At 46.1% G+C, this 144,179-nt stretch overlaps 1 long non-coding RNA gene across 1 annotated transcript in view; it reads right to left on the bottom strand.

The window, feature by feature from the left end:
- Nucleotides 1–141,027: 141,027 nt before the first annotated feature.
- Nucleotides 141,028–144,179, bottom strand: part of LOC144721833 (uncharacterized) — a 12,716-nt gene continuing 9,564 nt past the window's right edge. The window contains exon 3 of the long non-coding RNA XR_013585985.1: nucleotides 141,028–141,066. This is a non-coding gene — a long non-coding RNA (uncharacterized LOC144721833). The remainder of the gene's footprint in view (nucleotides 141,067–144,179) is intronic.

Below are 144,179 nucleotides of genomic sequence, written 5' to 3'. Positions count from 1 at the left end.
CTTTGCGTGCTGGAGGGCTTTTTTGAGGCAAACATGCCGTGCGGTAGCGTGGTGGTTCTTTAAAGTGTCTTTGTCGGAAAGAAGATCAAACTATAAACTAAACTATTTCTATGTTTACCAGGTAAGGCACACTGAAGATATATAGCTCTTTCTTTTAGAAGCGACCCGACCACAAATGATAGTTCAACAAAGTAGTTTATAACGTGGTAATTTATAACATCCAAATACTGTAAATGTATGTTTCTGATGACGGTGATGATGTTTCTAAATGAAGGAAAACCCGGAGGACCCCGAGAAAAATCCACATGGCCACGGGGAGAACATGCAAACTCCAAATATTCTAGATTTGAAGCTTTCGTGACTGCAAAAATTCATATTCTTAGGTTTTTTCGGTAAAGTCACGTAGGTAAAACATTAAAATTAATAAAAGTAAAATAAAATACGGTTCCACCTGAAGACGGAAGCTTGTGTTGCCTCCGAAACGTTGTGATTTTTATTTTATTTAACTTTTATAATTTTAATGTTTTACCTACGTGACTTTACCGAAAAAAACCTAAAAATATAAAAAAAAAACTCCAAATATACATGCGTCAGGGTCGGAATCCAACTCACGACCTTCTGTATACTAGGCGAGGTAGTTAACGTCTGGCCACCGTGCCGAGCGTGCACCGTGCCGAGCGTGCAGCTCACGAGTGTCTACTTTTCCCAAAGGCTGCATCCAGTAAATCGTTGCAAAGATAAACTGGAAAATACGAGGTGGCATTCAGGCAGAGCGGAAAGCGGTGGCGCAGTGGTTTGCCCACTGCTCTAAGAACTCGGAGACCTTACTTTGAATCCTGGTCCCGGCTAGCATCAGTGGCGAGTGACATCTGAACCTATCCTGGGCCTTCCCCTTCACCAACCCATACTGACCAGCGTGATGAACTATTACCCAACAATCCCCACAGTGAGCATGGCACGGGGAGACCTTGATCCAGCAGCGGATCGATAAACTTCTGAAAATTATCACGAATTATATAGGTGACTAAATTGATGCGTTCAGCTCGTTATTTTCCTCCAAACGAGAAAAACAATGTTAGTTTCAACGTATGAAAGTCTCTTCCGTGGACGCTACCCGCTTCGAGTGTGGCCACGAAGCGTTTTGCGTACAGGTAACAGAAAAACAAGCCATCGCTTATTTTCATGTTTAGGTTGCACGATGTTCACCAAAACCTGAGATCGTCAAAGCGCCATACTGATCAGCATGCACTGTAATGCGATGATGCTTTGAAGATGTTCTGCATTACCGAGTGGCTGCATCCGGCCGTGTAAGAGTAGCCGTGCCGCGGAGTGAGCAAGTGAGACGATGCCTCGGCCACTCGAGGGTTTTATGGATCAGTCGGTGATTGATGCGCTATGTTTTAAGTCGCTTTTTTTGGTGGTGGAATAAGTGGAATATCCAGTTGGGTAAAATTGAAGTTTTCGGTGGAAATATGTATACCCTTACATTTTACACAAGCTAGGTGACAAAAAAACAATATCCAAATTAATAAACTTGAACACGTATTTTTGTTAGAAATCTGCGTTCGAAAATGAACGTTTTATTGCAGCAAAAAAATTTCACTTACAATAAAAGGGCAAAGGTGCAGCGCTGCAAATGCCTTGCTCACGCCACTGCTGACGGAAGGACCTCTGCTAGACAGAGTTCTCAAGAGCCCATCTAGAAGAACATTTGACAAATTCTTCCACAATGGGCAGGAGTTTTGGATGAAGCTGGAGTACCCACGCTTTTCTCCACCCCGTGCGGCATGCCGATCGATATCCTACCTTATTTTTGGCAGAATTAATATCTGATGTGGTATTGGATTGTGAAATGAAAAAAAAACTGTCAAAACAATCTCTTCCTTGGCATTGCTGTAAATTACAAGCACAGCATATCGATTGACTGATTTGCTTACAGGAATATACATTAGACATATACATTATATAAATGTGTAGTGCTGTGTTGTTTTGATAGCATTTCAGATAGAATAAAAGATGCTCAATATAACGCGTGAAAATCAACCACGCACAGAACTCAGCACTGCTCAAATAAAACAAAATGCAGCCATCCTAAATTCACCATTGGGGAGATTTAAAGAAATGTATTAACAGCCCATGGTAAGTCCACTTCTGGATTAAGGCCACCAATGCCATGTAATCATGGGGGTTCTTTGACCATACTTCACCACGTTGATCAGTATATATTGGTGCAGAACGAATCAAAATACGCACTGGGAAACTTAATCTGTTGAGAAATGTGTTTTTTGTTTCTCTCTCTCTCTCTCTCTTTAAAGGTGCTCATTATATTCAGTGACCCGTAAAATGATCTTAAAATTAGTGTGAACCAAATTTTTTTTTTTAAGTTAACGAGTCACCCAGTGCACCAAGTTAAAAGGTGACTTATTCCCGTTTAAGCATTTAGCTCATGACAGAATGGTGACATTACGTTTGCGCGGTTGTGCCTATATGCACGCGTAGTTATGAAGTGTACATCTGCTGCAATGATGTCGTTGAATGTGTCCGTGTGCGCTTACTTGTCCGCGCGCATGTGCACGCTCTTGAAAACTCTGCCGTGTGTGTAGATGCGGGTGTTTTCAGCCCAGGGAGCAGTAGCGCAGTGGTTAGCGCTACGCTGCGCTACGAACTTAGCAACCCGAGTTCGATTCCCACTCACGGCCAACACCGGTGACGATTATCTGAACCGGTCCTGGGCCTCCCCTTGGTCAACGAAGCATTCAGGGAGACAAAGGCGGCTGGACGTGGTGCTGGTCACTCACCCCCTCGTGTGCCGTGCTGGCATTCGTTGATGCTCGCGAACAGCACTTGCCCCAAAAAAATCTGGTAAGCCCATACGCGGGAGCTTTGCATTTGCTGTGAGCGTGCGGGATTTCCTGCATTTCGTGCACTTAACTTTGTGCGAGAGCGCGCGCGTTGTGTGTACGCGCACATCGGCACAAAGTGTTGTACGCATGTACATTGGGACATGCCCATGTGGAGAGAGCCGGGTGGGAGTCGAGGGGTGACCGGCAACGGATGGTAAAGCAATACAGGGCGGATATGGGTGAGCTGGTAGGCAGACATGTAGGCACACGCTTCACTCCATACCCACATGCGAACCACTCCACCCACCCGTCCCAGCTCCCCTTTCCCCGCCACCACCACCACACCACCACCACCACAACACCACCACCACCACCGCACGCCCCCTGCACCCAGCAATTACTCTCACTCCCACTGGGAGGAAGCAGGTTGTCCCGCTGTTCAAAAAAGTTTAGGAAATAAACTTGCTGCGATCACGGCGGCCCCTTCCCTGCGGGTACACAACACGTCACAGCCTTCATTACACAGCGACAACATAAAGCACGCGCGTGTCCAGTTGTGTTTAACGCCCTTGCCACTTACCGATGATTATTATTATTATTGAATCAGGAACGTTACGTATATATCTCTCACTTTAGTGTTTTGTTTGTTCATCTGTAATCGAGTGGAAATCCGGTGATCTTTCGTGTGCATTTGCAAAGGCTAAACCTTTCCAAATGATAAAAAATGACCGAAGGTAACACAAATAGAGTTAACTGTTCTCCACTGCTCCCAGTCCTCGACGTAAAACTAGATTCCAAAACTCGACACCAAGGCATGTTCACAAAGTTACGCGCGCTGATCAACCAACAGTGTCGGATCGGTATTCTCCAACGTCAGAGCGATGATGAGCTGGCACCGCTGAGATCCTGGAATTTTAATCCGGGTTGCCACCCACGATGAAAGTGCGTTCTCACATACAGTCTATAGGGAGTAATTAGTCCTAGATTTGAAGCTTTCGTGACTGCAAGGATTCATATTCTTAGGTTTTTTCGGTAAAGTCACGTAGGTAAAAAATTAAAATTAATTAAAGTAAAATAAAAATCACGACGTTTTGTGTTGCTTCCGAAACGTCGTGATTTTTATTTTAACTTTTATTTTACTTTTATTTATTAAAAATTTTTTACCTACGTGACTTTACCGAAAAAACCTAAGAATAGTAAATAGTCCGTTTCTGGTCACCAAAGAGTGCAGACAAGAATTCACACAGATAATGTAAAATATCATTTAGTTAAATATTCACTGCCCTGCGACTAAACTTGTCTATGTAAGTCCTTTGCGGTATATATCGGAGGTCGTTTGAGGGCATCTCAGAAGTAGTTACATGACCTCTCCATCCACGAGCCATTCCCTGACATTGTGTAGTGAACTGCTCAGCAAGAGTTATGAACGGACTCTCTGCGCCATGCCGTGACACCTGTAGTAGCACAGTTGGAATAAACTGTGGAAACATAAAAAAAAGATTTACAATTACAAGTAGCCTTGTTTTCAAGTAAAAAGGTCACATTTTAAGGCCCCTATTCCAAATACATTGGTAAAAGGTGCAGACCTGAAATGGCCTTTCTCACACCACTGCCGACAGAAGGCCCCTGACTAGGTGGAGCTCTTTAGAGACCCCCTCTCAAGTGTGGATGGCCTCCTCTTCCATGCTGACTGGCCTTCTAAGAGGAGTGCCCGTGCTATACACCACCAACCTTGACCTGTCGATCGACTAAACTTGTGGTGTGTCCCTTCGTGGGGCTTATATTGTTTGTAAATATGAACCAGCTCGTATGATCGCCGCAGTGACGGCTAGCAGTAGAGAGAAGCTCGCATCCAAGGAGGCGCGGTAAACCAACTTGTTGGTGAACTTTTTTAAACTATTAACGTATTATGAGGTCACTCTACAAACATCTGGAACATTATTTATACAGAGGTTAGGTACGTGGCACCGAGATTCTTGCTGTAACAAAATACCGTTTGCATATATTCCGCACATCTCATAATATTGTGCGAAATTGCTTCTTAAAGTATAATTAACTTGCAGATTCATAAGAGGTTTTTTGGGTTAGATCTCTACTTTTTGGTTCGATCGATACTAGTTGGCTGTGTCGGGTGGTGGCGGTGTTTTAACGACACATTTATATATTGACGCGATCTAACCCAAAAACATCGATTATGGATGATATTGGTCGCGAAAGCCTACGTGTTAAACTAACTGCAGATTATGATAATTGGTTTTTTACCCTTTAATCTGGCAACAATTGATTGGTCCACACCCGAGACAGCTTTCTGTGGACCAATCAACTTCAAGGACAGTGCATACATTATCAGAGTTATGTTTTTTGTTTGCATTCCGACTGCAGGTATTGTGGTCAATGCAAACATGACTCCTTGTAAAAAAAAGGTGCCAGTTTTATTGCCAGATAAAAGGATAAAAAAACAATTATCATATTTTGCTACTGGCAAATGAGTTTCAATAGTGTAACTGCAGATTGTTATTTGCCTGGTGCAGTCAACACACCGGTGGCCGTGAGGTTGTATCATGGTCAATCGTTTGCAAACCCATTCTGGCACGGCTGCCAGAGTGGTGCTAATGTGAGAGTTTAGCTTAAAGTGTGCGGTTTAGTGCAGCCTCCCGTTTAAGAGTTTGCACAATTGCAGTGCTTTTTTTTGGTACTTAAAATGTTTCTTGGACGAAGGATTCCCTCTCGCAGCTGCTCGCAGAGCCGTGTCAGCGTGTGCAGCGCTGTACGGCGGGGGAAAATGCGTAATTCACGATTACACAGTTGGTTGAATCCAGACCAGCTGGGTATGGGGGAGGAGTGTTGGCATGCGAGACCCATCCCCATGTGAATCCTGTGCACTCTCACACAGACCACGTGCATTCACGCATGTGGTCCCCTGTAGCTCGTCGTACTTCCAGCTGAGAAGCTCTGGAATAACCTCAGCAACAGCAAAAAAAGCAAAGTGGCCCCATACGCGGGCTGAGAGCTGGCAACCCTTATCCGTCACTGTGAGCCCTTCTCTTCCCAAAGACACGCCTTTCGTGTGCTCGTGAAAATGACGATAATTGCAGGTGACACGCATGATGAGGGGGGAGGGGGTAGAGGGGACAGCCTGGCATGTTCTGACTCCACTCACCAGACCGTGTCGCTTTGCACGCGGCGCTCAAGGGCCCGAGATGCGATCGGTGCCGAGTTGATGATTTTTGTTTTTCTTCCCAATTTATGATACGAGTCGGTGGGTGGTGGTGCATGGGCAGGGATATTCAACAACACCGGCAATGATGCCAATAAATGTTTTTTTTTTGTTCAAGTCACGGGGTAGAACTTGAGGCAACAGGGATTTGATATTGAGTTGAGGTTTCAGAGACACATTTAAAATAGCAGCAATGGGAGTCGTTAGCAGAAGTGGAATGGTTTCAGTCTTTTTCATAGAAAACGGGTAGATCTGGCATTTAATGACACCACGGCTCAGATTCAGCTGCTTGTCCCCATTTGCACCTCCGATCGGCACGGTTGGCTACGTACGGCGCGAAACAAGTTCAACATACAAACATACAATGGATCATAATAAGAATAAAATATAATAAAATACAATTCTCACGACGTTTCGGCCACAACGCAAGCAGCCGTCCTCAGGTGAAGAACAGGAACAACACACCACCAAGTGGCGTTCATTCAGACGCTGTCTTTCCGACATACCTGTTCTACACCTGAGGACGGCTGCTTGCGTTGTGGCCGAAACGTCGTGAGAATTGCATTTTATTATGTTTTATTTTCATTATTTTATTATTTCCCTTCTACGTGACTTTACCGAAAGAACCAAGAAGATGAATCCCTGCAGTCACGAAAGAAGCTTTAAATCGAAAAATACAATGGACCGTTTCTAATCTTCCTCCAGGTGGTGCTATCCCTCGCCCCTAGCCGGGCCTCGTGGATAGGCACGGTCCGCATCGAGCGTGACCATCCGTGAGCATCAGGTTGGGCGTGGGCGTCCTCTTGGGCGAGCCCACGACCAGAGGTCGCAAACGGGTTTTGATTCTTTACCCGTACCCGTACCCGGCCACACCAGGGTCGCAAACGGGTACCCGTACCCGGCCGTACCCGATTGCGACCTCTGGGATGAAGCCATGTTGCAGGCGCGGGTGGGTTGATTCTAGGAACTTGAATTGTGAGAAGAGACAAGACGTTGGGAAATGAGTGACAAACAGTTACTCACCAGTGACTCACGGTCTACCCGTACCCGTACCCGGCCGCACCAGGGTCGCAAACGGGTACCCGTACCCGGCCGGGTACGGGTAGCCGGGTATCGGGTAGGGTACGGGTATCGGGTACCCGATTGCGACCTCTGCCCACGACCCGTCGGGCTTTTGTTCCGGATCTGATTTCAACACTCGACCCAAAAGGTCCGAGCTAAGTCGGATCCCCCGCCTGCTCGAAGATGAGCTCCGTGCCCGGATAGGCCAAAACGGCGGTGTCGGATGAGACCCTCTGTGTTAGGGAGACCACGAGCGCGGGATGTCACGGTGGCGTTCGTGATGAAGTCAAACAACTCGGTATCATCGACATTTGATGGGAGCCGTAACATCGGGTCTGTGTATGTCACACTGTTGCGCAACAATGGCTGGCTGATTGTTTCCCGTGAGAAAATTGATGGGTCTTAAACGATTTGCCAAGGGAACGTTTTCCCGAGGCCTTTACTGCACCACCCCAGAACAAGCTCTGTGCGCAGCGGCACATAACTGGGGACGTTTATTAACGGGACATTTTTCGCTACATTTAAAAACGTAATAATTGGCCATATAGCAAAATCTACTCAGTAAACATATCCCCCGTCGTGTAGAATATAAGTGAAAATGTTCATTAAATAGATAGCTACATATATCAGTAAATAGAGAAGTGAACAAGTTAATTATTGTACAACATTTGCATTACATTATGATGTCAAGAATGCTTTTTCCTAATGCAAAGTCATTGTAACTAGGCCTGCGTGTAATAAAATCCGACCTCATCTGTAGAAGGTGGGTAATGGACTGCCAGGTGCAGATTGTTAATCAACATTCGCACCGCTGCCTGGGAGCTGAATTGAGCTGAATCAATTTGCTGGAAAATGCAGCAATTAGTTAATAGCCGGTGCTTTGTTGCCAGTTTTATGAATCGAAAATCACTTCCCATTCAACATCATCTATCGGCGAGTAACTGTAAAAGGGCTGAAATGATCAAATTCGTGAAAGTTTGAGTATTGTAATGAAACAATAAAAATGGTCCTCCCCAAAATAATTAAATGTGTTTTACCTTGACACGTAAACACACACAAAAGGGAATTTCCCAGTTTTGATTCTTTGGGCCAATAAAACCCATCGACTGTGTAAGGTGAAGAGAGAAAAACCAACAACATTGACGTTTGTTGTGCATAACAGTACTGCCTCGAGTGGAAGGAGGTGCTGGTGTTTAATTCTCATCTATATTTCATGTTTAAAGACCAACATCATCGCCATTTAAAATATCTGGAAAATGCTTGAGAGTATTTTACGATGTTTATTTCCACGACAATGAGAATTCACGAAGAGTCATCAAGTAAGATTTGTTCCTGGCTTTTGGATTTTTCTTCTATAAATGTCTTGAATGTTGCCAACTTATGCACAGTCACTCCTCCAGGTTGGTGCTCTATCAATCTCTTTAAGTGCCCCGAAAGCTAAAACATATGTGGGTAAGGACAAACAGCTCTCTCTCCCGAATGATGTCGCCCCTGACCCTGAACTTTGACCTCAACCCAGTTCCCAGCATTCCTCTCTGCCAACCACCACCCTCTGAAATGTAAGTTTTCTTTTCGTTTCTTTTTTCTTTTCCCCTCCTCCTCCTCATTCGTCTTCTTGCGTGCGTGTGTTTTTTTTTACGTTTTGTTTTGTGATGCCCCCCCCCCCCCGCTGTCAAGGATCACACGGATCTGGTGATGCTGTAAAATGACAAACGGCCACCCACGTGACGACAAAGAGGGCACCGCGCCGCGCGCTCCTGGGCCCTTCGCCCGGCCACGCAGAGGGGGATGCAACCAGTGGCATCAGCGGAGGCATTTGCATAAATAAATTAATTACTGGACGAATAAAGCAATCAGAAAACAAAGAATGTGCTCATGATCTCCGTACGACAGCGTACGTGGGAGGTCGCCCTTTCTCCTCTTGGTGCCACCACAGTCCCGGCTCTCCGTCCCCCACCACCACCACAGCAATCCACGATGTTGACTCCCTGCCCCCTGTTCAAGTCCAGGCTCAAGACCTTCATATGTTGCTCTGTATAAAACTGAAAGGCTCTGTTCAATAAAATACATTAATGGACACAAATAACTCCTTTCCCCACGACGCCCGTGTTCGCCACAGCGCCTTGAGTTACATGTCGCATTTAGAACGCTACACGTGTCAAAATCGCATTGCAATTGTATTGTGGCAGCTGTCAATGTTAGAGGGAAGCTAGGATGATGTGACCGAAGTGAGTTAAAGATTACTGAAAGTGCGGACACGTGGCAGAGGCAGTTCTAAAGCCACCGCTGGATGAAGCCCTTCCCGTGCCTCTTTGTCATTGGGGCTGTTTCACCACGTGCCGCCCTGCTGCCCTGCTGCCCAATGTGGGTTGGTAAAACAATGCCGGATTATCCTTGGTAGCAAAAGTAGCTACATTAGCTACGGGCCCCGCACTTTCAAGGGCCCCGCGCTAAATGCTTTCAAGCTATCAATTTCGGTTCAGCGATTCCGCACTTGCTCTATCACTATAGTACTATACCACCTGCAACTTTTATGAACGACTGGGTGTTTAAGGATAGCCACTTGTCGTATTATATAGCAGTATAGCAAATGAAACAATGCAATTACTGTGCTATGCAAGTACAAATTTTGTGTTTGAATATTAATATTTATTTATTTAGGGCCCCTTTATGGCATATGCTGCAGGCCCCGCACTAGCTTCATCCGGCACTGGGTAAAGGGCGGGCCGGTGCACCAGTTCCGACATCACTGGCCACTGATGTTCGCCACGACTGGGAATAGAACTCAGGTGGGCTGGGTTCAAAGTGTACCGCTGCACCGCAGTAGGAGGGCTAAAGAGAGGGATAGAGTGAACAAAACAACTAAAATGTAACAACAGTCTCCTGAAGTGTAACAACGGGGGAAATCTTCGCCTTTTTTCTCTTGAAAAAGATGCTGCTATTCTTGGATGACTTTATCGAGACATTTTATGAACGTAAGTTGGCAATGTGGCTATCAGTGCGTCTTATGCACACAGCAAGTGGATATACTCTAGGGGCACCCAGACAGCTGCCTTCCGTTTCAGTTGCATTGGACACAATGCACACCTGCCCTCCAAGCCACACGTTCGCCAGGTAACACACCTGGCGAATCTGTGTCCTGCTGCGTGATTCTGAAATACATCCATCGCATCGAAGCACGTAAGAAGCCGATGTATTTGTGCTGTTTATCACCACTGTAAATCGTGTGTACAGGGTGGCCCAAAATTCAGGACACGTAGGGTCCAATCATATTGGGTTATTTAATTTATTTTAACAATTCAAACTGGTTTCCGTTAACATGAATGTACAAATGAATTCTCTTTTGAAATTAATTTTGTATTTTTTTTAAAGATTACAGCTGCCTTCTTTCGCATTCATAAAGACGAATTGAAGTCGATAATTGTTTTTTTACCCTTCTATCTGGCAACAAAACTGACACCTTTTTACAAGGAGTCATGTTTGCATAGACCACAATACCTGCAGCCATAATGCAAACAAAAACATAACTCTGATAATATATGCACTGTCCTTGAAGTTGATTGGTCCACACCCGAGACAGCTTTCCTTAGAGCCTAGTCTCACATGGGTTGGACCAGATGACGCCAAAAGGCGCACAGTGCATATATTATCAGAGTTATGTTTTTTGTTTGCATTATGGCTGCAGGTATTGTGGTCTATGCAAACATGACTCCTTGTAAAAAGGTGTCAGTTTTGTTGCCAGATAGAAGGGTAAAAAACCAATTATCATATTTTTTTACTGGCAAATGAGGTTCCAATGGTGTAAACGAATTGAACTCGTTCGACTTGTCTTTCCATTTTGAAATGTCATTTGAAAAGGAAGAATAAAAATAGATTATAATGATAAGAGATTAAAAATCAAACAACAAATATTAACTTCAATAAGAAACATTACAAATCTTTAATGCCAGTGTTAAAATAAATGAAATAAACCTATGTGTCCTGACTTTTGGGCCACGCTGTAAACACACATGTTCCATGCTATGCATCACATAGCTCAAGATCCCTGTTGGGGCATTTTCTTTCCACGCAGCACTTCGTTTAAATCGGATACCCCGAAATATTTAACTTGTCTTGAGTGTTATTTGGATGTTCCAAGAAGAAGACTTAGGTCAAGTGGTATATTGAAGTTAAGGAATGTTTACTGTAATCTAGTTGAAAAACATAACCGATCATTTGTATAGCTTTAAGCTTACATTACAACAAGCAAATAAAACACTTCCATCAAATATTTCGTGTAAATCTTAGCAGCTTCAGCATAGCTGAATTACGCACAGACATTGCCAGTCAAAATAGTTATTATTGCCAACAATAGTTTACGTAACGTAGTTCATATAACATATCCGCTTTTTCATCACCGTTTTTTTCTCTGTCTGTCAGCGCAACATATTTAATTATTTGTAAAAAAAAAATGCTTGACAGAGGGTAGCTCCATTAGGCATCCGAGCAGCTTGTTTTTCAAGAAAGCCTTGTGCTTTATTTCTGGGAAATATCTCTTGTTTACTGCGCGTGATTGAATTTTCTCTACGGCACCGGCAAAACCCTGGGCCTTCTGCCCACGAGTGGCGCCCGGGGGCTTTCGGAGTCCACGAGGAAGCAGATGGTGCGCTCACTTGATACCGTGCCCGTGGCACATTACCGGGAGGTGCAGCGGCGGGGGGAAGCTGCGATGGAGCCTCCAATCTGTAACATTTGTGGCTCAGAGGTGAGCGTGGACAGATGACCTCTCGACCACCTGGCCTCTGCGAAAGTTGCGAGCCCCCCCCCCACACCAGCAGAGGAAGACCCGGGGGGAGGGAGGACGATGGGAGAGATTGTTGTCACGCTTCTCCCCCCCTCCACTCACCGTTTTGAGACCCAGAAAATGTGTATTTACTGATATTTACCAGAGGAAATTTAACTGTCTATTTTTTTCCACCATTATTATTACGTAGGGCCCTGTTTGAAAAGCTTCAAATGTAAGAATCCCCCCCCCCACCCCGGGACGTTTTTGGATTTACATTTGGGCTATAAATAAGGGCCATTGCCTGAAACGTTGCCAATTATATTTTTAACGAGTGTGGTGAGTTTTTTTTGTGTGTGTTAATTATGGAGGCTGTGCCACTTTTTGACACTCCAGAAACCCATGCTCGTGGGGATGAGCCTGGTTTTAGCGGCACGATTGTTTAGTTCTGTAAAAGAATAAGTCATATTTAAAAACACTTTTTTTTTAAACACGCTTTTATGAAATGTACTAGTAATGGCAGAACTCCACGACTCCAGGAAGTGGCCCCGAAGCTTGCCATAACGTAAGGGACCGTGGCTAATTACAGCCAACGTCAGTTGACCGTGGACAATTAGATCCAAGCCGAAACATAACATGTAAAAAATAATGTTTAAAAATATATTTTTTATTTTTATGATAGAATATAGTATTGTCATCAATATGACATAAGTATACCAAATTTGCAGTCGATACCACATTGTGAAGTGGGTTAAAATCGAGTTACAAGATTTGAGGATACAACAACGACAACAACAACAACAGACAGAGTGAGTTAAATGAAAGCGTGTAAAAATGAACAGAGCCAAGGTGTCTGGTATAGGAGCAGCTGACGAGATGAGACTGTCACTCTGGGACACAAGGTATTTGCAACCCACTGCCACCACGCTAACAATGCCTAGTGGTGTGAACTAAACACCTATAATAATAATAATAATGCCTTTTATAATTAATTAATTTAAAAAGTTCAGTAAGTATCCCGCATCGTGGTGTTTGGAAAATTCCATCGAGGAGGCAGTTGGCACGTGAGAGAAAACTGGAGCACCCAGAGAAAAATTCATTGGAGTACCGAGAGGAAAACCCAAGTACGTACTCACCAGGCTCAAAACTGCTTCGATTTCAAGGTCCTACAAAATCAGGGTGATTTGGTCGTTGGTCATGGAGGTGCTGTATGTAGTGGGTGACAATTAATAAACTGGTTGGTACACAGGGCATGAGGCTATATTCGGAAAAAAAAGTTTTGCCTTTTATTGATTACTGAAATGTTAATCATTGTAATGTGATACATTTAATTACCCACAATTGCACCATACCAAGCTTACACTTTAAGAGCTGCTGGCATTATTACATTGCCCTGTACCGTATCTCCTTGCCATCTCTCAAAGGAATATTAGAGAAAGGATTAATGAAATAAATATATAAAAATTCAAAATCAACTCTTCTTATATTGAAGATGTGTTTTGCAGTTTACTGCTTTTACTGTTCAGCTTCATATCATATTAATTAACACACTGAACAAGGTCGAGTATTCCTAACTAAATGTGTGAAGGACATCTTTCTTTGGCCCCCCAAAAAACACATGGCTTATGCAATGACTTTGCATAATGTGCAGAGAACAACAACAGCAGGACTCAGTCACGCATCAAGGGAGGGGGGGGGGCATTCGTACAAACACGGGGCACACCCAGAGCCAGCACAAGGGCAGCAGTGTGCAGCGAAATGATTGCAAGCACACGTGAGCCGAACGTTTCACAAATTCACTCATTTCATAACAGCGTCTCCACGTCTACTTCCAGTGACTGCAAATTGCAGGTTACTTTTATAAATTTATTTTACTCTTGACTGTGTGGGGGGGGGGGGCGGGGGAGCGGGGGGAAAACAGAGGACATTCAGTAGGCGATGGTGGTGGTGGGCCAGAGCGCCAACGTCAATTCAATGAAAAGTTAATTTAAGGACAAGGGCGACTCGGTTCTGCGATGCATTATCGATGGAATTGCCACGTGTGTGGTTAACACTGAACAGAACGGATGGGACGTATTTTGTTTTGAAAGTCAGAAAACGTTTTGAGCAGGTGTGTCCGCGCATGTGTGCGTCTGTTTAGTGGGGGAATGGTGGCGCAGCGGTTAGCGCGCTGCGCTACGAACCCAGCGACCCGAGTTCGATGCCCGCTCACGGCCAACACCAGTGACGATTACCTGCACCGTTCGTGGGCCTCCCCTCGGGACTCAGCCAAAGAGAAGACCTGGTGCAGTGTGTAAACATCGCCACTAGGGAGACAAAGGCGGCCAGGCGCAGTGTTGGCCACCCACCCCCTCGTGTGCCGTGCCAGCTTTCATAGGTGCTACTCGCTAATAGCACTTGCCCCGACAGTCTGGTAAGGCTATACGGGGGATCTTTGTCTGTGTGTGTTTGTTCATTGTCTAGAGTGTGCAGCATTTCGTCTACCTTACCTCCATGCATCGATGGGCATAAGTGGTTCTCCAAACTCCAGAGTGTTGAGGTGGATATATAGAGCGCTTTAGGCTTAATGAAGCGAGACAACGACTGGGGGTGGTGTTTCCAGGGATTACGAAGCACACACACACAGAGAGGGGCGCCGAGTCCATTCATCGTGAGGACAGAGCTGGGGAGGGAAAAAATAAACAGCTTCATAGGTGGCCACGTTTCAACATAGAACACTACAATTCGGCAAAACTCTCCACGCAAAGATTGATTGATTGACTTTATCTGACCCAGTCCAGAGCCCAATGAGACTTCAAATCTATTTCTCAAGGGTGACCTTGGTCGACAAGTGACAACCAATGCAGCGCAAGACCAGGATTAACATGCAAATGCTGAAACCAAAACAAGAGAGAAAAGTCATGATACCTACCGAGGGTGATTTATAGCCAGCGTATGCTATCACTCATGTTTGTTCCCACCCTTGCACCACTCTTTTCTGCCTGCAGAGTTGCTCGACTCTTCGAGGTGTCGGAATTGGTTTGGCGTAAAAGTAAAAAAAATGTCAATTGCACAATAAAGTGGAACCGAAGTGTCAAAGCGTATATAAAAAAAAACGAACGTAAATACTGACAAAAAAATACTCACGCACGAGTAGAAAAGAAAAGCAAAGCCGATCTCTCCTTCATATCTTACAAAATGCCGCAACACAGCCAACTCCGCGGCACTCAGTGGGTGTCTCGATTGTTTAAGGAAGGAAGCAGAGAGGCATAACTAACTGGTGAAGAAACTCGTAGATCATGACATGCATGCGTTGTCCACGCAAAGGGAATTGCTTGAAAAACATTTAAGTTAGATGTTCATTCCTGCACATGCCCGCTGAGATGACACTTGATTGATTTTCCGGATTTCCTTCTGATGTCTTTCACATCAGGGTCCTTGTAAGCAATTTGCCCGTTGACCCTACGCTATGAATTTCGGGGCATCTGTGCGGATAACAGAACGGAAGTGCCCAGTTTGGCGGGGCGCGCTTTTGGAGAAACACGAAGCACCTGCGCGTTCGACTGCGGCCTTTACCGAGTGCCACAGGTGCGAGATGTTAAACGCGGAGGCTGACATTGATGAGAAAGATGTTTTCTTTTCTCCCTCCGACTGTCTGACCTTCCCGTACATCTGCTACGGCATCGTCCTCCCGACCCCCCCCCCCCCCTTTCAGGACCGCAGGACACACAAAGTTTCGAGTAAACAATCCCAAGCCGCGATTTGCGCTTCAAAACTCAGCTCCGGCTCCTTGCCGGGGTTTGTCTGGCAGAGGGATGAGAGACCCTGGAGGCTCGCTTCCCGGCACCGGCGCGCAGGGTCAGGACTATTTTCTCAAGGCGAGCCGGAGAGACTTGGAGGACTGCAGCCCCGGCCACTTGCGTGACCTTGGGGGGGTGGAGCGACTTGGATGCGTCGCTCCCCAGGGGGTGTAGAGAATTCACATCCAGGGACACGTGGCCTGGAAGCCACGAGCAGGAAGCCAAGGCCAAGCGGAGGCCCCAGAGTTGTCAGGGAAGAGTGATTGTGATTAACGATACCGGGCCCAATACGCGAGGCACAACGAACTTTATTTCGGCTTATCGCGCGTCCTTTTTAAGGGCATACATACGAGCAGCTAATGCTTAACAGCTAAAACAAATACAGGGGGACGGGCCACATTTGTCTTGTGGTTGGCATACGTGTGTGCATATGCGGGAAGTAGGTTTTCATTAAATTCGGCAGGTGGTAAGCACCCAGACAAAGGTGTGTGTTTGGTGACTGTGTTTATGTGGTGTCTGGCTGGGAAGGCTGGAGTCAGTCCAAACAGCCACGCGCCCCGTATATGGAATACAAGCTTGAAAAAAATAATAATCACCAAATCAATGGAATAATTCTGTTTAAAAAATGTGTTTGGTCTGATGCAATAGACAATTGTGCTTACGTCTGGTGCTTAGACATCTTGCCCGCTGCGTCAAGTACTGAAGATGACTTTCTCAAAGCAATGGTGATCTTTGAAATGCGGTATGTCGTAGACATCACTTGTTTTGGTTCCTCCTCAGGGTGATAATTATTCATCATTGGCCTTGACAAGTGCGGCCTTGAGTTTACGGTACAACATCGACGGTCCAATTTCAAAGTTGTTTTGCGGAGAGGCAAAGGGCTGACCGTGCTTAGGGACATTTGAGTTTTTATGTCGTCACTGGCCGTGCAACCCACCACCCTCACTCGAGTCTTTATAAATTAGGATCAGAACTTTTTAAGGTATTACACAACTCGGGGTCGCTATATTTTGTTTACAATTATTGCAAAATTATGTTCCAGGCCGTGACTTTAACTCTCGCGATCGAGTTTTATTTTATGTAAACATTTCCATGAAGACATTATTAAGCAACACTGAACAGACGGTTGGTGTTTTGCGCACCGAAGTTACGGAGCCGCTCACCCAGAAATAGTATTAATGCACCACGATCCATCAAGATGAAGGCTAAATTAAAGACGCGAAATTTTGATAGCATATCAATAGCTTAGTTGAAGCGGAGTAATCTCAAGCACCGTTCAGCTGTTTCAATTGGTTAATCCTCATGTGTTGCATACCGTACGTTGTCTCTACCCCGGTGTTTTTGAACATCATATATTGAAATAAAAATTAATAAAAATAAAATCATCACTTGATACAGCAAATCTGGCTGTGACGGTCCCACCTGATGTTCCCTCCGAAACGTCGTGATTTATTATTATATTTTTTATTAATTTTAATTTCAATTTTCTACCTACGTGACTTTACCGAAAAAACTAAGAGTATGAATCCTTGCAGTCACGAAAGCTTCAAATCTAGAATCATATTTGGTCTGCTATCACATCCATACTGAGTGATCATCTCAAATGCCCCTTTGTTCTGGTGCCTTGAGATGTACTGCATGGGAGATGAGGAATGAATGATGATGATGCTGCTGCTGATGAGAAGGATTGATGACTCACGTCATATTGACTGCTGGTTAGACATCAGCCACCATTCACTACGCTGCAGGCTTGACAAAGGAGGAACGTTTGTAAACGTATAGACAATAAAAAAAAACCTTCCTTGTTAGAAGCTGTGCTGAGTTTCATTTGTCTAACGTTTCACGGTCTCCCTGGAGTCGGGGCAAAAGACAATATCTCAGAGCGTGTTTCATGCTAACAATGGAGATTGCATAGAGAGAGAGCGTGTTACACAATCTACGAATCACGAGCTAAACCAATGTTTTATATCAAAATAAATAATCCCCCATTAAACGGTGACATTTATTACCCTACGTTTGCGTAAAGATCGCGTAAATGTTAATATTGCAGTTCATTCACATGTCCTTGAAAACACACTGGTCTTATTTTCTAGATGATTTATAAAGCTGTAATGTGTATTCTATCCAGCAGTCACTTGACCTTCACTGTCTGGCGATGCTATGCTTATTTGCAACGTTTTTGGTACGCTATATAATACATTTTCACAACATGTTTACATTATAACTCGCAATAAATAAATCAATTGTTATCTTAATATTGGTCATTGAAAGCTTACGCATAAAAAAGTATAAGTATTGTTTAAGCACACAGGTATGTTTGAGTGCAATCCACAACAATTGAATTTTCAACAACAACAACAACAGCATCACGGGCAAACAGAGCCGGAAATGCACATTGACGAACGCCGTGATGCCGCTAACAAGAACAATGGCTCAAGAGAGAGAGAGAGAGAGGCAACGTAGCCTCTTCTCAACTGCCTTCCAACAGTGAGCCATTAGCGACACGATGAGGGGTCAGGTGGACCTGGAACCACGCGAGCAAAGGGGCCTAAACCCGCCGAAGGCAAACAGAGTTGAGCCACATGCACACTCGCTGTCTTGGGAAGACAAAATTTGCTTTTCCCAGTCGGATTTCGCCATGCGTGTGTGCTTTTTGTCTTCACCTTTGCTAAGGCTTGCGCGTAATTAAAAACACTCCCCGAAGCCCCGAAATCCGTTTAATTTGCATAGTTTGGCAATGATGCAGATGCAGAACAATGGACACGAAATTACATTCATCGGCTGTAACGTGGCCCAGATGGGAGGCTGCACAAATAAATAAGCACGCAACGAACAAACCGCGTGTCCGTGCTTCACTGTGATGCTTGATTGAAGTCATTCGCGTGATGCCATTGCTTTGCTATTATTCGCGTTTTTTGCGGTTTAACTCTGACGAAATGGGGGATATTGTTGACCGTCATCCTCGTTTTACACGCCAGGGTGTCACGAATGCTTCGTAACAGCTAATCCACTCCGATACCACGCGATGTTTATAATGTCAGTGCCTTATGGAATGTAAATGCGATCCGACGCGCGTTGTGTGTGTGTATATATATGTGTGCGTTTGTTGAACTTCTACCAGTGATCGCTCACAGCATTTGCTCCAACAGTCTGTCAAGGCTCTCGGTGGGGTCTTTGTTTTGGTTTTTGTAACTTCTTTTGCACCGTACACGGCCGACCGTGCCAATCAGAGAGGACGCGCAGTGCTGACACCACAACTCGCCAGCGCTTTCGACCCTCCTGCACGCCGCCATCAGCCGTGCTTAATCCCCTGTTGGATGAATCCACCCTTCCCTCGCGACGCTGCATGCGACGGTCCACGTGGCACCGGATTCCATTGCTCCATCTCCCCGGTGGATGTCCTCCCGGACGCGTTTGAAGAGGTGTGCAGCTTCCACCTAAAGCCACGAGGTTTGTCTAACTGCTGCCCTTTTGCCTCGTGCCCTGCAGAGCCCCCACATACTTATATCGGCAGACATAGACAAACTAAAAAAAAAAGAAGTGGGTTGTGTTGAGAGACTGGGTAACCCGGTGAAATCCACGCCGGCGATTTGCATTCCACATTTGATTTACACAGTGGCCACACACACTACCGTTTTGTGTCACAGATTTAGACCTCATGACGGGAGTGCCACCCAGCCGTCTCAAATTCTCCCTTTGCCCATTGCGAATGAGACACAACTTAACAGTGGTCCGCTCAAATAGAAATTCAGGCAGAGGTCAACAAACAAGGAGAGATCGAAATTAACCGAAAAAAACCTCGTGAAAATAACATAATTCATGTGTAGCGAACGATCAATAAACGTTGAGAACATGTTCATTGTGTCATCTGAGCGTGCAACGCAACAGACTCTCTGTGTTCCCTTGGAGCGCTGGAGGGGAAAACTGCAGGTGGATGCTGTGAACAGCATTTGACAATTCCACCGTCGACTCAACCCTGTAGAATGACCTCGTTTAAGGAGGGGGGGCGGGGGGGGGGTATAAAAACGCAGTGTGAGGAGAATTCCACTAAACATGGAGCGTTGCCTCAACGTTGAGCCAGAGGCTCCGAACAGATGCCAACTTTGTCCCAACTTTGACATGTTTACTGCGATGAGACGGTATTAAACAAATGTTAAACATGTGTCCAATGCTAAACAGAATGAGCACGATCTGATTTTGTCTATAATCGCATTCAGACAGTTTGTATATCAAACTATAAGACGTTAAAATGGAGGCTCAGGCTTGAAAAGCGATTGAACTGCGACTCTAGCTCTATGCTGTCATGTCGACGCTCCCTGCCTTCACCGGTCAGGTGACGTACGATCGATAGACAATAAAATGAATAATGATAATGAAAAAAATAAAAAAAATAAAAATAATTAATGGAAAATAATAAAAGCAAAAAACCCACGACGTTTCGATCGCGACACAAGCGATCTTCGTCAGGCGGAGATGATGAAGGCTGCTTGAAATGAAAATAAAATGAATACACATCCGTTAATTCTTCAACAAACTCCCATGCCCCTAGCACTGCCCCCTACCCCCACCCCCAAACCCATCTCCACAATTCAAACGGCTCACTCCCACACGACGAAGCTGCGGCTAATTACGCCGTGATTGCTTTCGCTCGCGGTAACACAAAAAAAAGACAGCGCGCCGGGGAAAATGTGTTGGCGACGTTGAAATCGGTAACAAACAAAAAACGGAGCCAACGAAAAAATAGGCAGCAGAAATTGGTTAGGCGACTTTTTGTCCAGAGCTCGCTCGATCGCTCAGTCGCTCAGTCGCTCGATCGCTCGATCGCTCGCTCAGTCGCTCAGTCGCTCAGTCGCTCGATCGCTCGCTCAGTCGCTCGATCAGTCGCTCGATCGCTCGCTCAGTCGCTCAGTCGCTCGATCGCTCGATCGCTCGCTCAGTCGCTCGGTCGCTCGATCGCTCGATCGCTCGCTCAGTCGCTCGATCGCTCAGTCGCTCGCTCAGTCGCTCGGTCGCTCGATCGCTCGATCGCTCGCTCAGTCGCTCGATCGCTCGATCGCTCGCTCAGTCGCTCGGTCGCTCGATCGCTCGATCGCTCGCTCAGTCGCTCGATCGCTCAGTCGCTCGATCACTCAGTCGCTCACTCAGTCACTCACTCAGTCGCTCACTCAGTCGCTCACTCAGTCACTCGCTCAGTCGCTCGCTCAGTCGTTCGATCAGTCGCTCGATCAGTCGCTCGCTCAGTCGCTCGATCGCACACCGTGCTGCAATCGCACCACGACATCGGTTTAATGCGTCAAGGCACACGTGGCTCAAAAGGTGGGTTACGGTTAGGGGGGACACGTTTGACCGAGTACAACAACAATTGTTATGCGTATATGAATATACTTAATTCAGACGCCGTTATGTGTAATTGTGAAATTGTTATATCGTTATTCTGCAGCCTGTTGTACAAGTGCTTATATGCGTAATTAATCATTCGTTTTTTGTGTTAGTTTGTGGAGGTATAATGTAAATTTTGTTTTAACTGTCACCCACCACCATCTGACAGGGGCTAACAAATCAAGTTGTCACGTGGGTGCCTGCGCCAACTGATCTAACCCAATATGTTGATGCTTCCACCTCTTCCAAGATGTCTCGCCATCGTGGAAGTGGAGGCCACAATTGCCTCTCGAGCTCTGTCTGGCAGAGGCCCTTCCGCCAGCAGCGGTGTGTGCAAGACAGTGCGGGTCACTTGAAGGAAGACACCACATTCACAGTGCCTCCATGATGACAAAGGGGACCTGTGCGTGTTTGATCTTTTTTACAAGCAGGAGTCCTCCCAGGAACTCCCATTTGCACTGTTTGCTGTTTTGATTAACAGGGGGCAAACAAGACGGGGTAAATGTGTCTTACAATCAGCGGCACCCCCACTACAGGGGGTGTTAAACAACTCGCCATGTAGCGCATCGCCACGACACACAGTGGTTCTTATAGCGAGTACGAAGGTGTGCACAGGTGTCAGGCCTTCATTGTGGGGGCGACATGTTTACGACCGGAGTGTTTCCTAGACCCAACAGCAACCCCCACTCAGTCTCCAAGCCCCCTCATACCCTTATCCCACTTTCTTTGAACAGACCTAGAAATACACGGCAAACTGGGATAGAATAGAACAGATTAGTCGGAAACTCTGAAACTAAGCCACAATATGGTACACCCATGAATCTCGTCTCGTGGAGCGGTGGCGCCGTGGTTATTAGTGCACTGCTCTACGAACCGGCCACCTGAGTTCGATTCCCGGCCACGGCTAGCGTCAGTGGTGAGCGATTCATCTCTGCTCCGATTCTTCCCACCCGCGTCACTTCACCAACTCGCATTGACCAGCGCGGTGAAGTATGGACAAACTTTCCCCACGACTGACAAGGAATCGGGAGGCTTTTTTTTAAATGATCGAACAGCAGGTTCATACAAGGCAGCGGATTGAACCTCGACACACTTAATGAGAGATAAATTAACAACAGCCAAACTTTTGAAATCCTAACGAACTATTTTTTAAAAAAGAATATATTGAATTTCGATTTTAAGCTTTCGTGACTGCAGGGATTCATCTTCTTGGTTCTTTCGGTAAAGTCACGTAGAAGGGAAGTAATAAAATAATAAAAATTAAACACAGGTGTCGGGCCTTCAAAATAATAAAAATAAAACATAATAAAATAATTATTATGTTTTATTTTTATTATTTTATTACTTCCCTTCTACGTGACTTTACCGAAAGAACCAAGAAGAAGAATATATTAACTTGTGCCGTTCGTATTATTATCTAGACACTAAAATAAAACAACATGAAGATGTTATGCAGCAGTAGAAGATTCAATAACAATAATTTAAAGCTTCCGTTAATCCGCTGCTGGAAGTCTTCGGGACGTAACATGCTTCTGGGGTTTTGGACCATACTTCACCAAAGTTGTCTGTGCAGGTTCGTGTGACCGAGGGCGGTTCAGGGACGTTAGCCATGGACAAGAATCGGCCTCGGTGTTGCAGTGTTCACGCCGTGCGTTATTGCCGTTAAACAACGCATAAACTATAGCCAGCCCACGGTTTTAAAAAAATATCATTTTTACGTAAGAGCGTTTACAATGGAAAGCCACAAAATTAGGGGAAACGGCGCCTCTCAGAGGTGTGACAGCCCATTGGCGCGTGATTCAGAGCTGGCTCGTCAGGGTTTCGTTGGCTTCACGGCAACGAGCCGATTATTTTGTCGAACAACAAATATGCCGAGTTTGTGTACAGTTTAAGCTGTTTTAAAAGTTTCCGATTACATTCGTGCATTACCTTGCGCTCTCATTTTCCTGGAAGTTAGCAAAGAGAAATGTCAAAAGTAGGTTTGCGGGTTGCATAAAGTGCCCCCTCCCCTCACCCTCCCCCCCCCCCCCTTTGTTATTTGAGTGAAGGAGCTGAGCAGAGTGCCAATGAGTGCCCAACACGAGAGACAATGACCCTCGACCAAAGCCAATCGACTGCCCCCCACTCCCCCCCCCCACTTCTAAGTTCTGTTGACCTAAGAGAAAGAGAGCGGGATAAAGAAGGGAAGAATTTTGTTTTCTTCTTCAAAAATACGCTGACCCCGTCGCAGCCGTGAAGCTGTCGGGAGGTCTCCATGCCCCCGCTTCTCCCCGCGGTTGTGGCCTAAAAGCCGCGCGTGGCGACGCCAGGGTGGGTGGGTGGTGGTGGTGGTGGGTGGTGATGGCTCCTGTCCTTGGCAGCTGTTTGCATCAGCGACCGGGTGATGCAGCCATAGGCTGGGCCAGGGACCATCTGTGACTTCCCACGATTTTCCCATGATAAGTGGCATCATCGAGGCATGCGAGTGACTGTTATGGTGCAGGGGAGAAGGGGTCTGAATTTTGATGTTTGTTTTACAGCTCGGCGGCTGACGGTTTATGGTTCGCGCTGTTTGGGAATGCCGGGTGAGCAGAGTTGTATAAATTCCCAGCCGTATTGCCATCTTTATACGATGGAATTAAATTGTTGAACGCACAGGACAATGTCATCTTGAGCTGAAGATAATGTGTTACGCATGCCCGGTTGTATCATGACCCAGAGAGAGAAACATACCTTTGGATTTTTACTTTTTTTTTAAGCAAAAAATGTTGACTCCAAAATAAACTTGTACAAAAAGGTGTCACGGTTCTAAATCGTGGAAAATGCCGTTCCAAATTATTTGTGTGCACGTGAAAATAATGAAGTGTACATATCTTTGCATGCTAAAAGAAAAGGCTGGTTGGATGCTTGGATGAATATGCATTCCTTGGAATTCAAGGAGCAGCGGGAAAAGTGTGCGTTAGCCTGCCACAAACAGTTGTTTCACATTACCGATACAACTTTATATAGTCAGCAGTTTGTGCCCCTGTGAGGTGTGTCTAATGAACGTGGATTTAAGGAGTCACTTGCCTCGTTATTTTGTGCAAAGTACTTTTTTTGCCGGGGCTCTCTCTGATCAAATTTTTACCGATCAGCGTACGGTGGACGCTCAAGATGAAGCTCATTAGCAGGGGGGCAGTGAAAACGTGTCCAGAATTGAATACAGCATCACGCCCGTCCCACGCGTTGTCAGTTCGGTTCCCGAAGAATCTCCCGCCACGTGGATTCGAACGGTGGAGTCTCACGCTCAAACGACGCAGACAAAACACGCCGGAGCGCCATGCAGCACAACAAAGCCCTACGCAGCCTTGTTGCACATTAGCGCCAATCTACCCGTGCCTTGTTTCATTTTTCGAGCGTGAGCAAATACGCTTTGTAGTCAAAAGTCACCGTGACCTTTCCGCATTATCTCCTTCCAAACTCTGTATACTTCGCCCCTCCGTATTCCTTTATGGGACGTAATAATTAACGGCTGTTGCAGCCCTTCGTCAGAGCACCGCTGGATGAAGGCGGCACCCTTGCACAATCTGACACGGGGGACTGCTGTGACTCACAACTGTTAAGCTGTAGGTCGGGATCATCAAACTCCTCGTCCCCCTGGGGTTGGTGGCGCAGCGCAGCACCACGACGCCGCTGCTCCATCGACACTGTGTGCCATGAGTACGTCACGCGTCCCAATTGCATTTCATATGCACGCGCAAATTATAATGTTCTGCGAAGCATATATGTTAGGGTATGTTACGGTTTTTTTTCTTCTCCGTGCTGTTTGAACGAAAGTGACTATTCTAACACATCAAAATATACTGACCCGCAGTTAACTTTTGTTTTACTACTTTACGGGAAAGGGTTGGTCGTTAAAGCGAAATTCAGTTTGGCTGGGATGTGTGCGTGGGCCGATGAACGGTCGTCCAATTGGCAAAGTCACCACGATGTGCAACCCTCCGAAGTGTATCCGTTAACGTGCTGTCGGGAATAAGCAGCAACCTCGAGGGCCCTGTGTGGGTGGCCACGTGGGTTTGTAGCGTCATTCACGTTGCTGCTCGTAACCTTTTTGATCACGTTTTGTAACAGGGCTTAAATTACATGGTGTTTTTTTTGTATAACCCCCATACGAGGATGTCTTCATAGTTTGGACACTGCCTAGGATGGAGGCAAGCGCTTGAATAAATGTGGTCTCACAGAGAGGGCCAGGCAATTCCACCACAGGACCACCCAGCCACCATCTCCGGCTTCTACCAACGGGTTCTTCGTGTTCCTGGTGTGTTCATTCTTGCACGATGAAACTAACGGCAAATACTAAACTATTGTTTTTTGCTGCAGGACGCACTGTTCTGTTTGCTCGTGACAACAGTAAACAATGTCTCGTCGGCGCGTGCTTTCCGGTCGCACCGCGAGCCATTCGGCATTGCGTCCGACGTTTCACTCCACGTGCTGCGAGATTATTCCAGTAATCAATTTGGGAAGCGATAACGTTCCCCAAGACGTTCCCATCACGTGGAGTAAGTGATATGTCAGAAATCATGTCAAATGGCACGCGGAGAGCGACGCGAACACAACTGCCGAGGAGTCAACGACGTCCAGAGCGACGTGTGTGGCTTCTCATCTGCAAAAGTCCAAGACAGCCGATTTAGTGCTCTCTCTAAATCAGAGATGCACTTTCTGGGGGTGCGAGACATGGGCAGATCTTTTTTTTTAAAAGGTAAATAATCGAAACACAAATTAAGCACGGGCATGTTTGCACAACTGCTTTGTTTCGTCTAACCCCGTGCATTTATTAACATTGTATATTCTTTTTTGCGATTGTGAACCAAAGGGGGTGCAAGGGCTGCAGTAAATGTTAAGAACCACTGCTCCCAGATGCCGAAGAACGCTGGTGTTCAGAGTGGATCAATGCGGATGTCCAGAATAAGCGCCTCACTCGAGATTCAAACATCGCGCCTCCTCGCGTCGACATTCCTCAAAGACACTCATCCGCATCGCAACATCAACAGACCGATGCACGCATCGGCTTCATTAATGGGAAATTAAAGACAAGCCACAGTGCGAAAATAGCCCTGCGTACCCAAACTATAGACCATATAAAAACCCGCTTACAGTAGCAGTCTGTGCTGCTTCAACAGAAACCTAATAAAACTACCCAGACCCTCTCCTGAAGCCCTCTCGTGACTAGCAGACCTTGACATTGACATTTAGCTCCGGAACACATTGCTGCCATACGCTAGAATATAATTATTATCATCATCATCGACAATCATCGCCGTTATTTCGTGCCGTGTAGCGTGCTCTGGATCCTGCGGTGGCAGTGGCTTCATAGCCCCTGCTGCTACAAGTTTTTGGGGGATTCTGGAGCAACTTAAACTAAAATTGAGCAATTTGTCTTGAGACGCTGCGTGGCAAAGCTTACAGTGGGGGGGGGGCAATTGGGGGAGCGGCGGGGAAGAAGAACAGATGCTAATTTAAAGTTGGTTTAAATTCCCACCAAAGGTGACGTTGATTGCTCACGTACGAATTGTTGGGGGGTGATTTTTTTGTTTTACGCTCACTTCATTTGTGCTTCGGGGCATGGGCGGAAACGGTAAATGTTTCACTCGTTACATTTATCGGAGGGGGGTGTTCGCTCTCCCTCACATGTGGGCACGCCACCCCATCAATTGCAACACGCCGCTTGACCTTGGCTGGGGCACAGAGCGTGCCACATGACCACTGCAATAACCCGCGCGGAGAGCTTTTACACGCGTGTCCATTTAGCGACGTGTGCTTTGTTGCATTCTTTTTGCCGGGTATTTTTGTTCTTTCGGTGTGTTTTGAAACGTTTTGCCACCGAGCTTTGATTTAAGAATGACTAACTTGCGCCCAGAAATAAGGTGAAACGGTTGACGATGTTCGTAGGGAACGGCAATGACACCGAAATTCTTTGCTTAAAAATTGCCGTCACCTTTGTTGTGCGACATCGTTCCCGGTGGTGCCTGGCCTGCGAGCAAACGGGGGAAACGCTGCAGCCTTTAAATTCGAACCCACGACCTCCTGTATACCAGGCGAGGTAGTTAACATCTCGCTACCCTGACGCCCATTGGGCTTGGGCTTCACTTCTGAGCGAGAGAGAGCAACATTTGTCTCAGCTGTCCCACACGGAGTTTACAATGATGGACTTTAAAGCGGCAACGGAATTCAAGCCACTGCTACACACAAGCCAGTTGAGCACCCAGTCCAATGTATTTTAAAACATCACGAGTGAATGCTATTTGGTGGACATCCACTTAAAAAAAACCAGGTGTTATCACGACACCCAGGTGTTATCACTGAAGGAATCCGAAGTGGAACACAGGAGGTGGAAACATTTAAACATGGCACGGCTGAGAGTAAACGTCCACGTTTACGAGTGCCATATTTTAAGAACGTCTACGGGCTGTTGTGTGGTAGTCGTGAGTTCGCCTCGGAATTAGCAGTGGAGACCGCAAATCCCTGAGCTGTATCTGCTTTCCTTAGAAATGCAGCAACATTAATATTTGTTTATTTATTTCCATCAGCCTCCAGCACGGGCCTCTTGGCTCCGAGACGCCGTAAATTGCACACAATGCGGCCGATTTCCACGGTTCAATTGAAGGCTTCTTTCTCTCTCTCTCTTTCAAAAAAAATATTTCCAACCCCACCTCTCTCCACTCCCCACCCACCCTCTTCCACCCCAAAAAAAACACACAAAGACATCATTGAAAGAGCCTCCAAATGTCTTTCCCGAGCTCTTAATAAGTCTCATAATCTCTCCGCAAAAGGCTCAAAGCACTTCCAAAACAACAACAATATCTGGCTTTGCCAAATCTTTGTGCAGAAAAAGAGCTACATAGCTCATCGGATTCCTCCAGTCTTTAATAAAGATTCAGATTCTGACTTTGCACGCCTTGGCGTGTGCAGGTACCGCCCGCTGCCTGTGTCCTACCATCTCGCGCTCCGTCCTCCTGCGGCAGTCACCCCCCCCCACGTCACCCCCCCCACGTCACCCCCCCCCCCACGTCACCCCCCCCCCCACGTCACCCCCCCCCCACGTCACCCCCCTCCCCCCTAACGTCACCCACCTAGTCCACCTCGTGGGGAGTGATAGTGCAGCAGTTAGCGCTGCGCTATGAACCCAGCGACACGAGTTCGATTCCCACTCATGGCCAACACCAGTGACGATTATCTGAACCGGTCCCGGGCCTCCCCTAGGTCGACTCAGCCTCAAATGAGTACCTGGTGCGGTGTGTAAAACATTGCCACTAGGGAGACAAAGGCGGTCGGGCGTGGTGCTGGCCACCCACCCCCTCGTGTACCATTCCGGCCTTCATAGGTGCTCGCTAACAGCACTTGCCCCAACAGTCTGTTAAATGCTATACGGGGGATCTTTGTACAGGGGCTACTCTACTTACGAACATTCGACTTACGAACTTTCAGAGATACGAACAAAGTTCATTCGCCGAGCAATAGATGGCGGTGGTGGTGTCTGCATCTGCAGAACATGAAGAACCAGTGGCATCGACATCTGTTTAGTGTACACGCCGTACAACATGTTTGGAATCGACTGTGCTAATCGGAGGTTGTTGTTGTTGTTGTTCACGATGCCATTGTTGGCATATATTACTAATAGTTTATTGTTGCAACCCACCCTGGATACGAGCATCGTGCGTATTTGTTTGGGTTCCCTGAGCGTCTTCTTAATGCTCTTGCTGTTTTTAATCTCTGGTTGGCTTCTTTGTTCGTTAAATTCATTTCGTTGACATATCCATGGTCCATACCCTGCGTTAGTTTTATCATTTTGAGCGTTTTTGTTTACAGTATTTGTGTTCATTTGTCTATTGCCCTCGATCTCTTATTTTTCCGTATTTATTCTTAATTTTGTCTCATAACGCCTCTTTACTTTTACCCCCCCCCCCCACCCCATTTGATTCTACACGGGGTGAAGCTTGTGCAAAGCTCAATTGGCAACAATATTGTTTAATCTCAGTGGAGAGACGCTGCGAATGCCGGCTATTTAAGAGCGTCACTCGCTAGCGGAACACCATACGCGATCCCATCCCTTAAGGGAGAATTAGGAAGATTGTGTGTGTTTGTTTGCTCGCGATCTAATGGGTTTTCTCCAATCTAAAAGCTGCGCGCGGCCTTTATTCGGCTGCGACAAAACGCAAACAGATGTGGCCATCGAGTGTGCGGTTACGAACTCGGCAATTGGCTGCTGCTGCTGATGCTGCTGCTGATGATGATGCTGCTGCTGCTGATGCTGCTGCTGCTGCTGATGCTGCTGCTGATGCTGCTGCTGCTGATGCTGATGCTGCTGCTGCTGATGCTGCTGCTGCTGCTGATGCTGCTGATGCTGCTGCTGATGCTGCTGCTGATGCTGCTGATGCTGCTGCTGATGCTGCTGCTGATGCTGCTGCTGCTGATGCTGCTGATGCTGCTGCTGATGCTGCTGCTGATGCTGCTGCTGATGATGCTGATGCTGCTGATGCTGCTGCTGCTGATGATGCTGCTGATGCTGCTGCTGCTGATGCTGCTGATGCTGCTGCTGATGCTGCTGCTGATGCTGCTGATGCTGCTGCTACTGATGCTGCTGATGCTGCTGCTGATGCTGCTGCTGCTGATACTGCTGCTGATGCTGCTGCTGCTGATGCTGCTGATGCTGCTGCTGCTGATGCTGCTGCTGATGCTGCTGCTGCTGATGCTGCTGCTGATGCTGCTGCTGCTGATGCTGCTGCTGATGCTGCTCAAGGCTCCACTCAAATGTTTGGTCAAGAAAATCGCCCTCCTGCTCCGAGATTAAGCGTCTCCTGGGCCCCGCGGTGAAGGCGACTTCCCACCGCGGGGCCGCTCGAACCACGTCAGCTCGCCGTGGTTGACCGCAGCCTCCACTAAACAAGCCTCGCTCGTCACCCATTAGACGCGTCTTTATGGGCGCGTCTGTTGGCGTATTGTCAGAAGGAAGAAAGTAAATAAACAAATAAAGCGTAGACAACACGCCTCAAAATCCAGACGTGACACAAATCCCTGTAACTCGCCACCAACAACTTTGAAAAGCATGAAGTGGCAATGACATGAGCTCGGGTCGCGGAATACGAATGCTGTGTTGCACACATTTCTTTCGATGTTAGAGTACAGCACTTTTGCTAGTTGTAAATGGAGATTCCGATTTGACTGGATTTTACTTCTGACCTCCTGCATCTTTTCCTTACGATGCTTGATGTAGTTTCAAGGGAAAAGTCACATTTCTAAGTGCTACATTTGGATTTGACAATTGTTCTTTCACTTAGCCGGTGCGAGCTAGAACTACAATTGGCTTGCGTTGGCAAATGCTTCTACACGTGTCAATTAAATTTGTTTGGCTGCGTCGGATGCCAGAGGGTCTTAAGGACAAAAAAATGTGTCAAGATAATTACGTGGCCTAATCCATGAATAAATTGTGAATTATAAATATGCGTCACGCTGCGACGGCACGGATAGAATTGCAGCTGTTTAAACCACACATTGATGTCGGGGAGTGGTGGGCACTAAACCACCGCAGATTTGTTGTGCGCTGTGAAATAAAAGAGGTCTACAATCACAAGTATGGGATGGCTGGGTTTGCTTAATGGGCCAAAACCCTCTTGTTGTGCCACAGATCCGGTATACCGCTCACTTCGTCGGTTTCAATCTGGCCTTGGAGGGCCTGGACGCATGAGCACTTTTCCACTCGGACGGCCGTGTAAGAGCTCACGCCCGTCGTAGGACTCCGCTCAACGGTCAACTTGACGGGACAGACTGCGACCGTGCAAATAAAGCCACGCGGGGAACAAGGGGGACCACTCGTGGTCCGTGTCGGCGCCACGGTGGTGAGATGTTAACAACCTCGCCTGGCATACAAGTTTTTCAAGTTTTCAAGTTTCATTTATTAGGTATAGCCCTGTGAGCCATTCGGCTCTTGAATCGGGTGCAACCGCAACAAACAAAAAAACAAAAACATGAACAAGAAAACATCTTAAAGTGACTATGTGCAAACAGAAAATCCAAGAAAAGACGGCAAAATATTGCAGAAAAAGCACCGTACACCAACACTGTGTGCAAAAATCCCAGTGGGATGCAAGTCAAACAACAACAACCACAAGACAACTTAGATTAAGGCCATCAGTCTAACTCTGTACTACAACAAACAAACATGGTCAAACCGAAAAACTTTTCAAAAATCACCAAAATAAAGCCATAAAAGCAATGAAACAGTGATCATAGGAACTGTGACCGAATTTTCACAATAAACGACGTAAACAACATGTATTATCAAACTCTGCAGCCATAGGAGGTCGTCGGTTCGACCCCGACCCTAACGCCTGTATATTTGGAGTTTGCATGTTCTCCACGTGGTCGCGTAGAATTTCTTCGGGTCCTCCGGGTTTTACTTCATTTAGAAACATCATCAGAAACATACATTCAGAGTATTTGGATGCTATAAATTTCCACGTGATAAGCCACTTCGTTGAACTATCATTTATGAAAGCCAGGTCGCTTTTGAAAAAGAAGAACGATGCAGCTCAGTGGACCTTACCTGGTAAAATAAAAAAAGTTTACACTTTTTTTTGTCACTCAACCGCAAGCCACCTGCGCTGCGGATTAATGGAGGGGGTGGGGCTTTTGGCCTGCGATGGGGGGGGGTGACGTCCGGGTAGTAGCCCTCACTCACTCACTCTCTCTTTGTTAGGAAGATTTGGCCGCCTGCTTCTCTGGGTGAACGCGTAGCCCGGGGCGATTGCAGATCTCCGCGGTTGTAAATTTCAACGTTTGTCTCCGACTTGGCCTTTGTGGCTCCAGGATGTTTCAAAGTCGGGATGGCTGGAACGAGACTGCGGAGGCAAACACTACAGGCGGCTCCGTTAATATTGGACCGCTGTCAGTTGATGTTGGTTTTAGAGAGAGAAGCATTTTTTTTATCAGTTTCGAGCGAAAACACAACTGGCTTTTCATACGCACGTGCAAATTGAGTGAGTCTCCTCAAAATGTACGTTCGCTTTGGTTAAATTCAAAATTATACTCTACGTGGGATACTTTCCCGGCGTAATGGTTAGAAAAACTGGCCTTGCAATGCAAGAGAACTTTGTTTTGATCCGATCTCCTGGCGAGGCGGTGGAAGCAGTGGGAAAGTTCGTGAAATCTCAGCCGCCTCTGTCCATCCAGCGGCATCAATAGGTGCACAACAGCAGTCCGTTTTGCAGGTTGCGTGCGGTGGAGTAAACTGTGGCTACTTTTAAGACATACTCTTTAGTTATTTCGGTAAAGTCACGTAGGTATAAAATAAAATTAAAATAATAATAAAACATGTATTTTTTATTTTATTTTATACCTACGTGACTTTACCGAAAGAACTAAAGAGTATGGGACATTGCAGTCACGAAATCTTAAGATCTAAACAAAACTTTTAAGACGTCTGGCGAGCGTGAAAGAATAGGCCAAAGTACCCAACAGTGGCATGAACAAGCAGTTGCAGGGCTGTACCTTTAACCCCTTTGTTACACCAAAACAGTCGTAAATATGTATAAAGTTTACCACATTGAAAATGTCTACTTTTCGGCTGAAATATTTTCGCTCAATGTTTGAGCAATTTTTTTAATTATATGCACGCACATACACACACGCAGTTCAGCCATTCCACATTTGTGGAATAACTACGATTATAAAAGCCCTGTGGATGGCTGAGTGGAGAATGTGGGCGGCACAATCCCTGGGACGATACCTCCTTAAGCACAGCTGTCTCCCTGACCTTGCCAAGGGGCGCCACAGTAGCGAGATGTTAACTACCTCGCCTGATATGCAGGGGGTCGTGGGTTCGATCCAGACCCTGACGCCTGCTGCTGTATATTTGGAGTTTGCGTGTCTCTCTCTCACCATCATCACGGTGGCTATGAGATGTTGACTACCTCGCCTGGTACGCAGGAGGGCGTGGGTTCGATTCCGACCCTGACGCCTGCTGTGTATTTGGAGTTTGCGTGTCTCTCTCTCATCACCATCATCACGGTGGCTAGGAGATGTTGACTACCTCGCCTGGTACGTAGGAGGTCGTGGGTTCGATCCAGACCCTGACGCCTGCTGCTGCTGTATATTTGGAGTTTGCGTGTTCTCCCCGTGATCGTGTGGATTTTTCTCCGTGTGCGCCAGTTTTTTCCCCCTCTACATTTAGAAACATGCGTTTAGAATATTTGGCTGCTTATACATTTTTACGTGATAATCCACTTCGTTGAGCTATCATTTGTGGCCAGGTCGCTTCCGTTTAAGTTAGCTTTACCTAGTAAAATAAAATACCTGGTAAAATAAAATAGTTTATAGTTTGGTTGAAGTGCCGCTTTACATTCACATCGTTTCCACTTGCTACTCCGTGGCATTTTAATCCCCCATTCATCCCGATACTATGTTTCCACTTGAACGGCACTTTTAAAATTTGATATAACCTTTAATAATGATAATTTAAGAGGCATGTATATGTGTAATTACTATTTTTTCCTGTGGATTGAAGCCCCCCCCCCCCTCGCGGCCCTACGAACACCCCACAATCCATCTCACGCCCGCAGCAAGACCTAATTCCGTCACTCCACCTCTACGGTGGACGTCCCCTTGGTCCTGATTCCTCTCCTTTGGCTGCCATTCCGTCATTAGTCTAGACAACTCTTATTTTACAAGCAGTACAGTATATCTCGGGAACTTGTTATTTATGGTAAAAGCCACTAAAATGGTGACGTACAAAGTATAAAACGTTGTTGTTTTTACTGTCGCTGTAATGCTGAAACTGGTTTCAACACGACCATCTGTCCCCTGGAGATAAAAAAAACCCCACCAACGTGCAAAAAACCCCGTGTTTGTCGCAGCCTCCAGAGCTTCCTATGCGACGGAGGCTCTCAAAAGGAAAACCCCAGACTCTCATTACTGTGACGCACGCCAATTTATGTTCACTCTTAAACTTTACAAAGCGTCATCTCTTCACCCGCCCGCCCCCCCCGCCCCCCCCCGCCCCCCCCGCCCCCCACTGCGTCCAGCCTCCCTCCACACTTGTGCAGGGTTGCCATCAGCAAGCGATCATTCTGGCAATCCGATGCGGTTAATCCGAGGCATCTTTCTCCTACGCGGGAGGGGGGAGGGGGGGTGCCACACGCATTGTCTGGTGGGAACAGTTGGTTGCGGTCGCGTAAGTGCAGAGGCTGTCTGTCGTCGTAGTTATATTCGCACACCACCATAGAGTAGAAGGTGATAAAGGCGCTGCCCTGCAGCTGCTTGTTAGCGCCACTGCTGGCGGAAGGCCCTCCGCTCGACGGGGATTTTGGGCTACTCGGTCAGATATCTTGGCGGCGGCGAGCCTACCCACACTTTACCCGACCACGTGCAAACCTGCCGGTCAACTAACTGTGAGATATATTCTTAGGGTTTTTCGTTAAAGTCAAGTAGGTAAAAAATAAAAATAAAAATTAATAAAAGTAAAATAAAATTAAAATCACGACGTTTCGGAGGCAACTACAAGCCTCCGTCTTCAGGTGGAACCGTCACAGCACGATAGCTGTGTTACTTGATACAGCTATGAATCCTTGCAGTCACGAAAGCTTCAAATCTAGAATTAACTGTGAGATAGCCAATCATACGTCTGGGTGGGCAGAGGCGGCAGGAGGCATTTAAAAAACTTGCGCCAATCACTGCGCCACCGCTCATCAACCATTTTTTAGATATAGGCCCACTAAATATGATCCGTTGCAAAATGACATTGATTTTTAGCTGAAGTTCAGATATGTTTCGCAGTTTTAAGTTCGTTTTTTATACATTTACTTGACAGTTTGCATCACGTGATGGCAGGTTGTCCAGAGACGATTGTGCACAACAGGTTGGTGTACTGTGCTCCGAGCCTGGTTCCCACAGTTCGAATCCTGAGCGTGGCTAACATCCTTGGCGCGTGATATCGAACGAAACCCTAGTCCCTACCCCTTCACCAACCCGCATTGACCAGTGTGGTGCCGTATGGTCAAGCAAACCCCACGTTATCAACGCGACGTTTGGGAGGGTTCATCCCGCAGTTAAATGCCAAAGGGCAGTAAATCAACTCAATATTATAATAATTGTAATTACTAACCAACATTTTGGGGGTTATATAACCGTCAATGTGATTTTATTTTTTAAGTAGAATGTACACAAGAACATTTGATCATCAATCCGCAAACAGTAACTTCGCAAGTTGCATTCACTGACAAGCCACCAGAGCCTCGGATTTCTGAGTTCCTGTCGACCACGCGCTCAGAGAAGAAAGAGAAACCACGAGAACGTCGTTTGGGAGGCGACTGTCGGCGTCATCACCGCACCACACGCGGTGCGCACCCGCCCAGGCCAACAGACTCGGCAATGCGTCATTCTTGACATCAGAGAATTAAAGCTGATGCGATGGCGAATAAACATGCCGTGTGATGTCCTGTTAGCGGCAGCAGCAGCAGTAGCCTTCATTGCGAAGTTGTTCTATATTTAACTCCCCCCGTCCTGCCACCGCTCTCGGATTTTGGCTTACGCCGGTGAGTGTGGGGGGCGCTGTTTGCGTTCTCGGCGGTGCTCCAAATCTCCCGTTCGCCCAGCAAGCAAGACGCTTTGTTGTGACTCACAGAGAGCCCCTGGCGTTTTAGTCCATAGTCCATCTTTTTGAGACGGTCACGATGATGATGATGCTGCTGCTGACGATAGCGATGATGATGATGGTGAGGCTGATTAGCGTTGACAAGCAATGCTCATGGTGGAAGGTAGCGAACGACGGAGTGATATGAAACAGTTCAAATCTCGCCTACTGCTCCCATCAACGCGTGGATGAATTGTCAGACTTCAGAATCAATTATTTCAGTTTAGTCTTCATTGTTTCATCTGCAGTTGGTGTCAGGCTCTTATTTATGTTTTTGTTCGTAGCATATTCGTATCCTTTGCATCGGATATACATCACGTATAAATAATGTTTTTTTTACACAAGCGCCATTCCATACGTGCACTGTGAGTGTGAAAAACTTGATTTCAGCAGATGAATTGATGCATCATGACATGCCTATTAATTGTATCACAACACCGATGATGATTCATGATGACAGTGACGGTGACGACGATGGCGAGGATGACAGAGGTGAATGACGCAACGATAATTAATAAACAACGATGGCAATGAGGATGATGATTGTACTAGTACTGACTGTGCAATGGTCACTTATGAATAACATTGATGATGATGGTTATGGCGATGGCTCTCAATGCCTCGGGGTAGATTCACTCCATCCCCGGGGGTCTCAAAACCCCCAAACTGCCTGGCGAGAGCCTCCCTCCCCCCGTGGCCGCTAAGAGCGGTGTTCCTCCTTGCTGGCTTCCACACACATTCATCTCAGCGCAGCCTCTAACGCTGGAAGAGATGATAACGGCCTTTTTTAATGTTATACAACCCCTCTGGATGCTGTTCGGCCAGTTTAATCTCCCTTGACATGTGTGTTAGGCAGAATTTTCCATTTTGTTTTCAGTTCATGTTCACTTCTTATTCTTGGTTAACCCACGTGCATCTGATGTTGCGGAACAATTTCAGAGGGAAAATTGCAATTTCGCTCCATTTTGCAATTTCGCTCCATTTTACAATGTCGCTCCATTTTGCAATTGTGCGTTTCTTTGGAGCAGTGTTTTTTTTTTGTGACGGCGAGAACGCGATCGTGTGGTTGCTTTTGAATGGGCCCGAATGTTTCAAATACGATTCGTATCAAATTGCTAATATTCATACGATTTTCCAAATATATGCTGGAGATTGGCCACGGGAGGGTCAGAAATTTGGGCAAAGAAAGAGGCGCGAGTCGGGGAGACGAAGTGCGCACCTCGGCGCACCCTGCACAATAGCGCGCGCTGGTTTGCGGTACTCAACGTTGAATTGGGCATTGAACGAGCGCACCGTCGATTCTGACGCTCATGACGCATGCGCTGCATCAGGTGCGGGGGGGAATTGCTGACGGTCGTGAGTCATCGCTTGACGTGGACGCCAGTTGCCACTGAAGTCCCTGACATGCACTGCGATGACATAAAGTAATGGGCATTGTTCCTCGGTTAAACTTAATTGGGATCGTGAATCACGATAATTCATCAAATAAAATTAAAAGTTGAACTACGAAAGTATTTTTGATATTCTACCAGGTAAGGCCCACTGAACTTTTTTTCAGAAGCTACCTGACCACAAATTATAGCTCAACGAAGTGGCTTATCACGTGGACATTTATAGCAGCTAAATACTCTAAACGCATGTTTCTAAATGTGGAGGGAAAAACTGAAAAAAATCAATGCGACCACGGGAAGAGAGGGAGAGAGATAGAAATTCCAAATATCACAATCGGGGGGAAAGGGGGGCGTGGTGGGTGGTGGGATCATCGCATTATTCTCTTTTAGGGTCAGTTTTGTGGAATTAGATGCACCTATATTTATTTCATTAAAAAAAATATCTAAATTGGTTCGGTGAATCAGTCCTTACTAGGGTTGAATTATAACGTGACCGGCGGATATACACATGCTTTGGATCGGCCTGGTTCAGGATCACATTATCAGTCCAGATCTGAACCACGGCATTCAGATCAATGAGATTGAACCGCAATGCCTACAACAAACCAGAACCTGATCGCCGATTCGACAAAGCTGCAGCCCTGATGACAGTGAATCACTCTCAATCGTTGTCTGAACAACACATGGAAGAAGGTGTGAATACTTCCTCCACAAATGAAAGATCGGTGATCCACCGAACCGAAGTGAGATGCAAATCGTCAGGCACATCGCTGGCGGCTGCCCACTGCAACCAACGCATCTACAGTCCTGTACGGGTGGAACGAGCAGACTCCGCTAGCTACGCTCTTTACCAAGAAGATGAATCCCTGCAGTCACGAAAGAAGCTTTAAATCGAAATGTAATTGTAACTTATCCGACCCAGTTCACTTATCAGACCCAGTCCACCTCTCCGACCCTGAATGAATCTCTTGTATATTCATTAAACGTCTGAAACATTTCGTGAGCCGAGAGCATGTTGGAAATCGTGGAATCAATGGCAGAAATAATGAACTCATTGGGTGAGATGTCACTCAAAATATTTAGAATTGTATCCCCTGGTGTTGTTTTTTTTTTAAAGCAGCATACAAACGAAGAAGACGACGATTATAATACAGAAAATTAACGAAAACAAAACCTTCTAAGCTCATACTGGGTGCATAGCTGCTGTTTTCACTCCTTTAAATAAAGAACGAACGAGATCCACTCTGCGTCTGAACAGACAATCGAGTGCTATGAATCCGTACGAAAGTGGACGAAGGCAGGGTGCATGAACAGCACGCACATGAGAAATTAGCGGTAAAATAATATATAGTCAGCGAATGAACACAAAGCGCTTGGAAGTCCTCTTCGTGTGTCTTCACTCATGGAGATGAAGCAACAGAAATGGAATAAGACACGCTGTTGTCTACCTTGAGAAATGCAGTGTGGCCATTGGCTACATTGCCATCCCATGGCTGTCCCCATCGCATCATCATTGTGCAGCCGTCTTGCCCGTGCCACGCAAGCGCCGATCTGATTCACGTTCGCAGGTGCTGGGACAAAAACCACCACCCACGTGCATTTGCACGTGAAACGTATTTCAGTACAAACGCACGGCATTCTTCGGACTGGAAATGGGCTAAAGAATTAATGTATTCGAAAACTATTTTTCTTCATGCAGGGAAAGGCTTTTATTGTTTTGCTTCACTGTTAGGAAGACGGTTTTATTTATTTAAAAAGAGGCCATTATATTTTTTAACACATATATACAAATAGTTTTTGCCTCTGTTGAATTCAACGAGTGACGTAGATATGTCAGATGCGTGCTTCAAAGCTCCGAGTGCTTTTGCACTGCACTCAAAATGTACGTTCGACGAGCTCTCCGTTGAAAACGTCGCATTTTTATCCGGCGGTTGTCATCTGACAACCCTTGGAGACGCGCAACTGCTGCTGCTGCATTCTTAGCACCCCCCAAACAAATAAACGTTCACCTGGGTCATTGTGCGCCCTGGGTCATCGCCGGATAAAATCGTTGCAGTTAAAAAAAAATGAAAATAAGAACGGCGACTGCAAACCAAACCGGTTGGCGGAGTTTGGATGGGTTACGATATGTGTTTATTATGAGATTGAGTCGTTTGGATTGACAGGAGCACACTGCCGCAAATACGATACGATTAAAATGCGATTTGATAAAAGCATGTTTATAAAAAAAAACACACACTTTTGAGATATGTTGGAAACGAAAAATAATCCCAACTCCAATTGTATTATTGCCATGAAAATGAATGCAAGGATACGCAATGGGGGTTTGTCTTCTATTTCAGCTGCCCGTGTACATCAAGAGTGGAATTCCACGTGAAACCGATTCCAAAGGTCTCATTGCGAACAATGCCCTTTTGCTTTATTGACCTTGGAAATGCACGGAATGCCAACAAAAGTACTCGCGTGACTGTAACAATAAACGCTACATTTTAGTGGATTCATGAAAACTTTGACCAAAATGTAAAACATTCAAAAACAAAGTGTAAAGTTCCAAAAGTTATCAAATATCGTGCCGTAGGGTTACACGCTTCCAGACTAAGTACCGAGTTTATACCTTGCACTGTTAAATCCCCCGCTCACCTCAGAACTTGCTTTGATTCTAACCCTGTGTAGTCAAGTGACTGTTTAGTTTCGGGGTATATGTGTCTTTCTCTCTACATATTAAAAAAAAAACAACAACACCAGCAGCCACGTAGAGTGTACGATAGGAGCTACGCCGAAGGAGATGGAACGATGAAATCAGTTCTTGTGCACGTGCTGAGTCGGGTCGTCAACGTCGCAGGATCGTGAGATATGGTGGCAACTTGGGGGAGACCTTCTCTGGCAAGAGTCTCAACGACACAATAGTCATCCTCTTGGTTCTTTCGGTAAAGTCACGTAGAAGGGAAATAATAAAATAAAATAAAACATAATAAAATATGCATTTTTATTATTTTATTATTTCCCTTCTACGTGACTTTACCGAAAGAACCAAGAAGATGAATCCCTGCAGTCACGAAAGCTTTAAATCTAAACAAATAGACATGTTTGTGTAGGTGGGGGGGGGAGGCGGGGAGGAGGCCTGTGACCGGCCAGCACCAATAACTGTGATGCATTGAGTGGACGCTACTCCTGTGAGGCAAATGCGTATTCTGACACGCTGTTCATACTTCCTAGCAATCCCATCGTCTACGCTTCACAGTTGCAACCACTTCACCCTTTCTCCTTCACCCACCCACCCACGCGCCCTCTCTCTTTTTCGACCTCAAAACATCGGTTCGACATTAATTTTATATGTTTATATAAAAAACAAATGTGGAGCACTGTACAGAATATTGAAGCTAAGCCAAGCATGCTTTCACGTCACTTAAAAACAACCCGACAACAAGCAAACCCCACTAGCTCACGAAACCAAACATAATTGATAAACTGCGCACATTAACATTGTTCTATGCGCACGCACACACACACTCAGAAATCGTGTTGAATTTAGATACGTTTACAAGTTGGCTTTCTGCGACAGGGCGGGAGGTGGTCACTGGGTGTACGCCTAAACATCGATCTGCATGGCTGTGGCATTCCTGTCACCCCAGACGGTTTACCCCGTATCCTTGTACAGGGGAATTGAGTTTTCAGGTCCATACGGCATAACAGCCGTTTCAATGCGGGTACAAACATGTTTTTTTGTCTCTGTGTTTGTGTTTCTTCCTTTTGATGGGACCTTTTAGGGCGAACGTTGAGATTGATAAGGGCACGGGGTGACCAATAAGGTCTGAATAGGTTCGCAATAAGGCAAGGCACTGATAAGGGGTTGACAGGCATGCGGTGAGTCTTCACCTGGCGGTGAGATGAAGCAGCGAGGACTTGAAACAAGTGACCCCATTGTCCCTACGCTGTCACCGTGCACGATGCTACAAATCTGCGCCAGGGCAGTTGCAGTGACACGCGAGTTCATGACATCATCGTTGGCAGCGAATGATTTGCCCGTGTACAGCGTGGTCCAGATGACTTGTGATCGCCCCCCCACCCCCCCCCCCATCATTAAATTATCTAAAACTTTTTTAAAAGTAAGATTTATTTAACCCAGAAATGAATATGCAAAGGGTGAAAAAAAAAGTTTCGGGGTCACTTAATTGGGGGTCATGAGAAATCTGGAGCACCGCGTAGAGTGACTTTTCCTCGTTGAGACCATCGCACGCCAAGGGCAGCATTTGTGCACTGCGTGTAAGTTTTCGGGGGGCCAGGTTTAAACGCGTATTCCATAACCGTTGAAGACAGCAGACGATGCCGACCGAACAACTAGCATTGAACTTCACAGCGAGTTGGGTTTTTTTTGTGATGAGCCATGTAAAGTAAAACATTGTGCCCTGTTGAAGCACCGTAGTTTGTCATCTTACTCGACTCGTCAACTCCTTCACGCGAGATAGAATCTTGATTTGAAGTTTTCGTGACTGCTGGAATCCATACCCTTTGGTTCTTTCGGTAAAGTCACGTAGGTCCCGTAGGTGACTTTACCGAAAGAACAGCCCTTTCTTGAAAGGGCAACAGCCCTTTCTTGTTAAGCAGTTCTACTGCTGTATCTTTCTACCTGATGACGATTGCTTGTGTTGCGATCGAAAGGTCGTGATTTATGATGTGTTTCTCTACCTACGTGACTTTACCGACAGGACCAAAGAGTGTGCGAGATAGAATATTCATTTAGAAACAAGTCACACACATGCGCACTCTCACCCTACCTAACACACTTGATCTATTTAAGCAAAAGGAGTTTGATATGAATGTTTTACAATGTTAAGACATGACACCCCTTCTCAAACGTATACATATTGTTTATAATCGCATTCTGTAAAACACAAAAGTACAGTATATAACAAGTGACGTTTTTGGCAGTAGCCCATCTTCCTAGCACGTTGATACGTTAAGTTCTTTTGCAAAAAAATAGAGATTTAAAAAAAAAACCTACAACGTGTGTTAAGGCCGAATGAGCGTATTTCATCCACCACCATCCTGATGATATGAACAAATCCGAACGATATCAAACGTTTAGGACTATTAAATACCTCGCTTGTTATGCAATGTTCGCTCTCTGCGATGTTTTTGCAATCTTTGTTTTTCGTTGGTGCTGTGTTCACGCACCACGGATCTCCCTCGGAAAATAGTCGGGAAACTGGCCAAACGGGATGATCCGTGCAAACAAATACACTTAATATGCAACGCAACTCAATGCCGAGGGACTTGCAAACACTGCTGGTCATTCTGCTTGAACAAAGGGAGCAGGAATATCACTTTGATTTTTTTTTAAACGATTAAATACAACCTCATAACAGATAAGTGCTTTCTTGATTTCACGTCCTTTGGGATATCTGTATCACTTGCTCATGTGGATAATCGCCGTCTCTTTTTTCATTTTGCCTTGTGGCTCTGAAGAAAACAAAAACATTATATCCGCGTGTTGTGAAGCAAAATGGATTTCGCGTTTTGACGTGTCATCGATTGCAAGCGTTGTGGGGGTGAAACGTAGAGGCCTCACAAGATTCACTTCATATGCCTCACAAGATTCACTTCATAGGCCTCACAAGATTCACTTCATGGGCCTCCTAAGATTCACTTCATAGGCCTCACAAGATTCACTTGATAGGCCTCACAAGATTCACTTCATAGCCCTCACAATATTCACTTCATAGCCCTCACAGAAATTCACTTCGTAGGCCTCACAAGATCCACTTCGTAGGCCTCACAATATTCACTTCATAACCCTCATAGAAATTCACTTTGTAGGCCTTACAAGATTCGCTTCATAGGCCTCACAAAATTCACTTCATAGGCCTCGTAAGATTCACTTCATATGCCTCACAGAAATTCATTTCGTAGGCCTCACAAGATTCACTTCATAGGCCTCACAAAATTCACTTCATATGCCTCGTAAGATTCACTTCATATGCCTCACAAAATTCACTTCATAGGCCTCACAAGATTCACTGAATTTGTTCGCGAGGGTTATTTGTGTCGTCGTCGTCATCGCAGTCTCGGGAGACCATAGACACACCTGTCAACCCCTTATCAGTGCCCTACCTTATTACAGACCAATTCAGACCTTATTGGTCACCCCGTGCCCTTATACATCTCAACAAGGCCGTAATCATAATATATATTGGGGGACACATATCCCCCCCCCCCCAATATTAGAATATGCTCAAAATGTCCCCCCCAATATATTGCTATAAAATAGATTTCTATTTATATGATTGTAGTTTAGGTTGCATTTTATAAATCCCTAATCTCTGCCATTACATACAATGAAACAAGATCATGTCAAAAAGAAAAAAAATCAGAGCAATGTAATACAATACACTATTAGACATCATTGTAAAAAATAAATAGAAAGTCCATCCTATATGTGAGTTCATTTTTTAATATTTTAGGCAGGAAATTCGTTTTAAAATTTAGATTTTTTTTTCTGGAAGATTTGGTCCCCCCCAATGTTGGCTCCATGGCTACGGCCTTGAATTTCAACGTTCATCCTACAAAGTCCCATCACAAGAGAGAAACACAAACAGACACCTTTTTTTTTGCTCGCATTTAAACGGCTCTCCGCCGCATGGACCTGAAAACTCAATGTCCCTGTCCAAGAATACGTGAGGTACACCGTCTGGGTTGACAGCTATGCATCGATTTATTTAATTTGGAGCTTTCGTGACTGCAGGGATTTATCTTCTTGGTTCTTTCGGTAAAGTCACGTAGAAGGGAAATAATAAAATAATAAAAATAAAACATAATAAAATAATTCTCACGACGTTTCGGCCACAACGCAAGCAGCCGTCCTCAGGTTCTTCACCTGGGTGTTGTCGATGCCGTGGCTGGTGTTATCTATGTTTTTTCCCCTTCGCTCTCTTTGCTTCCCGTCGACAAGCCAGAGTTGTTTCGTCTAAATGTTGAAATTCACGCGTGTCGTATGCCCCGTGTGTGTGCGCCGCGCGTTGCGTGTGCTGACGCTCGTTAGGCACTTTATTGCCCGTCAAAAAAGAGAGTGAGCTCCAGGTCACGTCTACCGCTTGTTTTCTTGGCACAAGTCCTGCTCGGGTTTACGCTTCGCTGCTAATGACCTCACGCTGTGTGCGGGGTTGGAAGGGTAGGGGGGGGTGGAGAGTTTCACGATGCGGGGATTGACGCAGTGGGCACAGGACGCCACCGGATGAGTCGGTGGGATTAAATACAGAGCAGACGGATAGTCACCCGCAACTTTAGTACTCGATTGTATCGTTGTGATTCATTCGCCGAAAAGGGCGCTGTGAATAAACGTGTGCTCCTGCGCTGCAATGTTGCCACTCGATGCGACCTACAGGGTTGTTATTTGTTTTTAAAGCGACTGCTGGCGACACTCGGCTTGGCATTTGTCAATGTCAATCGTTGACCCCCCCCCCCCCCATCATGTGTAATGGATTCCTCGTCTACTCTGATGATCCTGAACCAGAGGTAGTGAATCCTATGGCAGACACCAGTGGGGGGTTTTTCCCCCACAGGTAAAACCACCGCTTAACGTATCGTCAAGTCGATGCCCTTCTGGTGGTTAAAGTTTTACCAAACTTCAGTGGACGATAAGCTGAGTCAACCCAGTTTATGATTTGGATCCTTTTTGTTGTTGTTGTTGTTGTTACCAAAATAAGACAGCAGAGCGAGTCAAACGTGCTGCCCCAGGAGACTTGCGCGGGCTGTGGTTGTTCCCACGTTGTTGAGACATCTCCAGAGGACTGGCATGCCAGGGCCTTGGCCACACGTGGACCCGCGCAAGGGACTCTGGACCGTAACCTAAACGTTTTGGCGGTGGTCCAGAGTTGGTGGTTGGTGGAGGGTGGTTGGTAGTGGTGGTTGGGTGGGCTGTTGTATAAGTGGCCGGTGTCAGCTAACCATTTACTCGGCATGATCATGCTCGTGTTTTCATCGTCTTGGATACTGGCAAAAGGTCGCATAGATATAACTGCTCGACCCGAGGTAAACGTGTTCTGATGCTTGCGTTGTCTTTGTACTGTTTGCAATTTGGCATTGTCTGGTCCAACACTTGAGAGACGAGACCACGAAGCAGGCTGTCTCTGGTGTAGGCCAATCAGTTTCAAAGACAATGAAAGTCTATTATCAAAGCATGTTTGTTTGTACTCAGCAACTCGGTGGGGTAGACTGGTACCTGTCGAATAAGATGGTACAAATATGCGTAGCTTAATCAGTGAATTTGGCTGTGACGGTCCCACCTGAAGACGGAGACTTGTGTTGCCTCCGAAACGTCGTGATTTTATTATTTTATTTATATTATTATTTATATTATTTATTATTATTTTTTATTTTTTACCTAAGTGGCTTTAACGAAAAACCTAAAGAGTATGAATCCTTGCAGTCACGAAAGCTTCACATCTAGAATCATGTTTGTTTGCCTGGTTTGACACGAGTAGTTCGTGTGGTTAATGCAGACTTGATGCCTTGTAAAATGTATGTTTATATTCGGTGTTTCAACATCTTAACACCCGTTCTATTGCCAGAAAGGGTGAAACCTATTCTTATCTTCTTGGTTCTTTCGGTAAAGTCACGTAGAAGGGAAATAATACAATAATAAAAATAAAACATAATAAAATAATTCTCACGACGTTTCGGCCACAACGCAAGCAGCCGTCCTCAGGTGAAGACCAGGTCTGTCGGGGAGACAGCGTCTGAATCATTCGTGAGAATTATTTTATTATGTTTTTTTTTATTTCCCTTCTGCGTGACTTTACCGAAAGAACCAAGAAGATGAATCACTGCAGTCACGAAAGCTTTAAACCTATTCTTATGTTTTTATCATCTTGAATCCTGGCAAAAGGGCTCATAGATATGACGATGCTCGTGTTTTCTAGACTCCCCTGCTCCTGCTGGTGCTGGTGGAACTCTCTGTGACTCCTGTTGTCACTGCCGAGCACGTGCGGGTCACTGTTTCGTCCCCGAATCGATTGTGTGCGTCTGCAATTGATCGCCAGCGTCTCTTTGTGCTATTGTATTCCTCGATGTGTTTTGTATTTCTGATGTGTCTGTGAGTCGCGTTGAGAGGCTGCGACCTTCAAGGGATGAACTTTTAAAAATCCTTATCCTTAAATAATTGACAGCTCTGCCCAGCCACTGCAGCATGAACACCCCTTTTATCTTCTTGGTTCTTTCGGTAAAGTCACGTAGAATGGAAATAATAAAATAATAAAAATAAAACATAATCAAATTATTCTCACGACGTTTCGGCCACAACGCAAGCAGCCGTCCTCAGGTGGAGAGCAGGTCTGTCGTGAAGACAGAGTCTGAATGACTCTGTCTGAATGACTCTGTCTTCTCGACAGACCTGTTCTGAGGACGGTCATTCAGACAGTCATTCAGACTCTGTCTTCTCGACAGACCTGTTCTCCACCTGAGGACGGCTGCTTGCGTTGTGGCCGAAACGTCGTGAGAATTATTTTATTATCTTTTATTTTTATTATTTTATTATTTCCATTCTACGTGACTTTACCGAAAGAACCAAGAAGATGAATCCCTGCAGTCACGAAAGCTTTAAATCGAAACACGTTTTTTGTTGCTTGTTTGTTGTGGGGGTTGCTTGACCATACTTCACCGCGCAGGTCATTGTTGGTGGGTGAAGGAGGGGGGCGCAAGGATTGGTTCAGATACCACTTGTCGCTGATGTTAGCTACGGCTGAAGAATCAAACTCAGCGAGCTGGGTTTGCAGCGCAGTGCGGTAACCATTTCTCCAATCGCATGTGCTATGTGTGGTGCGTATTGGTAATTTGGCCAATGGGAGGGAGAAAAACCTGTACGTACTTTCCTAAAGAAAAAAAACATGACAATTTCCAGTTTTATACTTTTTGCAATGGGGCTGATAACTTTTTTTTGAGAGTGCACACGAACTGAGAGACAAATAAACGTTTTGTGTGTTCTAAGTATTACATGGAAAAAGTGGAATAATTATTCAATGCTGGCAACGTTAGTGCGATGTCATTCTCTATTTTCTCTCTCTCTCTCTCCCATTTCCATTTATAGTAACATACTCTGGCAATGCCAGAGACTGAAAAAAAAATGTTTGAAGCAAACTTAAACATTCTGTTGAAATGAAACAGAAACTGGCGCAAAGTCTGGCCAGAACGCAGCAAGTGAGGAGGCGCTTCAAGTCCATTATGTCACTTTCTACTGCGTCTCGTTAGTAATCACACTTGAGCTCCCTGGGCTGTCTGCGTTACATATATTTGTTTAAACTACTAAACATGAGGGCTCATCACACGGACGAAAAATACGACGAAAAAATTAGTTGTGGCAGAAAAACCTAAATATAACCCCAAAAACACCTGTATTATGGAACGGTTCTCCAAATGCTAATGCAGCATTTGCAAACTGGGAATACAGAGGGGGTTCAGACTATTTACTTTCGCGCGTTTAAAAGTCAACTGTGTATGTTTGGGGCATTTGCCCACTCACTTGCACCAAATCTGGCACAAGAATGTGCAGTGAGATGTTTCCAGCTGACTCACATCGCCAGAACGCTGCAGCCCAATCGCCGATGCCGTCTAACCTCTCGTACGTTTTTGGGATTTTTCCATTTGATGCATGCTTCATTTTCATTCTGGGTCTGTTAATGACACGCAGTTACTAATGATACATATGTATGTATGCATACCTGTCAACCTCTTATCAGTGCCTACCTTATTACAGACCAATTCAGACCTTATTGGTCACCCCGTGTCCTTATACATCTCAACGTTCATCCTACAAAGTCTCACCACAAGGGAGAAACACAAACAAATCGACACAAATCATGTTACAATTTTATTTTTTTGCCCCGTATTGAAACGGGTGTACGCCGTATGGACCCAAAAGCTTATTTTCCCTGTACAAGAATACGGGTAAAGCGTATGGGTTGACAGGTATGATCTATGTGGAACTTCTTTCGCACCGTATGTAACCAACCGTGCTAATCGGAGGTGCGGGGAAAGGATAACAAACTTAAACACAAAAAATAATTTCTAAAGAATTTCGTTTTCAAAGCCACAAGCCATCTGCGCGTTATGTGGATACCTTTTAATATTTGGCCAACGGCACTTCTCTTTTGCTATACGCGCACCTCATCACGTACGGGAACCTCTTACCGTCTGTGTCTGGCAGGAGCTTCCTTGCGTACGGCATGGAGTATCTCAACTGGGCTGTCTCGCTTTGCTTTTTAATAAAGCAATCGACTGACGGATGGAGTGGCGTGGCACGGCTCCCTCCCCAGCCCCCCCCCCCCTCCTCTCTTAAATGAACCCCTTTTCAGGTAGCAGCAGAAACAGTCAATAAATTGTGATGGCTAACTTAGCCGTGACACCAACGCACAATGGCCGAACTCTTTCAAAGGACCCTCAATGACCGAGAGCGAGGCGGGTCGACCGGCTTAACATTCCTGGAGAAGATGGACGCCACTCAGCGGCGCTACGCCCCTGACGAAAAACACGCGGGGGCCAGGGCTTCGGTTACGAACCACCGAACCTTAACCTCGTCACAAAGTCGGGGCCCCAAAGTGAAAGGGATGAATATTGCCTGGAGGTCACAAGGGCAGAAGGCAGCGCTCGTCTGAGACCGCTCTGCCTACTGATGAGTGTCGGAGGTTCATTTGCTGTTGGACGTTGAGATATTGTGGGCTGGCTGGTGAATGCAGGCTGTGGTAGATCTGTAATAGTCACCATTATCTGCATTGCACTGCCAGGTAAAGTGGACACCGTTTTGTGAATGTACGTATGTCGAACTTCTTTCGCACCGTACGTAGTCAGGACAACAAGGACAACAAAACTAAACACAAAAAGGTAGTTCTAGAGAAAGACGGCCGCTGAAGGGCATCTGAAAGCGCGCAAAGCGGTGACCGACTAGTCAGAAGCCACCGCTGCGAGGATGACCGCAGTTTGCGTGATGATCTATGCTACTTGACGAGATCAGCGAGATATTGTGGAACGAGCCCCTTTGTGTGTGTAACGAGTGCGACCTCGTCACATGTTCGTTCGTTAAACTGGAAGCCAACGTGGCTCGGCGAGCACTGGACGGACATGGTCGAATCTTGCTCCACGTAGAACATCTGAGTAAATGTCCTGAAACTTTAATTTGCTTTGTGCTTGCACACACTTCATAGCAGGGCGCTCCTCCTCTACAGCTGTAGTGACATAGCACGAGCTGTGTAGCAGCACAGCGCTGACTGCTGGTGGGGAAGGGGATCTGCAGCTTACAGCAGCCCTGACAGCAGCAGGCCACGTGATACACTAGAGGGGGGTGTCGGGGAAAGGGGCACACCAGGAACCCGCGGGTAGGTTCTAGAAAGGGGGCGTGGCCGGGGGCGGAGAGTTTGTGTGTCTGACGTGGGTTATCTGAACCGGTGCGATGTGTAAATGCCGCCACTGGGGAGACGAAGGCGGCCGGGCGTGGTGCTGGCCACCCACCCCCTCGTGTGCCGTGCCAGACTTCATAGGTGCTCGCTAACAGCACTTGCCTCAACAGTCTGTTCATTTTTTATTTCAAGCTTTCGTGACCGCAGGGATTCATATTCTTGGTTCTTTCGGTAAAGTCACGTAGAAGGGAAATAATATTGTTTTATATTTTTATTATTTTATTATTTCCCTTCTACGCGACTTTAACGAAAGAACCAAGAATATAGTCTGTTCATTGGCTATATCGGGGGGGGGGGGTTGCCTTTGTTGTTCGGGGAAGGCGAGAAGGGAGATCTCGGATCGGTTAATTGCGATAGTTTCGCTGGCACTGGAGCAATGTTTCTACTCTGCATCCATTTTCTCAGAAGCTTTGACCAGAATTCGATGCTCCACCATGGTGCTTAGTGCAGGTTGGTATGGACATGGGCTGTCTGATACATGAGCTTTTTTTATTAAAACAAGCCCCAAATATTTTCAGCACAATGTTTGCTTACAAACTTTATGGATCTGAAAAATCAGCAAACTCGGCTGATTAAGATTTTCCTTTTAAACGTTTGTTTGTACAGAATAGAGTTCATGTAACACTTTATCTTTCTTTCTCATGCAGAGAACCACGCACAGATTCTAAGTGGATTATTACATATCTGGATCGTGGGAGATTATGATAATGGCAATGGATCGATCGTATTCTAGGGCACAGAATGTAAATATCTCAAGCTGATAACGCATCTGAAACATGTTTAGAAAGTTGTAAGTCCGCCAACTTCCAAATATTCCAACAGGTGAAAACTATAATTTATATATACTTTATATATATAAAAAGAAAACATAAATTACAGTAGTGCATGGTCCTTTGTCATATAACACTCTTTTACGACCAATATATTTTATTAATCCATGGAAAGTTCTGCCAAACGTTAAATAATCTTTACAGCTTTCCTTTCACCTGCCGGCTTTGTAGCCCAGATTCAGGCACGCCTCACAAGCGTTACCCAACGCTCCCACGTGCTTCACATCACCTGGCTCGTGGCTGTTGTTCACGTGCTCACACACGGCAACAAAACAAAGATCCCCCGTATAGCCTTAACAGACTGTAGGGGCAAGTGCTGTTAGCGAGCACCTATGAAGGCCGGAACGGTACACGAGGGGGTGGGTGGCCAGCACCACGCCCTACCGCCTTTGTCTCCCCAGTGGCGATGTTTACACAGCGCACCAAGTACTCATTTAAGGCTGAGTCGACCTAGGGAGAGGCCCAGGACCTGTTCAGATAATCGCCACTGGTGTTGGCCGTGAGCGGGGAATCGAACCCGGGTCGCCAGGTTCATAGCGCAGCGCGCTAACCGCTACACTACCGCTCCCCACACGGCACACACACACAGACACCCACCTGCTTTGGCGGCATCCGGCACGGCTCAATGTGCCTTCAATAAACTTTGCACGCATTGCTGACCCAAGGCCCTCCAAATCGGTGCCACTTAAACGGAGAGTTCACGTACCGTCGCGTGGGGACACAAACTCCGGGTTCGGCCCGTCACGTGGCAAGTGACTTGCCTGCAATCAGATGCGAACCAGACGGCATCAATTGCTGCATGCTGCAAGGTGGGGGGGAGGGGGGGGTGAAACTAATAGTACGCGTGGTTTTTTTTCTGTTGACGGTCCGGTCGTGTTGAGTTTTGTAACAACAAAAAAACCGTCGCACGATCGTTTGCGTTCGCGTGCGGTTCGACTGTGCAGCCGATGCCCATTTGTGGAATAACTGTAACAGCAATCGTGCTGTGACGGTTCCACCTGAAGACGGAAGCTTGTGTTGCCTCCGAAACGTCGTGATTTTTATTCTATTTTAATTTTACTTTTATTAATTTAAATTTTTTACCTACGTTACTTTACCGAAAAAAACATCTAAGAATATGAATCATTGCAGTCACGAAAGCTTTAAATCTCGAATAACAGCGAGTTCGGCTGCGTTGCGATGGCCGTAGCCGCCGAGATTGAGAAGATTAAAACCAAATGCATTGTGCAATCGAGCGCGGTTGACCCCATTGTGTTATCATGAATGCCCCCTGACAAGTGTCAGCAAATTAGTGATGATGAATCGGAATCTGCTACGGAACATTTGACGAAATTAGCTCGCTTATTACGCAGTGAAATACCACCCAGCCGACATCAATTCAGGGTGTTTGAAAGCCACAGCGCTGCAATGGGAAGTATTGGGTGGGGGGGGGGGTAAACATCTGTGTCCTCCCCTCTCCCCTATTTTATATTATTGAGAGAGTATCTGCCTAAATAAGCAAATTGGTTACACAACCACACGCACCACAATGGCTTCAATAAACAGTTACCCGTCCAATACGAGAGGTGCCATCTATGCAGAACATCTTCAAACAGTCGACACGGCACCAGTTCATCAGAAAAGGTTGCATGATCGTGGAGCATTATGGGTTAAAGCACACGTAGGAGTGTAGAGTTGTTATATTTCTTCGTCGAATTGGCACATAGAGTCGTGTAGTCGAAACCACTGCCACACGGAAAGCGTATTCGGCGTCGGCGTGGACTGGAAAGTCACACGGCAAGGCCCCACGTGGGCTTCAGTCGCACGGACACAAAGCTGCTGCTGCTCGTTCACATCACGAAATGTGTGACCCACATCACGACAGCATTTGCAACGAGTATATTATAGCAGTATTTTTTTTTTGCATTTTATTAGCAAGTCATTCCTGAACGAAGGCATCCCCATACCGTGTCAATCATGCAATCATGGAAGGTTTTTTTGGACCAATACTTCACCACACTGGTCAACGCGAGGTGGTGATGTATGTGGGGAGGGATGTTCAGGAAACAGTTCGGATGGCCAGGAGTCAAACTCAGGTCAGCGCCTCTGTCGTGCCACTACACCCCATCCCCCACTATTTATCTGTGAAGCTACCAGAATGATTCAAGCGTCAACCAGTGCAATGCAGCTAATTTGTGAATCGGTTGAGATCTTTAGCTAATGATCGTCGTCAAAGATAATTTCATCTCTACCCCATAATGCAGCCACTTTCCTTTACCAAATGAGAAAAAGTGGCATTACGTATTTCTCACGTGAGGTTAAGATCTAATATTTTTGGATTAGAGGGAGATTAGTGTTAACATTACTTAGTGAAAGCACCATTTAGTTAACTTCACACTTTGGCAGAAAAAAAGACATGTGCTTATATGCAAAACGTGTTATCTTTTCTAAGTCAAACACTACGCATAATACATTCTTCCAGTGCGATAGTTGCAAAGAATGGGCAAGGTTCTTAAATTAATCTGCTCTCTTGTCCAACCCACCAAGACGCCAGGTCAGCATGGAAGAGTAGGCCAACACACCCTATCGAGGTGCACACAAGAGCTCCCTCGAGTAGAGGCCCTTCTGCCAACATTGGCACGAGAAATTCCTTGACATATTTACTTTCTTTCAATCTCTGTGGCAATGCAGTACCGTATAACCATAACGTCGCCCAAGCTCCCTGCTTGCAATTGTGTAAATCGTAGGTAAACTCAGCTGAACAATTAGATGCATAGTGTCAGTGCCGTTTGGATAGAAAATAAATGGCTTTACAATCTCAGCACACAGAGATAAGGATTTAGAGCAGAGATAGCTGGTCGGTTTTACGACTTCGTGGGACGTCTTTGTGGGCTTATTTTGAGTCTGCAGTTTTACCACTTCCTTTATATTTTGTGTGCTAATGATACCATGAAGCACAAGCAGGCCCAAGGGCTGTTAATGAGGGGGTGGAGGACATCGAGAGGGCCTATACGAGGTGTGTGTGTGTGTGATTTATTAGAGGGGGGAGAGGGGGAATCTGTGTTGAGCCAAGGTCACACACGGAAGTGCAAACTAAGCTTCTGAAATACTGCAGACAATTGTGATGAAATGTTGTGAGGACGGATGTAAGTTCTGTGATTACTTAGCGAGGGCATTGAGGACACAGGCTGAAGTAAAACATAGCTACGACAAAAAAAACTCAACGCAATCGTCAAAAACACTGCCTTATAAGAAAAATATAAATGTTAAATTGGTGACGTTTCGGAAAATGGCCCTGGCTGTGAAGAAGGGCAATTGCCCGAAACGTTGTACATGATATATGTTTTTCTTTTAAGGCAGTGTTGTCGATTTAATGTGTTTATTTTTGTTGTTGTTTGGCAATTTAGCTTGTGCACCATTGCCAAAGTAGCAGCAGCATCACCAAATAATTCGTTTAAATTTGGAGTAAAATTAAAATGAGAAAAGGGTACGTGTTTACATATATATGCGTTACGGTTGCCACTTTTGAGGCACATAGATACGGGACAAATCAGGGCAAGATGAATCATCTCTCCCAATAGCGGAAGAGGGGAGAACGGCGCGTAAGTTAATTGTCTCGAATGATGTTTTATTTCGATTTAAAGCTTTCGTGACTGCAGGGATTCATCTTCTTGGTTCTTTCGGTAAAGTCACGTAGAAGTGAAATAATAAAATAATAAAAATGAAACATAATAAAATACAATTCTCACAATAGTGAGAATTGTATCTTGGTTCTTTCGGTAAAGTCACGTAGAATGGAAATAATAAAATAATAAAAATAAAACAAAATAAAATGATTCTCACGACGTTTCGGCCACAACGCAAGCAGCCGTCCTCAGGTGAAGACCAGGTCTGTCGGGGAGACAGCGTCTGTCTCCCTTCTACGTGACTTTACCGAAAGAACCAAGAAGATGTGTGTCGTGTGTGCACGCGTACACGTGGGTGGAGGTGAAACCACGTGCTCGTGTGTGTGCCTAAGATAAGACGAACAGGCAGCTTCTATGGGAGATTATAGATTGTTGTACCACGCTGTGTTATATATCTCCATGGCAGTAGAGGGATGAGTCACTGGCTAAAGAGGCAGGTGTGTGCGCTCTCACACAATGACAAAGATCCCCCGTGTAGCCTTAACAAGTGCTGTGAGCGAGCACTTGTGAAAGCTGGCGCAGCACACGAACTGGGGGTGTGTGGCCACAGCACCACACCCGGATGCCTTTGTCTCCGAAATGTTGATGTATACACAGGAGGCCTAGGACCGGTTCGGATAACCGTCAATGCCGTTCGGTCGTGAGCGGGAATCGAACTCGGGTCGCCGGGTTCGTAGTGCAGCGCGCTAACCACCACACTACGACCACTCCCAAACTTAAGAGCCTGGCTAATTCATAATAGACGTTTTTGGGTTAGATCGCGTTATTTCTAAATGTGTCGTAACCCTCCACCACCCGACACGGCCGATCAGCAAAAAAAAGTGTCACGTTGACAAAAGACAAATAATTCACTAACTTAGCCCACCGGTGTGTTGAAGAGTGAATCCACAACATGTACAGTTTTTGAGTAGCACGACGTTTCGCTGGTAATTACATCCAGCATCATCGGGATAATATTGGTCGCGACAGCCTGCGTGTTAAAGCTTGTCTCGTGCTGCCTTGACGGTGACACCTGCCCGCAAGTCCAGGTGAGTGTGCACGTGCGCGTGCGTGATGGGGAGCGGTGGTGTCGCTCACTGCGGTTACGAAGCCGGTCGCCTGAGTGACGATTATCTGAACCGGTCCTGGGCCTCCCCTAGGTCGACTCAGCCTCAAATGAGTACCTGGCGGCGGTTTGTGTAAAAAAACATCGCCACTCGTCGGGAGACAAAGGCGGCCTGGCGTGGTGCTGTCCGCCCACCCCCTCGTGTGCCGTGCCGACCTTCATAGGTGCTACTCGCCATCAACACTTGTCACCCCAACAGTCTGCTAAGGCTTTGTGGGCATGGGGGGGTGGGGGTGTCTCTGTCTTTGTGCGTGTGAGCGCACACACCTGTACGTATAGGCACCTGCACGTGCGGGCAGGTGTGTGGCGGGCACGGGAGCGCGTGAGACGCGCGCTTAGTTGACAGGCAGACGCATTGTGCGACGTCTGTTTTAAACAACAACAGCAGCAAACAACAACAACAACAAAAACACAGATTAAGCGTTAGGAAAGCCGGAGAGATAATATGAAAGCGATGTTCGACGCATGACATCTGACATTAGTAACAGCTGCGCCTGTTGATCACGCTGATGCGTCTTGCTTTGTGCAATGGGCCTCAGTGGCTCACAGCCACTCATCCCCCAAGTGTTTGGACTGAACGAAGTGAGATTCGAGGGAAAAAAGTGGGGATAATTGAGTTGCTCAGTGGAGCTCAGATGAATGTATTTTTGAGAGCTCACCACAAATCACCGTTTGATTGTGGAAATATTTTGTACGCATTACAAGCGCGATTCGACTCACTGGCCCTGCCTCTGTACGCATTGTTTACCAGCTGTCTAACCTAGGCTGCACATTGATACCACCGTACTGTCGGTGTGTTTTATTTTGGCATGGGAGGTGGGCATGATTTTAGCTTTGTGACATAAACACAAGGAGAGTATTCTAAAGGGCTCTGCGCAACGCTGTTATTTTGGTGCGAATCTGCAAGCTGGAAGCCTCCTCCCAAATGAACGGTGGATCGCGTCTACGGATGGAAGCTGGGCACCTTACTCTGGGTCGGGAAGTGTACGAGTAACGCAGGCGACACGATATTTAAGTGCAGTCTGTTCCTCCTATAACGCGGTGGTAGATGCATTCCTGAAGAACACCGCGTTATGGAACAATAATATTATAACATTGGGGGTAAAGCACAGTTCGCGGTGACACGTGAGATGCGTGCGCAGGCCGAACAAAGACTCAGGCGCGTGGGTAGCAGCATCTAGAAGCATCCAGCAGCATCCCGCCTCGCGCGATGCTATACCGAGGCAGCCGTAGAACCGCTTGTCTCTACTCGCGCGACCTAGTTCTGTTCGCCAAGCTGCGTTGTATCCAATTCGCGTCCGCGTTATAAAAAAATGTGTTCCCTAATACATTAATCATCGCGTTATATCCAATTCGCGTTATAAAAACACGCGCTGTAGGAGAACAGACTTCTAGATTTCCTAGCAATGACCCCTGGTTTAATGAGTGTCCTGGTCGCCCCTCTAAATGTAACAATGCGGAATGCACACGGTGAAATACTTCCGATGTACCGCCTTTTGCTTTGTTAGAGGATAATTTCTGTGGAGTTGAATATCGAATCACATTTGTCATTAATGGCATAGCAGCGAAAATGGATCGTTCCATACCCATCAAGTGTGGGTACTCCACTTATTACAGGATGTCTGGTCAGTGTAAAAGAGTAGAGCCCTGTTACTTAAACATAGTGGCTGTATACACGGTATGTATCTTGTAAGCAATGTAGCGACCGTGGGCAAAAACGGAAAGCGTAAATGGAACGCATTGCACGCTCACCTTGCTAATGCGTGGCTGAAGCACGTGATGTGTTCTGACTATGGATGGCAGCAATGCACGGGGCGAGTACATTGCAATCAACCTCCACGAGCGAGTCATTAGCAACACGAGAAGGTGCCGTGCAAGGCGGAGGCCAGGCAGGAACTGTGTTATTATTAATAACAGCTCGTGCGATGTGCCATTATGAAGTCGTGTCGTACCCACTGAATACCAGGGTGGTCATGCTCAATGCAGCGTGTACGTACAATCCATGAATTAACTATAATCTCGGAGATGATTTCTCCGGCTGGGTGGTCTGTGTTGCTTTACATCTCACTGGTGGGCGGGTGGGATCCTTCACAAGCAAACGGTACCCAATACCCCCTCCCGTCCCCGTGCCCCCTCCTCCACCCATCCCCGACCTCGCAGCTCTTCTTCCATGAGCTGGGTGTCTTAAGATGTCCTGCAGTTCCAACATAACGCAACGCGCATCATGACTGGGACACTGAGATTCACAACAATCCTCTGGCTCCCTGTTCTGGTGAAAACTCCACCACCAGATATCCGCAGAGACACGCAAACTGCACGGAAGTTTACACGGTTGTGTTTGTTGTTGATGTTGTTGTGTTTTGTTGTTGTTGTTGTTGTTGTTGTTCAACTCCAACGGCCTACCCATCATCCAAAGACTTCAACATTGTTCCTCGAGGCAGACTCAAGTCTCCGAATCCCCCTGCTGGGATTGCACTGCTACCCGACCTAGAATCTCACCCAGAGCCGGCAGGACGCTGGCGTGAGGAGCAGAAAAAAACGGGGACGTCCAGAATGAACGTTTAGTCAAAGACCCGAACATCGCACGATCCAGTCGATGGTGTCACCATCGACTGGCATCAGAACAGCAACAGGCCGGTGCGCAACATCTCCTTCATGAATGGGAAAGTAAAGACAAGGCCACAGTAGCGGTGCGACTGTGGCCATCAGTGCCGGATGAAGCTAGTGCAGGGTCTGTAGCATATGTTATAAAGGGGCCCTAAATTAAAAAAAACACATATTAAAACACAAATATTTAACTTGCATAGTAAAGTAATTGCATTTTATCATTTGCTATACAGCCAGATAATACGACAAATCGCTAACATTAAACATACAGTCATTCATGAAAATTGAAGGCAGTATAGTACTATAGTAAGAGAGCACGTGCAGAATCACTGAACCGGAATTGATAGCTTGAGAGCATTTAGCGCGGGGCCCTTGAAAGTGCGGGGCCCGTAGCTACTACACATGTAGCTACTTGTGCCACTAGGATAATCCGGCACTGGTGGCGATGCAACCCGAACTGTGGACCATGGAGTAACCCACTGCGCAGACTACTGCGCTTCTTCAATGGAGGGGGAACGGCAAAACTACACGAACGCTCTGCTGAAGCCCCCTCGTGGCTAGGAGGCCTCGACGTTGGCATTTAGCTCCTGGGCCAATTCCGGCCATACGCAAGAGCAAAATTCACGAGGGATTTGTTGATGCTTATTCAAGTGGGGAAGTGGGATGCCACATTGCGAAAGGACTTGTATTTATAATTGTTATTATATTGTTGATATCACAATGTTACCATGTTCTATTATGGTCACCATGAATACCAATTGGAGTGTTTATTCAGTGTATTTATTCCATGTGAGTGTGGGTCTCCGTGTGAGGCTATGGGTCTGTTTGTTTTTAAATGTCTAAATTGTCCCACCAGCTCTGTAAACCTATTAACGCGTACAGACTTTCGAACCAAGTGGTTCGCATATGTCTTTGCAACAATTTTTCACACTGCGGCATTAACGTCTCACGTGACAGAAATGTTGATGCCAAACATTTGCGCAAGTGATTAGGTTCGTGAACTCACAGGTAAGTAATTTTTTATCAGTGTTTCCGCAGAACCTCTCATCCAACGATTCGTTTCATATAACATATTTCATATGCATTGCATCTCACAATCGCTGAGGACCCACAGACCAAGCTGAAAGGCTGCCAGTCGGTGAGCCGGCACAAACAATTACCCTGCAGTCCTCTACACATAAATATGTCCAATTAGTGATTTGTTTGGTATACATGTGGGAGGAAATTGAAACACCTGGAGAAACCAACGAATGCGAGGGGGCAACACTCTATCCCATACAGAAGGGACAGATGATATCAGTTCACACTTTGCTGTACTGCATTTTGCTGGCGAGCCAGGGTATTGCACCAAGATGCCCACTATGTATGTTAAACTTATTTAACACGGTACATAGCCCAACGCGCTAATCGGAGGTGCAGGGGAAGGACAACAAACTAAACACAAAGCGCAGTTTTAAATAAATGAGTTTTCAATATATATTTCAAAGTGCACAGTTCCAGTGACTTCCTAATATCTGAAGAAAGAGTATTCCAGACGGCCGCCTAAGCGCAGTGCAGTGACCGTCTTTGTTCGATGGCCAGCCAAAAGCCACTCTGAAGTTGACCGGAGTTGGCGTGATGGTTTATGTTCATTGGCGAGGTATTGTGGTTCATTTGTGGCAAGCACAGGAAGGGAGTTTTACAACATTTTGTCATTAGTCCGACCTACCAACCCCCACTACCTCCACAGTGCTGGATTACAGGGTCACGTGCAAGGCCAACCACAGTGTTTAGTGCTGAACCTGAAGGAGTACATTTCTGGCAGCAGGCAAGGCAGATCAGGGTCACGTGCTTTGCTTACCTGTTGCGCAGGATGAGGTCAGAGGCTGTTGCTTTTTTTTCGTGACCAAACGGCTCACAAAAGTGAGAGTAACGTCCATGCCGCCAATAATGCAAAGTGCGCACGTGCAAGCCAGATCGCTCGTGGCCAGGCCACAACAATGAAGGGTAACTAAAGCTCCCGCCGCCTTAAATTGAACAATGTCGGGTTTGTCATTGGCTATAAACTACGGAGCTGAAAAAAAATTACGTAGAAAAAGAAAGAAAAACTATAGCCAGTTTCTGTGAAGTCAAAGTCTCCCAAGAAACTGTTGCTAACTACAAAACAAAGAAAAGGGCACGGTTTTTTTTTTTGGTGGGAAATTATATCTCGCTAGGGTTTCTTTCAACACCTGCTTTAAAACATTTGGTGGCCGGACACTAAAGCGCTTGGCGAGCAGGGGCCGCTTAATGCCTTCACGCCTCGATTTCCCCGCTCGCAATGAAACGCTGAGATATTCTAAATAAAGCAAAACAACACTCTCTTTTTTTTATATAAAGAAACATCTACACACAGATTCCAGTTGCATGGCAGCTGTTTAAACAGATTTATCCCAGACAGCCCTCAAAACAAACTCGAAGCCATTCCCAGCTTCTCCGGATTTAGCTGCCCGCAGTTTGTGTGACCCTATCCCGATTTCTTCACGTGGAGTCAGATGCCGACCGCCTATCAAAATACACAGAGGGGGCTCTGCTCCGAAAGGCACTTGTCCAAACATCGAATGGATCTACACACGGCAGCATTGTGGGCATTAAAAAAAATCTCGGTGGCTTTTTTGCTTGTTTAAAAGGACAACACAACTATAAATAAAGAAATGAGATGAACCCTACGAGTAAAACAAATATAAAGAAAATTCTCCGGCTGTTAGATGTGAAACTGTTTTTGTTTGTTATTTAAAGATTGAGCGCGCCCACATGAATGGTGGTGTTCGCGATGTTTATAAGCGTCCTCCTCGGAAGACGACAACTGTTTACGGATAATTTGTATTCATTGATCTCGGCCACCTCGTCCCTCGCTGTTTAAACAAGGTCACCTCGTGCCTGCCCCCTAAATAAAATAACACTCGAAGCAAGTTAAGTAATAATTTGAGCTACTTTATTTTACCAGGTAAGGCCCACTGGGCTAAATATCTATGTTGCAGAAGCTATCTGGCCACAAATGATAGCCCAACGAAGTGGCTTATCACGTGGAGATGTATAGCAAACTCCAAATATACTGGAGTCAGGATCGGAATCGAACCCACGACCACCTGTATACCAGGCGAGATAGTTAACATTTCGTCACCGTGGCGCCCTTAAGGCAATTAAAAAAAGACGGATGGAAAAATAGCTACGTGACAGGATGTTCACAATGTCCAACTTATAAGTAATATAAAGTGATAAATAATAATAATAATTACAGCCCGTTGTCATCCCTCCTGCTGAATCAAGACATCAGCACACACGTGTTGGTCATGGGGGTTGTGTAATGCATTCATGTGCAGACCGGCAGTGCAGCTGTTAGCGCGCTGTGCTATGAACCCGGCGAACCGAGTTCGGCGGTCGGTCGTGGTTCTGGCCACCAAACCCCCTCTTGTGTCGTTCCGGTCTTCACATGTGCTCGCTAACAGCCCCAAGACTGTGCGCGCACTGCGTTTCACGCGCATTAAGGCTGTAGAGGGGATCTTTGATCTTTGAATAAATTCATCATCGTGGATGATATTCAATAACTTGACCACGGTAAATGCGCATCTTGAGCAAACGCACCTGCAGAGCTGAAGCAGATGCACGTGAAACGCAGTGCGCGCACTCGATTGTGAGCAAGCTTTTAACTTGTCTTCAGATCTGACAGTGTTGAGAAGAACCCATGGCGAAGGGTGGTGAGGATGAACGGAGAGCAGCCAGCTGACCAGGTGCAGCAGCAAACCGTGGAACAACTCTGATCCCCTTCTGTCACTCGTCTTTATTTGAGAAATAAATACGGAGACATTCCAACCGCAGTAATAGTGATGCGCATTACAATTGTACAGGTCTAATCTTGCGAGGTGGAAGCGATGGCGCGCGGTGGATATAGCACACTGGGGCGTGAGCCCCTTTGAGCTGAGTTCGATTCCTGGCCACGGCTAACATGAGTGGCGAGTGACATCTGAACCGGTCATTGGCAACCCCGCTTTGCCAATGCACACTGACCGGCGTGGTGAAGTATGGTCACGCCCGACCCTACCGACTGACTCGGCATATCCAAACACAGCATGACAATAACGTCATCATTATTATTATTTTTGAGACGTTCTCACTCGAAGAAAGATCATTGATTACAATGATGTATGGTTAAACACACTTCCCCAATAGCAGAATCAATGCCAGTTTAACAGAATATAATGAAAACATCATCGCACGGAAGCTGCCTCATTGCTCTTGCAACATTTATGGGGGGGGGGAATAAATAAACGTGGAATGTTTCATTCATCGTTCCCCTTGGTACCATTTGGTTCATTGTGAGCTCACCGCAATGGGATTCCACTGACAAAAAAACAACTGAACACAGTTGAAAAAGTGAATGCAGGCGATTAAATACGAAGATTATGTTGTTATCCCATAGTAGGTGGAACCCGAGGAAGTATGTTGTTATTGCAATTAACAATCAGATTTCAAGTTACTTTCGTGACAGTATGCCAAAAGTTCACCCTTACTTCTGAAAATCAAACAGCCCCCAGGCAAACAACTGGCTAAAGCACTGCGCTCTCCAAAAGCCCCGTGCGGAGTTGCTTAACGTTTCCAACTCTGACATCGTCAGCACCATGTGCGTGTACGTACGCTGAACTTCTTTCGCACCGTACGCAGCCAAGCGAACCGTGCTAATAGGTGGCGCGTTCTGAGCACGTTCTTCGCGCTGTCAACTTGTTGCCGCGGTGATGGATCCCAGAGTTCGGTTGAACTCCAAACAGAGCGAGGCTTCACTCCCACCCAACAGAATGCGCTCACCGTGTTAAGCCGGCCACGTGCTTGTAATTAGCTGTGGAATGAACCACATTGCGTAGGAGTGCTAAAGTGTGACCCAACCGCCCCCACTACTCCCCCACCCACCCACCCATCCGTCCCTCCCGCCTCCCCTTCCCTCCAGGTTCCTCGGTGTGATCCAAAGCAGCTTTGTATTTGACTGCAAACCGTCAAGATTCACAGCGTCGTGGCATGCAATCTTTTCAATGCCGTTTTGATTTACCCTCCCGCAGGGGCACAGACACCCTGTGAAATTGGGGGAGTGTCCTCCTAGCGAGTGGTCCCCGGTGGTTGTTAGGTAAAGACGAGCCACACGCAACCCAAACCATGGACCACGTCGTAAACCCATAGATACCACATACAGATAGATAGAGACCCATCGAGATAGATTAAAGACAAGCCACAGAAGTGCGACTGTGGACATGCAAGCCAAACTATGGACCGCGTAGCAAAGCCATAGATACCGCACAGAGATAGAGACCCATAGAGGCGCATTAAAGATAAGCCACAATCATGCGACTATGGCTACGAGAGCCAAATCATGGACCACGCCGTAAACCACGGCAGTCGCTGCGTTCCTTCAGTGGAGGAGGAGGAGGAACAGCCACACGACACGAAATGTCCCCCTGAGGCCCTCTCGTGGCTATCAGAACTCGGCGTTGGCATTCACGAGGATAGATTAGAAATCGGCGGCGGCTTACAGAGAAAATCCGCGGAGTTCACGCCCCTCTTCGGTGGGATACGTGGAGTTATCCTCTACTATGGTTATATAACACCGGTCAACAAAAAAAACCTTTTTTTTCTGGCCTGGACTTTTGCAGCTGTTTTAGACTAATTTCAGGGTGCTGATTCCAAATCTGATCTCAGATTTGCTCTATCACATCTCATTTTTATGCTATCGGCATACCCCATTTTCATTGATTTAACCCGAAATTAACTCTGTCACTTATGATTGCAAGTTGTTGCGAGTCAGTGACTGCTTTAGTGTTAAAATATGGTGCTGTATTTTTAGGATAGTGTGTTTATAATATAATTTTATGTAGATATACACCTTTATTTAATATTTTTCTTCTGCAGTTTTTATTGAAAATGCAATATTTGATATCTCAAAAACTTGATGTAATAGACAAAAAACTGATGCCAAACTTGGAATCAGCACCCCAAAATTACCTTAAACCCGTTGGAATATCTTGTGCCAGAAAAAGTGTGTTGACCACTGTTATTTTTAATCTATGCAAGCGCTGGCCACTGGCTCGATGCTTGAGCCTATTGCTGTTCGTGCGCTACGTCGTATTTAAAGCATCATGCCACATTGTTAAAGGGGGTGAGGGAAAACACAGACTCAAAAGTACTATAATTTTCGTCCGAAAATGTGTGGGTGTCTCTCTATCCAGATCTAAACATCCACAGTGGCTGCGCACGTGGTCTGCAGGATGGGGAGTGGGTGGGAATCAACTGGGATGGAGATGTATCGAGTGGAAAGTGAAAAGTTTCCATCATCTTTAGCATGACTTAACGTCAGCTGTTTGTTTGGTTCGATGCTGCTGCTGAATTAAGGCCTCTCGGTGCCATCACACATCCCTCAACGGTCCTGCGACGCCGCGAATAAACTCACTCCGTCCGCACGTGGGCTGATCTCATCGCTCCGTCTCCCCGCGGAGGTCCTATCGAGTGAATTTTCCCCTTGTAAGTCTCCATTCCGTCACTAGATCTGCTCGCGTGCCCATCGACCCTTCTCGCGACGCATCCTGCCCAAGCCCACGTTATTATTTTAAACTCAGTATTGATTTTTTATATATAAAGATAAAAATATACCGTGAAGGGAATATTATGTGACATAGGGGAATGCGTATCGCAAAGATACCCGAGTACGTTTCTGGACCGACGTGGATTTATGTAAGCGAATAGAGTCGTGGGTTGTTAATATCTGGTGAAAATGGTAACTTGAAATGGTGTCTCTGGATTAAGATTTGTCCGTGCTAATATGAAATACCATCATTCCTGGCTTTCATAGGCTATCAAAAGACATTGTATTTAGTGGATACGTATGCAGTTATTAAATCTGTCACAATAGGAGAATTAATCTTAATTTTGGAGCTTTCGTGACTGCAGGAATTATTCTTTGGTTCTTTCGGTAAAGTCACGTATAAAGATAAAATAATAAATTAAACAATAGCATACGACGTTTCGATCGCAACACAAGCAATCATCATCAGGTATAATGAAATAGCGGCATAAAATCTAACCAGAAAACTATAGACAGACATATAAGCAGACAGATATCACCAAGATACATAGCGAGAGCAACACAGGTACAGAGAGGGGTGATCGTCTCTGTGGGGTGGCCTTAAATAGACAGAGGGGGGCGGAGGCAGCGAGAGGGAGGGGTTAGAGACAAAATTTACATCTCAATGAGTACGAGGAGACGCGTAGAGAAGTACGCAGGCTTAGAGGGAGAAAGAAACACACTAAAATTAAATAACCTAGCAAAGTATCGAAATGTTATGTAAAACGACACAGAGAGTCGGTCAACACACAATTAACGCATAGCCTGGTCGATTACGTATTTCAAAGATTGCTAAGTTAGAATTTAAGTGAAAATTCCAAAGAAAGACAAAAGATAAAAACAAGAAGGACGGAGACACACAGACAGAGCAGAACCTAAGAACGACAAAAAACGAGTGTTGACAGAAAAATTTACACTAAATATACAGGCAGAGAGAGAGAGAACAAAAAACCCAGAGAGAGAGAAAAAAGGTAAACTTGGAACTTCCCCGTAGAAGTGGTTCAATCTTAATTTTTGAGCTTTCGTGACTGCAATCACGAAAGCTCAAAAATTAAGATTGAACCACTTCTACGGGGAAGTTCCAAGTTTCGATACTTTGCTAGGTTATTTAATTTTAGTGTGTTTCTTTCTCCCTCTAAGCCTGCGTACTTCTCTACGCGTCTCCTCGTACTCATTGACATGCAAATTTTGTCTCTAACCCCTCCCTCTCGCTGCCTCCGCCCCCCTCTGTCTATTTAAGGCCACCCCACAGAGACGATCACCCCTCTCTGTACCTGTGTTGCTCTCGCTATGTATCTTGGTGATATCTGTCTGCTTATATGTCTGTCTATAGTTTTCTGGTTCGATTTTATGTCGCTATTTCATTATACCTGATGATGATTGCTTGTGTTGCGATCGAAACGTCGTATGCTATTATTTAATTTATTATTTTATCTTTAGACGTGACTTTACCGAAAGAACCAAAGAATAGGAGAATTAACTTTGTTTTTAAGTCTTCATACGCAAAGTCAAATGGTCTCCTGCTCAAGTGAACGTCAAGGCTGAGCTCATCTCCGGCCACACAGACCTGAACCAGTTGGTGGATATTTCCACATTCCTACGGCGGGCGTGAGGCTCCCCATAGAAAAACAACGTTAACTTCTTCTTGGTTCTTTCGGTAAAGTCACGTAGAAGGGGAAAAAACATAATAAAATCATTCTCACGACGATTCGGCCACAACGCAAGCAGCCGTCCTCAGGTGAAGAACAGGTCTGTCTACCGAAAGAACCAAGAAGATGAATCCCTGCAGTCACGAAAGCTTTAAATCGAAATTTCACCGTTAACTTCCTCACAAAGTTGTACAATATTTTATCGACCTCCAAAAGTGTGATGGGCTGAGTCGACCCCCCAATCTACGTGTGAATTCGCTGCTGACTCTTAACGCTGAGCCACCACGCCCGATGGCTGTACCATGATAGCTTTAATTGTTTGTGAAGAAAGGTTTTTTTACAAGTTGAAAATGTCATTGGACGAAGCCATGACTTTTAACTTCCTGGGAAACCAAAAACAAATGCACATCTGCCCTGCATGTTCTAAACGTTGGTTATCTGTGGCTGAGCTGCCTTTGGAACCTTCACGCACCACTGGTACCCTGGCACGTCGATTCCGTACGCCTGTTTTGTAAACAAGTGGATAAGATCTCGTCTGCGGTAATTCATTGCATTGTCCAACCCGACGATAAGTCAGGAATGTTAATGAGACTTTCATTACGATTCGATATGCCGTGGCCAGTGACGAATTTAGCTTTGCGCGCACACAGATAGACACACGCACAGAGAGTCGTCTCAAAGCGAGCGGGTCTTCTTGCAGTTTTGCATTCCGCAAGCGACGATGCCCAGAGCCACACAGCGTTGCATCTGTGGGAAGTGGGTGGCTGCCTATTGGAAGCTTGCCATTGGTCGACAACCATAACGCACCTCGCCATACGCCTTCCCTTCCAGCCAATCGTATTCCTCAAGTGACCAAATGACCAGTGCTCACCTGCGATAGGTACCGTTGTCCGGCTCTGACGCGATGCGTGTAAGATTATTTTCTTTTCATTACATGTTCAACAGGGAAAGAAAAAAAGGGACCTTTTTTTGACAGTATCAAAGTACGACAGATAAGAAAAGGTTGTACCCTTTCTGGCAATGAAACAGCTGTTAAGATGTTCAAACACCAAAGAGATACCTCTTGCAAGGATTCAAGTCTGCGTTAACCACATGCGCTCACCCGTGTCAGACCAGGCCAGCGTCAGACCAGACACTGGTGGTGAGACTCGTCCGTAGAGAAGGTGGCTGTCTATGGTGGAGGACAATCCGTTTCAAAGACAATTCCCATATATCATCCGAGCATGTTTGTTTGCATGTTCACCACAAACACGCTTGGTTACTGTCGACTTGATTCCTTGTGAAAGGGATCTATGTGGTGTTTGAATATTAGAACACCTTCTTTATTGCCAGAAAGGGGAAAAATATTTTTCATAGGGTAATAAAAAATATATTTTATTTTATTTTTTGAGGGGTGGCTGATGAGTATTGTAAAAGAGACCAACAGAGTAATAGTTTTCAGACAATTGGTCATAGTTGAAGATTTTAATTACCCACCTTTCTGTTTCTTTCCCATTGACAGGAAATGTAACTTTTTCACAATCATCATCAGCAGCAGCATTGGCAGCATCGGGAGCAGAAATGTCACCAAACTTTTGTTTTTGAAGACGAATAAAGGTTGTTCATTTGGTGCGGACCGCTTTCAGAGGATAAACGAAAGTCAAATGAACAATAGTACCAATAAAATATGCAACACTTTGTGTGAATAGCTGCAAGGTCTGGTTCAGAGCCAAATAAACTATAGTTCACAATAGCAACGGTGTTTGTGAACAGCTTCTCCTCGTTTGCTACAAAGGTCGAATGAAGTAAAGCAACAGGAAGATGTTTAAATGTTCCTCCAACTCATATCCTTCGAGCTGGCGGAGCTCGTCATCAACAAATGTGCACTCACACAGCGGGGTGCTAATCCGACTGTCGCTCAGGCATACCACGTCTCAAGACTTGGTGCTTAACAATCGGCGTTTTCTTCCTCGCGGCATTGTCTGAGTTGATCTTATTTCAATAAGCATCATTTTCTTCTCTGACGGAAGCTGCAATGTCAAGAACGGCTTACAAAAGTGTAAGCCATTGTTAAAGGCCAACACGGCCGTTCTATAATGGGGTATATAGTGTACCTCTTAAAGGGGCTTAAACGGAGTATGCAGACATCCTTGAGAAGACTAAAGTTACACGAGAGTGAGAGAGAGAGAGAAAAAAACCTGTATAAATGTTGTTTTTGAATTCACAACAGTCGTTATTATTTAGTTATTTCCACTCCCTCCCACCCTCACCATTCATTGCTATCTCTTGGTGACATCTTGAGGCGTACGACAAACGTGGGTGCTACCGCTGTTCTCTGTTTCATTTCCCCCTCCCCTCCCTTCCGACGGCGGCGCGGCGCATTCCCTCGGGCACGTGACGACCGCTCCATAACAGCCAGGGTGGGATGGTTGGAGGGTTTGCTGCCGGCCCTGAGCTGGTGGTGACACCTTTCGTTTTCAGCAACCCGCCTCGATGTTTTCAATTCCCCGCCTCGCGCCCCTGCAGCCTGGGTCCGTGTGTCATAACGGCCTGCAGCCGAGCGTGCCAAAGTATTCCAGCTGCCACTGTGTGCGCCTTTGTGTTGCCGAGAGGCAGCCACTGGGAGAAGCTGCCATTCCCATGATCAGCCGATAACACACGAACGTCTGCTTAGCCGGCCTGTCTGTCTACCTGTCCGCCTACCTGCCTTACCTGGCTGCTCCACTACCTGCCCATTTGGCTGGCTACAACCCAGTGGCGTTTATGGTTCACCCACGCACACCCACACGCACACACCGACGCACGGACAAAGATCCCACCGTGTAGCCGGACCAACCGTGTTGTGGCAATTGCTGTTAGCGAGCACCTATGAAGACCGGAACGGCACACGAGGGGGTTGGTGGCCAATACCACGCGCGGTCGACTTTGTCTCCCCAGTGGCAATGTCTACACACCGCGCCGGGTACTCATTTGAGGCTGAGTCGACCCAGGCGAGGCCCTTGAACGATTCAGATAATCGTCACCGGTGTTGGTCGCCGTAGCGGCAATCGAACTCGGGTCGTCGGGTTTCGTTGCGCAGCGCTAAGCGCTACCACTACCGCTCCCCACACACGCGCACGCGCGCGCGCGCAAGGCACACCGAGGCACGGAAACGCACGCGCGCACAGGCACACGGATGGCGTGGGATGCCTCGAGCAAGCCACAGAGCATTGGTCGGGCGTGACGCACCTGCCACTGTGAGCTGCACACGGGGGCGGCGGCACTAAAGCACAGAGGCCGCAAGTGAAGCGCGGAGCTGAATCCCCACATTGTCTCCGAGAAATGCAAACAGGGAAAAGTGCGCCGTACAAAACAGCGCGCAGCTAAACTAAAGAAAACAAAGCGTGTTGTCTTTTTTCCTTTAACGAAACCTGCGCGCATTGAGCTCGGAGCGGACGTGAAGCGACGAGCGTGAAAGCGAAAAACGCGCGATCGTGTTTTAAATAATTTTAAAAGAGGGAATTATTGCCACCCTTTCCATTGGCGGCATTGGAGTTCCCGTAGAAGAATCTTGGCAGCGGCTGGGGCGCAACGCTGCCCGTCGTGCCGAGCAACACGCGGAACGACCCGAGAGACACAGTGGAGAGCAACAGGAATTCTTCAAATGCAATGTTCTGGAACTGTTATGGTGTCCTTCGTCAGCGGAAGATAATGGGGTTTGAGCTGTTTTGTTGCTGTGATGGATTTTAATTATTTGGACATTTCCCGGAGACGTGTGGGGTAGCAATACACGTTGATTGCAGACCTATTGCTAATACGATCTGAGAATGAGCGGCGATCCATTTTGCCATGCGTGCTGTGTATACTACACCACAGCCACGGATCAGTATTCTCGTGAATCCAGGGCCAATCTTAATTTGGAGCTTTCGTGACTGCAGGAATTACTCTTTGGTTCTTTCGGTAAAGTCACATATAAAGAGAAAATAATAAATTAAATACTAGCATACGACGTTTCGATTGCAACACAAGCAATCATCATCAGGTATGAATGAAATAGAAACACAAATCTAGTATACTTAGAAATGGAATGTAATACAACAGAGAGTCGGGTAACATAACAGTCAACACCCTACCTGGTTGATTACGTTCTTCCTGATAATGCTAAATTTGAGAGAGAGAGATAAAACACAGAACCAGAAACATATAGACAGACATATAAGCAGACAGATATCACAGAGATACATAGAGAGAGGGAACAGACATAGCCACACAGAGAAAGCAACGTCTCTGTATCGAGGCCCAGTAGTATTTAATTTATTATTTTATCTTTATACGTGACTTTACCGAAAGAACCAGAGCCCAAATGGCCAGCGTCTAGACCAGGCTCCTGTCTGCAGAAATCAAATCCCAGACTAGAAGGATGGCCCAGAGCACATGGTCCTAGCACAGGTGAAGTGAACATCTTAAACGAAGGATCAAGCACCAAAGTTCGTGAAAATATCATAGAATAGACAATTAGACAATGTCTCCTTCACATATATATGTGTGTCTCTCCGTGAAAAAAACCACCCATGTATTAAACAAACAATCAGTCTAACGGCCTTCTCACATTGCATGTTTTCATCAGCATTGATTCAGTATAAGCAAACTTTGGACCGGTTTCCCATACAGTTTATTTTTAAATCAGCAGTCAGGCTTACTTGGACCGATGATGGTGAACTGTCATATGCTTATAGGCGAAGACCCTCTCGTTAAAATATGGGTTCCGTTTCAATTCAACGTCATCACAAATGGTGAAAACAATGGTGGGAAAAAAAATTGGTGAAAGTCGTTGTAGAATCTCGCAATATTTGACTTAATAACAAGAGAGACATTCGCAAACGGCGCGTTGGATGGAACAAGTTTGCCAACTATTCCCTGGACGTGCCACCGAATGTATCCTTTATATTTAAAGATAATTCTGGGGGGGGGGAGGTTTTGAAGAGACGAGTTGGCAGGCAGCCAAGTGTGGATATAATCTGATGCGTGTCCACACACCTTCTCCTGCTGCGCCCTGCTCCACAGACATACTTCTTCCCGTATTGTGGCTTTAATAGTTCCCCCTCTGGGATGTGCGCTTCAGTGTGCTGGTCACTGGACTGCCCCCCTCCCCTCTCCCGCAGATTATCTGACCGATAGAGAGACCACGATGAGAATGACTCTCTCTCTCTCAGCTCACTCAGCTCTTTCAGGTGATGGGGTTTTGGTTACAGATGGAACATCTGGGAACCTGAAAACAACAGATCATTCTCAAATATATATATAAAAAGGCCGCCCTGGTTTAAAATCAATCCGAGCTGAGCACCATCATGGGGGCTCCTGTAAATGGGTCTTTAATGGCAACAAAGAGACAAGAAAACGTGGGGTTTTTTTACAAACAACCGCAGTTAAAATGTCCACTTGTAAGGTGACAATCAACTTTCCGTGAACGTAGACAGATTTCTCTCTGATTCTCTGCTCCGACGCTACGGGCATTAAGAGCCATTCACAAAATCAAAGCCATTCAAAACTTTAAATTAATTGGGCGTCTAGACTAAGCCTTTGTTTTTAAAACGTTAATGACTCAAAAATGGGATAATTGAAGGTTATAATGGGATTGTTTACTCAGCAGTTAATTAGGCCTTTTTTAAGTTTAATGACATAATTATGATAAGTGCCAGGGTACGTGTGGATAATTATACTAAATAGGTCTATCAGCGTGGACAGGACAAAGGCCAGGCCTCTCCACTGCCCTAGCCCAGGCCGCCACGGTGCCTGTAAGCACTGCTGCTCTGCTTTTCCTGTGTGAGACGTCGCCTTGAATGGATTCTCCAAAGTGATTGGCAGCGCATAGCAGCGCTTTAAGCAGCGACGCAGAAAATGAGGTCCCTGTCAAACTCCGTGCCAAGAAAATCATTGGTGTCGTACACTTTCGACGATGTACTCCTTTTTCCTTTTTTTCCAGACACGGTGTTAATCTTGTCTGAAAAGTACTTTGTGTAGATTTTTGTCTGCCCGTCAGGACAGCATAAAAGTGAAAGAAAGTAATACATCTGGGCAAGAAAATGTATTTGCTGAAATATAAACAAAACGTGTATTTTTTGTATTGTTAATGTCAATTAATATTCTGGTAAATTAATAACTAAAATGACACGTGATAAACTGAGTAACCAAAAACTATGAATGGCTACTTCTCGAGTAAAATGGAAAACCTCAGAATTATCATGCGTCCAATTTCATGAAGTGCATTCATCATCATCAGTATCATTGTTATTCACGTTATGTCCACTACTGATCAAAGTTGCAGACACCATCCCACACGGACCCGTGACACCACACTCCATCTCGTTTCACTTCGTCAGCCGACCTAATCCCTCCATCCCTGCGGTGGTCATCCTCTTGGTTACGTTGCAAACTTTGGCTGCCACTCCATCAGACGTCATCCATTCTCGTGATGTTTCCAGCTCAAGGTCACGCGCTTTATTGAAGAACCAATGTGATGCCTTTCGTGTGCCTTGTGCTCTCTGATCCACGTCTTCCTGTTTCTGTATCGCAGGGTATTTGCTAACATGCCTCTCTGCAGGTTTCTGCGCACGTGTCACCCTTTATTCCACTTTCTTTGCGAGTGTTCGTGTTTTATTTTATCAAAAAATGCATGGCAGGTAACATACATTGATCAAATATGTTCGACTAATATTCATTTCGCAGCTGTGTATTCGCTCACTCTCGATGACAGAGAAGGACTCGGAAACGCGAGGAGGAACCAAAGGGAAGCGAGAAGGCAGCGGTCACGCAATCAGCTGGCACCAACAATTGCTCGAGTTCTGCTGTCCTCTATATATTAAGATGTTTTACTTTAGGCGTATTGATATGCTGTGTTCATGTTCAAATTCAGGATCTTCCATAAGCCCTCCATCCTGATCTTGGTCACGTGTTTTATTTCATCATGAAACATAATTAAACCACTGAAGTCAACATTAACGGGTATGTTTATGTTAAGCAGAATGTTTAAGTAGCAACATTGGGGGTGGGGGTAGGGTGGGGAACCCCTCCAAAAGAAGCACGTGGCATGTACATGGTTTTGCTGGTCCCAATATTCCAGTCTCATTGTCGTATATCTCCTGTTATGTAATTGCGTGTCACGTCAAGTTTCTTATGAGTTGCGGCGCTCGCAGTATCGCGTTACACTCGGACCAATGAAACCAAAATATCCTGAGCCTGCATCCGCACAAAGGCGTCTCGCATGCAGGCAGCCCCCGGGTCAGGGTTAGCTTAGCGTTAAACAATGTCTCGGCTCATTTATAATGGAAGGGGGGTTGAACAACCTTCCATCGCCGTTCCTTAAACATCCAATTTCCGGTCAGGTATGGTCACATTTTCTTTTAATTCGGTATTTAAAATCACGGTAACTGAGCACAGGTTTCAACGTCCAACAACAACAACAAACAAACGCGATGCGGTCTGCAACAAACAGCGCTGTTAAAGTTGTTAATGGAGGCGAGTTCATAGGGTTCTCGAAATGAGCGTGGTTATAAGAACGTTTGGGGGGGGGGGGCAGGGGGGGGGGACAGACGATGGGAGAGAGTTCCAAAGCGGAGCAGTGGCGTGCGCACAAAGTCGTAGCGAAGGGTAGCGCTGTGACCTGCAGTGCGGTGGCTGAATGAGAGGAAGCACCGAGTGTCCTGTAGGCCGGGGAACTCAACATGGGTGGAGGATGATAATTGTTTTTTTTTACCCTTCTATCTGGCAACAAAACTGACACCGTTTTTTTACAAGGAGTCATGTTTGCATAGACCACAATACCTGCAGTCATAATGCAAACAAAAAACATAACTCTGATAATGTGCACTGTCCTTGAAGTTGATTGATCCACACCCGAGACAGCTTTCCTTAGAGCCTAGCCTTTTGGCGTCATCTGGTCCAACACCATGTGAGACTAGGCTCTGAGGAAAGCTATCTCGGGTGTGGACCAATCAACTTCAAGGACAGTGCATACATTATCAGAGTTGTGTTTTTTGTTTGCATTATGACTGCAGGTATTGTGGTCTATGCAAACATGACTCCTTGTAAAAAAAGGTGTCAGTTTTGTTGCCAGATAGAAGGGTAAAAAAACCAATTATCATGGGTGGAGGAATCAGCGAGTGAAGTTCACGGGAATGGTTTTTGCCCAGCACGTGCTGCAGGAGGAGGAGGCTGTCACGTGGCCATGTGGCTACGCGGTGCTGACGTTTACTCACATTGTAACATGCGACATGCCACACATGTATTCATTTAGTGATGTATTACCCGGCGTATCTTGCTGCTCTAACTGTGTGGATGTCACGTGTAAAAGCATTCGCTAAATAAAAAAAAAGAAACTGGAAGACTGAACATTTAAAAGCGGGCATTATGTTTACAATTCACGCCAGCCTCACTGGGTCACGTTAGATCAAAAATTGTTATTCTCTCTCTCTCTGGCCTACAAAAAAACACAATTGTCACAAGCGCACAAGAAGTTGGGCAGACGCGACCTGCCGCAGTTTACTCCCTCGTTTGCGAAGTGAGCGCAGAGAGCTGCAACGAAGAAAATTCTGTGGTCAACGTCACTTCTCACACGCTTTGCCATTTGGTCGAGGCCCGTTTCATGGCCACAAGAAGCTCCCGTAACAGGGGCCCAGCATTGCTGACGCCTCGCTGCGAGAAGCCACGAGAGACGAGCGTGAGGGATTAGTGCTGCATGATGTGTTGTGTTCACGTGGCCAGGAAACAAGCCAGAACGCCCCTTGCTACCTGTGACGGGGTGTCACGCTCTGGGTCAGCAGAAATATTTCGTGAGGATTAACTTTTTTTTGTTTGGCCAACGTCATGTCATATTTTCAAAGCAATGTTTTAGTTTGCAAATAAATGTAATAACTTGGAGGGAAGAAAAAAAGTGTTTTTTTACTTGGATAAAAGTGGTGCACAGATGACATAACGATGTGCAGCTTTTTGTAAATCCACTGCTGGATCAAGGCCTCCCCATACTGCTTCTGGTTATGAGGGTTATGTTGCCATACTTCACCGCATTGGTCAGTGTTCTACTTAAGACACACACGATTCAAATCTTCAGTGCACTGTGCCAAACATATGAAGTTACATTTAGCGTGCATGAAGCTGTTATGAAGTGTTGTTCGTTGTGTATCCGTATTACGAATAATTATTCACAATCATAACAAAAAAATAACCTTGGTTGTGTTTACCGAGTTGCTTACTGAATGCGCATGTTGCACAAGCACGGAGCGTTTCTCCTTTGCTGGGTCCCTTTGGGTCCAAATGTTGAATTCGGTGTTTAGGTGACGTACATTGTCGTGTGGCACACTGCCACGGTGTCACGGTGAGTCCCCCGCCGCCTGTGTCTGCCCAGCAGGAGGAATGGGTTCACCACAGTTAGTTGATTGGCAGGTCGCGCGCGGTGGGGTAAAGTGTGTGCACTCTCACCTCTTCCAAGACGACTGACCAGGCCACATGTCCTCCACATGAAGAACTTCTGGCAGCAGTGGAGTGAGCAAGCGATTGCAGCGATGCACCTTTACCTTGGCCCATAGGTCATGACACGTGATGTTATTTAATTTATTTCAACAATGGCATTAACACAATCACTTTGTTCATTATTTAAGTTAATATTTGATCGATTATCATTATTAATATCTGTTTTACTTCTTTTTCCTGTGGGGGGGGGGGGTCACCTCACGTCTTTCATTTACAAAACTCTACTCTGAACCCTGAGACAACAAAAATTTAACTGATAAATCTTCAAAGTTTACACCAATAATTTCAAAAGATAATTCCAGCATTCATATGAATGGCAGTCAGTTTGTGATTTGTTATAATACATTCAATAACCCTCAGTGTCCTGCCTTTTGGGCCACCCTGTATATGCACAAGTCATGACTGCTGTAGTCGTATCTGCCACAAAGCACGGTGCAATCATTGTCTGTGAGAACAGTGAAGATAAATTACATTTTAAATAATTATCAACGAACAATTGTATTTAAGTGGTTTCAAAGAAGTCTGCAAAGATGGATTACTTTGATGTTCAGAAAAAATTGAGTACTTTGAAGTTTTAATTGACTTGTTTCAGATTGCTCAAAACTCTGATAAACAGATCTTCTAAAAATGATAGCATTGTGAAATTACAAAATATAATGCGTACTGCGGAGAGAATAATAAATCATCGTAAACAAATGCATGAAACTAACACAATAAGCATCGCTTTGAAGAATGAAAATCACCCGAGAGCGGAAACATTCGAAATCCGAGTGGCTTGTTGATGGCCCCGGCACAAGTTGTGTTATTGTTATGGAAATAATTAAAGCCTTTATCATGCAGGAAGTCAGGCAGGACGCCATGGCTGGGCTCGGAGCCCGTGGCTGGCGAGCGAACTTCCTCTCTTTGGGATTCTGGCGTGGGGAGAGGAGCCGCTCTTTGCTGATCTCCACCGGGGGCTCTCCGCTTCTTCCCGTGAGCTGCCCTCTCCCATTGCACCACTCCTCCTCCTCCTCATAGCGCCCTGATGCCCTCTCCCATTGCACCACCCTCCTCCTCCTCCTCCTCATAGCGCTCTGATGCCCTCTCCCATTGCACCACCCTCCTCCTCCTCCTCATAGCGCCCTGATGCCCTCTCCCATTGCACCACTCCTCCTCCTCCTCATAGCGCTCTGATGCCCTCTCCCATTGCACCACCCTCCTTCTCCTCCTCATAGCGCCCTGATGCCCTCTCCCATTGCCCCTCCTCCTCCTCCTCCTCATAGCGCTGTGATGCCCACTCCAATTGCACCACGCTCCTCCTCCTCACAGCATTGATGCGATGCCACCCATCCTCGAAGGCTTCTGTGCAGTAAAAGGTGGAGGCTGATGCTGCCCTTGAAATGCGCGCTCTTTTGGGAGCTCGGTATATTTTATTTTTAATGTTGATGAATAAAACACGAATGAGAGCCGCAGCACGTACCTGGGGTAGATCTACTGCTCATCGCTGGCCACAGAACAGCACTCAGACCTTTGTTTGTAAGTAAGTTTGTAAACGGCTCTTATTGTGTCCAAGTTTTGAGTTTCTTGTATATATGAATGTTTAACTTCCTTTGCACCCTACGTAGGCAACCGTGCTAATAGGAGGCAGGTAGAAAGTAGGGATGTGTTCGCTATTTTTGGATTAATTCTGGATATCTGATGATCGAGATGTCAATTTTCAGATGATCCGAAAGATAAAAGTTTAAGATTCATTCGAAAAAAATAACATCACAAGAGGTAATGTCACATTCATGATTTTATTGCTGTACTCGTCAGAAGTGGTGTCACGTGGCATCAAGTGATGTCGCTAGTTAGCAAGAAGACATGTTACATAAGTACAAACTGTAATACATCCGACAATGTGAAAAAGTTGTGAAATTTTCCACAAAAATCCAAGGTTGTCGAATCTAAAATGCATCCCTTGGTGAAGATGCTTACGTAATTGCATACATTTAAATCAGTGGTTGAGAGAATACGTTGCTGGTCAGGGCGAGTGCTGTTCAGAGTCTCGTCATCGTATTCACTGTGTGCGCCAGGTGATTGCCTTCTGGTGAAAACCAAGCCGGGGAGGAAGTAACAGCGGCGACTTTCATCTGAACTCGATCGGCAGCGGAAAACCACGCAGCGGATAACGCCGTCCTACCCGACCTGGGTACGGCCAGTGAGGCTCATGGAGAAGCCTGCAGTGGTCGGAGTGTTGTTGGAGGATGGACTAAAGGCAAGTCAACACTCACGGCTGCTGCAAGGGTACCCAGATTCCCATAGGCGAAGTTTCACTTCTGTATTTGGTGGGGGGCGGGGGGGTTCGCTTCGTCCCTCACATTAGGAACTGTGGGTGCATATAATTAATTAATTTGTCCCTGAATTGTAACCTATTGAAAATAAATTAATAAATGTGCCTTGTTTGTGTGTGTGGGGGGGGGGCATTGTTGTCCTTCACCCCGCAAACTCGGCCCATTCATATTCCTCTGATGTTATTTAAACACACGCGGAGTGTGAGCCATTTAACGCGATTACACCGCTCCACGTGCCTTCTTTCCAAGGGCTCGCTCGAAGCGCAGCCTGCGGTGGTCATGCTCTCTGTGCAGCCGGTCTGTCCCAGGTACGTGTCGCACGTGCCCCCCGATCTCACGTCTTCTTCACTCACGATGAACGAGAGGAAATGCCAAGAGAGCGCGGTCGAACTATTCCGACCTCCGGGGGCCTTGTTTTTCAATCGTCTCCGTTCACCGCACATGGGAGATACATTTCGGAGACACGTGGCGTAGCCTACGGCCAACTTGGACTGGCCACGAGCCACACGACCTCACGTCCTGACATTGCCCTCCTTGCTGATGGAGTGCCGATAGGACGGGGATGTGACTCGCAGGACGATCACTCCGCTGTGGATTATGTAAACTTGACGACGGCGCCAAACCGTCAAGCTCAATGAAATGCCAGCGGCAATATGCTGAACCGTCTGGGTCATATTGCCTCGTGCGAAATGCCTGTCTCTGCGCACAAGGCAGACGGGGGACGCGGGTGAAGAGAAGTGGGGGAGACGCCTTCTCTCTTGCCCCAACAGTTTTGTTAAGGCGATACGGGGGATTTTTGTCTTTGTCTTGGTGTGCCTGGTGGTTCAATCAACTTTCCAATGTTACCGTCTGCGTTTACAAGGTAATAGATAATCATTATCACAGCCCCCTTTGTCCATCCGCATTAGAAGCGGGACCGAATATATTTTTGGTTTCTACAGTTGCTCAAACCTATAGAACACAACCTTGCCTCTACCCCACAAGGACTTTTGGCTGGCCATCGAACAGAGTTGTGCACTGCAACGCGCGCTTTCAGATGCACTTCTGCGGCCGTCTGGAACGCTCTTCCGTCGGATATGAGGAATCCACCGGAGCTATATGAGCTTTTAAATAATCTAGATTGCAAACTCATTTCTTTCGAACTGCTTTTTGTGTTTAGTTTGTTGTCCTTCCCGCGCACCTCCGATTAGCGCGGTTGGCTACGTACGGTGCGAAAGACGTTCAACATGCTTACGTACATAATGAATAGCCCGAGAAAAGAACGTACCGCAGGGGATGGTAGAGTGGAGAGATTGGTAGCCACGTTACAGGCGTGCGATGGTTTCGTGGCAGTGCAGGGACAATGGCTCGTCGACTATGGCTGACGATGATTGCATTTTGTTGGCACTGGAACGTTTCAGCAAAGCTGTTGCATCTCTCAGGCGCGAGCAATAAAAGTTGAGACATCACAGACACGCGCATTCTCCCAGACGCCGAGTCACGCTGCCTTCCAAAGAAGTCCATTCCAGAGCGCTCCCTTGCTAAGAGGAGTCAATAAATAATCGTAACGTACGTCTTACTGGCAGTCAGTGTCCTCCCTGTACAACTCTGAGATGATTTTGTGCACAGTTGAACCACACCGCCAGCCAGAGAATACAATCGATTTTAACTTTTTTGGCCAACTAGAACGAGGAACGACACTTTCGCACTGGTGAAAAATTGCCCTCCGTTGTTGAATGAGTCTTTGACCGCAACGGTCTGACACTCGTTCCCCCCAAATCTGGGATGAGAATTGGAAGCTCCTCGTGACAAATCGCGCCTCGGGGAATCGTGGGGAATGTCCTCAAGAGTTGCCGACACCATATATCACGTCTTGCGCAGGGCGTTGAATGCCCATCTGAAATGTCTCCAGTAGGAGCATGTGATGGGAGCTCCTTGACCCAAAGGAACGGAGTTCTCTCCCACACACGGCTGGGTAAGGATGTCATTCTCCATCCCACCCCTGATTGAAGACGACGTAGTCTCTGACCATGTTTCCTATGATTGCTTTTTTTCCTATGATTGCTTGTTCATTGCTTTCATAGCTTTATTATGGTGATTTCGAAAAGTGTATTGGTTTAGCCATGTTTGTTTGTTGTAGTACAGAGTTAGACTGATGGCCTTAATCTAAGTTGTCTTGTGGTTGTTGTTGTTGTTGTTTGACTTGCATCCCACTAGGATTTTTGCACACAGCGTTGGTGTACGGTTTTTTTCTGCAATATTTTCCTGTCTTTTCTTGGATTTTCTGTTTGCACTTAGTCACATATTCACTTTAAGATGTTTTTTGTTCATGTTTTAGTTTTTTGTTTGTTGCGGTTGCACCCGATTCAAGAGCCGAATGGCTCACAGGGCTACACCTAATAAATGAAACTTGAACTTGATGTTACTGTGATGCTGCCACGGTGTGACGGTGAGCACACTCGCTGGGCTTCTCATCCAGAGTTCGCCTGTTCAATCTCCTGGCACGGAAGAGGAAATAATGGACGATTTGCTTCTATCCACTGACGACAGGGAGTTTTCACGTGTTGAGTGTAAAGCGTGGGTCGTCGCTTTTCGTCCTTCTCTGGTCTGACACTGGTGAGACTAGGCCCTAACTAAGGCTATGGTGTAGGCCAATTAGTTTCGAAGACAATGCAATGTTATCAGAGCATGTTTGTTTGCATGTTCACCGCAAGTGCTGTGTGTGATTAACGCAGACTTGATTCCTTGTAAAAGGATTCTATTTGGTGTTTGAACATCTTAACACCTCCTGTTTTATTGCCAGAAAGGGTAAAACCTATTCTTATTTTTCACACCGTGGGCATTCCTACATCTTCCAAGACACTTGGCCAGCGGATATAGATCGGCAAAAATATCCTCAAGAGGGACCCTCTCGAGAGCTCTGCAAAGGCCCTCATACACCAGCCTGGACATGCATGAGCCCGACCAGGTGAGAGCCTGGATGGGTGTGAGCCTCAACAGGTAAGACCCTCTCGCTGCTGCTTAAAGATAGATGGTGATTGGATGATGTGTGGACGCAATGCACACCGTTATGTGACTTACAGTGGCAGTTTCAGAACATGCTTCCCATGAGAGAGGTGTAATTATACTTTGAATACTTTTTTATTGTTCAGAAAAAAAATCAGCCCGTTGTCAATCCACTCCTGGACCAAGGCCTCTCCACACCGAGCGGTGCCACGGTGGCCAGGAGATGTTAACTCCCTCGCCTGGTATACAGGAGGTCGTGGGTTCGATCCCGATTTAGACTAATTGGCTGCAATACATTTCCACACGACGAGCCACCTCGTTGAGCTACTATTTGCGGCCAGGTCGCTTCTGAAAAAGAGCCGTGTAGTTTAGTAGGCCTTGTCTAGTAAAATAAAAAAAAATGGTTTAGTTTAAGTCATGGGGGGCTGTTTGACCATACTTCACCATGCTGATCAGCGACTAGTTGGTGAAGTGGGAGCCCAGGAATGGTGAATTTATCTCTCAGTAGCTGTGGCTGGAAAAGAACCAGGTCATCCTTGCAAATGAGACAATCCTCGTCTCTTGAGTTCTCACCTGGGTTGAACAAAAGAAACTTGAACTGAGGTCACCGGGTTCATGGCGCAGTGAACGAACCACTGTGCCGCTGCTACCCCCTCTTGTCAAATAATTTTATCGATCGCCAAACCGATGGAAGAAATAGCAGCAGGTTGAGGCTGTAGTAGATCACTGTGGAATGACAGTGTAGCGTGTATCTCCACTACATCCGAGGACTGTGGATATCTTACTAATAATGCAATTGTCCTTCACCCGCATCTCCAATTAATATGGTTGGCTACATACGGTGCGAAAGGAGTTCAACATAAATCTTGACTTAAAGCTTTCGTAACTGCAGAAATTCAAACTCGTTGGGTATTTCGGTAAAGTCACGTTACCGAAAGACCCAAATAGTAAGTTCAACATACACACAATTAATTATGTTTATTCCAAAAGTGCAATTTTCCTGTTAAAAAGGAACATTATGAGGCTGCGTGCCTTACGAATCCAATGAACTCAGTTTCGTCCACCGTACCACCATGCATCCCAATCCCTGCTTCCAATCAAGGCAGGCAGGCAGGCATTGGCTCCACCTGACGCTGTAACCCAGCAAACCATTTCTACGCGAGATTGTTCCTCGTCAAATTGAGCCGCGAGGAAGACGCTCCCCTAGGGGGTGAGGGGGGGTGGGGCACGACACAGTGCACAGACCTCCCTCCACCCCCCTCCCTGCCGTTGTGTTCACCTTCTCACGGCGGGGCCCTCCTTGAGATTGCCCGCCGAAGGGAGGTTTCTCGACTCCCTTCTGCAGTCGTGCCAATAGCGCTCGAGAATCGACGGGCACGGCGGATTCGCCCGGCTACCCGGCTGCCCGGCTGCCCGGCTGCCCGACTGCCCGGCTGCCCGGCTGCCCGGCTGCCCGGCTGCCCGGCTGCCCGGCTGCCCGACTGCCCGGCTGCCCGGCTGCCCGGCTGCCCGACTGCCCGGCTACCCGGCTGCCCGGCTGCCCGACTGCCCGGCTGCCCGGCTGCCCGGCTGCCCGGCTGCCCGGCTGCCCGGCTGCCCGGCTGCCCGGCTGCCCGGCTGCCCGGCTGCCCGGCTGCCCGGCTGCCCGGCTGCCCGGCTGCCCGGCTGCACGGCTGCCTCATCTCGACGCGCGAGTCTTACGAGACGAAGTGCAGGCGAGCGTGGGCTCTCTTGCCGCGTGAGTTGCGAGGCTGGGTTTGGCAGTGTGCGGCTAGGAGTTCGACCTCTTAGTCTGCAAGTTTATTTCAATTCCTAGGCCGGCGGGGGGTTGGGCAACAGACGGAGGGGTCTGGGTACGATCTCAATCGGGGCTGCATCGCGACGTGAGAGCACCCCAATTGGGAAGTCCTCTGAAGTGCAGAGTTGATAGTTGTGTCATTATCTATACTCTTAGTTCTTTCGGTAAAGTCACGTAGGTAAAAAATTAAATTAAATTAATAAAAATAAAACAATAAAATCACGACGTTTCGGAGGCAACACAAGTCTCCGTCATCAGGTGGGACCGTCAGCCAGATTTGCTGCATCAAGTGAGGGAGGGATTCAAGATGCAAGCTCTTAAGTACCAGTCATTTTTTTGCTGCTGATCTTTGCAACTGCAAACACATACAATGACCTGCGCGTGAAAAAATATATATTTTTTAATAACTCAGCACGCTTGTGAAAGAGCATGGTCCCAGTAGCACGAGTGGCTTCGTGGGTGTAGATCAATGTTATTGCACCGCGACGTCTTGTGTTGTTGCTGCTGCTGCTATCTCTGTGGCTCCCTCCCTTCCTTTTCAGATAACGAGGCCGCATATTGCGAGGCGCGGTTTTGGACAATGGGTACGGTCACCGGGAAACATTACGCGATAACAACATAATCGTACAAAAATTATAGAGAGTGTCCGTGTTATTGTGTCTGTAAGCGTGTAAATGTTTTATTGGTGTTGTTGAACTTTGCTTCTATTTTTACAGGAAAACAAAACGAAGCCCCTCGGCGTGAATTGACATCTGTCACCCCCCCCCCTACCAATCATTCGTGAAACTGCATCTCTTTAAACGCCCAGCGATCTCGACTGGCCACCTACCTAAACGGTCGCTGACAGAATTCAGGATAATTCGGAGGTAGAAGAACCATTACCTAATCCGTTCACTTGCTGTTTGCATAATAAAGGCCTATGAACACGTGACCCAGAATGGACCTAGTATCCATCAGATCTCAGACTTTAAGCGGGGTTCAGGCCCTGGGTAGTGCTTAGAAGGACGACCACCGTGCATAACAGGTGCTATAGGCTGTCGGACTACGTGGTCCCTCAGCCTCTACCGTACAACTATTTATATGTATTTATTGCCGTCACCAAAGCACACTGACAAGTTTGGTGAGATATCGTTCACCCTCACCCATCACGGCTCTCATCCAGCATTGGAACGACAAAGGTGTTTGTTACACGACAATGACATTACCTGGTTTCCCTAACTCAGAGCGCAAGATGATGTAGGTGGCCAATGAAAGATCAGCGCCGAGGACGGATGCTTGTCCTTCAACTGCGGCATATGCTGCAGTCGTCATAATTGGCGCTCATTAGAATCAGAATCTTGATTTGGACTGGAGGAATCCGATGAGCTGTGAAGCCATTTTTCACGGATGTCCAGTGGGAGATTTGACCTAAAAGAGCAAGGTGTCTTTGTCTCTTTGTTCTATGAATATATAAAACATCGATGCTGCAGTAGTCATGAGCAACAAGCCTTCGCCATCCATCACGATCAGTGCGTCTAGCTCCTGCTGCTGCACGTGGGTTGCTTCCCGTGGCCCCCACCTCCATAGGGGCCCTGCTCTCCAGGCCTGTGTTCTCATTCTTTGACTGCCACTCCATGTTTAGTCTCGACCACTGCCCCTCACCACATCTGGTGACGTGTGACCTGCCCAGGCCCACCTTCTTGTCCTAACAGTCACGATGGCGTTTCTAAAATATCATCTCAGAGCTGTACAGGGAGGACACCGACTGCCAGTAGACGTACGTGACGATTATTTATTGACTCCTCTTAGCAAGGGAGCGTTCTGGAATGGACTTCTTTTGGAAGGCAGCGTGACTCGGCGTCTGGGAGAATGCGCGTGTCTGTGATGTCTCAACGTTTATTGCTCGCGCCTGAGAGATGCCCCAGTTTTGCTGAAACGTTCCAGTGCCAACAAAATGCAATCATCGTCAGCCAATGTCGACGAGCCATTGTCCCTGCACTGCCACGAGACCATCGCACGCCTGTAACGTGGCTACCGATCTCTCCACTCTATCATCCCCTGAGACACGTTCTTTTCTCGGGCTATTCACTATGTACGTACACATGTTGAACGTCTTTCGCACCGTAAGTAGCCAACCACGCTAATCGGAGGTGCAGCGGGGGGGGGGGGGGGGTAAATCAAACTAAACACAAAAACACGTTTTAAATAAATGAATTTTCAATCTAGATGATTTAAAGGGGCGTGGCTCCAGTGGCATCCAAATATCGGAATGAAGAGCGTTCCAGACGGCCGCAGAAGCGCATCTGAAAGCGCGCGATGCAGTGGCCGCCATTGTCCGATGGCCGGCCAACAGCCTCTGCGAGGAGTTCGCGTGGTGGTTCGTGCATCTTGACGAGATCAGCAGGGCATTTTGGTTCATCTGTGGCAAGCACTTTGTGCGTAATGAGTGCGACCTTAGAAGGTATGCGTTCAGCGAACATGTTTCTAAATCATAGCAGACAATCCGCACTGATATATATAAATACATCGAAGGCATGGAAAACGAATCCCGTAAAATCAGTGACGCCAACGGATATGGATGGGTGCCACGCGTCGTGGTTTGGCAGCGTTTTGTTGAGCCGTCACTCGCCCGCGTCTCTCTCTCGACAGTGGCGATGTCTCGCCAAGCAGACACCGACTGGCACAACCAGAGACGCGTGCCCACCGATCCCTTCCCCGCACCAACAATCACCACCACCACCACCACCGCTATTTACCGCGCGGTGGGTATTATATTGCATTTAGGACAACGCTTCATCAGAGGCAGCAGCAGCAGCAGCAGCGATTACGAGCAGGTGCAGTTGTGTGACTGGAAAGCTTTGTAAAAAAAACAAAAGGAATAGCCTTTATTATTATTATTTTCCCTTCTTTTTTTCACAATTTAACTTCACTACAGAGCACTTTCTTTGAGTCTCAAAGAAGCGTGCCACTTTCGCAGGGTGAGTCATGGGCTGGGATATTTTTTTTCGAATGCCAAATGTGGATTTAGACTTCGGACGGTTTCACCTTTCACGCGATAACAATAAAACGACCGCTAAATGAAGCGAACGCAAACAAATCCTCTGAAAACGTACATCAAAGCTACTAATAATTCAATAGGTGGGGGGGGGGCATATCGTTTCGAGCGAAGCTTTCTTCTGTTTACCGTGGGTGATTTCTTTTGTGGGACGTAAGTGTTCACCGCAGTAGCGGTTGTAGCGTGAAATATGATGATCATGTATTGCAGCTGTGAGCGGCTAAGATAGCGCGCCAAAGCAGCACCGTTGCACGATTAACAACACGGGTTATTTTTGAGCAATTGTTTACGTACAATTCAATATTTTCCATTAATGACAATGACGACGCTGGTCATACATCATAATCTTGTGGCATATGTTACTCGTGTCTCGTGAAAGAGCAATATCTGCACACACACACAATCGGGTACTCGTTTAAGGCTGAGTCGACCTATGGGAGGTCAAATAGTTCAAAAAATCGCCACCATTATTGGTCGTGGGTGGGAATCAAACCTGGGTCGCTGGTTCGTAGCGCAGTGCGCCAAACACATACTTAAAACCTATTCTTATATTTTGAGACTTGCAAGGGAGGTCCAACGATCTAACTACACTACCTCTCCCCCGTACGCAGATGCAGACGCAAAGTGGTGCAGGCACGCAGGCACACAGACTGAGACAATGACACCAATTCTCCAGCGTGAGTTCACTTAAAGGGGCATACAACAACTCAGTGGGGATACGAGTTAAATTAGACAAACTTACAAATTAAATAATTCACCAAGGAGGCTTAGTCTTGAGCAGGGAGGGGGTGTGGGTGAGCTCCCTCTCTCTCTCCACCCCCTTCCTCCCGCCCGATGCTTTGGGGTTGACAGACACACCGATATATGACGGTTCCATCATGGGAGTTCATAAGGTAATCACGGATATTAAAAAAAAAGTGCGGCCACGTGGAGAAGAACGGGGCGCTCTGCCAGGCTCAATGTCGGTGCTTTGGCGAGGCATTCCGGTCACCTGGGAATTCTGACCCCTTGGCTCCAGCAACGCACGCGATGACAATGACCAGAGGATTTGGGCAATGCGGATCGCGGTGTCGGTGGAAGAGCCGTGGACGGCAGCGTTGTGATGAGGTTGAGTTCCGTGGGGCAGGGCTCGGGATGTGAGAGTCAAATGTGGGAATCGGATGTGGTCACTGAGCACTCGGCTGGACGTTCGACAGATTGGACACAAGTCCTCTCGGCACGCCGAATGTACTGTGACCATATTAGGGCATGTTTTTGCATCCAAAATGTGTACACATATATGTATACACAGCGTGCACACTTGAGTATTTGCAAATACATTTTACTTGCATCTGGGCGAGATCCCAATAATTAGGGGCTCCTCTGTAAAATCGGGGCAAAAGAAGAAATGTGCTGGGAACTGATAAAGATACGAAACGGCACTTTTAACGTGAGCCAATAATGAGGAACAAAATATAAAAAAACACTCCAAAATTCTCTGCGCACATTACAGACAAACAATATGTTGTGAAATAGGGGCCCTAAAAATGTCGTACATACTACAGTGGCGTTGGCTGTAACGGCTCCACCTGAATACGGAAGCTTGTGTTGCCTCCGAAACGTCGTGATTAAATTGAGTAATTTTCATTTATTTTATTTTTTACCTACGTGACTTTACCGAAAAAACCAAGAGTATCAGTGCAATATAGTACGTCTTTACTCGTGCCAATATCTGCTCTTAGCATTCACATGCATGCACCGATCGTTGTTTTCTCCTCTCCTTTGTCGACATTAGTCTTTCCTTGATGGTAACTTTCACTCCATTTTCAAAACCCACATTTTGATCCGGTGGCGGCGGTTGGCCTACGCGGCACCTCCTGTAAGGTGTGGACGCTCTGGAGAGCCGTCTCGGGCCAAAAAAAATAAAAAATAAAAACGTTCCGCAGCCGTAGTCAGGACTACCCCCAACCCAGGAGGCTTTGACCCCGCATGAAAGGAGGCCACGGAAGAGCCTCTACAAAGCCAAGGAGCCCCTTTTTTTTCCACAGTGTGCACTCGTGGCTCTGACAGGCGGCAGCGGCGGCGGCGGCGGCCCCTTTTTTGGCCGTGGCCGTGTTCGCCCTTGAGAGCGTGGGCGAGCCCTGATGGATGAGTTGCGAGCAAACAGTGGGGGTTTTATTGCGTTTCTGGGGGGGCGGCAGGCCTTCGGAGGGCCTTAACTGCAGGTTGAAGTATGCCAGGGAGTGCGTTGCAGAGTGATCGCTCTTCTGCTTCCAATCAAAACGAAAAAGTCACTCTGGGAGCACGCGCAGTTATTTCTGCCCTCGAAGATGCCAAAGAAAATCTCTTGAGAGCGGACAGCAAAAATCATTCTTAATTGTGCTCGTTTTCATTTCGGAGACCCCCGCGATGTGATGGATAGAAAGAAAAAAAAGGGAAGAAACGACAACAGCCGATACGGTCGCGTACATTTTATCTCCATTATTTGGCAACGATTTCACCAACCGACTCAATTTTCTTAACCCTTTTCTTGCGAACCCGCCAAACGTGTCGGTGTATTATTTTACACCCCACACACACAGTGTTTATGATCTTGTAATACAAATCAGATGTGCCTGAGATACTTGCTTGCCCCGCGGGTGCCACAGCGCAACCTGTGGCTTGAATTTCCACGCTTGGGTGGTAGTCGCGGTAGATTGGAACTGGTTGGTCCAATGCCCAGGGACACATTAACGATTGGCAACAGGGAGTGAAGACTGTTGCTGCGGACACTTAGTTAATTGCCGAAGCTCACTGCCATTGGGTCATTATCATCATCATCATCATCATCCTCAGCCATGGTCAATCCACTGCTGGATGATCAAGGCCTCCCCAACCCGGCACTTGCACACGAGCTGATCTCAGCGCTCCGTCTGCTCGGTGGATGTCCTATTGTATGGGAATGCATATCTATATAATAAGGGCAATAGACTAACTTTGAATGTTAACATTTAAATGCATCAAGAAATTATTCTGTATCCTCTTCACCATAATTAATAGAAGTATTATATTGACCAACCATCTTGAAGCTCTATGATGATTAATTAGTGGCCTTAAGTATTAGGCCTAAACATGGTCGTTTTTCACACGTACTTTAAGATGTTTTTTTCAAAGCCATCGGTTCATTTAAATTCATATAGGACGCGATGTAATGCTGAAATATTATACAATTTTTAAGCAAGAATATTTGAGTGTAGTACTGGAACACATCTTTGCCCCACATCGTTGCTTCCAATTTTTGGTGGTGTTTTAAAAGTCAGATTGAAAGGACATTATTGCTTCTAGACTGTAAAACAAACACGTCTAGGGACCTTCTCTAAACATAACTTAAAAGAATACTTTTTCTCGAAATCGTTCTTTAAATATTTTGCCTGCCTTGATAGTCAACGCCTGAGTCATAGATGTCACGCAGAAGTGAGGCTATGGGTGTGGCTCTGAACCCAGACGAGAGCTGAAGAGAAAAAATAGCTCCAAATCAGTGGTTTCTTAACTTGGGGTGCACGCACCCACTGGGGGTGTGAGATGCCCTTTCTGTGGGTTCGGGACATGCCGGATTACTTTAGAAGGTAAATCATCGAAGCACAAGTTAAACACGGGCACGTCAGTACAACTACTTTGTGTCATCACACCCGATGTATTTATTAACGTGACGCTTTTAAAATCCTTTATATTAAGTTCACTTGCTTGCTTGCGCGCTTACGACCGTGCAAATCTTTTGGTCGTTTTTTAACCCACTTCCTGTGATCCAATCGAGCTGACATTTTGCACACAGACTCGTTGTGCGTGACAATTTATTTTCGTGAAAACATTTTTCCATAACTTTACACTTTTTAGGGAAATTTTTTTTTCATATTTTATTTAAAATACCAATGTGATAAAAATGAAACTCTTACTCAAGAAAAACAAAAATGAATAATAAAATAAAACCGATGCCACTCATATAAAGGATTTATAGTGAAAAACTTTGTTTATACGGCTTAATTTTTTACGATTGAGAACCAACGGAATGCAAGGCTGCATAAAAGGTTAAGAACCACTGCTTCGAATCCACGGGTCCACAGACATCACGGGGCATCATACTCAGCCCTTAGACGAGTTAAAATGGGCCTTTGTGCCACCTCCGATTAGCACTGTTGGCCACGTACGGTGTGAAACAAGTTCAATATTCATACATACAAGTTGCGGCCTCTATCCGGGGACGCTACCATGGTGTAATGATTACTATCGTGGACTTCCAGAGGCTGCTGCTTCGAGCTCCCGGAGTTGCAGTTGAAACAAAAACGGGCACGTAAAAAAACCCCCCAACACTGTCCACCGATCAGTGAAATTTCGTTCACCGCAGTTAGTCGATCGGCAAAGTCGCGTGTGAGTAATCTCGCTTCTTCCAAGACATCTTGAAGAGTAGGCCAAGTACCCTTAAGAGGAGCCCTATATCTTCTTGGTTCTTTCGGTAAAGTCACGTAGAACGAAAATAATAAAATAATAAAACTAAAACATAATAAACAAAAGACGGCTGCTTGCGTTGTGGCCGAAACGTCGTGAGAATTATTTTATTATGTTTTATTTTTCATATTTTATTATTTTCCTTCTACGTAACTTTACTGAAAGAACCAAGAAGATGAATCCCTGCAGTCACGAAAGAAGCTTTAAATCGAAATTTAAGGAGCCCTATAGAGAACTCCCCTCTAATGGAGAGCAAGCAAATTGCACCCGCTGCACCTGTAGCCTCTGCCCAGCGTCAACTCGCCGTGGGCCACGTGCGCAGGCACAGACGTCGAAATAGCAGATTGTTGACAGAGTGCTTGGTCCCCGTTCGAGCGGTTTGCCACGGGGGGGGCGGGGGCCCATTGGGAGTGGTCACCTCTTAACGCTTCGGGTAGAGAGCGCCGCTCCACTGACCACGAGCCGTTCGATGGCTCGGCGGAGACCCTCGGCCGTGCTCTGCTCTCGGCTGTCCGCGAGAGCACCGCGACAGAGGGCATCACCCCCCACGAACATCACACTCGCGCATCGGAGTCCGCGCACGACCAAAGGGTCTCACTTTCGTTGGCAAGTCTATCAATAACGCGAATTGGATCTCACGCGATGATGAATGCATTACGGAACACATCTTTTTTTAATCACGCGGATGGCAATTGGATGTAACGCGATCGAGTGAACGGAACTACGTCGCGCGACAAGCGGTTCTACGGCTGCCTCGGGGTAGCATCGCGCATGGCGGGATGCTGCTGGATGCTTCTAGATGCTGCTACCCACGCGCCTCAGTCTTTGATCGGCCTGCGCACGCATCTCACGTGTTATCGCGGACTGAGCTTTTCCCCCTATGTTATACTTTTTATTATTATTATTATAACGCGATTTTTCCATAATACGGTGTTCCTTAGGGAGGCAACTCCCGCCGCGTTATAGGAGAACGGACTGCATTACGATACTTTCTTAAATCTGTTGTGTCGATGCTAGGTGTTGGCATTTGGGTCGAATTACTCACGTGGGATAAGGGGCGCAAACGTTGAAACCATTCCGGTTGCTCTCTTGTTATATCAGTCATCGTTCTATGCTAATGCGCTCTCCTAATATGAATTAGTCACGTGCGTGTTTACACGTACGGTGCACGTGTACGTATGTAACTTTCAGTGTCAATAACACTGAAAGTTACATGTAATGCATGGTTAGCTAAGGTTATGTTTGCTGAGCGATAAACTTAAGTTCAGTTGTTGTTTTTTTATTTGCTTTGTTGGTTAAATATTCGGTCAATGCAACTGCCCGTGACACACTTTATTTTTTGACTTCAGTAAAAGCGCCGCTTTTGCCAAAATTCCTATTTTGCAAACAGACGCGAGACAAAACGGACAACTCGAGCTAAATACAAATTCATAAACGAGCTTGACAAAACCTTTGCGCGGTAAATCTCTGGTAAATGTCGCGGAAGTGGAGTGACAACGTCGTTCATTCCGATGCCGTTTTGCGTTTTTTGTCTTTGACTCTTGAGGGTCGTACGAGTGAGAGGGAGACGAGAAACACGAGCGCTGAGCCTCAGTCCTTATTAAGACTCCAAGTGTCTGCGCCTCGGTTTGTTTATACGCGACTGTCGGCACAGAAAATGGGTGGTCGAGACCCAGAGGTGTTGTGCATGGACTGTGTTGTTGCTGTTGTTGAACTTCTTTCGCACCGCACGTAAAAAATCAGTCCTAAAGAAATACTAAAGCAGTCCTAAAGAAATACATTCTCAATCTAGAGTTAAAAGTGCACAGCTCCGGTGGCTTTTTAATATCGGAAGAGCGTTCCAGACGGCCGCAGAAGCGCATCTGAAAGCGCGCGATGCTGTGACCGTCTTTATTCGATGGCCAGCCAAAAGCCGCTGCGAGGATGACGAGAGCTCACGTGATGGTTTATGCGCTTTGACGAGATCAGCAAAGTATTGCGGTTCAAACAGCAAAGTATTGTGATTCTCTGCTAGATTGCGGTGCAGAGAGGATGTGTCGTTGTATCGCCGCACTCTTGAAAGTGGAAACTGCAGCCCATCAAAAGGGTGCCGTGAAAACATGGATTCTGCTTCAACTCGAAAACGATTGCCCCATGAACAATATTCAGTCGTTTAATCAAGAGCGTTGATACGAACGAGACGTTTTGTTCCAAAACCAAGCCTCGTAAATGTGTTTCAAAACGCCAAACAAAATAAAACCTCGTAGTAAAATTGATATATATAGAGTTTATACGTCCTTCTTCCACCCCCTGTATTTTATATTCATTTACAATTATGCGCGTGTGTGTTTTATGAGTAATTAAAGGACCTCCAGAGTGTGCCTTGCTCACCACACTGGGTTTGCTCTCCAGCCAAACCCCCCTGCTGACTCTGTTTGTGCCCCACTTAAGCCTGGGACCTAAAACGGTAGCCAGAGATGTCCTTGGCCCCGATCTGCCACATCAGGAGCAGCACGCACACACACACCAGAGAGGTGCTTTTTCCATCACGCTTTGTCGGGGGAAAAAGCGTGGAAAAATCCCGTCCATAACTCAAGTCTACGTTATAAAATAATAATAAAACTGCGCCACACGAGAGATGTTTTTTTTTTGTTAAACACAAAGAAAGTACTCAGCTGTACGCTGGCTTGGTAGTTATGGACTCGATGTCTTTGCACCCTAAAAGAGATGATTAATATATGTGCACATATATAAATCCATTTTACCCATAGACTATACGATAATGCGATACTACATTAAATTGCCGTCATATTATATTTCATTTGCACATCAGTATTGTAACAAAGACAAAGATCCCCCGTGTAGCCTTAACAGACTTTTGGGCCAAGTGCTGTTTGCGAGTAGAACTTATGAAGGCTGGCACGGCACGCGAGGGGGTGAGTGGCCAGCACCACGCCCGACCGCCTTTGTCTCCCCAGTGACGATGTTTAAACACCTCACCAGGTACTCATTTGAGGCCGAGTCGACCTAGGGGAGGGCCCAGAGCCGGCGTAGTCCGCGAGCGGGAATCGAACTCGGCACGCCGGGTTCGTAGCGCACCGCTATTGAAACACAAATACAAAGATCCCCCGTATAGTCTTAACAGGCTGTTTGGGGGCAAGTGCTGTTAGCGAGCACCTATGAAGGCCACTCTTTTGAAACACAACAACCGCCATTCACCACTAATTGGCGGTGATGTCACCACGGCGATTGTGCCAGGCTACGTGCACGTTATTGAAACACACACACAAGGACATACAACAGGGGGGGGGGAGGGGGGAGAGACCCACTTTGACCCCCCGCCCGGTGTATTTATTTGCAATCGAGAGTGCAAACACCGCGGTTCGGTGCCACACCGGGGACGATGGCGCTGCCTGCTTGGTTCGCCTTGAGCCGGAAGCAGCTTAATGGAAACCAGGCCGTGCCGTGCCGTGCCACAACGCGCCCGGGCGTCGTGATGAATGTCCCTCCCGCGGGTCCTCTGCCCTGACTCCCGCAGCTTTCTCTCTCGGCGAGGGGAAATAATAGCGCCGCTAAAGACCTCCCCTCCCTCTTCCTTTGCTTCGGCAGCCAGAAGCCGCTCCCCGCGCCTGGATGACAGCACAAATGTGGGGCAAAAGGGTGTGGGACGTCAGTGCTGGCGGTGGTGGTTGTGGCAATAGATTGTCGGGAGGAGTTGGGGGGGGCATTGGCAAGGGCGATTCGGGAGCAGAGAGGCCCTTGCGCACAGCCACAATCGTGCGACTGGTGAGCAAAGCGATTAGGATTAGTGACCCAGTCACGTGGCCAACTGCACCACTCCAAGCAAGAATCGGGATGAAATTTGATCACCGGATTATGGCCGCTTCCAATAAACTGCAGGCAGCTGGTTCAACACTGACCTCATACTCGCGTGTCCAGCCTTTGACTCCACCGTATTTGCTTGTTCATTGCCATTTCTAGGAGCACCTCTCGCCCAAGAATTTGAACCGTGCCCTTAATTAAGACAGTGCATGATGTAAAGTGAAGTGCAAGCCACGTCAAAACTCCACCACCTCCCCTCCCAAACTCTTCTCAGACTACCTACCATTCCTTTCTCTCTGCTTTGGTGTTAATAAACAGCTTAAAATCCCAGATTTTGTGGGTAAGGGGGATGAAGCTAATTAGAGCTGGTTTAGTCCCAATGTCAACATAAACAGGGAGATCGGGAGTTAGCAAGCATGGTCACTCGAGCATTTGTGGACCAGATGTCAGCTTGTTTAGACTTTTTCTCAAGTCAAGTGTTTGCGAAAACTGGACGTTGCTCAAGCCAATTCTGCGCACGTTTACACATTACCGCTCCAACACTCAAAATAAGTTGTCTGTGTGATGTTATCATGTTGATTTAATGTTGGTGAAAACAACAAAATTGCAGCGTCAGTACATTCATGGGTTTTACGAAATAGAACATTATTGTTGCTGCTCTATTTGTAAAGGGCGACTGTTGAACATGGGGAGCGCCACTTTCGCGCAGCGCAAAAAAATGTCCGTTTCATTTTGGGGAGGGTTGCGCAATCACGAAATCAGAAACATTTGATATTTTAATTAATTTATCTTTTTGCGGGGGGGGGGGGGGGCGGGGGGGCGGTTGCATTAGGTTGCATCTTGACTTATTATTTCAAGTTAACCGTAAGAAAATATGACATGCCGGGGCCTCATTTCTTACAGTTTTTATTTTCAAACGCACAAACCACTATTAAGATATTCAGAACGTAATTCTACACCGCCCCCTCCCCCCCGTCTACGATCCTTTTGTGGGACATAAAAGGCGAGAGGCACTCTTGCGTCCATCGCACCATTAGCAAGGGGCACTCGCAGTGCCAGTTGTGTGACAACTCTGTCGGCGTGTGGTGCACGGGCATGTGGGCCGCCACTCAGAGAGAACGATGGCGAGAAGTGGGGCTGCTTGAGGGCTCACCGTCTTTAACACGTAGGAGGCTGTCGCGACCAATATTTTCTATAATAGAGGTTGTTGGTTTTTTTTTGCGCAAGAGCGCAGAACTGTAATCACCACATCTACGCCTCGATATAAGGAACGGAACAGGTGGACTTCTCCACTAATCTGGCTGTCGTCTGATGAAGCTAGTTGTAATTCTAGATTTGAAGCTTTCGTGACTGCAAGGATTCATACTCCTAGGTTTTTTCGGTAAAGTCACGTAGGTAAAAATAAAAGTAATAATGGAGATAAAATAATAAATCACGACGTTTCGGAGGCAACACAAGTCTCCGTCATCAGGTGGGACCGTCACAGCTAGTTGTAATTACTGGCGAAACGTTGTACTCAGATTGTAAATGTTGTGGCTTGGTTTTCCAACACACCGGTGGTGCTGTACTAGTGACGAATTGGCACGTTCCGTTTACGGGACAACCCTTACTAGTTGGCTGTGTCGGGCGGTGGCGGGTTTTAACAACACATTTATATATTTATGCGATCTAACCAAAAAAACCTCTATTATGGAGGGCTCACTGAGTTTAACACGTAGGCTTTCGCGACCAATATCATCTTCACTGAGGTCCGCACACTCGGGTCCCCCGCTTCCCCCAATACCTCCCCTGGGTTCCCCATCAACAGCCGTAGGCAAGTGTGACAGTGGCGGGTACAATTATATTACGGTGGCTTCTCAAAGGTTAATAGGCGCCACCTGAACAACCAAGATAGCACTCCTAATTATACTAATACGTTAAGAAAAATATGTGTGTGCTTTAGATATACAGCACTTTCACGTGCATTACTTCCAAGGTGCTTTGAAAAGGAAACAAGATTCAAATGATGACCTCAGGATCAAAGACAATTATGCCCTACATGGCCTTACAGACTGTTGGAATTAGAGTGTGGTGTGGCCAGCACCACGTCCAATCCACCTTTGTGTCCACAGTGCTGATGTTTATACTTTACCCAGCAAAAGGCACGCAAAGTTTAAGGCAGAATGTATCTAGATGAGGCCCAGGACCAGCTCATCAATGATGTTTAATGTGAATATTAAAAAATTAAGGTCGCCAGGTTTATTGTACAGTGTGTAAACCACTGCGCCACAATTCTCGAACATCAGTACCTCTCGTACAAACACAGCCATAAAAACAACGCAATGAGACAGAAACAGCCCATTATCCTTCAGGAAAACTGCCAAAGTACAGCCACATCGTGTGTCATTGCAAAGGTTACACAACTAGACACGCACACCAAGCCTGACAGCTTCAGTGTCCCATCTCAATTGCCACGTGTGCTGATTTTCCGAGCATGTTCTCTCATTGCAGCAGCCATCCTGGGAATCTGAGAGCCTTCTCACGACATAACAAGCCCTGGTTTTTGTCAATTATACAATTATACACCACTTAAGATGATAAATGTGCATGTAGTCCGCCCTTCTTCTGGTATTGTAAGATATTATTCTACCCGTGATATGTCCTGACTTTTTTGTACCACAGGAGGTGGCAGGTTTGTATCTAACGGAAGCTGTGCAAAGTGCATTCCGAATCCCTTGGCTGGAGTGACCGGACATCAGTGGCGAGCAGCCAATGCGTGTGGATTTGGACCCCATCGCAGCGAGCTCGTCTGCCAGGGCCCCCGCACGGGAGTACCGAATTAAATAGGAACCCTCTTCTTGGTTCTTTCGGTAAAGTCACGTAGAAGGGAAGTAATAAAATAATAAAAAATAAAACGTAATAAAATAATTCTCACGACGTCTCGGCCACAACGCAAGCAGCCGTCCGCAGGTGAAGATCAGGTCTGTCGAAGCGACAGCGTCTAAAAGAAAACACCACCACGCTTGGAGCGTCTATTTGGTGGTGTTTTCTTTTAGACGCTGTCGCCTCGACAGACCTGCTCTTCACCTGAGAACGGCTGCTTGTGTTGTGGCCGAAACGTCGTGAGAATTATTTTATTATGTTTTATTTTTATTATTTTATTACTTCCCTTCTACGTGACTTTACCGAAAGAACCAAGAAGATGAATCCCTGCAGTCACGAAAGCTTTAAATCGAAATTTAAATGGGAACCCATTCCGGCCTCGGGTGCAACGAGTGGAAGAGAGGGGGGGGGGAAATATTCTAAAGCCAGCCGACTCCAAACAGAGCGTAAACGAGTCAAATGTCCCACTGTGCAATTAGTTCCATTGTTCACACCTGGAATGGTGGCTGGAAGCCTCACTTGAAAAATCACTTCCTAATTACAGGACATTTTCTTACAGGGCATTTCCGGAGCGCAGGACATCTGCTTGCCGACTCACGAAACTGGCCGATGTTCAACATTTGTGAAGGAACAATTTAAAAGGGAATAGAGAATGTATTATGAAAAATAAAATAATAAAAGTGTGCACCTTTGAATTATTTTATTTTAAATACCTATGTATTTCATTAAAAATGGCTTTCAGATATATATATATTTTCTCATGCTCTGTATCTGAAAATAATCTAAAACATCACCATGGCCAATGTGAAACTTAAAGAAGTTATTCGTGTAGCGTTGAGTGTTTTTACACTTTTTTTCAATGCGCAGATAATTTTAGTGAGATTAATGGTATTTATAATAACTGCAGTCCAAATACTTGAAAACACGGCGTATTTACATAACCAGAAAATGACATCTAATATTCATTTCTCTGTCTTCATTGTTTAGTCTAATGTCAAGGATCAGTATATCTTACTAAAGCCCCCTTGGGTGTAGGCAACGCTTTACTTCTGGGAAAAATGATTGCTAAGCAGGGAGGAGAGTAGGGCGATAATGTAGTAATGGGACAGGAACGGCGGTTTAAAATGAGATTGACCGCATGAAGAAAGCCTCTCATGAGCAAACGTCAAACTTCAAACGGAGCTGTCACTTGCATGAACACCGTCATTGTTTCAGCTGTACTCAGAATGAATGTACACGTAGACGCACAGAGGGCTAGGGATGAGTTTTCAGTTTATTTATTTTTCTCCAGATATTTCTACCCAATATCGGGTGTTATTTTGTATTTTTGCCTTACAATAACGACATTTTAAGAATTCACAACATTTAATTCTTTTAATAAATGTATTTTATTAATCCTCGAATTTACATGTTTTACGTACAGTTTGATCAGCAAAACAGCCACTTGAACCTAGCACTTGTTTCTTCAAATAATTTAAGCAAGTGACTTAATTAATCGTTATTCGGAAGCCACTGGAGCTCACTCATTTCTTTAGAACTGTTTTTAATATTTAGTGTCTTGTCCTTCCCCCGCACCTCCGATTAGCATAGTTGGCTATGTACGGTGCGAAAGAAGTTCAACATCCTTACATCGGCAAAGTAATGTCCCGTGACGAGAGTGTTGGCATTAAGAGCGCAAAGGAAGATGCCATATACATTATGTCCCCGCCTGTGGCGTCACAGTATGGCTCCGAAATTTGGAGTCTGGGCCCGATGTTGGTATTTTTAGGATTCATCTCCAACTTAAAACGTATCCTACCAGGGCCAGCGTCCAAACTATTACACCACGGTAGCATCATACAATGCTGCGTATTATTATTTTCTTTTGATACAAAGTTCTGCAATGGTAACTTTAACAGCCTGCTTTTAAGTCAATGAAATTGTACCAAAAGAGCTTCTGGAACGTGTGGCAGTAATGCAGGCAGCCCACATCACGGCAGAGATTATCCCCCTCCTCCAAGGCTTGAGGAGGCCATGCTAGTTAAGCTCTGCGAGGCCCATAGAATTCCGTATTAGTCGGCAACAAATGAAGTGTTTTAATTATCTGGGATTTGGAAGGACTCAGAGTCCTTCTGCAAGAGACACAGAGGAGATGAAGACATTAAGAGAGAGAGAGAGCAGTGGTTTTACTGAGAGCGAACAAATGGGGGCCTGTGTTATACTTTGTTGCGTGGAGCACACAAGTGGAATATTCATGGGTTTTGAAAAAAGTGTCACAATAGAGCTGAGCAACGTTTTGTGAGCAGCAAAGCACGAAGATTATACCCACAGTATGTAACATAGATGGGCACGCATGGAGCCATGTTTTAACTTAGGGAGTAGCTCAAGTGGCCTACGTGGCATCGCGTGCCACCGTGTGTCTGTGTGGCACCATCGACTTGTGCTGATATGACAGACAGTCCCAGGGACAGCATTGCTACACGTGGTTCGTGACGGTGTCCAACCGGAACACTCTACGAGTGGCCTATTTGTAGGCGAGAACGGTGTCCGTCAACTGTGTTGCCATGTCGATATCTAGTCCGCTTATGCAACATGTATAATGCACACAGCAGGCTGTCTTATTTTGTCTTGTGTATTTTCACTTGTGGGATTTGCATGGTATGCATGTGCCTGCGAAAGGTGTACTTCAGATTAGTGCTTTACTGCGCTCCTGGGAATTGATGTGTTTTGCCATTAAAATAATAAAATAATAAAAGCATCCGATGATGTATGTGTGGCTGGAATTACGAATAAATGAATAAACAGACATAACGAGCAATAGCCAGGTACACTCAGGACCGTTACAGAGATTTAAACATCACATTGAACGTGTCATATAGTGGGGCGCGGAGGGGGGGGGGCATGTAGTACAGGGTACAGGGGGAGAACGTGTCCCAAAGGAGGACCACCCGCGAAGATGGAACGACGGGGATCGGTTCGTGTGCAGGACCGAGATGGATTGGTCTCAGCACTGGCCTGTGGTCGACGGCCATGACGTCTGGAAAACCTTCATCCAACAGCAGATCGTCAATAGCTGATGATTATGGTGATGTAAGACATTCAATAGATTAAAAAAAACCAGAGAAGGTAAACTTCATTTCGTAAATAACTGCTTTTTGAGGCCATGTTGGGGGCGTGTGTGCACTTTGCAAGAAACCTCACGGTTGCTCTACGCTTCGTACCCATGATTGGGTCTGCTGTTCCAATCCCACATGAATATACAATCAATGGCTCAACTTACCGTGAACGTAAATACTCAATGCTGCTGTTGTAGGGCCTCTTAGAGAAGGCATGCCAAGAGTGTGTGCTGCACGCACAGGATGTGCGAGGGTGAACAGATGGAGACTCAAGTGCACGGTTTAGTAATTTTATGAAAGGAACTGAAAACAACCAAGAATCCCTCCCATAAAAACCCAAACCCTCTCTCCCCACTTTGCCCCCCACCCCCCCCCCCACATTCTGCATCGTTCAGCAATATCGCACCACAATAATAGAGCGGGTTTGTCTCTCACGAGTTTTCACACTGCGCCGTTTGCTAAGAGGAGGGCAGCGAGGTTGTGGGAACACGCCTCATCTGTCGTGAGCTATCAGCCCTCGCTCCACACTTGCTCCATAAAAGGGCCTTGTGCTTTCCCTGGGGCCATGAGCACGCACGCTTCCTGTCGATTGTGCCGAACCTGCCGCTCCCTTCGCGTTTAATTTGCTTTCTGTCACACCCCGTTCCCGTAATTGGGCTTCTCGGGAGCTGGAATCCTCTCCCCCACCTCCTCCTCCTCAATTCATTCATTTAATAGTGCAGTGGCCCTTGCCCTATGAATTAGCATCACAATTGGGCCGCCTCTCGTTGGAGTGGCGGCAATTTTGGAAACACGGTGAATGGAGCACGGAAGTGTAAAACGTAAATTCATTTGAGAGATGTAAACAAAGAGCACAATGCGCGTGCTGTCTGGAAAAGAAAGGGAAATGTGCAGTTGGGACATTTGTGCATACATTCCTAAATTATAAACCTGGTAGATGGAACGCCGAGTAGTATTTGCATGCAGAAATATACTTTTCCACGGTATTATTCGAGATATACTGCGTGCAAGCCACAGTATAAATGGTAATAACGGATGATAATGTTTGTATGTCGGCCTACACAACAAGTAAAGCTGCAGATGCATCAAGTTACTGCTTATATTACCACCCAGTGTAACGATGTATTGGCATTAAGGTGAACAGCATTTGCCTGGCATTGAGATCTCGTGAAATTTTCATGGAGGTGGCCAGCTACCGATGAACAATGCTTTGATTGTATTGTGAATGGGGGATGTTTTGAATGCATTAATAATGGCTCTAAAACTGAAAAAATGGTACATTAATAACGGTTAAAAAGATACTGCACTTGTGGCATGCACATGCTCAGATCGTAATGGCCCAATGAATTTATCAGAATGAATGTGATCATGCGAGCCTTAATCACACACACTCTACACGTCTCATTCTGATGCACAATAATAATCTTGCAAACCCATGACTTACCAAAGTATGCATCGGACTCGTTCATTTCCTCATTTAGCATCAACAATATTGAAAATAATTACGCGCAATGTTTCTTTGCTGTACGTCTGTATTTTGTTCGCTTTCCGAGAAAATGAGATCAGCGCCGCGGAATGCAATGCTTACACAAACACGTAAATCCAGGTTTAATAAATTTTGGTGCCGAGCTTTGTGTGAGCACAGCGTGGCCCTTAAGCTCTCGGCTCGACCATGAATGGCCATCTCTCTCGTTTACTCTGCTAAAAATAGTGGAGTTGTGCACTTGTTTTAAGGGGCCATTTTTTTGTCATTCTGCAAACGAGGTAGGAATGTGTCTCGCGAATTTTTTTTTTTAGCAAATCGCGTGGAAGGTATCACCGCCCAGTGTCTCGCGCGAGAGGTCCTGATTTATCTTGCGTCGGTGAGAATGCTGGAGGAGTGTGGGGGAGTTCTTTGTGAATGCTGCCGGTGGGGCTACCAAACCCCGACAGCCCGAGTTTGATTCCCAGCCGTGACTCATTCAGTGGTGGTTACTCAAAGCAGCCGTTTGCATCCTCCCCGAGGTCGGTTGACTCAGCCTTACCCAACTACTTGATACGGTGTGTAAACAAAATGAATTACCTCTGGGGTAGATGAATGCGGCTGGGTTCAGTGCAAGCTACACCACGCCTTAATAGATGCTCGCTAACATCACTTGCCTCAAATGTCTCCGTGTGCGTACGGAGGAATTGCGTTTGTGGACACTGCCCGGTGTCCTGCGTAATTCACGACCAGTGAGTGAGCAATAAACAGAGTCACGTGTGGAGCAGCAGCTGTGTAACCCCTCCAGGAGGAGATGAATCTACATAATAGAACAGAAATTACAGCAAGTGACGCATCTGAGTATTGTATATCTCAGGTGTAGAGCAGACTCGGTTCTGTCGAGCTGAACTTGGTTATATGCCAACAGTTGAACTTCAACAGTCATGAGCTAAGTCGCCTTATTCGTTTCTTTATGCCAATGTGAATTCTGTTATCTGTAATATGTAAATGAAGTATAGGGGTGGAGTGGTGGCGCAGTGGTTAGCGTAATGCGGGCGCGATGAACCAGTGGCGAGTTCCATTCCCGAGCATGGCTAACATCAGTGGTAACGCGAAAGCAGAACCCCTTCTGCACTAACCCCCCCACGACCCCCATTCTTGGTGACACATTCATCCAGCGGTTGATTGACAAAGCACAGGCAATTATAATTGAATGTAACGTACATCGCAAATGGCACACCTTTGCACGGCAGTGTATAGAGCACTCCAATGCTCGTGACCCACCAGGGTGTTTCTCTTCAAATGCACTAATTTACTTCCGTTTAAATACAAATTAAATAATTACACGCTGCCCGCACCCAATGATTGCGCCCGCTAATTGTCCCCCACGTCACGCGGGATGCACACGCACGCACGCACGCACGGACACGTGGTCTCCATCAATTTGAATCGCCGCTCTCTAAGTCACGTGATCATCAACCACCAGATAAATTCATGTCGCGTGAAATTACACGTTTTCTTTATTCAGGAGGTACATTTGGTAAACGAAACTATTTTTTGTTTTTTTACCAGCGAAGGCCCACTGAACTAAATAGATATTTTTCAAAAGCCACCAAATACTCTTAAACTGCGTGTTTCTAAATGTGGAGGGGGAACATCGGAAGACCCGGAGAAAAATCCACGCGTCCAAAGGGAGGGAGACGCGCAAATATACAGCAGCAGCAGGCGTCAAGGTCGGGATCAAACCCACGACCTCCTGTACACCTGGCGAGGCAGTTAACATCTCCTAGCCACCGTGGGAGCCCGAAATGCGTTTGGCCTAGGAAGCTAAGCAGATTTGAGCCTGGATATGATGGGTGACCACATGATTGGTGACGTTCATATGATGGGTGATCACATAATTGGTGACCATCATATGATGGATGATCACCACCACCACCACCTTGCACACAATAGGTGAGAATCCATTGTGGCCAGTATGAAGCGGTGCAGCAAAATCCATTGTTCTCCTGTAGCCCCCCCCCCCCCCCATCTTCACCAACTCCGCACTGACCAGCGTGGTGAAATATGATCAAATAATCCTCGCGTACCGGCACAACGTCAGGGAGCTGTGTGGATGTGCGTGTTTGTAAACTCGAAAAGTCTCTCACCGTGGTGGTTGGGTCGTGGTCAGAAACGGCGTTTGGGAAGCCGATGGATAAATTATCGATGAATCAGAATCAGAAACTGTATTCATACTGGAGGAATACGAGGAGCTATAAATCTCTTTTTCACAGATGTCCGTTGGGAGCGGGTTATAACGTTACAACAACGAACAGTACAAAGACGCAATAGTCTAGAGTATAGGAAATGTAAACAAATTACTTAAAATACATATACAAATTAAAATAAACAGTTTAGTTTGTTTATCTTAACAGCTAAAGCCCATTGAGGTATTAACTAATTTTTCAGAAGCTACCTGGCCACAAACGATATCTCAACAAAGTAGCTTATCACGTGGAAATGTATAGCGACGAAATAAATCTAAATCATTCTAAATGCGTGGTGGTGGCGATGTGTCTGCTGCCTGCGATGGTATTTGTGGTGATGGTCGTGGTCAGGTTTTGTTTTTGCCTTGGTGGTGAATGTTGACGGGTCACGATGCGACTCGACTGAGTTCCGCTCGGTTTCCCCCTCCCGACATTTATCTCAAGAGTGGCGTCACTCTAAACCACATGTGGACCGCGCGCGCGGTTACACGCCGAGCCATCTCGTCGGTCGGGAGATAATCGAGGCCGGCTGCGACTTCACACCTGCGCGCAACATCCGCGGAGAGCTCAGCACACATTTAGGAACGAGGGTGATGTTTTTTCCCTTCTTCTTCAATACAAGCCCAGATGCAAACCAGGGCGGCGTTATAAACTGAAATGTCACGTCTGTGCTGCCTATCCTGGACACGTGGCTGATTGTGTGGCCGGCAGAAAGTAATTCGATTATACAATGAGTGTAATTAATATTAGATAGGTGCACTGGCGACATGGTGATGAATAGATTCGTGACAAAAGATCATGGGTGACCATATGATGGGTGACCTTCATATGATGGGTGACCATGTGATGGTTGACCTTCATATGATGGGTGACCATGTGATGGTTGACCGTCATATGATAGGTGATCACCACATGATAGGTGATCACCACATGATAGGTGATCACCACATGATGGGTGACCATGTGATGGTTGACCGTCATATGATGGGTAACCACCACATGATAGGTGATCACCGCATGATGGGTGACCATGTGATGGTTGACCGTCATATGATAGGTGATCACCACATGATAGGTGATCACCGCATGATGGGTGACCATGTGATGGTTGACCTTCATATGATGGGTGACCACCACATGATCGGTGACCTTCATATCATGGGTGCCCTTCATGAGGACCGTGCCGTTAAACACCCAGCAATCAAGTCGGCCAAGAGATATGAAGGTCACCCGTCATATGAAGGTCACCCATCACACGGTCAACCATCATATGAAGGTCACCCATCACATGGTCGCCCATCAAATCAAGGTCACCCATCACACGGTCACCATTCATATGAAGGTCACCCTTCATGTGGTGGTCACCAATCACATGGTCACCCATCATGTGGTGGTCACCCATCATATGAAGGTCACCCATCATATGGTCACCCATGATCTTTTGTCACCGATCTATTCATCACCATATCGCCAGTGCATCTATCAAATATGATGGGTGACCTTCATGAGGACCGTGGGGTTAAACAGCCAGCAATCTAGTCGGCCGAGAGACAATCGAAGCCGGCTGTGACTTCACACCTGCGCACAACATCGCCAGTGAGCTCGGCACACATTTAGGAAACGAGGGTGATTTTTTTTTCTCTCAAAACAAGCCGAGATGCAAACCAGGGCGACGTTATAAACTGAAATGTCACGTCTGAGCTGCGTATCCTGAACACGTGGCTAATTGTGTGGCCAGCAGAAGGTGATGTAATCATACGATGCGTGTAATTCATATTTGATAGATGCACTGGCGATATGGTGATGAATAGATTGGAGACAAAAGATAATGGGTGACCATATGATGGGTGACCTTCATATGAATGGTGACCTTCATATCTCTGGGCCGACTTGATTGCTGGGTGTTTAAAAAAATACATGTTCTGCTGATTATTATAAATAAGTAAGTGTGCCAGGGTCTGGTCTTCAGGACAGTCGGCTAATTTAATGCATGTACATTGAAACAAATTAAACATGTCTTCATGATACGCGATTATTCTGCATATAAACACATTTTGCACATCTGTGTATATAAACATTTATTTATTCGTGTACACGACTGCATACGAACATACATGTGCAGAAACGTCAATACACTCCCATAGTGTATTGCATTTGTTAAATAAACGTCGAATGTATTAAAGTTACGATTCATTACCACCCATTGTCTATCTATCATCATCATCATCCTCATCATCCATTGCTGGATGATGATGTCCACTCCATAGATTACACCAGTGGTTCTTAACCTTTACTGCAGAATCTTGATATGAAGCTTTTTAAAAAGTCTGCCTCAGCAGCAGACCAAGCTATTCCACCTGATGACGGACGCTTGTGTTGCGCCCGAAACGTCGCGATTTATTTTATTTTATACCCACGTGACTTTACTGAAAGAACCAAAGAGTTATGGCTTTACTGCGGACTTGCACCCCTTTGGTTCTCCATCGTTAAAACATTTATTAACATTACTAAATACTTCGGTTTGACGAAAGAAAGTAGTTGTAACATGGGACCTTTCTTGCAAGTATCAAAGTATACGAATAGGTTTTACCCTGCCTGTCAATAAAACCGGAGGTGTTAAGGTGGTTTCTGTTTGGTGTTTGAACGTCGTAACACCATACTCTTTGGTTCTTTCGATAAAGTCACGTGGGTATAAAATAAATGAAATCACGACGTTTCGGGCACAACACAAGCGTCCGTCATCAGGTGGGACAACCACAACAAGAAACAATTGCTGAAGTGGGCAAACATTTTTTAGATCTTACCACCTGTTTTATTGGCAGAGAGGGTAAAACCTATTCCTATAAATTAGTTGTACTTACGCTCCCGTGCCTAATTTGTGTTTTCGATGATTTACTTTCGAAAAAAAAACTGGCACGTCTCGCACCCCCAAAAAGGGCATCTCCCAGCCCCAAGCGGTGTGTGCATCCCGGTTAAGAACCACCGCTCTACACCGTCACGATCCCCACAGTACTGCAATGCAGCACATCCATCTCACTCCCGCACACGAACGGATCGCTTCCCATCCTCGCCACAGGTTGTTTTTGTTTGGCCAGGTGAGAACTCAAGAGACCAGGAAAGTGGCACATGCAAGGGTGACCCTGGGTGACCTGGGTACCGCGGTGAGGATTGTCCTCTTCGGCATATTCCGTCCTTTGGCTGATATTCTATCTCTGGTTGTTGTCCGTTCTAGCTACAATATCCTGCCCAAGCCCACCTACTTATCTTAACTTTCAATGTGACGTCGCTGATTATGTTGTTGAATCCATCGGTTCCTATTTCTGTTTCTCAGCGTCATTTCCACGCCTCTTTATGCCCCTTTCATTCGGCGTTTCCTTTTTATTTACAAGTGGCCGTGTTTCTGACTACATGCGTCATGGTCGTGTGCAGTGGGTTTCTTTTTTAAAATCCTTTATATTAAGTTCACTTGCTTGCTTGCTTGCGCGCTTACGACCGTGCAAATATTTCGGTCGTTTTTTAACCCACTTCCCGTGATCCAATCGAGCTGACATTTTGCACACAGACTCGTTGTGCGTGACAATTTATTTTCGTTAAAAAAAATTTCGAAATTTTTATACTTTTTAGGAAAAAAACATGTCATATTTTATTTAAAATACCAATGTGATAAAAATGAAACTCTTACTCAAGAAAAACAGAAATGAATAATAAAATAATAGCGATGCCACGCATATAAAGGATTTATAGTGAAAAAATTTACTTTTACGGGTTAATTTTTTTTGCGTGATTCTTCCAGCACACGGGCATGCCTGGGTGAATAGTCAAGTCCAGTTTAAAAAAATTAGCAACACAATTAGTCACAAGAAATCGGATGCACATTCCTAAACAAAAAATCATACTCCAACTCAGAAGATTAACGTGGCCGCTTGTTATTTTTGAAGGGGGGGTGGGGGGTGGGGGGAAATATGTACACGGACGGGCAAAACTTGGTCTATTTTTTGTCTCTCTTCTTCGTTGTTGCGGACATATGCAATGTAATTACTTCCTAGTGAGATGGTGGAGGAGGGGGGGGGGCAGTCGTTGGAATTTATCTGCAGCCCACGTGGGGGGGGGGATAACTGAAGATGCAGGCAAGGAGCAAGACCCGGAAATGGGGCAACACGTGGGGCAGTCGCCCGGGCCAAATTCTCTCTGACGTCTTTCACCACATTTCCCCCCGAATATTATTCCACAGAGTGTGCCTCTTAAAAGTTCTGTAAATCAGAAAAGGGGAGAGAGAGAGAAAAAACCGTTTTATTCGGACCAAATCGCAGCGCTGAGAGTTTCCGCGACCGATTGGGTGTTTTTTTGTTTGCCCTCCCGTGCGTTTCCGACGTTGTTTGGCATGATGTCCGACGTTTCGCTCAACGTGCTGGGTGCCTATTCAGGAACTGAAACGTCGGACAAGACCGAACAACACGCATCGGAGGGCTAGCTATACAGCACAGGACAGCTTCGAAAAGATGACATTTTGTATTAATACACATGACGTGTCGTAGCTAAATATTGACCATGATGCCTACGTTGATAAGTTTTCTCATTGTTGTGATGACATCCCTCCGAGTTGTTTACCAAAGCAGCCACAGTCACGCACACTTTGCATGTTATTGGCTACATCTTGGCTAAGGCCACTGCGGTTTACCCTGGAGGGGACAGAGAAGAAGGCCTTTTTTCACCATGGAGCCCATCAGGAATGTGATGTTTAATCACAAATAAGCCGCTACATGTTACAGCCGTGACACCTGAAACGAAGACACCCGCGAGGCACGGGCCGCTGTCATGTGTGAGTTTGAGCACGTGCAGATTCACCTCCAAGCGACGAGCGTTGTTCATCAGACGCATCCGACAATGCACATTATTGGATTGTGCCGAATGCCACATCGACAACACAGTACCGTGAACCAGCCCCGTGGCGACGTGCAGGGGGGGGGGCTGAAGCCTTGCCGCCCCCCCTCTGTAGATGTCTACAGTCAAGACAAAACGACATATATATAATTGATGACAGCCTTTCCTTATATCTATAGGGCGTGCGAGCTAGAACAGAATGCGTGGCAGATACAAGCGGATTGCATCTTTTCTCGTTCCGTTTAGCCTTTAACATTTGTTTCAAGTTTGTTTCACATTGTCGTCTAATTCGTCTTCGTTCGTGTGGCCGATGTGGATGCAGAGCGACAACTAAAATTTGACATTTCAGGCGCTCGAGCCAGACAGCCCCGTCAGGAGCCAGCGGAGTGCATCGCTGTGACGATGTCTCCTCTCGAATGTGTGCGTCGTGGCATTGCGTCGTTCTGTTCCTGATGATGACGACCACATGCGCACACTACTCCTGGAGAGTTTTTTTTTTAAATAAATCTTCCATTTGTGCATCAGGCATCCGCATCTACTGCTGCCGTGGTCTGTATTTATTGTTTTTGTTTACGCAATGAGACCACGGCGAAACACTGCCTCTTGTGCAAGAGCGACCTGGGAGCTCGCTGACCATGTCAGGCCCTCCACTCCCCTGTGAGTTGTTTTTGTGGTTGCCCCCCCCCCCAGTCCGCCCCCCTTTAAAACTAAGTTCACGCGACAAGAAAGGTCGCAGTGAACGAGTGCGATCTGTAAATTGCAACTTCACAAAACACGGCATACCTGCAAAACCACTGCAAGTAGCAACCGGTCGATAACATATCTGTGTGTGTGTGTGGGGGGGGGGGTTCGTCGCGTACTTACAACTACCGCAAGGCGTTACACAAATGAGTGGCAGTCAGCCATAAACCAGGGGGCTATATAGGATGTCCACAAATACACCTCTGCAACAACAACAGAAAAAACACCGCCGGGCCGAGCCGGTCACAGTCCATAAACGAGGACTTCCTAAAGAAGAAGGCAGGCAAACTGCTGGTAGTGAGTTCAGGAAAGTGTGTGTGTGTGTTTTATTGGTGGTGGTGGTGGTGTGGGTAGTGGGGAGACATTGCCGGGGGAAGGAGAGAGAGAGCAAATGAGGTTAACCCAGTGAACCCCACTGCCTTGGCCAAGAGCGCCACCTACGCTTCCTGCCATCAATCCTCCCCGCGCGCACACGATGGGGATTTTCACGCAGAGCGAAGGAGAGGGAAGAACAAGAATAGGGAGCATGGCTTTTATAGATATTTTATTTTTTGTTGAGCTTGCACATGCGGTTATGTGCGAGTTTGGCATGCTCCGTCGTTAAAGCTTAAAATTATTGTCTGTCAGTGGCAATCTTTTCTGTTGTTCTTGCCTGCTGCCTGCCTGCTGCTGCCTGCTGCTGCTGCTGTTATTGGCATCCGTCGGAGATTGTTCCAGGAACAGAGCGTACAAGCAAATGTCTCCACGCCGGGCGGTTCATCATGTGAAATACAGTGCACACGTCCATCAATGAGCATAGCCCAAGAGAGGACTTCATAACAGACTCCAGAACGGTGCTTTAAATTAAACAGTTGATTTAATAATAATAATGATACTTTTAGCACTTTGTCAATAAACTTGCTGGTTGAAGTCCTCCCCACGCGGTCCTGGGGTTGGCTTCGAGGGAGCGGCTGTGCGCTGGTTAGCGCATTGCACCACAAACACGATCACCAGAGTTCGATTCCCACTCACGGTCACCAGCACCAGCGATTAATATCTTAACGGGTCCTGGACCCCCCCCCCCTCTAGGTCGACTCAGCCTCAAATGGACACCTGGTGCGTTGTGTAAACATCGCCACCGGGGAGACAAAGTCGGCCAGGCGTAGTGCTGGCCACCCATCCTCTCGTGTGATGTGCTCGCTAACAGCACTTTCCCCAACAGTCTGTGTATGGGTCAGTGCATTGGGGCCCCAGATACAGCCTAGGTACCATTTGCCACTGATGATGATGGTGGTGATAACTGTGGCGGAAATCAAACGTAGGTCACCGGGTTCATAACACGGTGCGCTAACCCCAGCGCCACTGCTCTCCTAAATAGTAATTCTATATGCTCACTGATTACCTTCACTGGTTTAGATAATTATGCACACAGGTCAGCTTTAATCAAACCGAAAGGGCTCCGCATAGCTGCACTCATTGAGCGCAATGTCAATCTCTTTTTTCCCTTTACTCTGAGGCAAGTTCTGGGACTATAACATTATTATATCTTTTTTTACATATGATGACTTGTGTTTTTCATACTTTTGTGAGTGTAACAAGTATGACTCAATAAGGCCATGGTGCCGAAGCGCCGATTACTATCAATACCAACGGCTGATGTGCTTACTCCTTTTGGCATTGTTAAAAGAATATAAATTCTTCAGGGATGTGGGAGTTTGAGGCGATTATTTCAGCTGCATCACTGAGTCATTTCACCAGATCCATGACAATTCCGTGACTAAAACCTCACTCGCACCTTCAGAATTTGCCCAATGCTTATTTCTGTTCTCTCGTTCCCTCTCCCACGCACATTTTTGTGTTTGTTATTATTTTGTCGGGATTCAAAAAACGACTCGTTGCTTCTCTCGTTGTGCGCGCGCCAACCAATGCCACGAATGAAACTTCACCTCGAGGGACGGCAGTGAACCCCCCGCGCGAGGGGCCCAGGCCTGCCTCCACGCAGCCAAACGCAATTCGCACGAAATCTGTCGGCCACGGATAGCGTCGTCAACGCTGAGGACACCGAGAGAGAGAGAGAGTAGCAATGCCTCCTCCTACAAGGGACACGGAAAACACGCGATTAGTATACAGATGAATTCAATCGCGGGCACAATTACGCGAATTATTGGGTCGACTTGCAGCCGGCGTTCATTTCAGTCTCCCGTTTTGAAGGAGAGAGGGGGGAACAAGTGAGAGGGCTCCCGTGAAGAAAGGGGAGAGAAAGCGAAAGGCGGACGGATTGTTCGCGGGCGTGTGGGAATCCCGTTGCCATTGCAATCACTGCGTGGCCCATCCTGCAACGAAATTCCCAAAATGTTCCTTGGAATTACGTCTGCGACGAAGGTGGGGGGACTTGTACCGCCCAGTTAGTTTTCAGTTTTCAGTTTATTAGGTGTAGCCCTGGGAGCCATGCGGCTCTTGAATCGGGTGCAACCGCAACAAACAAAAACATGAACAAGAAACACCTTAAAGTGACTACGCACAACAGAAAAATTCAGGAAAAAACATCATCGACATATACGCAGAATTAAAGGGGTCGGGGGGGGGCATGAATCGAGTGAGATGTAAGATGTAAGCAGATGCCAATGTGAAAACATCTACAATCGGTCGATGGGCCAGGTACGAGATGTAAAGAAAGAAAGAGAGAGGACCGAGCAAGTGAGAGACGCAGCCAGGGAGGGAAGGAGGCCCGAGTCGGTGGCCGGGCCTGCACAAGGCGGCAGATGTTGGGGGTACCAAGAGGGAGCAGTCGAGCATACCAGCCACCATTCATCCCCAGCCAGGCTTGCTAACCAGCTCTTTCAGCCGGGCCACTCAAGCACAAGCTAATTGATTTAATTACTTCTGGGTCACACGCACGTTGGGACGGGGTGGCGTGTGTGGTGGTGGTGGTGGTGGGGGGAGGTGAGCGGGGCATGCAGGAGGAGGGTACAGGGGCTTCCATGAAAGGTTCCTGTTTCCAAACACGAAGCATTGTGCCTTTTGTGTGCGGCCAACACACCCTAAGCCTCGAGTAATCTGCATTTTAAACAGCAGACACTCGCACATTTCCATAATAAAACGGCGATCCTCTTGATAACTTCATCACGCGTGGAAGCCACAAGAGACGCACCCGTCTCTGCCACCTTACAGAGGAAATATGTCATGTATTCGGCAACGTTTCCAGCAGCGACCCTTCTAAATTCGCAGAGATGAAGGCCCGTTGAAAAAAGGGCTGTAACCTGAAACGTCACCTGTTATGCAATAATTTCCTCTGTAGGGCCGTGTTTTTAACAGACGTGTTGAGTTGTTTTTTGTTATGTGTACTTGTGCACCACTGCCAATGCAGTGTCACGAATTTGTTGTTTAAAATTTGTCCGGCACACTGCACCGGTTGTTTATGTGATGCATCGTTTTCGGCAGTTTTAACGTGCCCAATTTCACTGTAAATTGTTTTAACTATTTCACTCTTACCAGTACTTATTTAAATGTGTGTGTTCATGGCGAATCTGGGTACATTGTAGTGCGTTGGGAAAGGCGCACAAAGGACGTGTCGCCTTGTCACGTTCCGTCTGGACGAGTAGCTCAATTATACACTTCTATAAAGCAGCCACGAAAAAAAATGTGTCCAAAAATATTTCGTTTGATAATAGAGGTAGAGAAAGTCTAACGTGCGTTACCTTCACGAAACGATTCGAGACATCTGTCGGAGGGACACCATCGGAAAACACGGGAGAATTCGCACGTCGAGGAGATGGATCAGAATCAAAGTGATGGAATCAAAGAGGACAAGAGCAGGTTGGAGTGCTTTTAGGAATCTGAATTTAATATGTGAGGAAGACGGGGAATTACGTGCGCAAGTAATTTGGGCCATTTCATGCACCTGAACGTATCCGATGCAACATTCTTGAATGTGTACGCATTGTTCAACTTCTTTCGCACCGTACGTAGCCAAGCGTGCTAATCGGAGTTGCGGGTCAAGGACAACCAAACTAAACATACAAAGCAGTTCTAAAGAAATTCGACTTCATGCATCTCTCCATCTCCATTAGTGTCGTTAACTCCACCACAATAGTCTTTCAAAAGGGCCAATACGGTAAATATTGGCTGATTGTTTGATAATGTCAAAAAAAATCCTAACAAAAATAGCCTCAACTAAGCTGAACAGGTTATTTACAATCAAGTCTGTTGTGCTTAGGGCTTTCTTGTGAAGAGGGGTGGCATTATGACGGGTTAGTGAGAGGGTTTTTTTGTTTTTAAGCGAACAAAGCTACATTGTGACGTGAAAAATATTGCCACAGCATAAATGAGCTTTGTATTGCCCCCAAATGAATAAGCTCAGGAGTAATGGCAGGGCCTTTCTGCACTGAAGAATATTATGTTAAAAAAAAATTGTCCGGGTAAGCGTAGTTGTTACATTTCCTGGAAGCTGGGGGGGGGGGGGTTCAAAAATGTGTCCTCAAATCATTTCCAGATGCCTCTCAGGTGCCGCGCGGCGAACCGAGAGCGTGAAAACAGTGCCACGCTGTTATTCCTGCGCCCACTCCGATGTAGGAGATTGTTCGGAGGTCCTGTGGACCCCCCCCTCCCCGCTCTGCCCCCAAGATGCAGTCTGAAGTACAAAGCACCGACGTAGCAGTTGGTGTGAGCCGTGAGGCTCTGACCACCCCCCCCCCTTCCCCCAACATATTTCTTTGAGATATGGCTAAGAAATGCAACGCAACGTTTTTGGATATAATAATAATCATAAAAATCGTGGCGTTTTAGTGTCTGCAATTTTTTCTCGCCAGTGAGATGATGAATGCTCATATGCTGTGATGATGTAAAACGTTCAAATATACTGTGCATTAGTGCACACAAAATGAGTTGGGCTCAGGACTGAGGCAAGTAGCCAGTAGTTGCAAATGTGTCATAATTATAGTCGCAGTAGAACTCCGCTCATTCATATCTAAGTGGGGGGTAGGGGGGCGAAATTCACAGATTTTATGAACGAAAACATATTTTTTTTTTGACCAAGTAAGGCCCGCTGAGCTGTGCAGTTTTTTTTGTTCAGAAGTATTGCAGCCAAATACTCCAAAGGCAATTTTTCTAAATGTGGAGGGGGGAAACCCCGGTGGGCCCGGAGAAAAATCCACGCGACCACAGGGAGAATGTACTAACTCAAACCAACGACCTCCTGCATACCAGGCAAAGTAGTGACCATCTCGCCACCGTTAAAGAGTTTGCAGATGCCCCGCAGTAGTGCGTGGTGAAAGCGTGAGAGGAAGGGGCGTTCAATGTGTGGCCCAAACGCGGAGAAAATCCACGCGACCACGGGGAGAACTTGCAAACTAAAAATATTCAGGTGTCAGGGTTGGGATCGAATCCACCACCTCCTGTATACCAGGCGAGGCAGTTGTTGACATCTCGCCACCAATAACCATCGCGCTAAAATCGGACACCCCCCCCGCCCCCATCCACACTCCAAAGTGTGGCTGCGCCCCTGGTACGAAGGCCCTGGGGCCCACCACCAAAATGGTCCCGCAGCGAAAAATCGAGGCAGCGCATAAAATAAAAAGAACAGGGGCCCCTGCCGACCTTGTCGGACGGAGGTCCTGCCACCAGCGCTGCTACTCGTGCGACACTTTTGTAAAAGCCAAGGATTTTTTGTTTACCCCAAAGACAAAGATCCCCCGTATAGCCTTAACAGGCTGTAGGGGCAAGTGCTGTTAGCGAGCACCTATGAAGGCCGGAACCGTACACGAAGGGGGTGGGTGGCCAGCACCACTCCTGACCGCCTTTGTTTCCCCAGTGGCGATGTTTACACACCGCACCAGATACTCCTTTGAGGCTGAGTCAACCTAGGGGAGGGCCCAGGACCGGTTCAAATAATCGTCACCGGTGTTGGCCGTGAGCGAGAATCGAACCCGAGTCGCCGGGTTCATAGCGCAGCGCGCTAACCGCTGCACTACCCCACACACACTCACGCATGCACACACACACCGCGCTGTTCACCGCAGAATGCGGTCACACGCTGACACGCGTTCTAATGCCGCATGTCCACTCGACAGTAAAAGCTATTGTGGACGGGGTGCAGCTGTTGGCAGTTACCTTTCCAACCTCGTGGATATTTTCTGAAACTGACGCGATTGAATGTGTACAATGGTAAACTCTACACCGGCAAAACACGATGCCATGACGCATTTGCCCGATGCATGGATGCCCCTGCACCGCAGCGAACCTCTGCTTAAGTCTTGTGACCTATTGCAAACCCCCTTCACAGGCCATCCCAGAAGGTTGCGGGGGCCTCGCAGATTGCCCCTTTGAGAGCAGGAGAGATCCTATCGGGAGTAGTATCCGCCACGTGTTGCACTCAACGTGGTCGCTGCCAAACAGATGCACGTGAAACATGTTTACTTATCGCTGCTTATGGCAGCTTGCATTGCCAAATGCTGCCTGCGTGGACTCATCTGCAGGACTCCCTAAAGTGAGGCCTACTTGGCAATCACACAAAGGATTGACTCAGAATGCCTGACAATGATTCACATGCGATCCATCGGAAGTTCTCATAAGCCTGTATATTTCCTGTATTAATTCAGTGTTTTTTTTTGCCAGCTGTTGATATTGTATCTGCGAACGGTTTTATTTTATTATGCACAAGGTCTCATTTGCAATGAGGAAGTGGAATCTAGGAGAGGTCTCATCTGCTTTGAATATATGATTCACGTAAAGACAAACTTAGGAGGGTCATTCTACTCGTAAGCATGCAGCTTTTTGTCGCTAATTGTAACTCCAAGTGTGGTCTTCGGGTTTTTGTTTTCTCTCTCACACTTTCAACATGCACTACTGCAGGCATCTTCAAACTCTTCAACGGTGGCCAGATGTTCACTGCCTCGCCTGGTATGCAGGAGGTCGTTGGTTCGAGTTTGCATGTCCTCCCCGTGGTCGCCTGGATTTTTTTCCTGGTCCGATTTTTCCCTGCACAATTTCAAACATGCGTTGGGAAAAAGTGGTTGCTATACATTTCCACATGATAAGCCACTTCATTGAGCTATAATGTGAGGCCAGGTCGCTTCAGAAAAAGAGCTACCTGGTGAAATTAAAAAAATGTGTTTCGTTTAGTTTTTTAACTCCTGCAGATGCGTGCAGTAGTACATTCCAAGAGCTTGAGAGAAAATGTGATCAACGCACACAGCCCAACCCAGCAGGCCACCTCTCTTGTACTCCAGGCCTCCACACAACGCCCCTCTCCATTATCCCTCTTCAAGTTGAACGTCAACGGCTCGTGCTGGAAGCTGATTGGCTGGTGCAGTGGGAGTGATGATGTAATCCCTAGCAACCACTTTCATGCTCACAGCGTTGTTGATCTCGCTACGACACTCGTTTTATGTCGACGCGTCATGCTACAATTGCAGCCTGCAGGACTTACGACACATTAAGATGATTTCTGTGCTCAGGCTAGAGTAGAGGCGTCGTACAGGGAGGAGTATGTTCTTTCATCTGAGCTGTTTGGCTTTGTTGTGATAGTTGGTAATGAGAGAGATTCAAGGAAAAAGAGATGTAATAATGTAGGCAAGGGACATTAAAAAAAACAAAATGTGAACGGTGCTCTTTTGATATCAGAATCAGACGATCTGCTGCAGAAATGGAGCACTGTCATCCAATAAGAAAGTGAAAAATATGACCAGATCATAAAATATTAACAAAATTAAAACCCGTGGGTGCAAGTAGGTCAAAGCTACGATGCTTCCAAAATGTATGCCAAAAATAGATGGTCAAGTAATCTTTGAGGCTGGAGGAAGCAATGCACCTGGTGATGGAAGACGCTAGGAAGACAGACACGGCTTGCTTTGGCAAAGGTCACATTCACTAATGAAGCAACCTCCTGACCTATCAAAGACAACAAACGAATCATGGATGAGGATGGTCAAATGTTACATTTGGTCAACTTTGCTGCACGACGACTGTGAAACGTGGGCAATCAGTGAAGGAATTAGAACGATTAGTTAGTTCAGGCTTTTACGTGGATTCGAAGAAGAATGATGATCATCAGCTGGGATGAAATATTGACAAATGAACGTGTATAACGAAGAGCAAAGGAAAGTTATGAAATTACCAAAGGTTTTCGTGATGAGGCATTTTTTTCATGGGATGAGTAATGCGACGAGAGGGCTTTGGGAAAATTGTGCATAATTGGTGAACATCTGGATGACGCATTGAAGTGGGTTTGGTTGACGAGTGCAAACGAAGTGTGGCGTGTTACAAGAAGCAAGGGACAGGAAGAGGTGGACATCTAAATCTGTCGACCGCCAGCATTGGGGGATGACGCACCATGACGACGATTACAGATTTCCAGTTGGCTTGCGGTGACCGTTTTAATTTGTAGACCCAAAAAGCTCTGCTGTGCTTTCGGCATTCGAGTTCTGTTCCAGCAACAACAAAAAGGGACGTCAATTGTGAAAAAATATTACTCGTTTGTTTCATACCCGTTTCAGTGAGGCCCCCCCCCACCCCGTGTGAGCAATACGTAACCCCCCGCCCCCTGGAGCCGATTGATTTGCAGAGCCCCAAAAACAACAAAAAAATCGGTGCACGCAACGAAGTAAAAAAAAATTAACGAGCAACTAAAACTGACTTTTGAGTCAACATCGCCAACGTGCGAACTCATGTGGCCCAAAGCTCCGGCTAATGCCACGTGACCCGTCGTACCCTCACCTCTCACCCGCCTGCGTGGAGACATCCGCGCTGCTAAACGCACGCTGGCCAAAGCCTGCCCGTGTGAATCGCAGCGTTGCCGGAGAGAGCAACGCTTATTTTGTTTGTTTGTTATAATTTTATTCAAAGAGCTTTGTGATGGCGTCAGCTTATTCTCTCTGCTGGCTCCCAGTGGAAATAGGAGTGAGGGGGTAATGCAGTTCGTTTTCTGAAAACTGTCGTAATAAAAAATAACAATACCCTTTTTAAACAATAAAAAACACATCGCAACGCATCTCTTTCCAAATTTTGAATGAACTGTCACGCCCCCTGACAGTTCACAAGGCCCACGCAACAGTAGTGATCCCCTATCCAGGCGAATTCGTCTTGTCGTAAAGGAAAGCATTTGGTAACCGCATCCGTGTCATTCGCGTGTATCCCAATCACCCCCGAGTGGATACCACGTGGACTACTTCATAACATTTATCTGATCGTATAATGAAACTCATATTTTGTGAAGAAAAAAAAATACAAACAAACGCTGCCAATTCAAACCGCGACGATCACCACGCTGAGAAACCGTGTCAGTCAATGCCAGATGAATGTGCTCTTCGCGGAAACTTTAATAAAACCGCCCGGCGACGCGTCAGCGCCTTTCTAGCCCCTAAAAAACTGCTGCCACGACGCTTTTAGGCGCAGAAGCAACCACACGCGTTCATCCGTCTTTTTTTTCTCTCTTTCTCTCCCGCGTGTCAGGGCCCTGAATCAAGAGGGTTGAGTCCAGGCCCGAGTGTGCCAGGGAGGTTTGCCTCCAGCAAAAGCGCAACTCGGGGAGAGGCTATTAGTCTGGGCAACAATGGACTGTTCGATGCCTTCACCTGCAAACGTGTATGTTGCTGTTGTTGTTGCAAGTGTAGTATTTTATACTCTCGATTTGCCAACAATTTAGGTTATACAAATGGAAGTGGACGGTGCTTTATCAATCAACTGCCGGATTAAGGCCTCCCCATGCCGTTACTGTCACAGCGGTTGTGTTTGACCGTGTCCCGACATCCTGTTCAAAGCTATATTGGGGAGATCTTCGTGTTTTTGGCCATACTCCACGAGGCTGGTCAGTGTGGGCTGGCGAAGGGAGGTTCCCCAGGACCGTTTCAGATATCACTCACCTCTGGCGCTAAGCCGTGATCGGGAATTAAACGCAATTCGCCGGGTATAGAGCTCAGTGTGCTAACCACTGTGCCACCGCTCCCCCCTCCCTCCTCCACTATGACAGGAGCTCGGGTTGAGGGCGCATTTCAGGCCCAGGGAGGCAAGGTGGAGCCTTTCACTGGGCCGTGGGTAAAGAAGTCACTTTAATCTGTTTAAATATTGTAATTTTATAGACTGCTGGAGATAGAATTGTAATGCATGAAGAAGTGTTTTTATTGTTTCTATATTTGAAGCTTTCGTGACTGCAAGGATTCATATTCTTAGGTTTTTTCGGTAAAGTCACGTAGGTAAAAAAAATTAAAATTAAATAAAGTAAAATAAAAAATAAAATAAAAATCACGACGTTTCGGAGGCAACACAAGCTTCCATCTTCAGGTGGAACAGTCACAGCACGATAGCTGTATCAAGTGTATCACTTGATACAGCTATCACTTGATACAGCAATCGTGCTGTGACTGTTCCACCTGAAGACGGAAGCTTGTGTTGCCTCCGAAACGTCGTGATTTTTATTTTATTTTACTTTTATAAAAAAAAATTTGTTGTAACTTGCTGAGCCACACCGACTGGACGTCTGTGAAAAAGAGCTTCACATCTCATCGGATTCCTCCAGGATAAATAAAGATTCTGATTCTGATTGTTTCACTTAGCCCCCTTTGCACCTTATCCTCTTTCATATTGCAATTAAACTTTTGCGCTCGCGTTTAATTTATGTTGTTGGGCACAATGGCTTATGTCAGTAAAACAAAAGGAATGACAAGGGAGAGCTGCATATTTTTGATGTGCCGAGTCCGTCAAGACAAAATTCCGCATCATATCTTTTTTTTAAAGACCATTTCTGGCAGCGCAAATTTATAAGCCGTCTCTCAGATGTGACTCCCACTTTGAGGGTGAAAATTTTCCACCGATGATGTCATGAAACGGAGATTTGACAGAGACGCGGTGGGTGGGTGGGGGGGGCAAAGACGTTTCTAACTTCAAACAGCTGCTGCGAGTACGCTTGGACGTGGTCCGTACGTCCCCGTTGCAAGGGTAATAGTGCACCTGTAAGAAGGTTGTCAGGCGTGAAAGCACACGGAAAATGCACTCCACCGTTAAAAGCACACACACACACACAGGAGTCTTGCTTGATCTCCGAACACTGAGACAATCTTCTTCATTTTACACCCCCCCCCCCCGCCGCCGCCTCTCTAAGCATCGCAGAAAGCAAACCAAATCCGATTCAGACGCTGTCTTTCCGACAGACCTGTTCTTCACCTGAGGACGGCTGCTTGCGTTGTGGCCGAAGCGTCGTGAGAATTGTATTTTATAATGTTTTATTTGTATTATTTTATTATTTCCCTTCTACGTGACTTTTACCGAAAGAACCAAGAAGATGAATCCCTGCAGTCACGAAAGCTTTAAATCGAAAAAAATCAAATCCGAAGGTTTAATATTTGTTCGCTTCACGATCCTTGCCACGCTATTTCTCCAGAACAAGGGCAGATCATTAGAGGGGAGGGGGGGGGGGGTTCAAAGGTTAAGATTTAAAGGCAAATAATTTTGGGTAGTGGTGTGAACGCGAATTAGGTGGTTAGGGATTAATTGCAGAGTTTATATTTAGCATCGGTATTATTCTAATATATTTATTTTAAGTTAATTAAATTTACAAAGTACGTTGGTGCAACAAGTTCCCTTTCCTGTCAATCTAAGTTCTATTATTTTACACTTGGGTATTTATTTTATAGATTAAAATCACTTTCTGATGTTGTAGAAGCTATATTCTTGGGTCTTTCGGTAAAAGTCACGTAGATAGGTTAAAAGAAAATAACAAAAAAAACTACGATGTTTCGATCTACGTGACTTTGCCGAAAGACCCAAGATTATGAATTCCTGCAGTCACGAAAGCTTTAAGTCAAGTTGTAAAAGCTGTTTTTACTGTTCAACTCTCCATATTTATTTTCTAGTTTTGATTAGGCTCGAAGTAGAATTTACTTTCTTGTGGCCTGCACTTTAGGCATTGTCACCACTCACTAAGCTTCTCACAATGAATCAGTTAAAATCTTAAAATCAATGTCATGATACATCCATCGAATTGTGTGCATAGCAATGTATTACTTACTAACAGTATGCAGATGACATGCTGATGTTACATTTATGTTAAAAGATGAAGAAAACTCTACATATGAGACGGGAACAAAAATGAGAAACAATACATTTGGGATGCAAAAAATGTGACGAAAATAGACAAATGTCGAAGTGAATAATGATCCTGAATCATCACACGCCATCAAATCCCTGGGGAGGTGAATCATAACATGCAGTGGTGGTTCTAGTCAAAATCCCAGGGGCCCAAACAGCTTAAGAAGCCATGGATTCATTAAAAAGTATTATGGTATGTCGAATGTCAGCTCCAATTAAAATTCTAAAAATGATAACTAGAAAACGAACATGACGCAAATTCATCTCGATCATCTGTACATCGTCTTCATATCTTTTTCCTTATCTCACGATTTTTTTTATTTGTTTTTATCTCATGACATCTCTAGGTCTCGTCCATGTCTCTTCTGTCATCTCACGAGGGTATTACGAATTGAAATGGGGTCCCCACAATTTTGTATTTTTGCTTTTAGGGCCCCCAATGGGCAAGAACCAACCACGAACACAATCTCACTTCCCACTACCCGTGGGTTGCATAGCTTACGAATTAGACAGAGCAATGTGTACTGCCCTGCACCTGGTGGAGGCATCTCAACATGTGGACAGGCAGCTGGAATATTAAATACCCTCTCCATTCCAGAGCCATTTTCTCCATCTGTCAAGTGAGCGGACGGACAGAGCCCGCGCATGCCGCAGCTCAACCTGCAGGATACGCTAATGACAACAGGCAATCGCGTGTGATTTTTGCGAGCGTCCATTACATCTTCTTCGAGGATGCAATTTCAGCGCAGAGGCAGCCCAAGTACCTCCGGATGCACGCCTTAGCAGAGCAATTGCCACATGCCGGGGCATATCGCGATCGCCGCGTTGTTCTGCAACAACAAAAAAATCCTAAGCCTTCACGATAACATCGGAAGGAGGCAGCTGCACATACAATCGCACAATACTGTTAAAGACGGCGGGGCTGGGAGTGGCAAGGAGGCATGAGAGAGCACACCGTGAGAGCAGCTGCGTATGTCCTAACCGCACGCGCGCGAGGCATCGATCGGGCGCAGTTGTCTCGAGCCGCAAGTGTGACCTTACATATCCCAGCAATTACTCCAGGTAATTGCTTCCAATTACTTCCAGCAATTTCTTCCAATTATTATGCCAATAATTGCTTCCGAGCGCTGTGTTTTGGCGCGGGCTGGATTTCTAACACGAGCTTGAGAATGTTTACTGAAGAGCGCTGCACCGACTCTATCTCCACGCGTCACAAAGAATTTCCAATAATAGAGAGTGTTTCTTTTAGCGATGTGAGGGTTTTATTTTTTATTTTTTTACAGGATGCATTACATTTCCTCTGCCAGTAATTATAATTGTTACGCTTGTACGAACGGTCTAGTTCCCTGATGCCAGCGTGCTTATTTATCTTCCCGAGAGGGTCAAAAACATAACCGAGACTTGGTTTTCCGTACGACTGTAATATGTGTCATAACGACTGTGATATGTCATAGCAGGTGGTGGTATCTGAATGACTCGAGGTCTACATGATGATTTTAGAAATAAATAGAGGAAGTAAGATCTCGAACAAAATGCGGTTGTTCTCTGTTGTGGGGTAATTCAAAATAATACTTTAATTTGTATCACGTCATTCATGCTAATAGCATCCCACAACGCTGTACATTAATTATATACGAGGACCAAATCCCATATACAGCCACTACCCAGCAATTAAACCCCTTACTACCGAGAAAAAAAATGGATAAACAAATCAACAAATGGCACCAAAATTGAAAGCACAACAACAATAACACCTCCATCACAGTCCGCCGCGCGAGCTGAGATTGTTCGTTGACAAGAGGACCCTGCGTGAACGATGGTGCGTGGCACAGTCTGGAAAATAACACGAGGCCCGCAATGCCCCCACCTCGCAAATTGCCGCTTGGAATTATGAGCAGGGTAGTTTGGCTGGCTCTTTCGTGTCAGAAAGTTCGCATTCAATGCTGACGTTAATTGGTGAAAATTGTTCAATTGATAGCTCATGGGGACTTTCCAAATACTTGGTCGTCAAGTCGCCATCAACTCGGTACCTGCTTCCATATGGGCAGTCAGATTTCGGTTGAAAAGCCCCAGTGGCACTCTGGCCTCGTGTGCTGGGCTGTGAACACTGAAGCCAAGACCTGGTTTTTGGTCCAGCAAGCGAGCGTGCAACATGAGGTTTTGGTAAAGCAGTCTTCACTTTGTGAGGGACACGTAAAAATAAATATACTTTCAACAAATATTCGTACCACAAATTCCCTTTTTAAAAAGTCCAATTCATGTTTACGAGCAAATAATGAAAATAATGGATAGCTTTTATTAGATTGAAGGAATCAAGGAGATTAATGTGGAGAAGTCCAGTCAGTGACTTTACGAACGAGGTGGACTTACTCTAACGGACAAACCCCAGATCGCCACACGTCGTTGTCTTCGTCAAACACAGGAGGCGGTAAGTTATTTCACAGGGCGGTAAGTACAACATGCACATCACTCCACGTATTTTCCTCGCAACATTTTGCACAACTTTCCACCAAAGGTGGTGGCATATTCCTTTGGATCAATGTGCAGACATGTTCAGTGAGTCGCTCCCTCATCACCCCCCCCCCGCCCGCCCGCCCACCACCCCCAAATAAATGAAAGCCATCTGATTCCCACTGACGGCGTGTGACTTACCGGATGGGAGTTGCGCTATTACGACAATGAACCGTTAAGTGAGTGGGAGAGGCGGTTGAGTGAAGAGGTGTGGTCGCCAGGGGGGGGGGGGGGTCAGGAGGAGGGGGGGGGTTTGGTCACGCATCACCGGCGCAGGTCACAGCAGGGGTGAAGGGGGGGGGGATGGGGGGGGATGTCTCGCCTCGCGCGCACAGACACACGCGCTATTGTTGGGCCAAGTCCACGTGTGCATGGTGACTCCGTTGGGGGGCGCGTGCCGGGTAGAAAAGGGGGCATTGACGCCCATCGAGGGGTAATGCGGTTCTGCTTTGGGTTTGCCCGTTGGGAATTTGCCGGTTTTGCGGGAGGAGATTTCGGCGGATGCTCTCGCTCTGCGTTTGCGACGTGGGGTCGACGCGCGTTTTTGGCATCGTTCGCCGGATAAAGTGTGGCAGTGTCGTGTGACCTGGTTTTTTATTTATTTTTAAAAAATATTCTTGTTTATTGGTCGCTTAGAAAATTAACAATTTTTCCGCAGATAATATAACAGGAATGCTGCCATGGTATAATTGTTAGCACACTGAATTTGCAATCCAGAGGTCGCAGGTTTCAATTCAAACTCCTGGCTCGGCAGTTGAGACGGTTAACAATGTTTCTTAAATCCCTCTGCCTCTGTTCACCCAGCAGGAGTACAGACGGGGTACACCAGAGTTAGTCAATCGGCAGGAGGTCGTGTGTGGTGGGGTAAAGTGTGGGTATTCTCACCGTTTCTGCGATGTCGGGAGAGTTGGACAAAACAACCTTCAGGAGGGGCTCCACGGAGCTCCTTCTGCCCGTAGCGGCGTGAGCTCGACATATGACAGGTGCAGCCATGAGCAAGTATTTATGTACCTTTACTTATTACCTACTTATCATGATCGTTAACAATTGCCATAACAATGAACGACTTCTGTTAACCCCCCAATATTTAAAGTGTAATAACTACAAATAATAATCCTGCTGAAATGGTACATTTCTCAGTAATGATGACGAGCCGCAGTCCAGAGTTGCCATTTGGCGGTCCGGCCGCTGTTACGCTTGCAGCTACTGATAAGGGAGTCAACTCGAAACTCATCGAGTTTTCCACTACCGATGGCCCCGTCAGACCCCATGGTGGGGACGACCTTGGAGGTGATGTGGCCGCTGTGCAGCAGCTGTGGGATCTGGTGGAGGGTGGCGAGGATTTGAGAGGGTGTGGTGGCATCAACCCCTTTGTTTGATTGAACTACGCTGTAAAATGTGTTATAACATAGTCTAGACTCTGCAAGGTCGTGCTATATAAATATCTAAAAGTGGATGGCTATGCATTTGAACGTAGTCAAGATGATAAAACACTTTAAGATGTCATCAATCTGTGGGGGCTACATGGTGGCGCGCAGTCGTAACACTCGTTCCTCGTGGGTTTTCTGTGGGTTCACTGGTTTCATCCCATAGTAAATAATAAATATAATCCATACAAAAGTTCCGAAAGCCTAAAAATGACATGTAATTTACTCAAGTGGGATTTGCACATCCGATGTTTTGTTGTCCTTCCTCCGTACCTCCGATTAGCACGGTTGGATACATACGGTGCAAAATAAGTTCAACGTACTTACATACTACTGCGACAATTCACAGTACCCTCTTGAAAATGTCTCAATACGCCATGAGCCAGCCATTCATGGGTAATCAGTCGTAAATAATAATAATTAAAATACTCCGCGCTCATTGCCGTTCATCACAAATATGAATGGAGCAAACATTGTTGACCGTGTCATATTTAGCTGATAACGTAGCGATTATTATGGGAATGACCGACAAGAAATGTTAGGGGAACATACCGAAGAAGGCTACAAAGTTGCGCTGGATAAACATTATCAAAATTAAGGTCGTGTACAACAAGTTCGCCACGCCATTGGAAACATCTGTTGAAGTGGGGGGGGGGGGTGTAACTGATAACAGCGAAATTGAATCAAAATCCGTTGGAAATGGCCAACGATTGAAATTAATAAATGAGGATGGGAGTGAGTTGGCCGTGCCTCTTGGCAAGATGAACTCGATCATGAATAGTAGCAACATACGAATGGGACTACAGACGAATGTTTTTTTTGTTCATAACAACAGTCGTGCATATTACCCCGCCGTGACCAATGGCTCAGAAACGCAACAAAAGTGTGCAAAGAAGCGTGAATAGGTGAATGCTTGGAATTACACTTGAAGGTGGAAAAATGAACGCGTGGATCTCGAGAGCACACGCCGGTCTAGAGACACAGCATTGACCGTTCGGACAAAGTGAGCGGGCCTGGGCAGAAGGGACGACGGCCGGTCGTCTAGAATAGTGCCGAGTGGCAGCTAAGAGGACCTCCAGTGCTGAGATGGAGCGATGAAATCAGTGTGTGTGCAGGTGCTGGGTGGATTGTTATACCCTAGGGTAGTGTCGCGGTTAAGGCACCAGCGCTACGAACCCCGCTCACGATCAACGCCAGTGACGATTATCTGAAGGGGTCCTGGGCCTCCCCAAGGTTGGTCCCAAATGAGTGCCTTGGTGCGGTGTGTAAACATCGCCACGAGGGAGACAAATGCGACCGGGCGTGGTGCTGGCCACCCACCCCTTCATGCGCCGTGCCAGCCTTCATAGGTGCTCGCTAACAGCAGTTGTCCCAAAAAGTCCGTTAAGGCTACACGGGGGGATCGTAGTTATATCCCGAGACTGTGAGAGATGGAAACAGCTTAAGGATGCCTTAATCCAACCGTGGATTGATCGTGGCAGATAATAATGCATTTTGAAGAAAAAAAACTTATGAAATATGGGTCGGTTCGTTCGTTTCCCAGTCCGCTTGTCCTGGTGAGGGTCGCGGCGGCAGCGTGTTGAGTCGGGGCGGTCCACGCCTCCCTTACCCTGACTCCAGCACGACATTACTATAGACTACTACACTACACTATACACTACTATACACTACTTTACTATGCACTACTATGCACTACTACACTATACACTGCTATATACTACTACACTATACACTATTATACACTACTACACTATACACTACGATACACATCTACACGACACTATACACTACTATACACTGCTACTACACTATACACTACTATACACTACTACACTATACACTACTACACTATTATACACTACACTACGATGCACAACTACACTACACTATACACTACTATACACTGCTACTACACTATACACTATTATACACTACACTATACACTACTATACACAGACTCTAGTTCTTCCTGGGGAATTCTCAGGCGTTCCCAGGCCATATACCGGCAGCAGCTGCTGCTGCTGCTGCCGGTATAGTTCCAGGGGGAGTCGACTGGGGGGGCATCCTGACCGGGGTGCCCGTACCACCTTAAATGGCTCCTCTCGATCGGGAGGAGCAGCAGCGGCTCGACTCTGAATCTCTCCCGGGTTACCGAGCTCCTGGGTAGGCTATCCATGTAGATTCATTGTATTTGTCATACACAAGTGATATTCAAATCAAAGTGATGATTCATTTAAACATTTATTATTTTAGCAATATATTTTAGTGCCGTTGCTTTGTATAATAAAAAAACACCCCAGGCCTTTCTATTCCACATACTATTCATCCAACAGATCCAGACCTGGACCTGACTTATTTAATAAACATGTAATAAAAGTCTCAGTAACTAATACAATCCAGGTTCATTGCAATGCTGAGTTTGGCATCACTCCCCACTGTGTTCCCTCAACTGTTCCAAGCGTTCCATATAATATCTTCTTACTGGTAAGAACCTCCTGGTTACACCAGCCCACAGGGGATTATTGTATCCGTCGTGCAGGGAGGGGCTGGGTGGGGTGGGGAGGGTGGGGCTGGGTGGGGAGGGGCTGGTCACCCCGTGGTGCCCTTATAAAACTCAACGTTTAACCTACTCACGCCGACTTGTGCTCGCCCTCACAGTCGGGCATATTTGCGGAATACACCCCGCCGCCGTTGACCCTGGCCATTGACCGAGCAACCCAACGTTCCTACCAGCTCCCTCCGCAGGAATGTGTTTAATTGACTGATGCCCCGTGTGATATTTTAGAGTATAATTCACACAATTTGCAATTGTAAATGTTGTGGATTTACTCTCCAACACACCGGTGGGCTGAAGCAGTAACTATTTGGCGTTTTGTTTACGTGACAAATCCCTTACTAATTGGCTGTGTCGGGTGGTGGAGGGTTTCGACGTATTTATACTTACGCGATCTAACCCAAAAAACGTTATTATGAATATTGGTCGCGAAAGCCTTCGTGTTAAACCAACTAATTTACACTGTCTACGTATTCATCGCAACTCCGATTAGCACGGTTGGCTACGTACGGTGCGAAAGAAGTACAACATAATACGTACAATAGGAGCAACTTCACCAATGATTAATTTGCTTAAGCTTTTCGCTGCCACGACATTAATCCCTTGCACCTATCCAAACACAATCTCACACAACCACTTCCTTCGCTGTCAAATACATTAATCCCCCCATTAATTCCTTAAACTATCCCCAACACTCCGAATGGATTCTTCACCTTATCCTGCCTGCACAGATGATTCCAACAATGTGACTCACACTCACACCTAAGCAGATGAATAACACAGCTATTTACACAGTGCCCCAACAACCCCAAGTGCCCGCAATGACATGCTCACGCTCTCTTTCCCCACTCACGTCCCATCCATCACAGCGCAACCTGCCGTGTCGCACTTATAAGTCATCCACAACCCCACCTACGCAATCCTGTATCACCGACTTAAGGCAAATTACCTTATTATGTCTTTGGGTGGAAGAATGCACAAATTCAAGATAATACCATCGGCGATTGACAGCGGAATGCAGATGGACATTAACCTTAAACTTAATATTTTACGCGTTTCATTCGAAACGGTTGTTCCTTTCATAAACAAGTTACAACAGGCAATGCAAAAGTATATTAAGATGGAAATAAATAACTGGGGTGGATTTTTCAGGAAATTCAAGCATACGCCAAAGCCTCAGTAGGAAGATCTTTCCATGTCAATCCACTGCTAGATGCGGGTCTCGTCGTGTCTTGTAGAGGGATATTTTGACCACACTTGGGTTGGTGTGGGCTGTACATATGCATGTTGAACTTCTTTCACACCATACGTAGCCAACGGTGCTAATCGGGGGGCAGGACAACAAACTCAACACAAAACGCAGCTCTGAATAAATTAGTTTGTCAAATCGAGATTATTTAAAAGTGCGTAGCTCCAGTGGCTTCCTAATGCCGGAAGGAAGAGCGTTCCAGACGGCCGCAGCAGCGCATCTGAAAGTGCTCGATGATGCGGGTGGCCGTCTTTGTTCGATGGCCAGCCAACAGCCACGGCGAGTATGGCCGGAGTTCGCGTGGTGGTGGTAGTTTATGTTCTTATGACGAGATCAGCGAGAAGTGCTGTGGTTCATTTGTGTCGAGCGCTTCGCGTGTGATGAGTGCGACCTCGTGACGTAACCCTTCGATAACCAGAAGCCCGGCAGCTGAGCGGTGCAGAACAACAACAGTGAATGTTGCTGGGTGGTCACTCACCCAAGCACTACCTGGGCTCAACCCTGCTCGAGGGCAGGCACGCAATGTAATTTCGACGTTGAATAGTCGTCGAAAATTACGTTGATACGCTGTGCGACGCGACAACAACCACGATTCAACACAATTTGCTTAGCTTCATAGATTTGATGAGATTGGGGGTGGCGCGTCGCTGGAGATTTGTTGGCCGTTGGAGAAAGAATATAAAAGTTAGAAAAAAAAACATCGGAAAAAATCGTTTAATTATAGAGATAACGCTGAAGTAAACATTTTACATAACACGATAATAATGATCGTGTAAAGTTGTTGTTCTCAATGTTAGCGAGTCCCTTGACACATGAAATTCTCTATAAGGAGCATCGTGTGAAAATTAAGCGCGTGGTTGAGTCGAGTTCCGAGCGATGGCGTGGGGTGATGGGTTGTGACCAAGCAGAGAGAGTCCTGTGGGGACCACGGCTGGAGGCAAAGGGGGGGGGGTGGAGGAAATAATCCTGACGAACCAAAAAAAAAGGGTTTGGAAGTCTTTAAAATGTCAACACAATTTTTTATTAAAAATACATTTGCCACGATGCTATTTATTAGATTTTGTCGGAGCGATGTGTTCCATTTCGCGAAAACCGAAGCATCTTAGCCGAGGGTTGTGCTTAGCCCATTGGCTCTGACCCCGTAGCAGACGAGTGGAGCTGTGGTGCCGTGAGCGCACTGGGAACAGACACTGGGGGGGGACGAGGGGGGGGGGGGGGGACGAGGGGGGGGGGGACGAGGGGGGGGACGTCCTAGGACCCCCCCCCCCGGCCCAGATCGGAATGGGCCCTGAGTGCTTAATTTTGTCCGCACGAGTTCTTAGAAAAGCTGATTGAGCACAAAAATACAGCAACCCCTCAGCGACGAATAGTATTGTGTTTTAATGAACACATGGGGTGGGATGCGTAGTGGACGTTGGCAACCTACTTTGCCAACAAAAGTTTAATTTTGCTAAATGTGGCCTGCAACCGGGTGACCTTGCCGTTCGCGTACTCGCTTCTGAGGTTCGGAGTTTTCAAGTTCAAATGAAACATCGTAACCCCCTTGATGATACTGGGAACACACGCATAGCGCTTTCTCACACGCCGACGACCAAACTACCCACAATGCCCCCCACCTCGTCAAATTTTCATAATCTAAGCTGAGCTGGCCTTGCACAGTGCTTGTATGGGCATCCCCTGTGCATAACATGTATTATAGGCTGTGGAGATACAATTGTGGGTAGCAGAGGGGAGTGCAGAACAACAACTATTGTTGTACTGTACTTCTAAGCACTAACCTGCACGGACAAGCGTGGTGAATTTATGGTCAAACAAACGGCCATGACTCGCCCTGATCCAGCAGCAGATTGAGAGAGGCCTGTACATGTGCATAAGCGCGCACCTTCTGCTGATTGGGTATGCGTGTCAAATTGGAGTATACCATTGCATTCCAAATTTCCATAGCCAAGTGTGGAAGAATATTTGTATTTAGTCTGATGGCAAGAACATTGTTCCTCCATAAACAGATCTGTGCTCAACTGAGGAAGACCCCACGACAGCATAGCCACAGTACAGATACGTTTGCTCAATGATGATCATCACGATGCGTGCTGTATGTACAATGGAACATATCTTGTATAAGTCGTCATTATAAGCTGTGAGAAATGTTACATTGGAAAGGGGAATAAATGAGGAGTTATTGATTGAAGAGGAATGAATGATTACGATGATGTTCACGATGATAATGAATGATGACAATGATGAGTGTTAATGATGATGGTAATGATAAATTATGATGATGTTGAATGATAGATGATAATGAGGATAATGATGTTGCTGTAACTGCTAATTAAGCACCAACCCACACCAACCCCTTATATGCGACGATCCATCAACCCTTGCATCTAAAGCGTACACTGCACCAGGGACCTATTTAAGGCTGAGTCACCCTAGGGGAGGTTCAGAACGGGTACCACTGACATTCAACGGTGGCCGGGAATCAATCTCAAGTTTTGGTATTTCGTAGCGCCTTGCGCGAGCCGCTGCAATACCGGTGCCCATATAACCGACACAATTCAAGGGCAGTGGATTGGCAAAGGGCTGTAACGTGATGACTTATATTACTAAAGATCAAAGCCAGTGATAAAAGCTGTAAAGATAAGCACGTCTGGATAACAGCAAAGTCTGGATTGCCGGTCAAAGCGCTGACGGACAAAGGCTGCTTACCTTTTGGAAATAAGAAAAATAAACGATCATTTACAACTATTGTCAATCCACTGCTGGATGAAGGCCTCCCCCATCTAACATTAGTTATGGAGATTGACCATATTTCACCATGCCGGTCAGTGTGGGTCGGTGAAAGGGGTGCTCAGGTCTGGTACAAATATCACTTGCCACTGACAAACAGCAGCATTCATTATTGTCGCAATAATTAGCAACTTTGATATCATCATCATCCTTGCTTAACACGTAAACTGTCACGACCAATATTATTAATAATAAACATTTTTGGGTTAGATCGCGTAAGTATAAACGAAACGTCGTACTACTCAAATTGTAAATGTTGTGGATTTACTCTCTAACACACCGGTGGGCTGAAGTAGTATCTAATTGGCGCTTTTTCTTTACGTGACAAACCTTACTGGCTGTGTCGGGTGGTAGTGGGTTACGACACATTTATACTTACGCGATCGAACCCAGAAACCTTTATAATGAATAATCCTTGTTGTTCATCTTGTATTCTTTATCATCACCACGGCCGTCGTCTTCATTTTCGTGCATGCCACCATTCTGCCACTTACCCGTTTAATATTGACCAACTAAAACCCGTCCTGGTTTCTCTGTCGAAATGTGGAGAATATGTCATGGGATTGAGGCGACAAGCACCGGGTACTAATTCGTGTACTTCAGTGATGAATTGGTCGCACGTGGATTGCAAAATCTGGAATGGGTCTGATCTGCCGCGAACATGGCCATTGTACTGCCAAAAAAAGTGGCAGGATGGTGAATGATAGTGTTACGTGGCCCCCATATCTTGCATACTTGCTCTTGTTAAACAAAAAAAGCTTGCCATAGAATACCTAGAAATGTACCGCTACTCAAAAGAAGCCTATTTCACCTGCATGAAGAACGAATTACCCTTTTCAGATGTTTCCGCATCACGTAAAATCATCCAGCATTTTTATTTGACTCGTAGTTAAACAAATGTATGTACTGACAGCAAATAAAACTTCACTGTGCAAAAAAAAAATGCGTCAGCAAAATTCCACCAAACCCATTATAATCATTAAAAACGTAGATATATTACTTTCAGAGCATAAAAATGATCGAGTACATCCAATATCTTCCATGAAAACTTCTCAGGGATGTAATTTTTTCCAAAAATAAATGCCCGCAGCTTTGTATGCAAAACGTATTGCCAAGAGTTGGGCTGTTTCTCATTTTGGTAAACTTCTCTGCTATCCCAAGTGGTCGCTTTCACTGTTGTGATGAATTAAAGAGGCAGCGCACAAATCCTCGTGGTACTCGGCGATATTTCTGGCCCGAACGCCCATTATATTATTGCTGCTGCTCGCTTTTTGCTGATAACTGCTTCAGCGTAAAATAATTATCTGTCATTTCCTTTGGGTAGGCGTTCACATTGACTTAAGTTAATTTAGGTATACAAATATGTACGTATTTGCTGAAATGTCTACCTGTTTGTCCATGTGTATACATGCATTATGTTTATCAAAGGACATAACGTAGATTTTAAAGGCTCAAAACTGCTTTAATGTGACTAATAATTGTCCTCAATAGGCATCCCATAAGATTGCACTTTGTATGTTTGTGTATGCATAAGTTCTGGCTATGGAAAGCGTTGGCTCAGTGGTGAGCGCATTGTACTACGAACCCACTAACCTGAGCATGATTCACAGTCAAGGCAAGCCTTCGTGGCGAGTGGACTGGAAGATGGCAGCCTTCACGCGGCCCACTCTGTTAAAGTCAGAAATCACAACGAATTCCATCGATGCGGCGACCCAACATCGCCCATCGGATCTCCCGGTCTCCGGAGCAACAACACAAGCCACGCCAATTGCCCTCTTCGGGACAAAAACAACGCGCCAGATAGACTCTGTCACAAGGATCCTACAAATGAACATTGAGGGCATCTCCCGGGTGAAGTGTGAGTATCTCGCGAACACGATGAACCCGAAAATACGAAGGAGTCATCACAGCGAAACACACCGCTACTCCTGGCGCGGTTATCTGGGCTTGGTCAGCTGAGATGTGAAATTGCATTCATTATAGATTTGAAGTTTTCGTGACTGCAATGATCCATCCTCTTCAGCTATATAATCCCTTGTTACAGCCATCTCTTTGGTATACTTCAGCGATTGTTTTCGCTGTGGTGGTCGCCACCTGATCAAGGACGCTTGTATTGCGCCCGAAACGTGATTTAATTGAGTTGTTTTCATTTTTATTTTATTATTTTCACCTACGTGACTTTACCGAAAGAACCAAAGAGTGTGTAAAAGTGCAGTTGTTGCTCTGCATCTACATCAGCAGCCGTACGAAGGAAGAAGAAGAGGCGAGTGATATATGAACCAGTGCTGGGTGCCCCCTTCACCAAGCCGCACCCACCAGTATGGTGACATCATCTGGTTCAAACAACCCCCATGGCATGGGGTGGCCTTCATCTGACCGTAGATTGGAAAGGGCCGTACATTCGTATTCTTCATAATGAAGGGGTTTTTTTGTTCAATCGCGTAAGTATAAGTGTGTCGTTAACCCGCCACCACCCGACACAGCCACTAAGTAAGGTTTGTCACGTAAACTAAACGTGCCTATCAGTTACTACTTTCAGTCCACAGGTGTGTTGGAGAGTAACTCCACAACATTTACAATTTTTGAGTACGAATATTGGTCGCGAAAGCCTAAGCATCAAACATTCTTACTATTAAATTGTTTTTTTTATCAACCTATCAATCTATCACCGCCGTTAATTACAATTGTAATTTATTTTCAAATATCTTTATAACTGGCTAACCTCTTACCACGGCAACTCTCTCTCCCACTTCAGCAAAAAATGTTCTTGCTGTGGTTTTCCCACCTGATGATGATTGCTTGTGTTGCAATCGAAACGTCGTGATTTAATTTTATTTATTTTATTTTATACCTACGTACCTTTACCGAAATAACCAAAGAGTATGGATTCCTGCAGTCACGAAAACTTCAAATCTAGATTGGCTAAACCTATTACACGCTCACTTACGTACAATGTGCGGTATGTTGTTTTTTTCTCTCCCTCTCTTTCTCTCGTGTTACACGTCGAAAAATGCAAGGCAGGCAGCAAAATTAGACAAACTAATTGAGCCCCCCTCTTTCGGCTGACGCCATCGCCAGTCGTAAACATTAGCGGCACGCACGCAACGCACGCAACGCACGCACGACACGAGGACGCAGACAGCCAGCAGCAGCAGCGGCTGCACGCGCACGCACGCGCGCGCTCTGTGCAAACACGCGCTCGCACGCATCGCACGCGCGTACCCCGCTCGGGCACACGCAGGGAGCTCACGCACGCGCACACGCACACGCGCGCGCAAAAAAAAACCACCCACCCACACAACACGTGTCGGAGCGCGCACACCACACACACACCACACACACACCACACGCGCGCGCGCGCGCCACCGTGAAAATGATGAGAAGCCGGATGTACACGGGCACATTAGCATGGACCACAAGCCACCTCCGCTAGTCTAGACAGCCACAGGCTAAACTACTATACCTCCCAGAAAGAATCGCTTTTTTTGGTGCAGTAAAGTATATTACACGTGCATGCACATGTACAGTCCACTGCTGGATAAGGGCCTCCTCATATCGTGGGTGACATCGGGAGTTGTTGAACAATATTTCATCACCACGCTGGCGGTTGTGATCTTGCGAAAGTGGATATTGCCGCACTGCATTCGCTACCCCACCACGTATCCCACCCAGCAAGCCCTGTGCTGGATCATCTGTTTGTGCATGGTGGCCATCCAACAAAGCAGTATCCAGGCCCGAACCTGCTTAGCTTCCGAGCTTTGGCCATAGGCATTTAAGGATTACCATGAAGAATATATCTGTCTAAAATGTGCTCTACGCAGGTCAATGAAGGACGCGCATCAGTGTCTGCTAGCAATTATTGTACACATCTTAACCTCCAATGTTGGTGATGCCACGGAATTTAAGTTTTTGATCTATGTACGTAAACTTATTTTGTACCGTACGTAGCCAACCGCGCTAATCGGAGGTGCGGGGGAAGGACAACAAACTTAACACAAAAAAGCAGTTGTAAAGAACTTAGTTTTCAATGTAGATTTAAAAGTGCACAGCTCCAGTGGTTTCAGATGGCTGCAGAAGTGCATTGGGAAAAGGGCGATGCAGGTAAACTCTGAAATAGCGTACTGGTTGTTTTTCTTCTTCATTGGATGTGAAACTTATTTCATAAATGGAGAAACCATCCCGAGGTACCCTGCACCAAAATGGGCTCTTATCAATTCACAAGTTCATGTATCACTTCCCAGACAAAATAGCTATAAAGCAGAGGCATGTGTTTAGGGCTATTTTATTGTTCTGGTTTAAGTCCTTGTTAAAAAAAAGCTGCAAAAATTACCTCCAAGTCTGGAGCCTCTTGCAGCCCCGGGGCGAGGGGAAAGCTGTACGCGTAATTTGTCCAAAATTACATGCACATTGCCATACACTGTACGTGTGTTGTTGTATATGAAGCTGTAAACATTTAATATTTTCCAAGGAAAAGGAGGAAATTTCCACTACCTGTTTGCATGGCTAATTTAGCGTATAGAGTCGCGCAGGAGCGCACAATTTCATATGGTTTTAGTTACTAAGACAACATTGGACCTTTTTAGAGATTTTTTTTTAGCGGTGAAAAAAGGGGGCTTTTTTTTTTACCCTCCACCACTGCGGGGCGGAAGCGTCGCAGAATGCCGCCACGCAGAGTGAAGGGACATCAATAACGCTGCGCGCCCCCTAACCGAGGCGCTTCGTCGTTCGCTTCCTTTCCCACTCGGGCAGCAGCAGCAGCGGCAGCGGCGTCGAAAGCCGCGGGGAAGAACAAAGCGACGCTTGTGCCGAGAAGTGAAGTCGCACGTGGAGCGAATGCCTCGTGAGGCCCTCTTCAAGCAGCTCGGCACTGGCAGCAGCAGCAGCACACACAAAAAAAAACCCTGAAAGCCAGCGATGGAGGCCCTCCCCGGCCTCCATACACACCATTCACGGGGCACCTTCATCAGTGTCCGTGTGACAAAAGGGGGAAGCCTGGGGCCATGCCAAGTGTTCCCACACGCACAACATGAACACATATAACACAAACACTCACACACTGCACTGACGGGCTTTTAGGTCAAGCGAATACTCGGAAATTTTGATGTGAATTTATAAATAAAAACAAATACCTACTATATGTCTGATTCCGCACATAATTACAATACCTTTTTGGCTAATTCTGCAGGTTATTCATGGCCTTTTATAGAATAAAAGTATATGTACAGCCCTTTGTCAAGCCACTGCTGAATGAGGGCCTCTCCACGCCATGTGGGTGGTGGGGATGTGTTTGACCACAATTCACCGTACTGGTTGGTGTGGGTTGGTGAAGGTCGGCTGAACAGAAAGTGGAGGTATAGAAGTAGGGTACAACAATCGATTTTGCTGCACTGCCCTCTGCTGCCTGCAAAGAAGCCCAACAGCCTACACCATGGCGGTCACCCATACAAGCACTATCCAGGCTAAACACTCCTAAACTCATGGCATCTGATGAGAATAGGTGCATTTTGGGTGATACAAATGCCAAAAATCACAAGCTTCCGAGGCTCAATTCGATGTATTATCAGATAGTATTCTATTTAAATATTTAAAAATCGAATTATAGTCACTCAGAAGGTGGCCCGTGTCTTCCTTGCCATATGCATTCCAGTGCCCCACTCTCTCTCCGCAGCTCAACGCACCCAACAACCTCTCTGGAATCACGCGGGCGAGAGTCTCCATTAGCTCCCCTCTTGTGAGGGCTTTAATGGTGTTTGCACACAGAGCAGTGGCATCACAAACGGGCCTGAGCTGCATGCTAACGAAGGGGACGCTTCCCAAGGAGTGCGCCATTGTCACCATTGGAAGGGGGAATGAAAAACACCGAGACTTGTCACGCCACCGTTAGAATGGCGCTCACATGCCTCCTTTTCAGCCTGCGGTCCTTTGTGCGCCCGTGTGCGATGTTGTCGGCACGCACCCCAGGTGACGCAAAGGCCTTTCTCGTTTCGAGTTGCATTGTTCACGTTCCCCATTAACACGAAATTAAGGCAAAGCGCGTTACTTTGTGCTCGCATAGAAATGGGTGCCTTTTAGAATTTTTTTTATTCATTTAGAACTATTTACAAATTCCCTTCAAGTACCTTTTCCGAATATTCCAGTTGTTTAATTCATGAATATCGATACACAAATGGGATTTTGTAATTATGGTATGGAATGCACCAACCGTTTACATTTTTACTATTTTTTTTAAATAAATTTGTAAACATATTCATTGGCCGCTGAAGACATGTCCAAAGGCCCAAGTGAAACAATAATAATGAATTGGCATGTTTTTGTTCAGCATAACCTCCTGTTTCCATTGGTGCGAAATCCGGGGCACCCCAAGAAAAAAAACACGTGTATATACTGTGTGAAGCTGGATTGTTTGAGATGCTGTTTGTTCCCAACGATGAGGGCTAACTACAGTCCCAAAGCCCAGATCCAGGACAAGGTATAATCATGTTTATAGAGTGTACATGTACGTCCCATTTTAGTTTATCTGTTGCTGGAGGCCGGCCTCTTCATACCTTGTGGGCTGGGTGGAATTTTTTGACTATACTTCACCACTTCACCACACTGGTCAGTGAGGTTTGGTGAATGTGGAGGGAATGCAAAATGACAATGACTATTGCTGCTCCGCCCTCTGCCGCCAACAATGCCTACTACACTTGTTTTATTTAATTTTTAAACCGTTCAACTATTTGAACGTTACCAGGTAAGGCCCACTGAGATATACATCTCTTTTTCAGAATTGACCTGGACACAAATGAAAGCTCAGCGAAGTGGCCTATCGCGTGGAAATTTATAGCAGCAAAATACTCTAAACGCGCGTGTTTAAATGGAGAGGGAAAACCCGGAGGACTCAGAAAAATCCACGCGACCACAGGGAGAGAGAAACACGAAAACTACAAATACACAGCAGCAGCAGCAGGCGTCTGGGTGGGGATCGAATCCACGACCTCCTGCATGCCAGGCGAGGAAGTTAACATCTCGCCATTGTGGCACCCATGGTTGGTCACCCATGCAGGCACGATCCAGATCTAACGTGTTTGCAACATTCCGCGTGATTTGGTCACAGTCAAGTGGAATAATATGGTGTGAAATATTTTGCTACAATGAGGCATTGATGATGACCATGTGCGTGTCTAAATCCACCTTCACGATTTCAATCTTTCTTTCTGTAGCTAAATTAAATAAAGACGGAAATAAGTACGCCGTGCCAAGATCCACTTCCACCTTATATGATATATAATATCCTGCGCTATTGAAACGCATAATTCAAACACAATAAAAACGCACTCATTATGGCCCAGCTTTTAATAAAACCGTGCCCTTTTTTCTCCGGTTATATTCCCCACCTCCAACACAGCAAATGGTCTAGAAGTAGGCCATAATAAATCTAAATAAGTCGATGAGAATCACTAAATCACTCTGGCATTACTTCCCGAATAGAACTGTAAATGGAAACCAGGTTGCGCGGCGTGGCCGTAGCAATGCGGCTGGAAAGAATAACGGGGCAGGCAGGTAAGGCGAGACAGGAAACGAAGGCGGCTAAGGGAGCGATGCAAAACCTAGGAAGCTGGATGCTTAGGACCGCCAGTATAACTTGTCCGAGCGCTGCCATGTTTTGATATCGTTGGCGTGCATGACAGGAGATACAAAAACAAGCCCGTGTGTTTATTTCATTCATCAGATAACATGTCAATCAATATGCTTCCAAACATCAACGTACAAAATGGTCGATTGCTCTTGAAACGCGAGCCAAACGTCCCCGTTACTAAATAAAAGCAATGAATTATATACAGTATAATTCATTGGTATGAAATATATGTATTGTGTAAAGTTGAACTTACTATGAAATCAAACAAATAAATAATGAGCAAAGTTTACTTTTGGCGGTCAACAATGTGTCAATTGCACGTGAAAAATCTCCGTAATGCAATCAATTTCATCAGACCTCAGAAGCTAAGCAACTTAAACTTGTAGAGGACTCTGAAGGGTGGTGATCGTGTACAGGCTGCCACGGGCTGCAGGACGGCAACATCCATTGTTGTGCTGCACAACGCTCCAACACCTGTGCTCCCCGCGTTCAACCAACCCGCGATGACAAATGTGGGGAAGTATGACCAAATAACCTCCGTGACCCACGTGTCGTGGGGAGACCCTCACCCAGCAGCGGATTGACAAAAATTGGCCGCACGCATCCAATGCGTTCACTTAAAAATGCAACTAACATTTTTCCACACCAAAATGATTTGGCTTGCTGCTCAAACCCTAAGGATCAGTTCTGTGCATGTTGATGTCCGGAATTAGGCAAGGCACCTCGTGGTTTAATGTGTGCCATAGGTCCTTTCCTGGCTTGCCCTCACAGTTTGAGAAAACGTTTTTCCCCTCATTTTTAAGACCCCCTTTCCCTCCCCTAGTCCAAAGCAATTCATGCAGTTGGGTTTAAAGGCTGATTTAAGTTGTATTGCACCATTAAAAGAAGATTATACCAACAACATAACATGTGGACTTTTTATAGTCTTTGAAACAGTAAACGGAAATATTTTGTTTAAATGATTACCTACATTTTTTTCCCACAACAATACACTGTTTTAATTACATTTGTGCTTAAATTAAATGGAATTGTACATTTTAACAAGCGTATTAAATTCGGAAATAGCACCATGTAGGTGCCATATAATTGCGTTAAATCATTGACAGAATTATAGCTTTATTGATTTTTACTCAGAAATGCATTTAACAAGAACACATATATATTTCAAATGGCTGGAGTCCAAAGGTTACACGTGATGTGTATCTTCTCATTATGCCTCACGTTGTAAATGTGTGCTTGTGTTGTAATCCATTCTGCAAGTTTAAAACGATGCTTTGCATTCTGATCAATTTAATTTAAAATATACAACTCACGTCTCTGCCCTTTCTCAGTCCGCTGCTGAACGAAAACCTCTCAAACATGTACCGTTGGCATGGGAGCTGTTCGACCATACTTCACCATGCTGGTCAATGCGGTTTGGTGAGGGGGGTGGAGGCAGGACTGGTTTGGACAGCAATTGTCACAGATGTTAGCCATGGTTGGAAATCAATATTAGTTCACTGGGTTCGTAGCAGTACCAGAAATTAGATGGAATTGGGCCTGTATAATGTAATTACATCATGTAAGGTATTTGAACGATGTGATTTTTTGACGAACATTTCGTTTTCATACACAGTAAATAAAACGAGTACAATGATGGTTATAGTGTTGTATACATTTTGCTCACCTTGCTTAAGTCACGGATCTTTTGAAGTCTCCGTTTAGCTGGATGTGGGGGTTACAGTGTGAAAGAAGAAGAAAAAAAGACCCGCACAATTTAATGAAACAAAATATTAAAACAACACAAACAGACACATTTCTGCTACCACTGTGGAAGTATTTTTCCCCTGCAAAACAGCAGGGCAGGTAATTCAGAAACAAAAGCTCCACTGTGGGGCACATGTGAAATTAATTTGTTGCCTCTGAGCCTATGGCTCACTCCTGACAGCAGACACATTCATAAGTCCTGGCTAAGCAATGCCACGTGGGATGAAATGCTACACCAGTGCGGCTATCAAAAACACCACCAATCCACACTTGACAAGTTTCACTGATTTCACGAAGCCGCCTTTTGTTGGTGCATTAACAAATTTCACATTGAGACCCTTCATTACGTGACATACACGTTACCATTCGTGTGTATGGGCCTCCCATAGGTCGACTCAGCCTTAAATGAGTAGCTGATGCGGTGTGTAAACATCGCCACTGGCGAGACAAAGGCGATTGGGCGTGGTGCTGGCCACCCACCCCCTCGTGTGCCGTTCAGGCCTTCATAGGTGCTCGCTAACAGCACTTGCCCCAACAATCTACTCAGGCAATACGGGGGGATCTTTGTTTTTAGTGTATGTGCAATACAATGAAGAAACGACTGTATGGCATTTTCATTACACGCGCATGTGTCTCGTATTCAATAATGTACTCGTGTTTATATTCAGACCTCCCCACAACGACCACAGTGATCACACCCTGGACCCAAAAACGAATGTACATACTTAATGTGCATACATAATGTGCATACATTGACCACGCACACACATTGTGCGTGTGGTCACTGTGGGTTGGTGGAGGGGAAGCCCACAGGACCCGTGGTGACATCACTCGCCACTGATGCCATCCATGGCCAGGATTCGAACTCGAGTAGTCAGTTTCACTGCGTAAATCACAACACCACCACTCCCCCTATTTAATATACGTGTGTTTAACACGCATTTTTTTAAGATTCGTATGCAGTTAACGTGTGTATGTGAAGGGTGCATCTACAGATTATTGAAAATGCATGTTTATATGTTGAGTGGGCTGGGTGTATGGGGGCAGCAAACCATTATCCAGTGGCCCCCAAACTAGAACAAACAGCGTGATACAAATTGTGGTGTATTCATGACTACATTCATGCTTGCAGGTCAGTGGGTGTGCAGTGTCAAATGTTAGTCTTTTTTTGTAGTGTTGCCTACAACTAACTCACAGCCACAACTTTCTGATAATTATTTAAAAAATTACTATAAATAATTATCAGCTCATGGGGCCTATATGGCCGAGTGGAGGCCCAGGCTGTACAAAGAGCAACTAAGTAATGCATGGACCCAAAAACGGCAGAACTGTTTGGACCCAAAAACGAATGTACATACATCATCTGCATACATAATGTACATACATCATGCACATTATGTATGTTATTAATTGTAAAGAACGCAACAAATAATAAAGATCAATTATAATTTATATTAATACATTACCCCCCCCCCCCCGATCTTCATACCTAATTGGCTCACATGTGACGACATCACATGTATTTCTCTATTTAAGCCCAAAACAGGATTTCTCCACAACTCTGGCTATCGCCTGATGATGCTAGCTGTAATTACCGCCGAAACGTCGTACACAAATTGTAAATGTTGTGGGTTTACTCTCCAACACACCGGTGTGCTGAACTAGTCACGAACTGGGACGGTTTGTTCACGTGACAAATTTCTAGATTTGAAGCTTTCGTGACTGCAAGGATTCATATTCTTAGTTTTTTTCGGTAAAGTCACGTAGGTACACACGTGACAAACCTTACTAACTGGCTGTGTCGGGTGGTGGCAGGATTAACAACACATTTCTATTTACGCGATCTGACCCAAAAAAAACTATTATGAATAATGAACCAATGTGTATAACCGAATATACACAAGACAAAGCTACCTGTGTATATGGATAGCCTTGGCTATTTGCTTGTACAGTCTTGGCTGTACGGCACCACACATTCCTGCGGCACATGGGTGTGGGTAAGAACCGTGCCTGGACCAGTCTCCATGTGGCTGCCTAAGTCCCAGATGCCCTTCCTTTTTGCCCGAATGCCAGTAGCAGAAATGGGATGGAATTAGGCCAATTCTACGCTATACGCATCAGAAATACGTAGTATTTCAATGTGGATTCTGGCAGTGTGGAATGGGCCTGAAGCTGCATTGTGGTTGGCTAGAATTAGCAATGCTCGACGATGCGAAGCATAACTGATGCTTAACTAGGCTAGATTTGCAATAGAATCCCAATAAAATCCCATTCGGTTGCACAAATTTTCCATTGTAGAATTCCATTCCATTGAATGGATATTTTTAACATGGGAATTGTCAACAGAATGACTCGTGATTCCTGCCAGAATTGTCCAGCAGTAGACTCGTGGAGATTGAATGTGATTCCAACATGAGTCACCCAATTCTAATTGTCATGTCAATATCCCATTTACCAAGAAAAGCTTTCCTGAGTCTCAAGAATATATTTTTAAGCAGGATCCTGTGTTTGAATGTATGGCCAACTCCTTTTGAAGTTATTCGCTGTGCAAGCGACCTGCAGATTAAAGAGTCAATGTCTGTCCCGCCATCTCCTAGCCATCTTGCACTACTCAAGGCCTCTAACACGTGGTATACCCTGGCAGCCTCCCATCCAAGTACTCACCAAGCTTAGCTTCCAAGATTTGATGTGATTAGGGGAATCCATGATTTTGTCACAGAGCATGTATATATTGTACTATATTGTACTGTATGTGGTTCCATGTGTATACATGTGTGTGGTACAAGGTTATAAGCTCTGGTTCAGCAGCGTGTGTTGACGGTTGGCTGGGAGGTGCTTTTCCATGCACATAATGTCAGCTCCTTGTGTTTTCTCTCCAACCCGACACTGACATTACTATTGATTTGGAAAATAGCCCAGTATGTGTGTGTGTGCATGATGAACTTCTTTCACACCGTAAGTAGCCAACCGCGCTAATCGGAGGTGTGGTAGCCTTCCACATTAAGATGCCTCCCTTTGAAGCTTTTGACTCGGCAGTAACAATGAAGACGCGTAATTAATGGCGTCCATTG

The sequence above is a fragment of the Lampetra planeri genome, chromosome 12 (genome assembly GCF_965212315.1).
Source record: "Lampetra planeri chromosome 12, kcLamPlan1.2.h2, whole genome shotgun sequence".
Taxonomy (NCBI): Eukaryota; Metazoa; Chordata; class Hyperoartia; order Petromyzontiformes; family Petromyzontidae; genus Lampetra; species Lampetra planeri.
The sequence above is the reverse complement of the archived record's forward strand: the minus strand, read 5'-3'. Positions and strand labels throughout refer to the sequence as shown.